We start from the raw sequence: 121,938 nt of genomic DNA, 5'->3' as shown, positions 1-121,938 counted from the left end.
CACGTGTGTGTTCAACATGTGGTATCCTTCTTATCTCCACCCAGTATCCATCTGTGTTAGTATTTCAGCAATATAATATATAGTTACGTTTTTTTTTTCAGATAGAGATACATAACTATGAGCGGATGTAACTCCAGGAAATGTGAGCAGTTTGACCGTGATGACAGGCATAACTCTGATAAGTGAGGTGAAGTTATTCCCCTTCCTTGGAAACAGTTTACAGACATTATATGTACACACATAAACATTTAAGTGGTTTGTACTGGTAGACAGCATTTTCAACTTAGGTTGCTTTATTGTTGAATACAATCAATCATTCTCGAGGCACCAATCAGGAAAACACAGTTTCATAACCTTTACAAAAGAAGCTATATGATTTTTTTACATTTTGAATATGCAAGTCACAGCAGCAGTATACAAACAAGGTACAGAGAATAGAGCAAAAACAAGTATCGCACACAAGTACTCGCATACAATTGAAAAGATGCCATTTTAAACATGAGCATGCATAGTGTGCAACTGGGATTTTAATTAAATTGGCATTCATGAATAGCTTACATTTTTTTTAACAAAATACAAAAAAAACAACTGTGAATTACATGCAAACAAAGTCCCAGCCCCCCTTCATGCACCAGCCTCTTTCTGACATCCAACTAGCCCAACAATGATAGCAACAGTGAAGCACAAGCTTCCAACGATGAAGATGATTGAGACAGCGGCGAGGATCCATCCACAGAGGTTCTTCTGGAATTCAGAGGTGAAAAAAGAAAGAAATGAACTGGCATATTAAGTGTAATGCATAAGTTATTATAGTGAAAATACAAAATGGCATCAAAAGATGATATATTGCCATGATCTCACCTCTTTGCTTTCTTCCCTCCAACTCTGACTGTTTTCTGGACTCTCTGTAACAGAAAATAGTGACAAATATGTTGGTCTTCATAAGATTCCATATTGTATCTTTACTCATTATCACGCAGCACTATAGTGCAAGTCATTCACCTATTTTTCTTCTCCCCAGTATTGCGTTTCTTTGAGTATTGGTTACGAAAACCCAAATTACAAACAGGAAAGCCCAGACTGTGAAAGTGATCATCGTTAGCAGAAGCCAAGAGTCGGCGCCGTTCTTTCCGCAGACGACGATCTTCACAATACCGACGAAGATGACGCCGACTGTGTGTAAAACATATTTGGAAATAAAACAACAGGGACGTGGCAACGAAGAGGCAAGCTGTGATGTTACAAGAATGCAAATAAGCTTATTTCCCAAAATGTCAAACGACTGCATTAATGCCAGAGAGACATGAATGCATCTAAGTGTGCTACTTTATGGATTCAAAAGCATCTCCTCACTTGTAAACATCAGATGGACGACAGAACACCCGTTGACAGCATGGCCGCGGATCTCCTTTCTTGAGCGGAAAAAAAAGGAGCAACAATAACAGTCGAGCACAAAGTGTTGATGTTGAGTTTCAGGTCAAATATTCAGGCACAAGACAAAGGAAGTTGAGCTCACAGTTCATTGTTGGCTCCAAACGGCAGAAAGACGACCACCAGCTGTATGAAATTAATCACCATCACCACACACACAAGAGCCACGAGAAGGACCTAAACGTGCACAAACAGACACGCAGCCGTAAGCACACAGTCAAGATAACCTCGTACAATTAAGACACTTTATAAAGATGAAGATACAGAGAAATGTTGCACACCTCTTATTATGACCTACTTGTATAGGATGAGACACAACAAACAAGACCAAAGCCGCTATTTCAACTGCCGTACACAGCAGAGTGCAACATATCCGTGACACCTGCATAAGAAATAAAATGCACTTTCACTTATCTCAATAAATCTGAATAATTTTCACTAAACCTGAATAATTAGTATTCAATACGCGTTTGTATACACACAAAGGCAGCATATAAGCCTACAAATATATTTGTGTATATATATATATATATATATATATATAGAATGTGCTGATTTGCAACACAGAAAAAATACACTTGCAAAAAATAAAGTAGATTAAATCTACCATTAAAATTCCCTAAGAATTTAATCAAATCAAACACCCTTTTTTGGTTGGTGATCTCAAAAAGTCATTCAATGTCTTTAGATTCTATAATTACCTCTCTCTATAGTTTTTACTATAGATTATGGGATGACACAAGACCCCCAACTCATGCCTTACCTTACTGAGACAACGAGAAAGGGGGCCGGGGCGGACGCTATCGAATATATTAGGCAGTCCCTGATGAGAGATAGAGAGAATCATTTAAAAAAAAAAATAATAATTATATTGTGTAAATAGCATTCACTGGGTGATGTAAATGTATAAATACCATACCATATTGAGGACCACAAGAAACATGTCCAAAAGGGTCATCGCAATTCCCTGAAGACAAATCGAGAGTAAAGGAGCTGTGTGAATAAAAATGTTTATATACTAAAGGTCCAGTGTGTCGCATTTCGGGGCATCTATTTGCATAAAAGGAATAAAATATTCACTATATTTTCATTTGTGTATAATCACCTGAAACTAGGAATTGTTTTCAGCTTAGAATGAGCCCTTCATATCTACAGTACATAGGGAGCGGGTCCTCTTCATGGAGTCTACCATGTTGCACCGCCATGTTTCTACAGTAGCCAAGAAAGGACAAACCAAACACTGGCTCAAGTCGGAACGTGGTACCGCCAGCCACCGTCTGAATTTCCTTAGTAGCGTTATCATGTTAAGGGGGGGGCCTCCGAGCAAGGCGACTGATGTTACCACCATTGGAAAGGGATAATTAAGTATTCAGATGATTGCATTCTTCAACCACACAGCTAGATGCCACAAAATCCCACGCACTGTCTCTTTAATGGATGGATTTCTGCACAATGTGGACAAAACTCTTTACTTAATGTACTTACAGTACTGGGTAGGCGTACTGGTGTAATGGGTAGAACGAGATTCTTTTCCACGTTTATCCAGAATGTTTCAAAAGTCTCAATAAATGTGGCTCTGAAACACATCAGATGGACACATGTTGATGAAAATAGTTTTGCTTCGCATTGTAATATTGACCATTGGAGGGCAGTCAAAGTGTATGAATACCTGAACGTTATAGCTACGGGTTTACTCGGGGGTGTCCAGATAACTTGACTCATAGTTTTCATTTGATTATTCCTTTGACTAACAGCCGCGCCCTGAGGAGAGAGACAAAAGTAAAGCGTCACATCCATAAGAAAGCGCATTAAGGCTGTAAAATGTGAATTTCCACTTACATTTCAATTAAACATGTTATTTAAAATAGAAATGGAAAGTATTCATTTCATCAGTGTAATGCATGTAATACCTCCAATATTGACACAACGGGGTGGTTACTTACTGCTGAATCTTTACAAGTCAAGAGTCGAGCCGGAAAAGACTCGAGCGTGGTAAATCTTCCAACAGTAAGGTTTCCGATTTCATTTCCGTTTATTGTCTCTCGAGCCTCCAACATAAACCCACGAAACGGTGTGAGTGACGTGCTCTTGAGAAAAACTGAAGATTTATTGGGGAGAAGATGGAGGGACAGAAAATGAAGACAAGCGTTAGTAGTGATATGACAATGCCAACACATGTTGATAGTGATAAACCAGCTTCCAGGAAAATGGATCCATTAGTCTCTCTGTACCTGTAATATTGTCTCCCTCATTCCCGGGTTCAGGAATAATATCAAAGGGCGCTGTAGTGTTCTGAGGGAGAAAAGGTGACGCACTTGCTGTTTTGTGGTCAGGAAACATTGATTCACACACCATTGGGAAGATACCATTTGAATACCCAGACACCTTTGTGATGATGTTAAGGCCAATCAGAATCCACAACCCCATCTGTAAAACAAAACAACTTTTCCATTAATAATCTTGACCTGAAACACCGTCACCGTGATATTCAACTGATGCATGATACATAATGCAGAAGGACAACGACAAATGTACAATTTCACGCTGTTCACTCAATATGCCTTTAAAATAACCCGTACATTAAAGTCAGCTCTTTTATTTTGGAAAATGACAATAATCTAAATGAAATTAGGCCTAGAATTTAACAGCAAGCATTTTTATAGAGTGTCATTAAAATTCAGACTAGAGTTTATAGCCTTCTACGTCCTCTGTGGCAAATAATTAAACACACATTGATAACAACAACTCCTTCCTCTTACCTTGAAATATCTCGATGAAATGTCCTTAAAAGAAACCTTAAGTCAAGATGTCCCACTCCAACCTCAGACACTTGGACCTCAGAACTTGCTGTTTAAGTCTCTTGGAGGAAAAAAGGAAGACACCTGTAGAAATGGATCCTCCTTCTGTGACTGTTAGGTGTGCAGTGGGTGCTCGAGACCAGCGCAACAAGTCAACAGAGAGAAGGTGGAAGTTAGAAAGGTTAATCTAAGTGCACGGCTGATCCCACCCACACGCACAGCTAAATGATTAAGAAAGAAACCGTTTCCCTTTACGGCGGATTCCACCTGTGTCTCAGATTGTTCTCATAGTTTGTTGGTTTCCCAAAAGAATGCTGGCTCCTTCATTTCTCCTGACAGCACAATACACAACACAGATCTGCAGGGCCGATAGAAGCAAAATCAACCCATAATGAAACAGAGTTTGCTTCTTCCCTTGGAAAGTGACACATATGTATCTGCTCTTAGTTTAAATGACCAGACATCTGCTTCGTTAACATACTTTTTGGGTATTTTCAAGATTTCAACATTATTTAGCGGCGTGTATAACAGGTGTGAACGCATCATCGGTCTTTATTTTGCACTCCAACAGGAGGGTAAGTAGAGGGCCATGGCGACATGTAATGCTATTCAATTATGTTGTGTATTATATCACCATGCCCTCTCTTTGGCTATTTTTAAAATGTGTTCAACGCTAGTGCTGGTAACAATGATTCAGCAAAGCCAAACCTAAGGATCATAATGATCACGGGGAACTTCTGCTGAAAGGCTGTGTCCAGATTGAGGTGCCATGCCACCTAGAGGGCACATTTACAAAAAAACTGATTAGCAGGTCTGACTTTGTTCTACAAAGGCTGGACTGCAAATGTTGTATTATTATTTTTGAATATGTTTATGTGATTTGTAAAACATGGCATTAATAAGATTGTACACACCGCTTTTGAAATTAAATGTGCTTTATTTATCTTTAAAGAGAGATAAAAAAAAGTTAAAAACAAGAAAAACACTTTTACCATCAATGGACATCTCAACCACTTGGTAGGGACTCATAATAAAAAAACAACATGTGGTCAGTTGAAAGAAGCCATTGAGTTTTTTATTGCACAGAGGGACTCAAAATGTCAAATATGTTTACGTTGCTTTTTATTGGGTGGTATCATTACCGGACTAAATATAATATACAAGCATATTTAGTAGCATTACAACATAGAGGCCATAAAGAAACCCCTTCTTTTTAAAATATATATTAAAAACCTTTTGTATGCAATGACACATTGTATTAAATTCACAGAATAAATCCTATTCAAGTGATAAGTGAAAACATCCTCACAAAAGCTAGAAAAGGCATAGTTTTAAATGAACATATACTGTATACTATAATGGCTCCACTGTAACTAAGTAATTATATTTTTATATCCATAAAAAATGTGACTCTCTTTAAAGTGCCAGTAAATGAATGACACGATAAATAGATAAAGTCAGAATGTAATATTGAGTGCAGATTGCTACAAACTAAAAAGTATGAACCCTGTATTCCTATATTTCGCTAAAATGGATTAGTACACACTGGACTTCAGAAAATGGCATACTTAATCAGCAACTAGAGCATCGACGCATGCGAGAAGTTCTGCATTCTAACCTGCTGTTCTTCAGCTGGCCTTCGAATGAACAATCGGAGGAGCAACGACTTCAAGTGACTCCTGAACTTCACACCGACCAACGCATAAAAGACAGGGTTCAGGCAGCAGTGGGAGAAAGCAATGAGCCGGCACACGTAGAACGCATAGTCGAGATTGATACTTGTGTCACACTTATGGAATGGTGCAACCACTTTGTCGGCCAAAACCCTCAAAAAGATGACCACGTTGTACGGCACCCAGCCGAGGAAGAACACCGCCACGATGCAGAAGACCAACTTCACGGCTCTGTTCTTTGTGTGCGATCTTGTTCTTGTGATTTTCCACAGTAATTGAACGTAGCAGAAAGCCATCACTACAAACGTGAGCAAGAAGAAAATGTTCTGTTGGAAGACACCGATGCTTTTCCACCGGGGTGTTTCGTACTCACAGCCCAGGGAGTGTGTACCGTTGTGAGGGATCGAGACAAGGGAGCTGTAGAGCAGGGAGGGCATGGCGGCTCCAATGCTGATTATCCACAGGAGCAAAGACACATAAACCCCGGTGCTGAGTCTCAGTGTGCTCAGACTGGACAGTGGGTGGACCACTACCAGATACCTGTAGATAGTCATGATGGTCAGGAAGAGGATGCTGCTATAAAACCCAGTGAAGAAGACAAAAGTCACTATTTTGCAAAGGGCCTCTGAAAACAGCCATCCCCAGATGTGGTAAATTGCCCAAAAGGGCAGACCGGTGGTGAAGACGAGGTCAGAGATGGCCAGGTTCAGGATGAAAATGTTGGTGAGGGACTTGAGGTTTTCGTACAAAGCAAGGATTACAAGGACGAGGAGGTTTCCTGTGAGGCTCAGTGTGATCACAGCGGAGAAGAACACAGGAATGGCAATGGATCCAAACTTGACCACCTCACCTTTTTCACAGACTTCATCCTCGTAGTCCAGGGCATATTCGGTGTCATTGAAAGTTTCCTTCATTGCCGTTCAACTGTATTCTAGAAAAAAGACAGGATTGGTTTGTGAATTACTCGAGGCTATTTGAAGTCATGTCATTGGTAAATCCAAAATAAAATAGAGGGTAATTAATTAGAGTAGTAATAATAAGATTTATTTTTATTTTTCCTTGTTACACTGGAACTCCTTAAGTGAGTGTAACAGTATGTCACTTGTGTAACGTTACTATCTTTAGTGTGCATAGAAAACAACTGACTTACCTCTTGCTTGGCGGGAGTAAGATGTTGAAGTGATGCCTTCTGTGTTCTCAAAACGAGGTAGCTAATATAATCTCGTGACAGGCAGTATTTTCTGTTCCTGGTTCTAGTAACCTGCTCTGTTTTTTTTTTAATCAGAAACTATGTCCCTGCAGGTGTGTGCTTGTTTATTTGGGCCACTTTCTCAGACCCAGTTTTAATAAGGACTAGTTATACTATACAATATTAGAAAACTGAAATCTGGACAAACTAAACTAAGTGAACTAAGCTAAATAACCAGTACTTTAAGCCAATACATGCTGAATAATACAATACAATATAAGACTAAAAATGGGACATAACACTTCTGGGAAACAGAGATTATTATTATTTTTTAAAGAAGGGTCCAAATTGACTGAGCAGAAGCGGAGAGGCCTTGACTTTTGTTGAAAGTAGAGGACCCCTTAAGAAATGATACACCACTAAAATTGACCAATGATCTAGGTGTCATATTAAATGTCAGGCTATTTTAGACAAAGGCTTTGCAAGTACAACGCTAATCATTTTGTTGTTGTTTTAAAAATAATTAATGGTGTAGGGTGGTGCAGTTGCGTTAAATACACTTTAAAGATGTCCAATAGCCGATAACAAAGGAACACAGAGAAGTGGGACATCATTTATGAATATCATTGGGATCACATGACACCTCTGTTTACTCTGTTACGACAACTAAAATACCCACCATTAGGGTCCCGCCTACCAACCTCTAGCCATTGGTCGGAGGGCGACATGTCGCTCTGTGATTGGACGGCACAATGTCGATCACGACACTTTCAGCAAGATTGTACACTCACACAAACTATCTGGTTTGTTATGGACTTGAGTCATATCTGTAAAAGTATGTCTACGTCTTTTTTTCTTTTCTTATTCTTTCACCTTGAAACTATAAGCCACAGACTGCTCGTATCGTTTCTCGACTACGTCACGGTTATTTAAAAAAGAAAAGAAAAAAAAAAGTCTCTTCAAATGTTGTCAGAGAGAGTTAAATATACGGTAACTTCCCCGTGACAGCCTCAAAAAGAACAACACCCCGTGTGTAAAAGGAGCCATGTATTAGCCTGTCGTTGTTCCGTGTTAGATAACATTGTTAGCGCTGCACGAGCTGACAGTTTTAAGGTTGTACAACTGTTGAAACCCACGTAACGCTCACCTAGTTAGCTGTTAGCTAACGTTACTGTTTAGTTAGCTAGTTATGAATATGAACGTGTCGACGCTCGTGTGGTAACGTTTCATCATAGCTGGACAGGAGGTTACAGAAAAGAGGGCACCGTAACAATAGCTCCTACACAATATCCAGTTACCAATAATACGAACAATGAGTAGCTACTTCCTCTGTGAATGTTATGATTTTTTTTCAGTTCAGTTTTTAGATTTTTACTTTATTTATCCCCACGGGGGAATTTCTTGAAGCAGTAGCAAACATGTTTACAAATATACAATAAAACCAAAATAAAATAGCTAGGCAAGCGGTTGAAACTGTATCAGAGAGGAGTTGACTAACATTCTTGGCAATCATGGCAGCCATCATTTGTGGAGCTGGTGTTTTATGGACATTTGGGGTTGAAGCAGTACATGTCATTCAATACACATATTATAAGCTGAAAAGTGGATGAGTGAGACTTAAGTTCTCGCTGGATGCTGGTTAAACTAGACAAAGCTACGTTAATGTTATAGGGATTGTCCAGCCTTTACATATGGGGGGTTTACCTCTGAACAATCAAAGACAGTCAGGGTCCTGGCTGATCCAAAGTTTATCAGGATGCAGGACATTTGACTCTTGTTGTTCTTACTGTAATCAAGTTGTTATGCAAATGCCCTCCTTTGGGATTCTTCTTCTTCAGTAAATCAAAAACCCTGGAATTTGCATCCCTGTTCATGATTTCATCCATAAATTATGAATGTTGCATTTAAATAGGAATGCAATCATGTCAGACGATCAGAATGTGTAAAGTAACATTTATTATACAGATCATACACTATCGGATGCAATGTACCCGTCAAGAGAACTCATTAATGTGTGTCACATTTTTGTGTATCAAAGTGTGCCACGAGAGAGGACAGTATGTTGGAGCATTCATGTCCATCTTTTGTTCCTGACTGCTTCTAAATCTCTTACTCAGCAGACTGGATGTGACCCTGTGACCCCTGGTTGCCAGGGAGAGAGCGGTGTGGCCATGGCTGCTGGGACTACAGTCGGGGAGAGCCAACTCCAGAGGATTATCCGAGATCTGCATGGTACGACGGCTTTATGTGTGCGTGCCTGTTCGTGTGAATGTGTGTGAATAGATTGGCGGTCGGCAGTTGTCGGCTGGCATGGTGTGACTGAAGAGAGGAGAGAGAAGAGACACGATGTGATGTCATGACCAGAGTCTCAGCATCAAGTCTAAGTACAATCTTTACATCTGGAACATTCTGACCTTTCCTGGTCATCACATTTTTTGTGAAAACGAGCACCTGACCTCAAGTCCCTGTAGAAAGGGTGTGGTGGACGCCTCTGTCAGCATGCAGCGCGACAGAGAGTGCATACTGAGGACGCACCCATCACGGGTGCCCTTCCAGTTTTTGCGATGGATACGAGGCAAGTGGTTGATTTACAGATGAGCTGTGCTTGAAGAGGGTAGAAATATAAGGGGAAAAATGAATAGATTGAAGATTTAGGAGTGTTTGGGTGTGTAACCAAAATGCACCAAGAGGTGAACATGTTATGAATTTATTTGTATTTTGTTTTAGGTCTTGTGACGGAGATATAATGTTCTGCCTTTTTGCTTCGATGCTTCATCCCTAATATATTTTCTGACTTGAAAACACATTGTTATATATTCTATAAGTATCTGTAAGAAGCATGCGTCTTTTGCCATTTATGTGTCGGTCAATTGACATGCCACCTGTGCCATTATTATAATGCCAGATCCTTTTTAATTTTTTAACCATGTGAATTTCAGAGGCTGTTGCAGAGCTTGCAAAGGAGTACAGGGAAAGTGGGGAGCCAATCACAGATGACAGTCCCAACCTGCACAAGTTCTCCTACAAACTGGAGTACCTGCTGCAGGTGTGATTTGTTGAGCTTACGTTGTCACACCTGACCCAGTGAATCCCAAAGGAAGATTTGAATAACAAAATTATTAATGCAATGCCTCAAAATATCTGTTAAACAGTTTTTTTTGTATATTTTTTTCAGTTTGACCAGAAGGATAAGACTACATTTCTTGGTACAAAGAAGGATTATTGGGAATACTTTACTGACTGCCTGGCGAAACTCAAAGGAGCCAATGATGGGATCCGCTTTGTCAAATCCATCACTGAGGTAAGAAGAGTTGTTTGTTTTTTACAATGACACCGCTAATATAACACTGATTACATTAATAGACTGATCATTAACTCCTGAAACCATTAGAGTGTAATTGTATTGGTTTGTCCCACTTTTCACTCAATTTCATTTCTTATAGTACATGAAACGAGTTAAAGGGATAGTTTGGGTTATTAGAAGTGAAGGTTGTATGAGACTTATCTTTAGTCAGCATACCGATCGTAGATGGTGGTTGGCACGCTCCCAGATTGGAGAAACAGACTGGAGAACTAGCACGGGAGTTGAAGTAGACATTTAGAATATATGTGAACAATGAAAGTGAAACTTATTTACTGTTTTTCTCAATGGAGTATTGTTGCTTTGAAAAATTATCTAACTTATCTTGTCTCTTTTATGCTTTTGTAAATGACAAAAGTGTTTGTTGCATATTTTGTAAACGCCAAAAGCAATTATCATTTAGATGAAACAATGAATTGTCATTTACTTTTTAGTTTTTGACTGTCCCGGGCAGTTTGAGTACAAAGTTAACGCCTACTGAAGGCTCCGCATTAAACAATGTCTTTCTTTGCTTTGATAGCTGAAGACATCTCTGGGGAAAGGACGAGCGTTCATCCGATATTCCCTCGTACATCAGCGACTGGCTGACACCCTGCAGCAGTGCCTGATGAACCAGAGAGTCACCAGGTAAATCTGTCACAGCACAACAAGTCTCTTTGCAATGTTTTATCCGTCATGTAGATATGAAGAACGATGGGCTTTTGTTGAAGTGAAAGTAAACTGAATATTACAAATGAAACTGTGTATGTCTTTGGATCACAAGGAAACACTTTTACAGAAATAGCCATTTGATTTCCTTATTTTCGCTGAGCTGAATGTCGTGCTGTTTTACTTCACCATTTTAGTGTCAGCGGTAGTTGAATATGAAGAGCAGTCCAACAAAGAAGAATTAAGATACTGTTTTCAATGATTTGTCCTACTTTTCTAGGCACCATTATTGTTTCGTGTTGTTTTGATATGTTCTACTGTGATTTCTTCCTCATCTCTTTTCCCACAGTGACTGGTACTATGCAAGAAGCCCCTTCTTGAAGCCCCACCTTAGTGTTGACATAATCAATCACCTGTATGAACTCAATGAGGTCCAGTTTGATGTGGCCTCCAGGGGTCATGATCTGGATGCTTCCTGGCCCACATTTGCGAGGTAACAAACACAACAAGTCATGAAAACAACATGTAGAGCAGATAAATACTACACACATATCTAGATGGTATTACAGAAACACGTGTTTCTAAATGCAGCCATTTCTTTGCACCTACTTTGGAAAACAGTTTGAGTTTCCCTTTCTGATCAACAGGAGAACACTAGGAAGTGCCAATTCCCCTGGCCACATGTGGAAAGCACCCAGTCGCAGTTCCAGTATTAACAGTCTGGCCAGCACCTACTCCCAGGTAACACACAAATAACATCCTGTCATTTAATCACAATAGTAAAATAATTGTGTGATGTTCATCACTCTTCCTCCCTTCCTTCCCTTCTCCTCTGGTTTCCGTTGCAACCATCTAGCAAGCACACGAGTTCCCCTCCAGCCCTGACTACGGTCAGGGTCTGCTAAGTGACCTGAACGAGTCTCTGCCTGCCTGCAACGAGGATGTCGGCACAATTGAAGATCTTCGCCTGGAGCTGGACCAGTCAGAGCTGAAGCAGCGAGAGCTCCTACATAAGGTGCATCAGCTGGGAGAGGAAGGTGCTGAGCTCAGGGACGTAGTCGTGCAGCTCCAAAGGCAGCTGGATGTGTCACTGGCTGCCCAAGAGGAGCAACAGGGATTGCAGGGCGATCTCAAGGCTCGGCAGGAAAGAGAAGAAGCACTGTCCAGAGAGGTGGAAGCACTTAGGACTGGGGGAAAAGCCATGGAGGCTGAACAACAACTGCTTCAGGAAAAGTTGTCAGCTGCTGAGGGGAAGAACATAGAGTTCCTGGCCAAGTTGGACGGAGTTCTCAATGATAAGGGCCAGCAGGCCGCCAGTTACTTTGATTCAGCTCAAAAGATACACGAGTTGCTGGACAGATTGAAACAGGCAGAGAGAGGGACGATGGAAGCTGTAGCTGAGGTAGAGGAGAAGAAGAGACTGGCGGAAAGGCTTGAGGATGAGCTGAGAGTCAAGGAGGCAGCTGCAAAGCATGAAGAAGCAAAACTCGGAGCATTAGTTACATCTACATCTGAGGAGAAGGCCACTTTGGAGGCGAAAGTGGAGGAACAGTGCAGAGCCATTGATACGCTGCAGGGGGCCTTGACAGTGAGAGAGAAGGAGGCGAGCAACCTACAAAGGCAACTGCAGGACCTTCAAGAAACTCTAGAGGAGAAGGAGAAAGAGGTGCAGGAGGTGAAGATAAGGGCACACAAAGATAAAGATGAAATGCAGAAGAATGCTGGTGGTTTAAAAGAGTCTTTAGAAGCAGAAGTCACTGCCCTTAAGGAGCATCTAAAGAGGAACGAGGCAGAGATTAGCTCCAGCTGCAAGACACTACAACAGCTAGAAGCCAAGAACCAAAGCCTGATCACAGAGAGGGGCAAACTGACCACTCACCTTGTTGAGCTGGAGGGTGATGTGAAAGAACAAGTCACCAAGATAGAGGACTACAAGAAGCAGTGCGCCAATCTAATTGAAGTAAACAAAAAACTGATAACCACGGCGAAGAGAAACGAGGAGCTAAAGAAGGAGTTGGCGGAAAACCGAACAGTGCTTGAAGCTGAACTAGCAGCTCTAAGAGCTTCTGAGAAACAGCTTCGCGGCCAGCTGGATGATACCAAGATGACAGTGGATGAAAAAGAGAGGTGCTTGCGTGAGGAGAACCGCAAGCTGGATGAGAGTCTGCAGCGAGCCATCATGGCCGTAAAGCTCTCTGAGGCCACGTCAAAGCGGCAGGAGCATGACAACCAGAGTCTGAGGGAGGAGCAGGAAACTGTGAAAGCAGCTCTTAGCCGCATGCAAGCTGACCTGAAGAGTGTTAACGGGCAGATCAGGGATTTGGAGAAGAACTTAGGAGTGTCACGCAAGAATGAAGCAAGCCTTCAAGAACAGCTTCAAGCCAAAGAGAAGAACCTTGCTGAGCTGTTGTCCAGCTTAAAATATCTTGAGGCCAGGGAGAAGGAGCTTGAGATTGCCAAAGCTGATGCAGAAGCAACTTGCGCTAAACAGACAGAGGTGATTGAAAGGGTTACCTCTGACAAGCGGGCGGTGGAGAAATCTCAGCTGGAGAGGAGCGCAGTCCGAGCAAAAGAGAGCCAGGAAGTGACAGGCAAACTTGAAGGCCAATTGGAGGTGTGCATGAAAGAAGTGTCTCGACTCCAGGCAGAGATCCTGGACCTCAGGGTGCGGGTCCAGAGGTCTGAGGAGGAAAGGCTCAAATCACAAGCACAGCTGGATGTGACGGAGGCCCAAAGAGATGAGCTCAGGACGCTGACCGAGCATTTTAAAGCCCAGACCGAGGCACTGAATCGAAGGCATGTAACAGAGCTTACGGAGTGCAAGAAGAAGGAGGAGGCTCTTATTGAACTGCGGGACAGAGAAGTAGCCGCCTACGCCGAGTTGTCTATCTCTGCGGCTGCCATCCGAGAAGAGCTTTCCACCCTCAAGGCACAAAATGTCAAGCTAGCCTCAGAGCTCCGCGAGACACGTGACGGTCTACACAGGGCAAACACGGAGATGGCAGAGCTTGGGATGACCATCTGTAAGATAAGTGCAGAAAAGGAGGAGGTTAGAGAGCATTGGGCAGGGGACGCTGCCAGGATTGAAGAACTGGAGAAAGAGGTGGCGCGACGAGAAGAGAGCATGGCAGGACTACAGCTGGAGAATACCAAACTAAGAGAGGAGCTGACACAGAAGGTGAAACTCCCAGAGACCATCATCGAGCTCCGGGGGCAACTGGACAAGGCCAAGAGCCAAATGAAGAGTGCCAAGGACTCTAACCGAGAGGAGGTGGAGGCCACCAAGTTCCAAATGAGCTCAGAGAGCATGAATCATCGAGTCCAGATGAAGGTGAGTCAGTCAGAAACTGTTTATTATGACTGGTATTACACTTAAGATTCATTCATTTTAGCAGTGATGATACTTTACACCTTAGATTTTAGTTTATTGGCCCCATTAACACCTGGTTTGAACATGTGATATGTTACTAAATATTTTATCTAAATAATGACACACGATCCATGGTTCTGTGAATTTACAACTGGTATTAAAATGCATTGTTGCTCTCTCAACTGTGCTATATGCAAATGAGTTAGGCCGGCTGTCCCACAATGTCACAAACGGACATTGATCCTTTTTTAATGACTTTTCGTGAGGGAATTCTTGTGAGCCAGTGCTCCTCATTATAGATTTACATAAGCTTGTTTAAACCAACAGAGAGAAGTGACCTTTCAATTTTGATGGGCAAAAACTTGGTCACACTGTACGGATTACACCTGGCTCAGATCAGATCTCAATGCCAGCCTGAGCAGCTACAAATGTGGTCTGACTGATCCGGATCACATTCAAATTCACACCTGGCATTAACATGCGTTTCTCATTTCCAGATAACTAATTCAGACACCGATTGTGTTTTAACTCCGATCCCAAGCAGCTTCATAGGGTTATTTTTCCCCCCTGTCACATTTTACTCACTGATGCTTTTTCTTCCCATTGCAATATATAAGTCCTGCGTATTTATGGCACAGTCGTGGCCACGTGTAGGGAGAACTCAAATATGTCTTTTGTGCAGTATAATACAGTGACAATGCCATAAATCATTTTTAAAAAATTGAAAAACAGGAAGGAAAATGATATTTTATGCATTTTACAACTTTTAGGATTCGATGCTTTTAAATACGGGCTACTAAAATAAATTCATCCAATGATTTACAGACGTCTCTGTACTAAAGTTCTTCCCAGCCTCAGCTTTAAGTTTAGTGCTAATTAGCTAATGTAAGCATGCCAATGCACTTCTACGATTGTGAACATGGTAAACATGATGTCTGATTAGCAGCACCATCATTGTAAGCATATTAGCATTTAGCTCAAAGCGCCGCTGTGCCTTTCCAGCCTTCCTGTTTCTTTTATTTTTCATCTTTTATGTTCGTCCCATATTTCAGAGTGTAAATGAGCAGCTGGACAAGATGAAAGCCCAGCTGCAGGAGGAGTCCAAGAATGTGTCCAGCCTGCAGGCCAAAGTGTCCGAACTAGAGGTCCGTGACTTTCAAGCATCGAAACACAGTGATTGATGATTACATCAATAAGAAGTAGTGAATGTGTTCTGTAATCTTTGGAGAGAGACACATGTGTGATGTACTCACTCTTTCAAGTCTTAAGACAACTATATATGATTAAGACAAGACTATAGAGAGACACCCTGTATACAGTCACACCAGCACCTTTATCAAGGTGAAAAGGAAGCTATATCCCACATGGGACATAATAACAGGAAGGTTGTTTGGTTAGTACTCATTAACAGTAGATGATTTTCATTTTTTTTTTTAATAATGCGAGACCTTCATTGATTTTGCAGTTTTCTTTGAGTGCAGAAAGTAGAATACAAAATCACTGCAATGTAATGGACTGTATCTAATTTATAGCTCCGTGCAATAGTTTTCAAATCATAATTATTTCTCTCTGGTTCGATGTGTTTGGAGATCGATACGGATAGTATTTGGATTTTACCCAATGACATGTTTCTACGAGTCCTCCAGTGCAGTGGTTCTCAACCTGGGGGGCCGGGACCCGCCTGTACCACTGATATAGTTTGCCCTCAGAATAGGTTTTATTGAGTGTATTTTTCTGAGAGTCAAAGTGCACATGACTTTCTGATGGGGGATGAATAAAGTAGCGTAACGCATCAAAAAGCCACAGTATCTGGATCACATTGCACAACGCCAAGGAGTCGCCAACACCAATTATTCATGAGGGTTCGCGACTTGAAAAGGTTGAGAAACACTTCTCTAGTTCAAGATGCATCAGCAAAAAAAAATGTTGACGGAACAAACATGGATCAATCATTTACATATTTGAAAAGAATACATAAAAAAATGTGTGACTAATGGGGATTTTAATGCATGTTCTTCTAATATCTAATAAAGGTTGTAAATGAGAAGTACTTGCAGCTAACTGGCGAGAAAGATGCTCACATCACAAAGACAGAAACATCTATCCGTGAGAGTGAGAGCGAGATTCAGCAAGTGAGAAATGAAGTCGCCAGGTGCGTTTTTGACCAATGATTACCGGTACATGTCAATCCTGGTGCAAATGTAGCTGCTGACCTATTTCCTTGCACTTACTTCTTCTTTTCAGTGCTAAAGAAGCCCACTCAGCTTTGCAAAATGTCTGCGATGAATTGAAGCAGAAACTCAACACAACAGAAGCTGACAAACAAAGCCAGAGCCTGAAGATGACTGCAGAGATCGATGACCTCAGCAGAACCAAAGTCATCCTCGAAGAGCGGCTCATCGAGCTTATAAGGTATGACCTGCCTATTACAGCTGCCAGCGGCGTCAAGGGGGTGTGTTGTTTGAGTTTCTTAATGAAGAAAGGGTTAAAGTTCCTCTTCTTGTTTGATGTCTCCCACCTTGTTACGTCTTGGTTGCTGCGTCTCTTTGATAGACCCACCGGGGAATGTGTTTTCAATTGGTTCTTCTAGTAAGAGCAGATCTCTGATGTTGTTATACTTGACATTGATGAGCGAGAATTAATGTTGAGGAGCCGGAGGGAAAAGCATCGATGAGTTCGGAGAGAAGAGGTGAGAGCAGGTGATGCTGAGAGGCCAACAGGACAGGTTAAGTCTGGTAGAGAACTGAATAGAAAAACATTGTTATATTATTAATTCTACACTGGATTCAAGGACTACTATTGCCTCAAAAGGTTTCATAGTCTGTCGGGAATAAATCACATACTGTATTCAATGATTCAGTCAGTCCCTTTGGGATGTGCCCACGTAATTTCAGTCTTTTCTTCTTTAGTGTCATGTGTGGCTTCTCAGCTGCTTCATTTGGAGTAATGAGGCTACTCCCGGTGTCAAGTACATCCAGCATGGTCGTATAAAATTACAGTTCATAACAAGTACGTGACATGCTCAATTTGTTCAGTCTTCAAAGATCGTGTTTATTTTGCATCTGCTTCCCACGGCAGCTTTGAAATACTGAGCATCATATATTCCAACCTTTAACAGAACACGATTCATTAATTTTTATAATGAGGACGTTTTAACTGCTTCCATCCATGTTTTCACTCAATGTACGTACTGATGTGATCTACATAAGTAAACGAGACCACCAGAAAGTAGACTGGTTATTTTTATAAAGTTATTCTTCGCGCTTGCACTGGTGCCACCGGGTCCGATTGCGACAGCATCAGGTGAACACGTGGACGCTCACCAGAAACTCCTCCAGCTCAGACTCCATTGGGGCCTCTGGCGGAGACTCGGATCCAGCTTTGCTGCCGACCGCGACGTGCTGTCGGAGCTCTGGCAGGAGGAAGAGAGCTCCGCCCCCGGCAGCAGCAGCAGCATCTCCTCCGACAGGGAGCAGATTTCCGTCTCGCTGGGGGGTTGGGCTGGGGGGGGTCCACGCAGGACGCCAAACCAAAACAGATTTGAAAGTTCATTGTAGTAGCTTTGAGTTGAATACATTTCTAAACGTATCTTTGATCCCGGGGACTAATATTTGTTGAGATGGCAGCGAATGACTCGAAACTTGGCGGCATTTGTCTTTTTTTGTGCATTACATCAGGGACAAAGATGCTCTTTGGCAGAAGTCAGACGCTCTGGAGTTTGAGCAGAAACTACGAGCAGAGGAGCGCTGGTGGTTAGTCGATAAGGATGCCACGCAGTGCCTCGGCTGCGAGGGACACTTCACCTGGTGGCTGCGCAGACATCACTGCAGGTGGGCCTTTCAGACAACATACAGTATCACTACTCAAAATGCAAGGCGTCAGAAATGTTTTCTAAACAAAATTGTAGGTGCAATATGGATAAAAAAATAAAATAATGTCCCCCTTACATTTTACATTTCTAGGCTTTGTGGCCGCATCTTCTGCTACTACTGCAGCAACAACTTTGTGATGACCAAGCACAGTGGGAAGAAGGAGCGCTGCTGCAGAGACTGTTACACCCAACACAGTGTGGTGGTGGAGCGGTTCACAAAGGCAGAGCTGAGTCCCTCAGACATTCAGCCTCCTCCACCGGGAGCTGGACCTCAGCCACCACCTGAACCAGCCCCGTATACACCCACTCCAAGGGTAACAGGTGAGAGGCGAGCTGGAAAAAAAACAAACACATGCTGATTACGACATGCTGACTTGGCCCAAATGTGGATTGCTGTAGTTCATTGCTGTAACATAACTGGGAGCTTTTAAGCAGAAGTGAAAAACTGAATTTATTGTATTGAGGAACATATAATTCATTTGACATTTCCAATCAGGGGAGAAGCTGTTTTATTTGAATCGAAAATAAAGGAACTGGTTACAGTAGGTCTCTTTTGGTAGTGGCTTAGTCTCAAACATTATTAGAATATGTCTTCTCTACTGTACACTCAATATGTTTGATGTCTACTGTGTGATCAGAAAAAAATGATAACATAAAAGTATATAGTGGTCCAAGAGTTTAACTTATACATTCTTGTTCCTCTCAGTTTCAGACCCCAGCTACAGACCTGACGATGGAGTTTTTGACATAATCACAGAGGCGGAAGTGAATGGTGTCTACGACAGTGACACCACCTCCCAGACCACAGCAGGCTCCCTGGAGGGAGAACAAGACCAGCGGCCTCCAGGAGCACTGGATATGTGAGTATATATATATACTGTATATGTGTATATATAGATACGTATATATATATATATATATATATATATATATGTATATATATATATGTATGTATATATATATATATATATATATATATATATATATATATATATATATATATATATATACACACAAATTAATTCAATCAATTATATCTCTAAGAAGAGTAACAACTATTCAATTCAGTTTATTTTGTATATCCCAAAATCACAAATTATGAATTTGCCTCAGAGGGCTTTACAATCTGTACACATACGACATCCCTGTCCCAGGACCTCACATCGGATCAGGAAAAACTCCCAAAAAAACCCTTTCACTGGAAAAAAGGGAAAGAAACCTTCAGGAGAGCAACAGAGGAGGATGCCTCTCCCCGGATGGACAGACGCAATAGATTACAGAGTTACAACACATTCAATGAATATGACAGAAATTATTAAAAATTAGTAGTAGATATGGACCATGATCCAGATTTCCACAATCCATGAAACAGAAGGAGGTAGAGAGGAGGGGGGTGAGAGGAGAGAGAGAGAAGTAGAGTTATTAATGTCCAATGAAGAGATGTACATTTGTCCAGAAGGAGAGAGGGAAGAGGAGAGAGGAGCTCAGTGTATCCTAAAACGTCCCCCAACAGCCTATCAGCCTATAGCAGCATATCTAGGGGCTGGACCAGGACCATTTTTGTGAATGTGTCATAATTAGCATTTTCATTATTGATGTATGGCCAACAAACCTGTTTTGTGAGGTCACGGTGACCTTTGACCACCTTTGAATCAGTTCAACTATGAGTCCAAGTGTACATTTGAAGCCAAATTTGAAGAAATTCCCTCCAGGCATTCCTGAGATATTGTGTCCGTGAGAAGTTTGTGTACACGTATTATACAAAAATGTACAAATGTTTTGTTCTTAAAGCAGCCAAGCAATGAGGCTTTCTTTCTGGTTGCCATATTGTCGAAAAGTAGTATTAAGGAAGTGAACAAGCTCTGTATTATCACGAATGCACCACAGAGACAATGTATATCAGTCATTGTTGTAAACAACAATATCATTGGAGACACTCATCGTGGCCCGTTCCCAAAGTCACAGTACACCCCAAGAAACAGGATCTCTAACACGTAGCAGCACCGTGAGAGAATCCTGCCCCCTTACCAGGTGTCAAATGGTAAATAGGGAAGTATTTCTTCTCGTTTTCATTCATGAGCAAAAAACAAATTGCAAGAATAAAGAAGTGCCAGTTTCATGCCAGTGAAGGTGATGGTGTCGTGGTGTTACTACCCACTGGGTTGTAAATAGTATGGACACGTGTTCAACATCACATGCGCAGAAGTATTCTGTTGTTGCTGTCATCCTATAATAATAATACATAATACACCAAAAATACAGGGGAAGATGAGTTAACATCGAAATAACTTTAATTGAACTTAAAGTCCTAAATAATGTTCAACATAATGTATTGTATTGTATGAAGAAAATGGGGATACAACCTGCGAAATGCATGGGTAAAATCCATATTCTACTTTAAATCCCTGATGATGAATCTGAAGTGTATCACCAAGGCATTTGGAAGACAGCTTTACCTTCTGTATGTCAGCTACACCTGAAGAGTTACAGTATATGCATTGAAAAGAATATATTACTGCGTGTGTCTTGCAGAGGCTCCAGAGATGTGACCCCTGATGACCCTGAAGATCATGTTGCCACTGTACAGGATTCAGAAATCAACCTTCTCAAATCAGGAGAAGTCACGTAAGTCTTGACCTTTGCTTAACTTAATGGGTCACTTTGGTATTTTTCAACCTGGACCCTATTTTTCCATGTTTTTGTGTCTCGGTGACAGACAACGGGGACAACAATTTTTTTAACTGGTCCATTGTTGGGGGAGAACGCTGCAGACGACATTAAAAAAAATGTCAATGTTGTCGCTGAATATTTAGTTGATTTCAACAATGTGGCTTGGGACACAGACAGACATGCCGCATCAAGCAAAAGGTGAAGAAAAATGATTTCCATTATGTTGTCAGACACCAATAATAACAATCTGAGTCTGTCAGTGGAACACAAAAAAAGCAAGCACTTTTAGAGTGCAATGTAAATTGACGGTGAGGAATTGCCCTAAACGACGCCATCGCAGCCCGTTTGCCGTTTGAAGTATTCTCCCTCAACACTGGTCCACTTTAAAAAAGAAGTCACTTAGGCACAAAAACATGTGAAGATAGCATCCAGGTTGAAAGAAATAACCAAAATCCCCCTTTAATGTGATGAGTCACCTCGTCTTTATTCCACTCCTCATTGCAGGATGGCTGTCCCGCTCAGCATTGACGATATCTCTCAGTTTGGCGACGGCTCCAGGGAAATTCTCATCAAGTCCAGCTGTTACAGTGTGATAACGGTCGCCGTGGGCAACTGTGGGCCAACCATCAGCTGGACGTTTTCCTCAGAGCCTAAGAGCATCGCCTTTAGTGTGGTGTACAGGGAATCCAGCGACACTCATGTGGAGCAGTCAAAGGTAGACGAGCTCGTCGAAGACCAATGTGTTGAGAGACTCGGCCCTTGTGCACGGGAAACATCCCAGAGCGCACAAGCCAACGACAATTTTGTTCCATAAATTAAAATGGAAGTACATCATGAAGCTGAAGGCAGTGCTATTTTCAATTGTTAGAAATTGCAGCCACTTTAATATTAATAATGACTCAAAAGCAGAAGTTCTCACCGGGTACAATGGAGTGACCCTGTGCATGCTTTCATAAGCGCCCCCTACAGTTTGTTTGTTATTTGTTATTTGTTATAAAACCACTGCAGGTTGCCAGTGCTGCGGTGCTCAGCAGGTTGAGGTACACACCTTGTTCTTCAAATGTCAGGGTTTGTAAATGAGATATGAACTTTCGTGTCACACACCATCCCCGTCCACTCTCGTTAATATTTCCCCGATGTCACATTTTCCTGAATTTGCTTTATATTTAAGGGGTGTTGGAGTTTACAAAATGTTACAATTATTATGTTAATGACGATCATTTAATTCCTGCTTGACAGCAAAAGCAAATGTAACATAAATGTCATAAAAACCAAAGCGTTTAGCCATAATTATTATGATTATAGCGGACGAGGGGAGATTTGTTCGACAACCTGTGGCAGAATCTTTCATCTGTACGTTGAGTTTGACTTCATGTGTCTGTTCTTCTCTCAGGTCCTGATTCCTTTAACGCGCTGCAATTCCCATAAAGAGACAATTCAGGGACAGCTGAAAGTCCGAAACCCCGGCCTCTACACGCTCGTCTTCGACAACTCCTTCTCACGGTGTGTGCGCGTGTGTGTGTGCGTGTGTGCGTGTTTCTTTTGTGCCCCAGCGTCTCGTTTCAATGAATCAAATGAGTCTTTTGATCCCAAACTCTTTTCCAACAGGTTTATCTCCAAGAAAGTCTTCTACCATCTGACCATGGAGAGGCCCATAATCTATGATGGCAGCGACTTTCCCTGAAGCTGAATAAGTCCCACAGGGACGTCGTCACGACGTCACTGTGGCAGCTAGAGGGACACTGAAAAGATGGCAAATTCAATTTTTTTTTTCACAAAACCTGTTTTTAATGTTTTTTGTGCCATTTAAGTTTGTGGCCTTGATGTTTTGAGGCGTGTTCCTGTTTTAATGAAGTGAGGTGAAAAAACGATTTCAGGAAAGACAAATGTTAAAGTTTTGAAGTTGAATTTAAGTATTTACTTTTAGTTCAGCAAGGTTTAAATTAGTAATTTGTTATGTGATTTTGTTATTTTTTCCTTTAAGTTTTGTTGGTCTTAGTGCTGCTTTGGCCTTTCTTTTCCCCAAATATGCTCTTACATTAGGGAAAGCAGATCACTACAAGTAACACTCGGGGTATGAAATATGGTAAGAGGCTGTTGTCCGACGACAAGTATTTATTTGCAAAAGAAGTCTCTGGAGACCCAGGAAAGATTTTTCAAATGTGGTCAGTTGTTGTGCAATAGTTTAAGTCAAAGCTTGTTTATTAATGGACTCGACTGAACGCTGTTTGTGCTTTGCCAGAGCAGGAAAGGAGAACGAGTAACTGGCTTGGAAAAATACTGTTTCTGTTTGATCACAAAACATATGCATTTTGTGCAAATCTCAGGAGTGGGACCTTAAATTGTCCTCCAGCGGAAGCATGTCCTAATTTATGTTTTTGGAAAACAAGAAAAAAGAAAAGAAAACTGCCATCTTACTTTGTGTGTAAGGAGACGACAAACCAGCGTTCTCCATTTGGTTCTAGGTTCTAATGAAGCAGAGTGCCGGTTCTTACACAGACCTTCACTATAAGTATATTAATGACCGTCAGCTTATGAGCTACAGTACATTCAAAGTGCCTAATAACTCTGATGGCCAGAGTTAGTTTTCTTTTATATTTGTATATTACACTCTCTATTATCCACACAAAACATGACACCTGGTATGAGTTGATAGTATTCTGTAAAAACTTAATTCCAGTTACGTTTAAATCACAATATGCACAATATATTTCAGTGTTATCAGTTGAAATGATTTTTCTGTTTGGATTTGGTTTGAATCTCTTTTTGTGATATGTTTAGATAATCTTCAGTAGTGCGTGCTGTTAAATGTTTCTTTTATAGCAAAGCAATAAGGACAAACGGGCTGACTCACTTTTGGACACATCCATACACTAATTATTGAAGTCTATATGCTGCTTTTATAGAGATTTGTTTGCACTTCACAGTCAGATCTCTTATATTTTTGATGGGTGTAAATTGGTTTCTATGCAAAAGCTCATATTTTCTCTAAAGAGCTGCACTTTGTTATAATTGTTTTATAAATTGTTAAAAAACAATATTAAATCTGTTAAAATGTACACTATCTTTGTCAAAGAGTTCACGCAGGCACAGATTTGTCTACTTTTTTGTTTTGGAGGAATATAATGTGCAAGAATCACCGCTGCAATCACTCGGTGTAACTGTTGATAGATCTGTCAAACAGCCAGGAAACCTGAATAAAACCTGAGAGTGAGGATGCCTCCGACATCCCATAACATGTGTCTGGTTTAGTGTTTGACAGCTTGGAACGACGGAAACAACAAGATTAAAATATGCAGCATCAATCATTCAGAAATGAAAAACGCCAACACACACACACATTCCAGTTTAAAACCTCTCGTCACATTGTTTTAATCCACAAAGATAAACAGTTTCATACAGACCTGGATTTTATGTGACGAAAAACACTTTCCCACGAAATTGACCAAATGCAGAAAACTTGATCAAATGATCAACCTCACAATGATAGAAGTGTCAGAAAGAAGCAGGTCTGCCACTCGCATATCATGAATCTCTTCTTTCAGTTTGAGTTCAGAGTGGGAGACACAATATCAACTTGTCTTGTCTGTGTGTGTGTGTGTGTGTGTGTGTGTGTGTGTGTGTGTGTGTGTGTGTGTTTGGGGACACTTTCAGCCTCAGGAAAGCAGGGGGATGAATTTTGAGTATCTAACAAGCCCCAGCTCAGCAGCAGCTGTAAAGCTCTCTGGCCAAACGAGGATGTATCTGATGCCTTCAAAATAAAAGAGGAACGCGTCTCTTCACGGTCTAGCAACCTCTAGTTAATTCGACTTTCATCCTTCATCGTAGTGTTGGAGTTAGCTCTTTGCAAGGCTTTAGAAAGCAATGGAATATATTTGCTTTCAGAGCTATTTCTGACTGATATTTTGCAAGTGAGGCTTTTATTCTGAAAATACACACCGAATTGGCTGCCTTTTGATCATTGTGCGCTTGACACATGTTGTATTTCACACCTGTGCAGAGAGAGAAAGTCTCAGCATCCCGTCCTCCAGGAGTGCGTGTTGCAGTCTGGTTGGTGAACGCGCCACGTTGGACTGAACCGACGACATGTGGCTCCACATCAGAGGGGGGTTCCTCACTATGTGTTTGGCTTCGACTGTGAGTGATTTCCTTTGATTTCACCTTTGTAAATAGGGGGTGGGGGGATATATACATTTATTATTTGTGCCACGTAGAAAACTTAAAGCTCTCCTATGTTGTTTTAAAAACCTAAACACATTGAACTCTATTTGAGGAAATGTATCTCGTGTTCTGTTCTCTTAATGTCGAGACTTATAATGTATTCGGCATAATTAGGACATGTGGAGTTTAATGAGCTTTAATCAAAGACAAGCCTGTGCGCGTGCGTGCGTCTGGTACGTGTGCGCGCGCCCTGCATCTGTCTGCAGGAGTTTATTAGCACGCCGGTCTGAATTTAGTCTATAGGCTATAATGAATGTGAATAACAATGTGTGTAACGTGTTTAGTGCAACCCCAAACCCCATGCATGTGTTCCGTGTAAATTAATCTTGAGCTTTTATCATATAACATTACAATCTGTTTTTATATCCCAACTATATTAATATTTGTGGCAAAAGGCCCTAGATTAACTGGGGTTTGCTTCACGGCACAAAATATGATGTTTTACTGGTTTTGTTAGTCTCCTACTGTATTAAACTGAATATCTTTTAGTTTTGGACTATTTCTCTGCCATAACTAGATCTTTGAATTTATTCACCTTGGGTTCTGGGTAACTGTGATGCTGTGTATTCTTTAGACATTTTAGAGACATTGGATTTTTTGTTTATTGATATATTTTCAGGGACAATGCACATTGATTGACGAAGTGTTAGCCAAAATGGTCATTTCCAACTTCTCCCATATCTCTCTTAATTTAGCCATTAAAACAACAATAAAACACACCACATGTACAATTAAAACCAGAGAAAGCTGAACATGATCAATATCGTAGAGTAGTAGGGCAAGCATCATGCAATATTTGTAATAACAGATTAATCAGTTATAAATAATTAAACAAATTGTTATTTTCAATCATAATGCATATGAGACCTGGTAATATTGTATCATTACTTTGTACTCAGTAATTTACATTTTGTGGCTTGTAAAAAAAGTAAAAGATGCAAGTATGTAAGTGTGTTTAGATATTGTAGATTGTTTTTGTGCATTTAAATGTAAATTGTCTAATAGGCCTAACAGAAAAATGTATGCTCGTGGTATGGAATATTATGGGAAGGTTACATTTATTTAATTTTCCATTAAACTACAACACAGACAAACACACACACACGCACACACACATACACACACTGCATGACTTGTTTGCTGCTGTTACCACTTTATTTACTATCTGCAGTGTGTGTACAATTCGTCTTGGCAAATCAACCGTGACGAAGCAAGACAGGCAACAAACCACACACACGTAGACTCTGCTCATCCACACTGCGACAGCCTTTTTAATGTGTTTTTATCAACAGCATTATAAGGTTATTATTACATCTCCATAATGGAATAGAAATTTGAGAATCAGGCAAACGGGTGGTATGATGATTAGCATGACAGTGAGAGAATGGGAACAGGACAGGCATCCATCACCGTGTTCCACTTCAGTCTATTCACATTCAATGCTCAGGACTGCAGAGAATTATAATGAACGGGGTCCATAAACACACACAATCACACATTTAAAAAGAAACCACAGTCACTACAAACAAGGCAACTAGCACATTGTCTCTTTTCAATGTTTAGATATATGACCGGATCTTTGCACCGAAAGAAGCATCAGATAGAGAGAGAGAGAGAAAAGAAATGGAAGATGTCTGGTCATCTCTTTAATCTCATGAATGAAACCTGAACGGTCTCACCAGCAGCAAGCTACCGGTACTTATTTTATACAGTTGTGAGTTCAAGAATATTTGACGTTTTGAGAAATGCGGTCATTCATTTTCAAGAGTTAAATCAACACCGGTCTCGTGTTTGTACGACTAAATATTGAGCTAACGTTACATTCAGCGGTCGGTTAGCTTAGCCTAGCATACAGGCTAAAGGAAGCCGCTTGCTAATTGACGAGTTATTGTTTTTCCAAGAAGTAAAACACACGTTTGTCCTTATTACACTTCTACTGAAGTACCGGTCAGCAGATGCGAGCTTTGGACAGAGCCGACTCGCTGCTCCCCTGTTTCTAGTCTTTATGCTCGGTTAAGCTAATCCGTTGCTAGTTCAAGCTTCATATTTAGCATACAGATATGAAAATACAATCAATATTCTCAATTTGAAAGCAACTTAACAACCATATTTTTCAAAGTGATCCGTATTCTTTGATATCTTTCTGATATCTGATTGTTTTATGTATTTCTATCCCGTGCCACAACACACCATGGCGGAAGCATAAAAGTGCACACTATTCGCTGTAAAAAAAAAAGAGGCAACATCTGCAAAGTGAGCCCAGTTTGATGGACACTTTTCGGTTCGTGGATAATGGGTTTCACCTCTCAGAGACCATTTTTACAGCCAACTGCACACTAGCCTGCCAGTGTGAAGGGGCTTTTGGGTTTGCATTTAGTTTCCTGGCTCATAGTACCCAGACTAACCTTGTACGCCCCCACAATGCATGCTTAGCTACGTGTTTCTGCTTTAAATGTAAATGCCCTTACTGTGGTGCTGCTCATCTCCTGCTTGCTCAAACAATAAATTATAATAACACTCACAGTTTAGCAGAGAACATTATACCTTTACGTGTGTATACATATCGCAGCTTGAAGCGCACTTGCTGCAAGATCTGGTAGCTCAGCAGGAGGCAAGATAAACCATCCTTTTCATGGGTCCCTCGCCTCCCTTTGAACAGGAGCAGCAGTAATTGTTAAGTAAATTGCGCGATGACACCTCATTAAATTATTGGCATTGCATTAAGGAACAAAGAGGATTGGCAGCAATTTGCTCAGGTTTCTTTTCCGACACGTCTATTTGTCATTAATGGAGGGAGAGATGGTGCTGAGGTTGTACGCTTGTTATTTAAAGTTCCTGTGAATAACTTTTAACTGTTAATAAAACTGTCATTTAATACTCTATATGATTTGCACAAGTAAACACCGTCAGTGAGAAATTTTGTCTATTTCTATATCGTTGTTCTTAATGCTCATCATCGGTGCAACCGGGTCGGATTCCACGCCAAATAAGACAAAATCCCCCAGGTTCACCAGAAACCCGGGCAGCGACCAGCCCACTGCGATCAATACACAATTAAAAGTTCCTTACAGTGGCTTTAGGACATTTGTTTTCCCTTCTAACAAATGTTGGGAGGATGTTCTGTATTGGAACTCCTGAAGGTGGTTTTGACATAGTTGCCAAAGTGGTTTGTTATTCTGCACAAACACAAGCTTATTTGTGTGTGTGTGATGATGCACAAGTTCACACATAAGACACAAAATGATGAGAAAGGGCCGCGGGGATTGATTGCGTTTGATTGCCTTTGATTTTGAAACAGAAATGAAGTGTTTTGGTCCAAACCAATTTTTTATTACATCTATTGTCACAGCATCAGTCTTGATTGACTGTGTAGCATTTTTGGTTTAAAACCTTCAAATGCTTTGGCTTTTCCATTGATGTGAATCTCAAAGACAGAGTATAGAGATAATAATCAACGTGTCAAGGAAATTCATATGTTTGAATCTAAATCTGTTATTAAAAATGTGTACATTTTGAACAAACATCCTGTTTGTGCACTGCCACAACACGTTTGGCATTTTGTTCTCAAATTCCCGAGCGGTTTTGTTTTTCCAGTAACAACATGCCCTCACTCAGTTTGAATGATATGCACCACATTATGATAATAAAAATATCTATGCAAGGCGCATTCAGTCGTGTAATTTCATGAAACTGGCTCCAGGTGGGTTTGTAGATGTTGCCGTTTCACCCTCAGAGAAACTCATAGATCTTTTGTTATTGGAAATGGATGGCACTCAGATGGCTGTTGAGTGGGAGGAAACTCTCCAGAGTGTTTGTGGTCCCAGAGCTTCTGAAGCTTCTTTCATTACGAGTTCCCTCAAGTGTTTCACAATGCGATGGAGCGAAGCTGAATCCAGCGCGAGCGTCTGTGCAATGTGCCTATCAATAACGGAGATGACTTCATCACTGCTGTGACCTGCCTGTGTTGTTCTCTGGGTTTTATTCATCTTTTTCTTTTGGACTGAAATAGCAGACTCAAAATTACTCAGCGTGGGGAAAAACTAAATGCTAAGCATTAAAAAAATTGTGAGTCATTTTGGAAATGGAGGGGCATCGTGATTACATATCTGCCTGTAAGTATACCTCCTTTTGCTTCAATGTAAAAAATGAGCTTTTCTGCACCAGAACGGCTGCGTAATTTAAATCCAAGTGTTATGTTTCTTTCCAAGTCGATTACTAAAGTCTAACAATAATATGCAAGCAGCAATAAACATAAATACATATTTTCTAACGTGCAAGAAAATCTCTTCTGACTTTTAACAACACACATAGTCCGGCAGTATGCTTTCAAAGATAACTAAAAAGCACCTGCCTGCTGCTCTGACCTTTATATTCAAGACCACCTAAATTCGCCAGCAGCATGAGATTAAATGAAATGATGCTTTAATTCAACCCAATAAAGTTGAGCCCATATACAGAAGATAATCCACTTATAGTACGACCACCAGCTTTCTCAGTGAGCACAGGGAAATGATCGGTTTTACTGAATGTTTACAATAGAATTGGCGTCTTAGATTTGTTATGTGGACTCACTTCTGGCCTTTCTCTTCTTCGACATACTGGTCATCTGGAAACCGGTCCTCACCAATGAAAATGGCCCATTCTGACTAACACACGCGTTCTATATGTACCGTATATCCATACTCTGCCTCAAACCCTTAGTAAGTAATGCTTCCTTGGAGACAATGATCAAAGCACGGCCCTCCTTCTCTCTCTACAACATCTGGCGTGATAGCAGAAGTGTTCAGAAACACATTTACATTTATATCAAACTAAAATGGAAGAAGTCTCTGTCCTTCCAATTTTCTCGACAAACGTTCATCCGATGTAGTTCACACTTGGCGGGTGTATTGCTAAAGACCCACGGAAGCGCAGTGTATAGTGTGAGCTCTTGAGGTCTACTAGAATATATGTATCGGTAGTGTGTAGACATTGTAGTTTATTGAGAGGGGATCCTTATTAACTGTTGCACTGCCGAACGGCATGCTGGGTACATGAAAGTCCCGTCATCCTTTGGTGCATACTTCCTCCGTCCACCCCTCCTCCCTGCGTTACACTCCAACATCAACCTTACATCAGTCCTTTTCTCTCCCTGACACAAAGGGTTCTTAATGTCTTAGTCTAAGATCAATGTCGGTCCAATGCAAAAGCAGTTCTTCTGTTTGTTTGTGGCATCAGGAAACGAAGGGATGAGCAGAGTCGGAATAACAGAAGGACCTCCGAGCGGCACTAAATGAATGGAGCGCACCGTTGTTGGAGGCCAGGACTGAGTCCGTGTCCTTTGGAATAAACTCATTTAATGAACTGTCTGAGCTTCCCCTCTCTGTATGCTATGGTGAAAGACCATTTTGCTTAATGCCACTGGTGGAAATAGACTGAAAGGTTACTGTGTATGTGGGAAAGCATATCCCGCTGAAGGCAAAATGACTCACTGCCCTTTAGAGATTGGCGTACACGTGACACGGAAAGCCTTTTTTCATGCAAGTTACAGAGCGAGTGGCCACTGTGTCCTCAACTTGAAGGTCTAAATATATTTAATCGGACATCCCTTCCTTCCTTCCTTTCTTTTTTCCTACCTCCTAGGCTTTGTCGAGCCTGCACCCTGAATGCGAGTTCATATTTCAGCTGGAGAAGGAGGAACGCCACTGCCTTCAGTACATTGCAGAGCACGGCAACAGAAGCACAGAAGGTGTGCTTTCAATTTTCAAAATCACTCTGCAGCAGTAGCGCATATAAATCCGGGCGTGGCTGAATATGAAATGCATTGCACATGTTCAGAGTCTAAGAGTCTAAGATGGAATAAATGCTTCCCTGAGAATCATCCGCTGACAGGTCTGCAGAATCAAAAAGGCACTGGGTTATCTGTCACTGCGATGCATCGGTAGAAAAGACCATTAAGAATGATTACACAATCATTTATGGATGTAATCTATCTCAAGATAAATGTCTGGGTTGGAGATTTCCAGTATTTCCTCATAGATGTCTTAAAACAAGTTACACAGAGGCAGATGTTATGGCTTTGAGGTATGTCGTCGTGGGTATTGTGCATGATTCACCCCATTTACCTCCACTGTATCTCTACGAAAATACATTTAGACTGGGCGCATTTCGAGGGGCGGTGCATGTCATTGCATATAAATGTGTGTTTATGTAATCTCCCCTCTGATTAACTACCCCGACACACACACACACACACACACACACACACACACACACACAAACACCTACCCTTTTGTTTAACCTTCTTCCTTCTTCGACACAAAAGGTTGTCGGCCGTTCTGGGATGCAGTCACCTGCTGGCCTCATGCAGCCGTCGGGGAATCGGTCCAAAGAGCTTGTCCTGCCGTCTTTTCCCTTTTCAAAAACAACACAGGTGACTAAAGGATCGCATGGTGAAAGAAGAGGGTGAGTAGGGGGTTCGGGCTGAGATGATGACGAGAGCAGCGTTTCCACCAGTGAGTCAAAAAAAGGTTCAATTGTTGCTCTAATGAAAGCAAAGGGTGTTTGTTTGTTTTCATCTCGTGAAGTATGTCTGTTTATTTACTTGTTCAGGCATTAATTCGCCGATATGTTTTCTTTTCCTCGTGGCGGCTCTCAGGGATCAGGCTCGCTAGATTGTCACAGGAATCTGAAAATCAAAGTAATTTGTATTAACAGGTAAATTAGCAGATTTGGGAGTGTAGGCAGATTGTGAAACCCACACAGATGTTAAGCTAAATTAGACAAAGTACCTTGATGTGTTATGTTAGAATATACAACAGTGTGGACATAAGACTAATCGTCTCCAGCCACACGATGTGGCCCTGTGTGGCTGTATCTAGGTGGTGTACGGTGGTGCTTTGAGCTTTGTGTCATAACGGATGGATGGTAAAGGTTGGAAAGATTCTCATGTTAACAACAAGGGAGTGGTCACGACTATCGGAGTCTTCAATGAGGTTGCACGACCACAGCGGTGTTTGTGTAAGTTGTTGAATCTATTCTGAGGATGATCTTTTTGATATCTTGACCTTTTGATCTCAGGTTCAGTGAGCCGTAACTGCACCAGGGGAGGCTGGTCCAGACCTTTCCCCTCGTACCACGTCGCCTGCAGTGTGGATGATGACATACCCGAGGTGAGAGCTTCTGGGGCGCGGCAGATAAAGAGGAACTAGAGAGCACAGAGGTCAGGACAAGAGGAGACGCAACAGGGACAAGAAACGCAACCAACTGGGAAAAGAACAAACAGAAGCAAAGACAAAGAAAGACATCAACAGACCAAACAAGCTAAATTAGAAATAAAAATGTACCATGCTACAAGAGGTTCTTGCCTAAATGTTAGTGCAGCCTGTCAGACTTTGTTTCTTTAATTTGAGTAAATATGCCTCCTGGTTCGTTGCCTCTCACGAGCACAACAGAAAATGTATTCAAGCACAAATGTGCCTCCATATAAAAATACTTTTGCAATGTCGTGAGTGAATTGAATGTTACCCATATCGGGTAATGGCTGAAATGATCTCATTTCACAAAGATAGAATGGTGTTTAATTATGCTGAACAGTGGGTTTTTTGGAGGATAATTCACTTTTGGTGCAATACAGAACAGTTTGAAAAAATATTTTTTAAGCCTTCCAATAGCTGGGTGGATATCCACAAATTAGAAGCTCTGATGTAATTAAGAAGTGTTTTTATGTACTTCTGTGAGTCTGCGGAGGCCAGTCATACTGCCATTTGACTCGGCTCCCGAATATGGAGAAAGCTTTCTTGCTCTCATGCCGCCTTCCTCTCTTCAGTGCGGCTGCGTCCGGAGCTTGTCGGCAATTTGGTGTCATTTTGAGACATTAAATTCATTTAATGCCTCGCAGCATTTCGACACTGGAGTACAACATCCTTTTATACTAAATCTTCCCTCTCGTCTGGCTTTCAGACGGAGCAGTCGTACTTTGCCACGGTGAAGCTGATATACACCGTCGGCTACAGCCTCTCTCTCGTGGTGCTGGCTGTCGCTGTGTTGATCCTGTTGCTCTTCAGGTAAGAAAAGATGACATTAAAATAATGCGTCGTGGTTGTCCAGAGAGAAGACGCACAGACTTTTATTTGATTTTTCATCAGTAACCAGTGCATTTACCACATGGAGCCGAGCAATAGCGATCACCACAATGTTGTTCTACTGTAAACAAAAAAAGTCCTTTAGTCCTGGGTCTAATAAAACACCTTTAATAATGTCTGACCCTCACTCAGTTTTGGGGGCTTTTGTTTGGGTCTTTAGATTTTACACATTTAAAATGATGTCCGAATGTTGTTTATTAAGGAATATTTTGACATTTTGGGAAATGTTGCTGCCCTTTTGACGCCACTCGTACGGTAAAAGCAGGTGATTATTTTAGCTTAGCATAAAGACTTAACTGGAGGAAGCATCTAGCCTGGCCCTGCCAAAAGTACACCAGCCAGCACCTCTGAATTTTACTTATAAACAATCTTTCTTGTTTGTTTAATGTAACCCAACATAAATATGAAAAATTGTATTTGCATGACGTAAATTATTCATATAGCGTGCACACGGAAAAAGGGCACCACCAGCCTTATAATCTAACTCTCAAATGTGCTTATATCCCAACATATTGTACTTTTAGGGATGAGGAGCGGTGATGTCGCAAGAAGTCATTTTAGAGCCAATAACCTTGAAACACAAAGTACTGTAATGAAATCAGTTTTCATGTGTCATGGCCATAATGTTCCCTCTCATAATGCCTTGCGTGCTTCTCCTTTATCTGCGTCGTCCCCCTCAGTACCAATTGTGTTCTCTCTTGGATGTGGACCCTCATTGAAATGGGTCAACAGGTGCTCTAAGTCCACTTAGCAACTGATTGTCACAAAGTCAACCATTTCCTCCCCTCCCCGCATCACTCAGCTCTGTGGTTCACTGGATTAAAAGAAGTAGGAGCGTGTAGGACAAGAGAACCGCTCAATTAATGGTTTCTTTTTTTTCTCTGTGCAGCTGGTGTGCAGTTCGATAACTTCCATCTCTTATTACATTTGTATTTATTGTGTTTGTTCCTCATATTCTACATAGTTTGTTTTGTAATTTTTTTGAACTAATACCGTGTCAGCTGCCTATCAAGAACCATGCACACCAAGGCATTGTAGGTATTAGTTAGGGTGTGACGACGTGTTGGGATGCAGAACATATTTGATTTGTACTCATCTCGCCGTTTGGCTGCATTGCACAACACTCCAGTACTTTTATTGCTATTCTGATCTTTCAACAGGAGGCTGCGTTGTGCCAGGAACTTCATCCACATCCAGCTTTTCGTCACATTTATCCTGAAAGCTGTGGCTGTGTTCATAAAGGATGCAACTCTGTTCTCGAGCGACGACACCAACCACTGCACCCTTTCCACGGTAAGAACGAGAGGCTCTCGGTTGTATTGGCAAATCTTCACTGGGCAGATGATTGCGTAACACCTGTGCACTTCCCTCCTACTATCCCCCCCCCTTACAGCTCACCCTATGTCCTTCTTTTCCTTCCTTTGTTTCTGTCCAGTTTGCCTGTAAGGTCTCTGTGGTCTTCTGTCACTACTGTGTAATGTCCAATTTTTTCTGGCTCCTGGTGGAGGCGCTTTACCTCAATTCCCTGCTGCTTTCGTCCTTTTATCAAAGCCTTCGACTCCTCTGGGGCTTCAGCCTGCTGGGATGGGGTGAGAGATCTTGACATGACATTTGTTAAGCCGAGCTTCAGACTTTTGTTTCCAATATGAGATGTCCCAAAATACAGTATCCTGTCTGACGTGACACTCTGAAGACTGAAAAATAAAGTAGGGACATTTTGTGTGTGGATAGATGCAAGGGAAACAAAATGAGTGGACTTAAAAAGACTGCATGATAGATTAGTTACAAAGCTCTGTAAAATATCAATGTTTGCTCAAGGTGAGTTACACAATTACAGAAAGAGAAACAAGAAATTAGCAAACAGTTCACACAAGTCCACATTGTTTGTGTGAGCCAAGGCACTGCTGTCTATTCTGCAGCTATACTACAATATGTGCATAATGAATTTCTGCTTTTTTAAATCTTAAAAATAGATGTGTTTTTTATTAGTACACCCTTAATTTGATGCTGTTATTCTTCTTGGAGTGCAGACATTCTCTCACTGTGTGATTTTGTGTTCAGTCCATGACTTGCACCTGGTTTGGAACTCAACGCTTTATTTTGGAAACTATTCTCATTGTGTTGCAGCTTTTTAGTATTTCTTTATTTTTGTATCTACAAAAAGGTGCAGCACACTGAATTAAATTAAAACCATCTTCCCTCTGTATTATAAAAGGTTTCAAATTTAAAAATAAATGTACATTTACTTTAGGAGTGTTAACCTTCAATTACTTCCAAATGCCATGTTTTATTAAATACCAAACCAAAAAATAGTGTAGCAACATATCACACCTACCACTCTCATCCACATCAAGTCGGCTTAAGTAAGATAACAGAATTATGCTTCGTTCTCCAAAATCAGATAACTAATCTCAAACTTATTGAGCTGAACAGTTTTTATTGCAGTTCTGTGACATTCACAGCCGCTTTCAGGGACAACAAGAAGCAGACAGATATCCCCAAAGTAATGTTTTACAACAGCCAGAAACTCTCCTGGCTCGGTTCGTCGGCAGTAGTTACCGATCAAACTGAATAAAGGTTTACGTCCCTGTGGCAGTCACGACTAATGGATTAGATTATGTTTGTGGGTTGGATGTTTCTTCCCCTTAAGTACAATGAATAAACAGGAATTGGTCCCAGCGGTGGCGATGTTACTGGAGACGTGTATGAAGCCTCTGAAATATTTCCGTGATAGATCAATACAGATACTAGAAACAGGTTAACACATTGTATAACTGTCTAATTAAGACTCAGACAACTCGGTGTGAATTGATTGCATTTTACTGACATTAGTTGGGCTCTTCTGCCTCTCCACAGGTGTGCCTGTGCTTTTCATCATCTTGTGGATTGGATCCCGGGTGTATTTTGAGAACACAGAGTTTGTATAAACTTCCTGTTTATATATATATATATATATATATATATATATATATATATATATATATATATATATATATATATATATATATACACACAGTATATATATGTACAGACATAATGACCAACAGCAACAGTGTATAGAATTTTCTTAAAATGTAATGACATACTGTATAGCTTTTTCATGAAGACACACACCCCTAGGAGGGAAGGTGAGGTACTTTACCTTTTTACACTGTGAAACTATTATAATAACTATTTTTATTTATTTATTTATTTGCAATCACTTTGTTACTATTTGCTGGTTATGAGTTGATGTTGATTTCACGGTCAGTTGCAGTCCTTGTACATCACACCTTTCAAGAAGGACTAAAGAGCACATTTCTAAACGGTCTTCCTCTGTAGATGTTGGGACATCAACGAGGACTCGCCCTATTGGTGGATCATCAAGGGACCAATTGTTGTGTCTATCGCGGTAAATTGCTCTCATTGTGCCGAGACAAACAACACCCGGCAGATTGTTATGCAGATGTTTTGTTTACTTTCTTATTAGAGGTTTTGGAGAATTTGTTTAGGGTAAAAAAAAAGTATCTCATTAAAGCTCAGCATTTTGTTTTCATTTTTTTATTTTTCATTCTTGATTTTCCAATCAGGTCAACTTCCTTCTCTTCGTGAACATCATGAGAATCTTGATCCAGAAGCTGAATCCTCGGCTGATCCACTTCAATAACTCCTCTCAGTACAGGTGACGTAGACACATGTAGACACGGTGTGGCTGGCTGAACTCGGCAGTCATGCACTTCCTCGTACTTTAGTCATTACAGCATTTATTGCTTTTATCAGATTTTGCTTTCATCTTTTTCCTCATGCGGCATTTTCAAAGTTGCTTCCGTGTGACTTTATTTATCTTGAACCCGTTGAGCTTTTACAGTCTGACGGTAACACTTTCAAATATGTATTCCCTGTGTTTGATACTCTGTTAAGGAGACACTTTGATGTAGGGAGAGATGCAAGTCGAACAAGAACTTTTGATGCTCCGCAGTCGGCAATGTATTATTCATTCAGTCAACACTGAACCTCAAACTAGTCAATCTGGCCCCGTCTGGTTTTCCACTTCCCAGGATTAGAATTTCTATTTGAAACCGGATCATAAATTGGCAGAAAGTGTTTCGGGATGTCATGCCTATCCAGATCTTATAAAAGACATATCAAAGGCATGTAAGCTGAGTGATGCTTGACTTAATTGCTCCAGGTAGATTGATTTGTTCTCCTGCACATCAAAAAGAAAACATTACCTCTGCACCCTCGCTTTGAACCATGCACCTGCTTCTACTTTTCCCCCTCGTGAACAAAGTCTGCGTACTGATTGACACACACACACACACACACACACACGAGCGTCCTCTTGATGGCCATATGATGATTAGCGTGCCTGCGTGCATGGTGCTATTTAGATTGACGTGGACTAAATGACTCCCTGGGGTAGCTTCACCTCCTGCATCGGGTTTCTCTCCTCCTGTGCAACAGACGCCTGACTAAGTCCACTCTGCTCCTCATCCCGTTGTTTGGGACTCACTACATGGTCTTCAATTTTCTGCCCGACTACTTCAACGTTAACCTGCGCCTCTGTATCGAGCTGTGCATCGGATCCTTCCAGGTACACACACACACACACACACACACACACACACACACACACACACACACACACACACACACACACACACCATGCTGACACGTTGTACACCGTTGTAGTCGCCTGCCCTGCTACATTTGTTTCCATGTTTTTTCTGAACTAATTGGGTTCAATTATCGCTGGTGTGTAATAAATGTTGCATTACAATGGAGAAATATATAACTTGGTAAGATGTTGAATGAAATATCCTCTCTTGAAGCTCTATCGATCCTTTTTTTTGAGAGCGTGCTCAACCAGAGTCAAAGTTGATGGACATTGTTTGATGATTTTTTTAATGTAAGGATTTTTACCATGTTGCCAAGATAATTGTTTTGTTGCTGTTGTTTACATGTCCTCCTGATGCAAATGCAAACAATAATGCACTACAGGAAAGGAGGGCTGTTTATGTTTTGTCTTTGTCATGTTTTTATTGTGTAGCAAATGGGCTAAAATATTATTTTGAATCCCTCATTGCTGTTGAGATATTAAGATCTGGACCAACGTGGCTTAAATTTTATCATAGACATTTCACTTTGAACAACATATTAATTAGGCAGAGAAGTTTCATATAGCTATGGGATATACTTGGAACACAATTGCCCAAATCACAGTAACCCAGGCTTTGTTTATGAAAGAATTGAACAAGTACGTCCAATTTTATTCTGAATGTTTAAGTATTCTTATAAGAAGAAAGGCACCAGAGTTTACAGCCTATTACAGTCATGTGTTATTGAGATATAAATCCAAAATGATTCATTATTCCACTCTTGTTTACTGGCTGTGTGAGGGAAACACAATAGATGTTATTCATTTTTTAGCCCGTCAGCTTTCATTCGTCATCTAATTTTTAAGCCATCTTCACACGAGCAACCTAATGGTCCGGACTCGTCCTAAATGTTAATGATTAAACCATCTCTCTTTCAGGGGCTTCTTGTATCCATTCTCTATTGCTTCCTCAATCAAGAGGTCAGTACAACCCACAGCACTCTCCAGCATTTACTATAACATATTCAACAAAGCACTCAAATATGTTACAGCTCCACGTTGCATAATACGCATGTGTACCCAGATCACATACCAGCGAGGGTTGAGTGGTTCACAGTTGTCAGGGCTTAAAAAGCAAAATAATTTGCACCTCTCTTACCCTCGTTGCATAAGGGAAGGATCTCGAGCCCTTATGCACCAAGATTAATATGAGGCCTTTCCAACCCCACACGGTCTGTGTTTAATATTCAGTACACAATAACTCTCAACCTGTTTTGGGCTTCAGGGCCTCATGGGTAGTACTCGGAAGACACTCAAGCCTCAAATATATTTATGGATTAGCTAATTGAATCTACAGGTAAGTCATGGACTATTTCTTTGCCAGGTAGGCAGTGTTGATGCCCAAGAAGGCACCGCTCCGAGCCAAGAAACTGTCCTGGAAATATGTAGCAAATTGTCCTTCTAACACTCTGTTATGCCGGATGTTTAACAGAGCTGGCTGGTGTGCTAAATCAGGGGTTCTCACCCTTGTTGTAACTCACACTTCCGATTGATTAAATAAATTCTGAGGACTGTTGAAGAAAATCATTCAACTCAGAGGTTTCTGTGTTGGTGTGAGTTTAATGAAGCATGCCGGCACATTGGTGAAGATCTGAGCCGGTGAGTTGACCCGCAGCAAATGAAAAGTAAGCGTTTTAAACAGTAGGCCAAAGCAAATGGTGTAGATGGTAGAGAACAAAAGGTAAGGGAAGACCACGACCAGACGTAATGTAATTACAAGTGGTCACCAAATGCAGGAAGGACACACAGTTGGCATTTGACTCGTTGAGGGGCCAACACAGGAAGTAGCAGGAAGTAGTACATAAGTTAGTAAGTCTGCACTGCCCAAATGTGTATTCTTCATCAGGGCCACCTTTCCAAATAAATGAGTAAAAAAAAAAATATATAATTCTTTAAATAAATACATGTGGCGTCTAAGTTGCAACGGCATCATCTCACGCATTTGAAAGCATTTTCTGTCTGTCTGTGTGTGGTCGACAGGTCCAAAAAGAGGTCCACATGCAGTGGCTGAGGTGGCAGGGGCGGAGCTACGGTGTGGTGTCACCCGCTGCAAAATGCAGCCAGATGGACACGCCCTTCTAGTGGGAGCCTTCACCCTCCTCCTATAGGTGTTCTGCCAACTGGACTTCCCACACGAGGACCGCTTCTGAGCATGTCGCTGTCCAGTGATTGTCGGCCATGTGTGAACATTTTCATTCCAAACTCAACGATAGACTTTTCAACCGGCTGCGCTCCTTCTGCCGGATTAGAGGAACCGGTGTGAGCGTTCCACTCTGAGAGCTCGTGACATTTTTTCACATTTCAATACAGATCCAGCGAATTTCATATGCATTTCCCATAAGACACGGTGACAACAATTTGAGGAAGATCAGATTCAAGATTTGGACTTGGAGGCCTCACCGGTCGAAGTAAACAAGGCACATTTTGTTGAGCCGAGAGTTCAGCCGAAAGATGAAAGAACCATCACCTCACTATGTACTGCAGATGCCAAAAGTAATATACGATATATTGAAATGTGTTGCCTGTTGCACTTGTGATATCCAAAAATGTTCTTATGAAGCTGTAAGCCGACCGCCAAGGGACATACAAGTGATCCATCACTAGCTGACAGCTCACAGGACTTGACATTCATATTATTCTCTGGTATCATAACATTGTATTACACAATTCATATGATATCAGTCTTATTATCTCAGACCGTGGGAAGCACCGATGGATTGTAATGAGTTGCTTTCTTTATACTTCAAATGTTTTTTTATTTTATTTATTTATTCATTCCGTGTAAGGCTCAATGTAAAAATGTTGGAGCTTTATGAATAAAAATATTAAAGACTACTTGTGACAGTAAGCAAAGACATTAGCTGTTTGTTTTTTTTAGGGGGGGGGGGGGGGGGGGGGGGGGGGAGTGAAAAACTGTACATTCGTGAACTTCAATGGCACATTGTTGAGAGCCGCGTCACCGTAGACTTGCATGTTGTATTCTGACATGTGGGCGAAAGAGAGCAACGTCTTAAATATCCATATATATGATGCTAACCTATTGTACAGTGTTATTAACTGCATGGTTATGTAAAGAATGATACATCAGGTTATAGCATTCCCATAACCACCACATTTGCGTTAGATCTCTTTTTGTGAGACATTTTGATTATTTGTATTCTTTATGTGTTAGAAGCTGAACTTTTAACCAGTAACGCAACATATTTACACCATCTACAACCCTCTTATTACAATGGTTTATTTAATGTGAACAAAATGTTTACCTAAAACTGAATGTATAAACTAATACTGGTTCATAGTCACTTTTCTCTGTTGTTGCATTTTGGATGTTGTTTCTTGTGCCTTTCTCTGTGATGTTTTAATGTTCAGAGCATAAACATGTTTACTTTTTATGGCTCTCTGCAACCTCTTTCACAACATGAAATAAATGCCATTGTGGCTGCATGTAAAAGACATTTAACAATATTAATGTTGTTATAGTTTGTATGTTATATTCCACATTTTATTGTTAAGCTTATTTAGATAGTTGTTAAACTGTAAAGTACTGTGTGTGCATGATCCTGGTGGTAGAGAGGAGAAACATTAAAAATGATTAGAAGATTTGTAATGGTTTCCAAATGGGGAGAAACAAATACAACCATCATAACCCACTAGATCCTTGACATTATAGTCTTCATGTACATCTGCATAAAAACAAGTCACAACTACAGGTACAAACATAAACAACTGTTCTTACATATGTATAATAAACTATTTTTTTCATTACACTTGGATTTTGTTTGCTGTGATTTCAATGAAGCTTCCATCGCTGGTCAGTGTGCCTCTCACTTGTGGGCAGCATTTAGATTTCAAAGACGGAGGACACATTATGTTTATTCATAATTTGATGATGGTTCTAACAAACATATTTTATCCAACAAAATACAGCAAATAGTGATGACATTTAAGTATAGAATGCAAAAAAACATCTTAACATAATGTGTCTTAAAAATGCTATACAATATCATAGTAAAGTATGCCAATAGAAGTTAATAAATACAAAGAAAATAGTATATATTTTATCATTAAAAAAAGACACAGTATAGGAGGTCAAAAACGACATTAATGATATATTATGTTATTTGAAGACACACAAATTAATAAATGCATAGTATAGAACACTGTCTTTAAAAAGTCATAGTATAGTATCTGTGTATCTTGATTTTAATATTTTATGAAAATTCACAGTATAGGATTGCAATGTCATTAAACAGACATAACATAGTATTCCCCCAAATATTTCTTAATATACTATCATTACGGTTTATTTAATTATTATGTTTGATCACTCTACTGCTTTTCTCGCAGCACATGCAGCCTTTAACTTTACTACCACCTTGACTGCTGGATAACATCTTTCCATGAGTGGGCCACCCACTGTGGATGTCTCACAAGCACACGAATACTATACAAGTACAGGAACTTGAAGAGTTTACCACCGATGACACTTTGACCTCCCACGAGCCCCCCCCTGACTGCGTCATGACCTCCACGTCAGGGTTCACAGCAGGGCCATGTCCGGGGCCATGACGCAGCCATGCTGCTCTTTAGCACCGATTTGGGATTCGTGCAATGGGAAGTGCAGAGTTCCCGGACAGGATGTGGAGCCCCCCCCCCAACCCCCAACCCCCCCATATTGACACAGAGCTGCCTTGCGTCTGCTCGATTCCGCATCTGGAGGAGATAAGGAGGCTCCTTCTGACATCTGGATCACTCGCTGCCTCGCCGTCGGTGTCAAACGCGTTCGTTTACGCGCGAGGACATCTCACTCCGGTACGTTTTATACACGTTTTTTTTTTACTCCGTTTGTGTTCCGCATCATTAGCCCTCAAAGTTTTAGTCCTGCACGGACGTATTTATTCATGTTTTTTTTTCAGACTCTATTGCTGAGCACGTTTTCCATAAACAGCGCTGCTTTTCATATTTTCACATGTGACTTGACTTCATGTAAAACTTGGAGCTGTGTTCCTGCTGCCGTGAGTTTCTTTTGTTCCGTGTCGACAGCCCCGGGGGGTCGATGTTAATAACAGGGGGCTCTTACCCCTGCGTTGTTTTGCCTGTCTGGACATGCGCTGTATGGCTGCTGCACATAACTCATATAAGTAGGCCTGCATGTTCAAACTCATTCACGTTGATAGTACTTGTCACGTGCTCTTTACGTGTATTTTCTGCATTATTAGACACTTTTGAGCAGTTTTTTTTTCTGTGGCTCAGCAAACACGCTTCCTCCTCCTCCTCCTCCTCCTCTCCACACAGATTCGGGTGATGATGACTCACCTCAGGACTCTCCTGTCGGCCCTGCTGCTGGTTTTGGTCCTGGTTCTGTCGGAGCCTCTGAGCGGCCCTGAGGAAAATGAAAATGAAGTGGTGAAACACACGGGGACGGAGCTTACCAAGAGCCAGGCCAGTGACCAAGGAAACCCTCCACGCTATGAAGACGATAAATAAGAAAACAGAGAGAGAGACATCCTTGATGGATCATGTGATATGCATAAATAATGTCAATGTGTTGGTCTCTCCTGTTTTTATAATCAGGTGACTGAAAATGCCATCGGGAATCTCAGTGAGACGACACCGAGCCCCACGCCTACCACAGGTGAGTTGTTTTTCTCTTTGTTTCTTTTTACCGTTACTCCTTAAGTTGCTATATTTTCCTTTTACTCTAACAGCTCCTTCGACTACCACAGTTTCCCCGAGCCCCAGTCTTGCTCCTCGGTGTCAGGAGAACCGGGTGATGCTGGAGAACAGCACAGGCTGCGCTTGTCCATCTGGAATGGTGAAGGATGGGGACAACTGTGGCTGCCCCGCGGGCTTCACTCTGGAGCGGGGAGCAGGGTGCAAAGGTGAGAAGGGGCGGAGTCAGTGACAGAACAAGTGTTTACGTCGAGGTGCTTTCTGTAACATTGGAACATCAGTAAATCAGTACTGCATTCAATTTCCAGCGTTACGACTGGACACAAATGAGGCGACAAAACAATGGTGGGCAGTCTCTACTGTGCATTTAAAACTATTTAAAACTGTTACAGCCAAACAAAACACAATATTAAAACCAGTGCAACAGAAGATTTCCTCGATGGGACCAGTCTCCAGAAGAAAGCTACCCCTAGTCTTTACTATCATCTGCTTTCTTTACAACCATTTTGCGTTTGTTGTTTCATTGCCATACTATTTGTTTTCCACCAGCGGAGCAGTAAAATGAAGCACCGGTGTTATGTGCCTAGTGGTTGCACACAGCGATCTCAGTTTGATGCAACGTATTATCTTCTCTCTCTACTCAACAGACGTCGATGAGTGTGAAGTAGAGGGGCCAGGACCGTGTGGTCCCCGTGCCAGCTGCACTAATAGCCCCGGCTCTCACTCATGTAGCTGTCTCCGTGGTTACCTGATGGGTGCTGGAGGGTGCCAGGGTTCGTCAGCATCTGTGTGAGAGAGAGAGAGAGAGAGAGAGAAAGGCAGAGAAGATGTACTGTATGTGTGGGAGAGTGTGTCAGAAGGACAGTTGATTACCTGTACCGTTCTAGCCCCATGTAGTATGTTCATAATGCATGTGCACCGTATGGGTGTTGCAGATATAGACGAGTGTGCGCTGGCTGCAGTGACGGGCCTGCAGGCCTGTCGGGGTGACGCTGAATGCAGAAACACCCCCGGGTCCTTCACCTGCTCGTGCCCTTCCGGATATGTAATGGCTCTTAATGGAAAAAGCTGTGCAGGTGAGGCTGACGTTCACATCTGTGTGGGTCTACACATCAACAAAAAGTGTTTTCAGAAGCATTGTAGCACCTAGAGGCAACGTCTTCCCACGAGCGCTCTTTGACAGTATGTTTGGTAACATCGCCAGTATCCAAACAAGGCTTTTTTAAAAGCTCCCTTATTTATAGTTCTCCCTTTCTCCGCTCTGTAGACGTGGACGAGTGCAGCTTCGAGGAGCTGTGTCGCCGCGAGCTGGGGAACGTGTGCGTGAACACTCCGGGCAGCTTCGTGTGCCAGTGTCAGCCGGGCTTCAGAGCAGAGGCTCCGGCCTGTGTTGGTAAGTCTGACTCTAAGCCCCGCCCACCACAGCTGGTGACAGATTTTATCCGCTGTTGTGAGTTTCTCAGCGTTCACTTGAGTTCCTCCAGACTCAACAACTCCTGCTGACAGGAAGGAAGGCTTTGAAGGGATGGAGCGCGTTAATCTGCTGCTGCGCTGCTGGCCTGCGCTGTTACTCTTTGTTTTCGTTTTTTACGCTCTTTCACCTTTCCTTTAATGACTCATTTCCTCTCTCCGTCCTCAAAAATCTCCCCGGTACTCTTATTAGCTTCCTTTTCTTTTTTCTTTTGACATCTCTCTTGTGCTTTTCCTGTAACTCTCCTGCACTTGTGGTCTCAGGTCCAGTGTGTCCAGACTACACCGTGTGTCAAGGTATGACGTGCTTCTGTTCCACGCTGAACACACGCTGCTTGCTTTTTAAAGGAAAATCACAAGTCTGCAGCGTTTGGAAAATATCATCTTTAAGAGCTTATTGTAATATCTTTCAATTTTTCACAATTACAATTTCTTTAAATTGATTTGGGAAAGTATTAAATGTGGTGTTGAACAAAGGGAAAATTAAATATTATCTTACAGCTCCCCGTAGTAATTTTGAAATGACTTAAAAAAAGACTGTTTGGTGACATGAAAATGATTTAGTAACTCGAGGGTGCATTGCACAGACAACAGTTCTCAGCAAATTAAAATGCTTTATTGCAAATGGTGTCACGGCAAGTGGGTGAAAAAGCCGTGGACTTCATGCGGCGTCCTCTCTCTCTGTGCCTCGTCTCCGTCCCAGATGTGGATGAATGTGCGGAGAGTCCTGCGGTGTGTGACGGTCAAGGCGTGTGTGAGAACACGCTCGGGAGCTACAAGTGTGTTTGTCGACCAGGTTACCGGGGAAACGGCACACACTGCGAAGGTAAGCAATTAGTGCTGACGTCCCTCCATGGAAAACTCCTGTTTCCTGTAGACGAGGGGTCAGCTTGCTTGTGTGCGCGTGTTTTAATGCTCGCTGTTATGCTCGCTGTTATGCCTTCCATTAAAATGATCCCGACTGGCAGAATGATAATCATTGAATGGTAATGAACTGAGTTTTGGATCCGCTTTTTTTTTCTCCTTCTTTTCTTTAATCTGTGTGCGCGCTCTCTTTCCAGATGAGAATGAGTGTGCATCCGGTGGTCACGGCTGTGACACCAACGCTCGTTGTGGCAACATCATTGGTTCCTATTTCTGCCAATGCTACCAGGGCTACAATGGAGACGGACACGCTTGTTTCGGTGGGTAAGCAGTGTGCGGCGTGTTTTCCACATCACTAAGTGTCCACCAGTGATACTTATGTCATGCACACAATTACTCAACTTGTGCCAGCAGCCCTCGGGCACACAGCACTCACCAGACACATTGAGGACTGTCCTTGTTTACAGACGTTGATGAGTGCGCTCTAGACAACGGCCACTGTCAACACAACTGCTCCAACCGACCAGGCGGGTACAGCTGCCAGTGTGACGCGGGCTACCAGCTGGACAAGGACGGACTCAACTGCACTGGTAAAACAGGCAGTATAGGCCAAATCTAATAATAATAATGTAATATTGAATATATCTTTATATGGGAGAACAAACAACCTTTTATTAATTGGTCCTCTTATGCAAACCCCCACTCCCTCTGGCCCTCCAAGCTCGTTGAAACAAGAGCTGAAATTAATTGCAGACCCTGAATGAGCCCACCCTGCTGTGCCATTACAGAGGAGGTAACTAAATGTTTCTGATCTCCCAGATGTGGATGAGTGTCTGGCACTGAGTGGGACCTGCGAGCATATTTGCATCAACACTCGGGGATCTTTCCAGTGCTCCTGCAGGCCCGGCTACCAGCTGCACATTGATGGCCACACCTGTGTGGGTCAGTTACCCCGCCGGCACTCTTTCACCGTTTACCTACTCATTTGAGTCGTTTTAAACAGGCCGATTTACGCAAACTGCCACGAATACGTCATCTCACGTTCTCGTGGTGAGTGTGTCGGTTTGTGTGCGTGCATAATCATCTGCCCACATGCGAGTGGATGCCAGACTCTTTAAGGAATCTGTTGCTATGTATGTCCAAAAAAGATGTTGTGTGTGTGTGTGTGTGTGTGTGTGTGTGTGTGCTCAGACATTGATGAATGTAAACTCCAGAGTGGAGGCTGCTCTCACATCTGCACCAACTCTCCGGGAGGACACACCTGCCACTGCCCTCCTCCTCTTCTGCTGGACACAGACAACCTCACCTGCAGCAGTATGTTTCCCATTGCAGTGTGGACGCCACATCATTTTTAATACTTACATTTTTGTTTTAAAGAATAGTCCACACACCGAATTAGCTCAACATATATATCCTAACTCTTTTACAAGTTATTTATAGCTTTTGCATTTTCAGAGAATATCACTTTTTATTTGATGTCCTTCGATATAGTCACTTTTAAAACCAATAATGTCCAATCATTTGACAGTTCATTATTCCTCATAATCACAGCTGCAACTAATGATTATTTTTGTTATAAATTAATCTGCAGATAAAACTCTAAACAAATAATCATCTTGTCTATGAAGTGTAAGGAAAAATGCTAAAATATAAGACAAGAAATAGCAGCACATTTCACAATTTTTTATTCTTATTCAATCGACAAATCAATCTCTTTTTTTTTTAGCTCTGCCCACAACATTTTATTTTTAGATTATTAGTAAACATTCAGTGTTAAAATAATTAGTTTTCGCATTGAACAGATGTTACAACCTGCAAGCTGAGGAACGGAGGTTGTGACCACATGTGCTCAGTGAGGGCTGAGGGCCAGGTCCAGTGTAGCTGTCCGGCGGGCTGGAAACTGGGCGAGAACCAGAGGAGCTGCGTGGGTGAGACTTGATTTAATCTCAGGGCTCTGATCCCGGACATTTGTATTTATTCATCTCACTACATATCTTCAAAAGATTTTGGGAACAGCCAATGTTATTTAACGTTATATCTATGCAGAAGAAGTTTAATGACATTTTTGATATTTTATTTTAAGTACATATTGTGTAAAAAAACAAAACGATAAGCTTGAGTGCACACAGCCAAGCTTCCCTGATACTGTGTCACTGTCCCCCTGTCTTTTGGCATCAGATGTGAATGAGTGCGGGGACTTCACAAACGGAGGTTGTGAGCAACTGTGTGTGAACCACCCGAGTGGGTTTGACTGCACCTGCAGGGTTGGGTACCAAGTGCGAACCGATGACATCACCAAGTGCCAGCGTGAGTCAAACATCAAACATCAAAAAAAAGAAAATCATCATGAATCTTGCAGACGGCCGTAGTAGCAAAAGGGATCGCTTCATTCCTGGGCTTAAATATTACAATTAAATTACGCTTATTAACTTCTCTGCCATTCCAGCTGTGTGTAACCCTGACTGTCACAACTACGGCGTGTGTGTGGCCCCAAACAGCTGTGACTGTCCTCCAGGCTACCCTGGACTGGGCTGCTCAGGTACCAACCTCGGCGGTTGTACGTGGACACCGCACATGTCATTGTAATAACACAGTTATCTGCTGTTGCTGTGAGAAATGGATGTATGCATTGTGTATTTCAGCCATGTGCTCCCCACCCTGCGCCCACGGAGGTACCTGTATGCGCTGGAACAAGTGTGTGTGTCCTCCTGGCTGGACCGGAGCAGGCTGCCACACAGGTACATCACCTCGGATATTAATGAAGACTGCCACACTGCTGGATAAGCAATCACTGGATAGAATTACATTGAGTAAACAAAGCAGACTGGGCTAAAATAAACCTAAAGATACGAGATGGTGACATTATCTCTCTCTCTCTCTCTCTCAGCGGTGTGTGAGCTGCCCTGCGCTAACGGTGGTCGTTGTGTGGGGCCTGATACCTGCCAGTGTCCCTCTGACTACACCGGCCCCCAGTGCCTCTTACGTGAGTAACAACACAACCAACACATTTGGCTTCAGTTACACAGGGCGTGCAGGTACTTCTGAGGGGGAGCTCGTCATTTCCACCTCCTTGCCTCCATGCTATTTTGCAGAAATGTGTCTTATACCATGAAGGAAAATAAAAATGCAACGGGTAATTTAAGAAACGTCATCTTTAGATTACAAATTATACCCCCAGGTGTCGTTTTTTCAACACAGACCTACTTTTATTTATTTATATATGTGTGTGTGTGTGTGTGTGTGTGTGTGTGTGTTTTGCAGCCCTGTGCACTCCTGCCTGCCAAAACGAGGGAACATGTGTGGATGTCAACAAATGCACCTGCGTCGGTAGATGGCAAGGAGCTCGTTGCCAGATAGGTGACAATACACTCATTATTTGTATCCATCTCTTGCTATACAATTAGAATATTAGTCGGCATGCATTTTACATACAGCACCCACGTTCAACCCGTGTTTCGATTGAGTAAAATGCAGTAAATGAATACAAGTAATGAGAACCGTTCCCCCACTTGTTCTAATTCATGCAACCGCATTGCTTCTAATGGCTTTTACGAATTTGTTGTCGGCCCCTCTGCAACCTTTTTTTCACTCGCAGCACTTTTTACACACTGAGTTTGATTTGCTTTTCCCGCTCCAGAGGATTCACTAACCTATATATGAGGTTCCATTATTCCATCAGCTATTGGGCTTTTTAAACAAAATGAGATTTGGGTTATTACCAGCTGTGGATGCAACAGAGTGTTTTCCTGTTCTGGCTTCTTCTTCTTCTTCTCTTTGCTGCTTTCTGTACATCTTTTTTGGGGCGAGAATTACAACACTGATGTTTGCATTAACCCGTGTACTTTTTATTTTGTATTTATTGTTGCCTTTTTTCTATTTCTGTACTTTTCTGTATTCATCACCATTGGCTGTGTGTCTGTATAACAACTTCCTTCTCAGGAGATAAAAGCTTTTCTTTACTCTACTTGTGGGTGGAACGGGAAACATGGCTCGATGTTCATTTGACACAAGCCAACAGTGTTGGGCATGCAGTTCTCCAGGCAGCCAGTCGGTGGAGCTGTTCACAGATTCCAGAGCAGCTGTCATGTCTAAAGGCTAAAGTTACTGTTTGTTGATCTTTCTGAAGGCTGCTGGAGATACCACCTCTATCTCTACAAGTGTTCCACACCACAGCTTATCGTGCATTGTGTCAATAACTAGAGGGATTTGCTTTAAATACATTTAGTTACAAATAAATGCAATCCAGTTTTCCAGGTCACTGTTTTCTGTAAGTACGAGGTAATAGGTGTTAGCGAGTTATAGTGTTTGTTTTAAAGCTAATGGTTTGGAACCGGCCTACATTGCAACCTCTCTGTCTTATATTCCTTCATGAGCTCATAGATCCTCTACTTTTAGGTTTTTAAATGCACATGCATATGTGCTCCAAAATTATGGAGAACCCGACCGCAGCTGAAAACCTGCTTATGTACTTTTGCTTATATTTAGTGTCCCTCTTATTATGTCTCTATATTGTCTAATTGCCCTTGTGTTAATGTGTCGCATTTGTATTTTTTTAATTGTAAAGCACTTTGAGCCACATCTCTTGTATGAAAAAGTGGTCAACAGATAAAGTAAATAAACCAATTTCCCCAACTCCAACAACAGTAATAGATGTTCTGTGAGCTTCTACCCTCAACGTGACTGTGTGTTGTCTTTTCTGTCTCCCTCAGAGCCGGTTCAGTGTCACAAACCTTGTAGGAATGGTGGAGTGTGTGTGGGCCTCAACAGGTGCCGCTGCGCCAAAGGATTTACTGGAAGTCTCTGTGAAACGGGTCAGTGTGTGTGTATGTGTGTGTGTGTGTGTGTCTGTTTAAAAGACCTTTCTACGCCGTCACTTTGCATTAAGACTCTTGCTGTGCGGTGTGTCTCCAGCGGTGACCACCCCCTGTGTGCCGCCCTGCCGCCACGGGGCCACATGCAGTCCTCACAACAGCTGCACCTGTCCAGAGGGCACGGCCGGCCTGCGCTGTGAGAGACTGTGAGTGTGAACGACACCAAACAACGCCGGCGTCTCTTTAATCTGTGGTCCGCCTACTGCTCATTGTCGGTGAACGTTTCACCTTTTTACTCTAACACATTATATCAACAGTGTCCAGCTATATATAAAGACCCGAGTGATCTATGACACACACGCTGTTTTCCACACCCGTAATCCTCCCCGTTCAGACTCGTAGTTACAGTTAAAGGCAGCGCACAATGCAGATGGCGCTGTTCTTTTATTTTGCTGTTACACTTTGAAAAAGTGACATTTTCACAATAGCGGAACTCATAAATTGTTGATAAAATGTCTGTCGGTTTGGGAAATATCATGACTTGTTTTCCTGGATGTGTGTTTGTGTGTCGTAGGACGTGTCCCGTGGTCACCACGGTGGTCAGTATGGCTCGAGCCGTACGAAAGGCATTCAGGGAGAGTTACATTGACCGCTGTGGACCTCTGGGAGTGCAGCTGTGCACTAAATACAGGTTACCTGATTTATTTTTCCATTCAGTAGATATGTATTCAGCAGTTTGTGAGGTTATTTGTTTCAAGCAGCAGGCGGTCCTACCTTTGTGTGTACTTACTTGAATAGATTAGATTTCTAAATAGTGAGTCAAGTTCAGGATCACACATTATGTCAGAGGTGTGTTAAATGGTTTGTTTAGTTTATTTAAAGGTCAAGTTGGATCAGAGCACAATTAAAATGATAAAAAATGCTTTGTTCCAGGATGAACCAGGCACGCGTGTACCTGCAGGCCTACAGGGTGGGCTACAAAATCCAGTGTCCAGAGAAGAAGGGCAGATGAGTCACGATGTTCAAACGCTCCACGCCGTGAGGAAGCAGACAGGAAGTGCAACGAGACGAGCTGTGAACTGTAACGTGTATTCAGTGAGAAGGCCTCTACTTTTTTGATCTGACATAAGTTGACAATTATCTTTCGATCCTTTCTGTACGCGATCTTGTTTACATCATATGAGAAATATTCCTCGCTATATAAAATGCGCAACGTTTTTTTTCTCATTATTTGTCATGTTTGTATATGTCGAATGAAAGTTAATAAACACCACTTTTTTGTCTTTTTATAAAATGATGTCTGAACTTTTTGTAAACAGTCTGTAAACTCTGGTCTTACATAACTCGAAAGGGTTTCACTTTAGGGAATACTACCAATAAGGATAAAGTGTCACACAAACATACACATTTCTGAGGGTGCGTAACTCAACTGCAGTGTGTATATTGTTATCGCTGTGTAGTCCTGATATCTGCCCTCTTACCCAGCACACAGGTGGATGACCTTTTGCCTCGTTTGCACTGCATTCCTGTTCAACTTTAATGTTTAAGCAGGTAAAAGGTCTTGTGACATGCTTGGATTCAGGAGCTCCAGATGTTGACAAAGATGTCCTTCTTTCAAGATTTTACAGATGTTTTTCATTACAGATGAACCACAGTGAAAGTGAAAAACGTTGTTGAAAAAAATGGATAGAACATATCTATCTTGTTACCTTAAAGTTCCTTGTTTAATCAGAGTGCTAGATTGTAAAAAAAGAAAAGTCCTATATTTTGCATGCTTAAGATCCAGATGGTTTATTAAGTTTTGTTGGAGACCAAAGCAGACCTAACGGGAGACTGTATTGGACATTCCTCCAAATAAATGCTCAAATCGCTCCACGTACATCAGACTGGGAATAAAACATTAACCCTTTAAGGTGACACCGTGTCAGGTTGTCGTCAACTTCTTCTGCACCCGAGTAGCCAAAGATATTGGAAAAATGAATAACCTGAACTATATTTGGAAAAAACGTGCAAACCCTTGAAGGGGTGTGTCACTCTTTGCGTGGAGTGGCACAGATTTCAAAAGGGGGGGGTGAAAGGGTGACGCCAAAACGGGGCTTCAGCACAGGCTCCACACCCGGAGGCGTGGAGAAGCTGAAGCGCTGCATGAAGGAGGTGAAGAAGAGGAAGAGCTCCATCCTGGCCAGGTTCTCTCCGAGACACACCCGCTTGCCTGCAGCAAAATCACACGGCAACGATTCATCAGACACTTTGCCCATCACTCAATGACACCTATATAACTCTGTTGACTACTGCACTTATTTGTGTACTTCAACTCCACTGATGATGGACAGGAGATTCTGTTTGCAGATCTTAGAGAGTATTAATACGTTCATTAAAGCCTTTTGTGGCTCCCACAATTCTTTGTGACGTCTGTTGCCCGAGTCTGTGCCGTTGTACAAATGTAAATTTAGGAAAAGAATCCTCAATCCGACAATGTTGGACGTCCAACGCTAAGTCAATGCAGTACATTTTTAAATGCAACATTTTGGCCCTGGTTATGCTTAAAATGCTACTTTTATTTGACCGTAAGAGGTAAAACATCAGTAGGGCAAAATGGGAATGTGTATTAACTTAACACTTTATGCTCAATAAAATTAAACATTTCTACCTAATATTCCTCAGGCCATATTTGAAACATAAAATATTGATAGATTTCTTTAAAAAGTAAAAAAAAAAAAAAAAAACACAAGCAACTGTAATCCATGACATTCAAAATGTTGTGTCGCCCCCCCGCTCTGCCTCTTTCCTATCTATCTCCAGCTGTATCTAATAAAAGGCAATACAAACGCCCACAAAAATAATCTTAACAAAAAAAGGATTTATGAAATGCTCCTCACCAGCAGAGAAAGGGATGAACGCAGCTCGCTTCACAAACTTGCCCTCCGGGTTCAGAAAGTGTCCGGGGTTAAAGGCGTCGGGCGTCTCCCACTCATTCTTGTCAAACAGCACCGAGGTCAGATTGGGGATTATAGTCACTCCCTGGCGATTGGAATTGTAAGGAAAATTCATAAAGATGCAACATATTTGTGCATGTGACACACAAATTGCATTATGAGAACTGACCTTAGGGATTTTGTAGCCTCCCAGCCGGATGTCCCGGGTGGTAACATGAGGCAGGCTGAGAGGAACGATGTTGCCCATCCTCTGGATCTCGTGTATGACTGCGTCCGTGTAGGGCAGGTCGGCACGATCTTCCATGGACGGCTGTCTGGACGTTCCAACCACTTCGTCTATCTCCGCCTGGACCTTTGCTGTGCAAAGACAGCGAAAAGGAGGAAACAAGAAATGTGTCTGGGACTCAATGAGTGCAATTCAGATCTCCCAATGACGTCTCGTCCACACGTGTGAGCTCTTACCCTGAACCTCGGGGTACTTTGTCATGTAGAGCAGAGCCCAGCGCAGGGTGACGGATGTGGTATGACTGCCAGCCCCAAACAGATCAAAGCCACACATTACCAGATTGTCCTCATTAAAACCAGCATCTGCTTCGTCATCCCTTTTGTCCTGATGCTGCACATTCAAAAGATACACAATGTCACGTCGGCCTTTTTCACAAAAGTCACAGCTGAGTTAACACCGGTGTAATTGATCAAATTAATTATGGCCCTGTTCCTTTGAGGGTTTTTTTTGTGTATGCTTTTGTGCACGTGTTTACCCAAATGCATGTTGGGAAAAGGGCCTATTGCAATCGATGTACACGTTAAAGTAAAACATACGTGCATAATATGATCACCAAACAACTAGCCTTGTTGTTTGCTCATAGGTTCCACAAAAGTCTAATATTCAGAGAGCGGAAATTGATTACTGAAAAAATGTTTAGAGTCATAACAGTAACGTTACTTCCATTTGAGGGCTATTAAAGCCAATTTACAGTCCTTTCATACTTTCCTCAGGAATATGAGCGAAACCTTAGAAATTAGGGCAACGTCAGCAGTCAAAAACCAAAAGCTAGTTCATTTTACTATTATGTCAGACAAAGAAAAAGAGAAAATGTTTATATTGAGAAGCTGGGACTGAGGAATGGCAGGTAGTCTTAAAAAATGACTTGATTAATGGCTCATGAAAGCAGTCGCCGACATTTCTTCTTAATGTTCGTCCGCCCACCTTCTGAATCTCATTCAGGTAACAGTCGATGAAGTCTCTGGGCTCCGAGGGGTTCCAGTCTTCTTTGTGCTGATTGACTTCTGTTTTAATCAAGTCCATTATTTCACCATAAATATTTTGAAGTGCGTGGTGTGGCCCCGGCAAACGCCTCATCAGCACAGGAAACGCGTTGTACAGCTGTCGATATCAAGGAGGAGACGGAAAATAAGACTAAGAGGGTAATGCCTAGCAACAATTTAATCGGTGACATTAAAAGGTGAATGAATACTGAGGTACAGGTACAAAAGCTCAACGCTTTCATTAATAACTAACAAATGCAGTACCTGTGCCCAAATGGAGGCTTCAATCTGGGACCCTTTGTCAAACAACTTCATCATTTTCAGAAACTTCTCATTACCGTACTCAAAGCGGTGACCGAAAACTAGGGAGCAGATGATGTTGGAGACGGCGTTGTTCATTATTAAATGTGGATTGAAGGGTTTTCCTGGACAGTTGATCACACGTCAAAATGAAGTCAGTAAGAAGCCTTCTGCAGTTGACTTCAGATTACAGCCGTGTCACGTTGCAGCCAGTTTTTAGGCATTTGTACAGATTCTTTACCTTTATGATTGGCGATTTCTTTGGATATATACATGAATTCATCCAGTATGGAGAATTCGAGGGATTTCTTGCCAACGCCAAAGTATTTGAGAGTGAAGAGGGCGAATCGCCTCTGCTGTTTCCACATATGTCCATTGGAAAAAATAATACCTGATGAGAAACAATAAGTTTAGATTAAGAGCCAACAGAACGTGATATAAATAAGTTCACAGTGTGTGTAAAACAGTCTGTTTATAAAGTGGGAAAACTCAGTGATTGTATCTTAAATTTGATAAAACTCTAGAGGAATGCTTGATTAACTAAACCGGTCTTTACCCAGGTCGGGCAACACATCCGAGTGGATTGGAAACTCCGGCCGGTCATTCAGGTGGTCTCCTTTAGTGAGGCCCTCTTGCAGCGCGCTGAGGCCATTCAACACCACCGTCCACGAGGGGCCCATTTTCAGACTGTATACTTTCCCATACTTCTCTGATAACTGCCACAAACACAACACGAGGGAGTGAGATGAAAAGCAAACAGGTGCACCTTCACTTTGAGCTGTGAGAAATCGCTCCAACTATTGATTTGAAAATTAGGCAGATTGGATTCAACGGCTGTGGATATCAAAGCTGGAAAGGCTTCCTAAACTAAATGATCTTTGACCATGTGTGCACTGTTGTTATCTCCTCCACAGCACTCCCATTTTTACAGTTTCATATTCATTAAATTGTATCTAACCCAATTATTTTTATTCTGACTGTTTCTTGAGATTAATGCCCACTTGTTTTAGATTCTTAAAAACAGTAATACGGTGACATAAAAAGTAATTTACAAGTAAAAGTCCTGCTTTGTCCTGCAATCTTACTTATGTAAAAGTTGTATCGGAAAAATATACACAAGGTGTCAAAAGTGCAGAAGAATACGCAGAAATACCCCAGTGTGAGCGTAAAATATTACAGAATTACTACTGGTGCATTATTAGTTAATATAATGTTACTCTTGTATTTGGTGAAGCTAATTTGAACAAGTTTAAATAGGTTACTATTTAGTTTAATATATTAGGATCATGTTGAGTGTCAAACTAGCATTATTGTTTTAGTTTATATTATTTATTTAATAAAGTAATTTATTTCCCTCCATCTGACCTACCTTAGTCATGTCTCCGTGGACATCGCCGGGGTCCAGGGAGAACATGTTGCCCACGAGAGGAAAGGCCCGGGGTCCCGGAGGGAAGCTGCGGGGCCGCCGGGCCCTTAAACACTCTGCGGTCAGCAGCAGGACCAGAGCGAAGAGGAGCAGGCTGCGGCCGTCCAGCCACAGCCACGCGGAGGAAGCCGCCGAGAGTCGATCCATCGCGAGACTGCAGCTCTTTGCTCCACGCGGTGGTGACCAGGGCAGCCGGGTTCACCTGCTGGGCTGTGATTGGCTGTTTCCTGGAACGGACTTAGTCACGTGTGAAACACTTGTACCTCCGAAACGAAAACTTTTTCAAGAACAGGGAAGTCATCAAATTTGAGCAAAGATTTTCTTAAAAACAGCTCTAGTTGTGTTATAATAACCGCGATTTAACACTTTATTTTAAAGCCTATTTCGCCAGATGATTTACAAGGTTTTTTGCATGACTACAGCAATATTCTTAATTATAGGCTCTACCCTTAGAATGATATTCTATAATATTCTCAATATCAAGACATTTAATTAAAAGTTATTTACTATAGCACACATTCTGCCAATTAAGTTGTTGTCTCATCTCGTCCTTCAACTCCTTAGCTTTTAAAAGATAACGATACAGTATACCTAACATATGGGATAATTGCCTTGCTCTCTTACAGCATAATGAAATTAGTCCCAAAGTAAAATACAAGGTATGTTCTGTAGATATTGACCTTCATATCCTCTTGGGCAGGTGTTGGAAATCCCAAATGTTGTTTAACCTCTTCCACTCCCCCCTCATTTTGGAGCAAAAACACTTAAAATGACGTACCGAAATTAAAATGGCTGTAGTTTCTGAACCACTCTGACTTTATGCATCAATGATGTCTTTCCAGAAAGACAACACCCTCAGGTGTATTGTGAAAGTGTCAGAAATCCTTCAGGTCATACAGAAACAGAGCAGTGGGCCTTTGAAGTCAGTAAAAATGTAAGATTTTCGTCCGCCTAAAATAAAAAAGTATCTTTCAGTATAAATAGCTGCCTGTGTCTGTATCTGTACAGGTAAATGACAGTATAGGCATGTAACTACACTATCAATAAACACATGCCTCGAATTTGAAGAAGATAGGACAAAGTATGACCATTCTACACTGTTTTCCATGAAAAGATCCAGGCGGAGTTCCAAAAACATTTGGAGACTCCAAATGCACACATGGTAACCAAATGATATTCTGAGACACTTTCATTTACATTTTGAGATGGTTCATCAATTGGAGCTAAATCTACAATTTCCAATTGTTTTTGGTATTATCACAACATATACCAATGTGTATAACTGTGTAATAACACTAATAATAATGCAAAAATATAACTTTGACTCCAAGTGGAGCAGATTTATTGATAAATAATATATATGTATTGATAAATAATATATATATATAAACGCATATATATACACACACATATATATATTTATATATATATATATATATATATGTGTATATATACGTATAATATATTCTGTAAGGAGAAGAAGACTTGCTGTGCGCACGACCAAGTATTTCCCGGGAGTTCCGTTACGTGGGAACTCTGAAGCATTCTTCAAAACTCAATTTGCATATGCAACACGTCGTTAGAAAGCCGGAAGTCTCCTCAGAAGTCTAGACGAAGGGATTGACAGGTCTAACTGAGGAGAGTAATAAAAATGCAGTCAAACAAAAACGGGGCAAATCCACGTTTTCATGGCACGGCAAGATATATAAATAAGAAAGATATATAAATATTTAATTAATGTAGGTGCCTATTAAATTGCAGTTAATCTGAAATTCAAAAGAGACTTAATTGCTGTGGGATGCCGATACTCAGTGAACACATTGCTGCATTTAAGATGGCATTTTGAGCCAGGCTAAACTAAACTAGGTTTACAAATGTGAGCGGACACAGCCATGGTTTGGAGCCCACTGGAAAATAAATACGCAATTAAACCCAAAAAAGTGCAAGTTAACCATCACAAATCACAAAAGTCCTGTTTCATTCTAATTAGAACCATCTCCAAAATCAAACGAATCCTCCTCCTGCATTTATATCTTTAAGACTTGACGACTGTCACTCGCTGCTCTCTGGCATCAACCAGGAGTCGCTTTCTAGCCTCCAACTTACTGAAAAAGATCTCTGCAGTGAACCCAATGTCATGTCAGTATATCCAACTATATGTTTGATGTATTCAACAAACACAGTGTGTACGAGTGGTGAAGACCAAAACATTAAATATTGCTTTTAATATTTGCTTTATGTCACATCTACATTCAGCGGGAGGTCACGCAGATTTGATATGGAACTGGTGACAGAGTGATGCCGAAGCGAAAGTCCATGGAAGGCTTCACCCCAGCAGGCATGGAGAAGGTGAAGTGCTGCATCAGAGAGGTGAAGAAGAGGAAGAGCTCTATTCTGGCCAAGTTCTCCCCGAGACACGCCCGCTTACCTGAGACAGGGAAAAGAAACAGAAAATGTGGCCACTTGATCAAGTCATTGATCATAAAGGACCATTCTGGTAACTGTCATAAATTCGGTCCGGTGTTGTTTCTCAATACATTAACCATTCTAGCTTTAAGTAAAGTAATGTAAGTATAATAAAACAAATGTACTTAAAGTATTAAAAGTAAAAGCACCATATGCTGAAAAATGGCCACTGTGACACCTTCAGTGCTTGTTTTGTTGCTTGATCAACTAATCGCTCTATTAGTATAAAGTGGTATAAACTACTTGTGGTTCCTAGAGTCCTAACAAGTAGGATGGGAGCCAGAGCCTTCAGTTATCAAGCTCCTCTTTTATGGAACCAGCTTCCACTTTCAGTCCGGGATTCAGACACAGTCACCTCATTTAAGACTAGACTTAAGAATTTCCTGTTTTATAGAGCTTATAGTTTGGGCTGAATCAGGTTTGCCCTGGTCCAGCCCCTAGATATGCTGCTAGGCTTATAGGCTGGTAGGGGATGTTTTAGGATACACTGAGCTCCTCTCTCATCTTCTCTCTCTCCTTATGGACAAATGTACGTCTCTTCATTGCACATTACTAACTCTACTTCTTCCCCAGAGTCTTTGTTCCTTCTTGCCTCACAGGGTCCATTGGACCCGGCTGTGTCTGGAGCCGGTCCTGGCTCCTGGGTCCTTCCCCCTGACTCCTTGCCCCTGACTCCCGCATCCTGCCCTCCTTCCTCATTGGCCCTGCCTCCTTCTTTGTGCCTCCTGCCTCAAGGGCCTGGCCTCATGCCTCATTGGCCCCGCCTCCTTCGCGGAGCCTCCTGCATAATGGGCCGGCCTCCTGCCTCCGTGGCCCTGCCTCCTGCCATGGTCCTGCTGATGCCCCTCCTCTCTACCGCCTTCTGTTTACATGGATTGTGGAAATCTGGATCATGGTCCATATCTACTACTAATTATTCATACATTTCTGTCATATTCATTGAATGTGTTGTCACTCTGTAATGCTGTTCATCTGTACACATGACATCTATTGCTTCTGTCCATCCGAGGAGAGGGATCCTCCTCTGTTGCTCTCCTGAAGGTTTCTTCCCTTTTTTCCCTGTGAAAAGTTTTTTTTTCTTTTTCTTGGGAATTTTTCCTGATCCGATGTGAGGTCGTGGGACAGGGATGTCACAGGAGGCCTCTGAGGCAAATTTGTAATTTGGGGCTGTACAAAATAAAGTGAATTGAATAAAAAGAAAATACTCAGGCAAAGTACAAGTACCAAAAAGTTGTAGTAAAGAGCAGTACTTGTAAATTTACTTAGTTGCATTCCACGACTGGCATTCATCCATTTGCAGTCATGATGTGAGGATCACCGTAGGGTCCCAGTGCATGCTGGGACAAGCTCCAGTATAAACAAGTGAAGACACCAAGAACACAAGTGACCGTGTTGCTCCTCACCAGCAGAGAAAGGGATGAACGCAGCTCGCTTCACAAACTTGCCCTCCGGGTTCAGAAAGTGTCCGGGGTTAAAGGCGTCGGGCGTCTCCCACTCATTCTTGTCAAACAGCACCGAGGTCAGATTGGGGATTATAGTCACTCCCTGGAGATTGGAATTGTAAGGAAAATTCATAAAGATGCAACATATTTGTGCATGTGACACACAAATTGCATTATGAGAACTGACCTTAGGGATTGTGTAGCCTCCCAGCCGGATGTCCCGGGTGGTAACATGAGGCAGGCTGAGAGGAACGATGTTGCTCATCCTCTGGATCTCGTGTATGACTGCGTACGATCTTCCATGGACGGCTGTCTGGACGTTCCAACCACTTTGTCTATCTCCGCCTGGACCTTTGCTGTGAAACGGGGGGGTGGTGGAGGGAACAGGTAAATATTGACAGTATTTAACAGTACTACATATTTTATCAACAGGCTGCAGACTAATGGAAAGGTGAAGCACCACCACATTAGTGAATATAATGATTTGTGTTGCAGTTGAAACTTGAACCCGTCATGAGTGGAAGAACTGTATGTTCTACAGGAAGTTTGTTGCACAGAATTAGTCATAAAATGTGTCAGGAACTGGGATATTTGTATCAATCTGCATCTGCCTCTTACCCTGGATCTCGGGGTACTTTACCATGTAGAGGAAAGCCCAGCGCAGGGTGGTGGATGTGGTCTCAGATCCAGCCAAGAACAGATCGAAGACACACACAACCAGGTTTTCCTCATCAAAAGTATCGTCAGCCTGCCCCTTACTCTGAGAATATATACAAATAGATATGTTACGTACTGTTAAATTATTTAGAATAACTATGTTGTTGTCAGAACTTTCCCACTCAGGCATACAGTAATTTATGATGTCAAATTCATCTCAAATGTGTACTGAACCTTGCATCTCTTTGTTAGATTCAAAGGAGTGTATGCTGTTGGAGATGAGGCCATTAAACACCGGCCGAGGCCATGACAAACGTTCTCTCACGTCTTTGCACATGTCAACTAATAGCGAGCAGCCAGAAGTGACGCCACCATGAAACGTTGTGTCAGTGCAACACACCAACAGCTGAAAGTTGTGATGTAGATGCAAATAAAGCAGATGTCTGATGTTCGCAGGAACGTCATGAAAAACAAAGCATCCGAAGAAACAAAGCAACGTCTCGTGCCATTCACCATCTGAATCTCACTCAGGTAGCAGTCGATGTAGTCTCTATTGTCGGAGGGATCCCAGTTGTGTTTGTGCTCCTTGACCTCTACTCTTATGAAGTCCTTTACACTGTTCCAGATGTGCTGCACTGTCTGATGAGGCCCTGGCAAGCGTCTCATCAGCAGAGGGAAGGAGTTGTAGAGCTGCCGAGTAGAGCAGATTGGAACAATAGCATAATGAAAATGTCTTTTTTTTCCTATAACAATCAAAACCATATATTGTAATATAATTTACAAATGTGCAGTTTACTGTACCACATATGACAACTACTGGCATGATGAATGAAGAACTGATTCCCAAAGAGGAAGGTATAATTACAGCATTAAGATTGAATCAACAGATTTAAAAGGCTGTACCTGTGCCCAAATGGAGGCCTCGAGTTCGAGTCCTTTGCCGAACCACGACATCAGTTCCATGAACTTCTCGTCACCGTATTCAAAGCGATGCCCAAACACCAGGGAGCAGATGATGTTGGAGACCGCGTTGTTGAGGATGAGGTGTGGATCGAAGGGCTTACCTCCACAATTAAACAGAACATTAGATGTAATGCGTGTATTTGTTATTGTGTATCACGCCTAGTGTGTAGCTGTGCATTTACTACTTACCTTTATGGCTCTTGAACTCTTTTGCACAATATGAAAATTCCTCCAAGATGACGGGTTTAAGTGACTTCTTGCCAAATCCAAAATGTTTGAGGGTTGAAAGTGCAAAACGCCTCTGCTGCTTCCATATTTTGCCATTACTGAAAATTACACCTGATAGTGGACACAAAGTAATTTAAAATGTTGTAGATATATAACAGGAAATATACAGGGATATTCTTTTCCACAAATATTAAATAATAATAATAATAAAAAGTTAATTATTTGTCCTCTTTGGTCAATTAATTTTTTCATTCTGTTGTTGGGGTGACATACTCATGAAAATGGTACAACACACTTTGAACTGTCAAATAGCAGTCAGGTACAAAGGCGTTGGATGTGCGTGTGTGTGTGTTTGTGTGTGTGTGTTTGTGTGTGTCCTCACCCAGTCCATGGAACATGTCCTGCAGCAGAGGGAGGTTTGGTCGGTCTGCCAGGACGTCTCCCTGATCTACCAGAGCTTCTTTCAGAACATCAAACCTGTTTAACACCACGATCCACGTCTGGCCCATTCGAAGGCTGTACACATCTCCGTATCTCTCTGCTAACTGTGAGTGGCATGGTGGGAGTAGTGAGAGACAGATAACAGAAACAGTGCCATTTGTTAACCTGTGACATTTTTAATGGTCTATTTTCTTTACATCTGTTACCTGTGTCAGACTCTCATGGGTCCTGTTGTAATCCACGGTGAATAAGTTGCCCACGATAGGAAAGGCCCGGGGCCTCGGGGGGAAGCTTCCCGGCCGACGGTTCTTAATATAATCTGCAGTGAGGATGAACACTGCTGTGAAGAGCAGCAGACTTTTGACATCCCAGTTAACATAGGATCCAAATACAGAAAGGATTGAATCCATTCTGCACTCGAGGACTCGAGCCTGTCTAAATAAAGCCTGCGGTTCTTCTTGCTTCTCCTGTCACACAAAGACAGGTGTTGTGAAAATATGACCACTGTGACGGTAAAAATATGTGTTGTTTTGTGAACTGGTTCAAGGGCAGAGCAACAGGGAGGATGGGGAGGAGGACAGATGGCCATATGCCTTATCGAAACCAATACACTCTGTTCTTTGTTCTTCTCAATTCTTATCCAAGACATTCACACTGTTTCTTCGTTTGTCGTCATCGGGGGCCCTGGGGGGGGGGGGGGGGAGGGGGTGCATGTGCTTGTATAAATCACGATGTAATACAATGTATGAATGAAGAGATTTCGGCAGCTCACTGAGATACGTGGCTGTTGAACCCTTTTCCCAGCTTGCAAGCTTGAATAAACGGAAAGACAACTTTGATTCCTTCGGAGACTCTGTTTGTTGCAATTGAATATTTGAACCACAACTCTCCACCTGATCAAACATAGAAATCTTCCACCACACCACTGAGGGTGAAGCTTGATGATATTGGCTCTTGGCAGCACAGGAATGTCCTACTGGTTGCACTGGACTCTGCCCTCTTTTTTAATATTTGTTAGATTACTAGACTTTCGGCCTATTAATGTCACCATGTCAGTTAGAAGGTACAGTATGTATTAAAACTGACTGTTTGAACTGCGAATAACACTTTTGTGCCTCTTTATTACAGGCATATTAACCAACCTGTAGTCGTGGCCCTCTAGGCTGGTCATTTGTTTTGAGGGTACAACAAGTGGCTTGTCTTGAGAACACAGGGCATTAGGCGAGTTTAACACTTATACAAACAATGTGTAACTTTGAAGGGTGTTTATAGGCAGATATTGAATATGATATACAGTAAATAATTATGTTTTAGTCAGTGTATAACCACCGGAAACTAAGACTGGTTATATTTTCCTTAGCTTATAGAAAAAAGCCATTTATATATATTTATATTTAGTGATGCGTTTTAAAACACGGTATTAAACGGGTCCTGGTGCTAAATATTTAAAGATTGTAGTATTGGTAGGCCCCGACGTTCCTGGTGCTTTTTTATTAGTACTTTAATGTTTAATGTTTTGATATAATTCATTATCACGCTTCAGCGCACATTTGCTCCGCTCTCTGTTGGAATAAAAATAACTTCTAATTATGTTCTGAATTTATTTCTTTTCAAAGTTTTATATATCTTTTTTTGTGAACAATTATTTAGTCATGTAAAAGAATAGAACATAAGAGTAACTCTTCGTTGTACTAAAATCCTAGAGATGGCTTCGCCACCAACCACTAGATGGCACTAAAACGTACACACTGTTCCTTTAAACTTTATACATCTCGGCAGCTGTTGTGCTGGAGCTCACACAGGAAGGGCATTGGAAGCTGAGGTCAAACTCACCTTGTAGTTTAATCATTCAGTTGTGTGTGTGTGTGTGTGTGTGTGTGTGTGTGTGTGTGTGTGTGTGTGTGTTGTCAGTGATTTATACCTTTGGTTTTATATTAGACTGCGGTTGACTGAGACAGCACTGAGTGTGGAGCCAGATCTGGGTTTCTGCATTATTCATAACCTCTTGGTCACGTGTTAGAAATCCAAAATGTAACAACCCTTTTTTAATATATATATATATATATATATATATATATATATCAAATATTTCAGACTTTAATGAAAGAGAGAAAAAAAATGTCTAATGTCACATTTTTAAATAAAAAGGGATTTACAAAAATATTAAACAATTGAGCCATGCTATACCAATCTAGCCTAAAAACCATCGATCTATTTTAAAGCCAAATATCAGATTGATATATTAATTAACCTTGTCACAGTGACATAATCATACGTGCAGAGCACAGAACGTCTCTGCTGCTCTTTTCATTGTTTTATTTTAGCTTAGAGCTGCTGTTAGCGGGAGGTTAGGCAGACTTCATATGGAAGTGGTGACAGAGTGATGCCAAAGCGAAAGTCCATCACAGGCTTCACCCCAGCAGGCATGGAGAAGGTGAAGTGCTGCATTAAGGAGGTGAAGAAGAGGAAGAGCTCCATCCTGGCCAGGTTCTCCCCGAGACACACCCGCTTACCTGAGACAGGGAAACAAACTGAAACAAACTGGACATTTCTTTGAGACACTGTTTTGGGCCCAAAAGGTGAAACTAATATCAGGAAACAGTAGCAGTCATTCTCATAAGGCTTTTTATATATATCAGCTGTTCTGGTAGCCATAAGAAATTGCCCACTATATCACAAAGTAATACACACTTCCCATTCCTCATTACTAACATACATCAAAATGACTTTATGTGGAAAACAGATTATCATCTCTGAAAAAAAATAAAAAAGATTTGCCAGCCTGGCTTGAATATGGTCCTTCCATAAGGAATGAAATGGTCAGTGACCAACATGTATCACAATAAGGAAGTGGTTATGATCCATTACATTACATATGGTCCCTGGCCTCTATCTGGCCTGTGTCCTCTGCTTGATCGTGAGAGTTGACTCCATTATGTGAGGATCACTGTAGGGTCCCAGTGCATGCTGGGACAAGCTCCAGTGTAAACAAGTGAAGACACCAAGAACACAAGTGACCGTGTTGCTCCTCACCAGCAGAGAAAGGGATGAACGCAGCTCGCTTCACAAACTTGCCCTCCGGGTTCAGAAAGTGTCCGGGGTTAAAGGCGTCGGGCGTCTCCCACTCATTCTTGTCAAACAGCACCGAGGTCAGATTGGGGATTATAGTCACTCCCTGGCGATTGGAATTGTAAAGGCAACTCAGAAAGATGCAACATGGTTGTCTAGAATACATAGAAATTGCATTATGAGAACTGACCTTAGGGATTGTGTAGCCTCCCAGCCGGATGTCCCGGGTGGTAACATGAGGCAGGCTGAGAGGAACGATGTTGCTCATCCTCTGGATCTCGTGTATGACTGCGTCCGTGTAGGGCAGGTCGGCACGATCTTCCATGGACGGCTGTCTGGACGTTCCAACCACTTTGTCTATCTCCGCCTGGACCTTTGCTGCGAAACGGAGGTAACAGACAGAAATTGTCACAGTATTTCGTCGCCAGGTGGTGAAATGCTCATGCAGTACTTCCACACTAGTGAAAGGAATGGTTTGTGTTCCTGTTCATTTACAAACGTGCACCAGTCAATAGAGGTCGTACTGTATGTTTTACAGGAAGAGGTTTGTTGCACAGAATTAGTCGTGAATGAGAAGTTCTCAAATTATTGCACACTAACTGTAACCTTGGGAGTCAAAGCAGTCACAATGTGCGCCTAATTTTCACGGATACAAAATGTGTTTAAAAATCGCCCATTCGCACATTATTGAATAATAACAAAGGGATTCACGGATCTGGTCGGGGCTCTTACCCTGGATCTCGGGGTACTTTACCATGTAGAGGAAAGCCCAGCGCAGGGTGGTGGATGTGGTCTCAGATCCAGCCAAGAACAGATCGAAGACACACACAACCAGGTTTTCCTCATCAAAAGTATCGTCAGCCTGCCCCTTATTCTGAGGATATATACAAATACATGTATTCAAATTTAGTATTTTTAAAAAAAACTATTTCAACTGCATGTCACAGCTATCGCAGTCAGGGTTATAATCTCCGATGAAGGTTACCAGGTATATTATGCTGGAATTTTCCCCAAAAACAATGTGCAGCTATTAATCAATACCTCTCAATCATCATTTATGAGCGGCACCAAAGTGTGTGGCTGCATCTGCCTGTATTTTCTATTTTCTTATTATTTTGCTGTGTTCAGCCTTTGGGTAGTGTGTGTGTGTGCGTGTGCGTGTGTGTGTGTGTGCGTGTGTGTGTGTGTGTGTGTGTGTGTGTGTGTGTGTGTGTGTGTGTGTGTGCATGCGTGCGTGAAGCCCCCAGAAATAACAGTAGGACTACAGCAGGTCGTGACCAGGTAACACCTCTATCTCCGTCTCTCTCTGCTCGGTCACACACACACACACACATACACACACACACACACACACACACACACATACACACACACACGCACACACACACACAGTCAATGTAGCACCTTCGCATAGGGTTGTGATGCCGATGTGTGGGTCTGTTTATTTATGCTTGAACGTAACCAACGTGAAACATAACAAAAAAATTATCTGATGGAGTGTTTACAACCAGTAAACAAAAAACTGCAGTATAGTATACCTTTAAGTCAAAAATAATAATAATAATTTAATCTATGCTGGACCTTGTTCCTTGAAAATATTAGGCCAAGCACTTGTGTCATGGCCTTGGCCTTTTTTTTAACAGCTGATAGTTGTGATGTAGATACAAAACAAGCAGATATGGCGTCTCGTGCCATTCACCATCTGAATCTCACTCAGGTAGCAGTCGATGTAGTCTCTATTGTCGGAGGGATCCCAGTTGTGTTTGTGCTCCTTGACCTCTACTCTTATGAAGTCCTTTACACTGTTCCAGATGTGCTGCACTGTCTGATGAGGCCCTGGCAAGCGTCTCATCAGCAGAGGGAAGGAGTTGTAGAGCTGCCGAGTAGAGCAGATTGGAACAATAGACGTTGAAACAGCATTTCATTTGATATTACAATCAATTCCACATATTAAAACCAATGTATTTCACCTTGATCTGTATGTGCATAAATATAACCACAAGCATTTCAAATATATAATGATAAATGTATTACAGAACAAAGGCAAACTGCGTTAAGATTTAAAAGGCTGTACCTGTGCCCAAATGGAGGCCTCGAGTTCGAGTCCTTTGCCGAACCACGACATCAGTTCCATGAACTTCTCGTCACCGTATTCAAAGCGATGCCCAAACACCAGGGAGCAGATGATGTTGGAGACCGCGTTGTTGAGGATGAGGTGTGGATCGAAGGGCTTACCTCCACAATTAAACAGAACATTAGATGTAATGCGTGTATTTGTTATTGTGTATCACGCCTAGTGTGTAGCTGTGCATTTACTACTTACCTTTATGGCTCTTGAACTCTTTTGCACAATATGAAAATTCCTCCAAGATGACGGGTTTAAGTGACTTCTTGCCAAATCCAAAATGTTTGAGGGTTGAAAGTGCAAAACGCCTCTGCTGCTTCCATATTTTGCCATTACTGAAAATTACACCTGATAGTGAACAAAAAAGTTATTTAAAATTGAGGCGATATCCAACAGGAAATTACTATACTAAATAAATATTAAATAATAATAATAAAAAGTAAATTATTTGTCCCCTCTGGTAAATGTATTTTTTTCATTGTTGCACAGCGCCCCGCGCAACTATGGACTAAGCTACATTTGTATTGGATAAAAACATTTTTTAGCATGCATATATCTTATAATTTAAAAATGGTCCACCTGATAGTGGACAAAAGGTACTCGATATAAATCAGGAAAATTAATGAATGTTATGTTACACATTAAGTACTTTATATTTGTGACTGCAAAAAAAAAAAAAAAAAAGTGTGAACTTTTATGTTAAAAGAAATGTTAATTAATCCTACAACAATCACACTGGTGGAGATGTTGATCATGTAGCATGCATGAAAGATCATGAAGATTTGACAACATTTTCATTCTTAGCAGGAAAATTAAACCTCTATTTGTGTATTACTACCCAACGTGTTCATCAATACGTTTTGTTCATTATTTAAAACAATAGTGCATGTCATTAAAATACAACATACTCATACTTAACGTGATTTGGGGGGAGGTCAATTCATCGCACACAGTGTGTTCACTTAACAATGCTTTCTTGTATTACAGAAGTCCCAATAGCAGTAAGTTGAATACAGACTTTGTGTGCGTGTGTGCGTGTGTGCGTGCGTGTTAAGTCTGCTCACCCAGCCCCTGGGATATGTCCTGCAGCAGAGGGAGGTTTGGTCGGTCTGCCAGGACGTCTCCCTGATCTACCAGAGCTTCTTTCAGAACATCAAACCTGTTTAACACCACGATCCACGTCTGGCCCATTCGAAGGCTGTACACATCTCCGTATCTCTCTGCTAACTGTGAGTGGCATGGTGGGAGTAGTGAGAGACAGATAACAGAAACAGTGCCATTTGTTAACCTGTGACATTTTGAATGGTCTATTTTCTTTACATCTGTTACCTGTGTCAGACTCTCATGGGTCCTGTTGTAATCCACGGTGAATAAGTTGCCCACGATAGGAAAGGCCCGGGGCCCCGGGGGGAAGCTTCCCGGCCGACGGTTCTTAATATAATCTGCAGTGAGGATGAACACTGCTGTGAAGAGCAGCAGACTTTTGACATCCCAGTTAACATAGGATCCAAATACAGAAAGGATTGAATCCATTCTGCACTCGAGGACTCGAGCCTGTCTAAATAAAGCCGGCGGTTCTTCTTGCTTCTCCTGTCACACAAAGAAAGGTGTGTTGCCGTGAGCCAGTAATCTATCGCTCTCCAGAGGGAGAGGCTCACTATTGGCTCTTAGCGACATATCAGAGGACTTTGCCCTCTTAATGCTTTGTAAAGGGTTTCAAACACTGTTAATCAATGACCCCAGCAATTATGCAGCATAGGGAATATATGTTTTTGTAAGGCAAAGTGTCATCTCATCATATGTACAACAAAGAGGCAGCCGATATTAAATGACCGGATACCAAAACGTTATGTTGATTATGTTCATTAATAACTGGTCAACACTGCACCGGTGATCAGGTAACACTTTGTGTTAACATGTGTTAATGTCATTTAAAATGTCCACTACACAACTGTTGAGTGAACTACAGTTATTGGCTATGTAAGATTCGTGTTCAAAGCTCCGGGTCCCGTGGCCGCAGGAAATTCAGGATTCGAGTTAAAGTTTAACAATATTTAATGGCAAAGATAATACTCATGTAGCGTTCACGATCGTGGGGCCAGAAAGGAGGAACTTTCCACAGACGGAGTGCAGCTCCCAGGGAGCCACAGACCGGGGCTGTCTCGAGTCTCCAGACCAGTAGAACCATGTCCCCAGAACAAATGCTCGGCTATTAGTATGGTCATGCAAATGAATTCACACCTAAAGGTTAGTTCCATTGGTCAGTTCAAAGGATGCCGCCATTCTGTTCGCTACGCCAATTAGTAAACAGGCGAGGTCAAAGCTCACTCTTCCGGTCAAGGACAGGAAGTTCCCCTTCACAATAAAACCCTATTATCCTGCCTTCCGAATAAAAGCAACACATTAGGTTTCAATCGGCATCCATTTTAACTATTGTCTAAACAATAAAACATTCATTCATTCTCATGCATCATACAGTTAATCATTACATTTGTCATTAAAACAGAATAATAAAACAGTGATCCTCTCTTATGTTTCATAATACATTCCTCCAGAATATTCCTCATAATATCCCAAATTAATTATCATATCTTTCTTTATGTATTAATTTAAAACATAAACTTCTCTTATCTACATGTGCAAATATATATAAAATCCACTACAACCTAACAGTCCCTCCTTTTATACTATTCCATAGTATAAACAACTTGTATTGGATTTTATTTCACCGCACTGTAAACATCACTGTAATACAATCTTTATTATCAATACCTGTGGAAGAAAAAACAATATCACTCCCTCCTTTTGACCCTGCTCTGCAAAGTAACTAAAGTCTAGGAGTGTTGTGATCAGATATGTGTCTATCTGTGCATATGTCTATGTGCATCTTCTTTCTCTGCACTCTCATCTCCTTGATGGTCTCCTTTCTCTGCATGTTCATCTCCTCCATGGTCTCCTTTCTCTGCATGCTCATCTTCTCCATGGTCTCCTCCTCTGCATTCCTCCATTCCTCGATTTCCTCGAGTAAAAGGAAAACAGCAAGTTCAAACACTATATTTATTTTATTATCATCATACTTCTGTGATTTTTTTATAATTTGAATCAATGTGTTAAAGGTGAGCGATACTCCTCTGTTGGCAGCACATCTGTTGGTGAGGTCCATCACAGCAGGCAGCCAGGTACACGATGAAGGTCGACGATGGAGAGACGAGTGTAGCTGTGGGAGAGAATTAAAACACACAGAGCGGCTTTCTGCGCCGGCTCTAACTAAAGTTGGATATCTGAAATATACTTGGAAATAATTTTCATATTTCCCGAACCAATTCTCCAACATGTCTGAGAAGTAGTCATTCTATTTCTATGTTTTCTTTTAATCTTCTCAAAAATGATCTCTTAAGGAACTGAATTATCCAGGTTCGGACTAGCAATCTCAAACTAAATTATCAAGGATCAGATTAGCAATCTCAAACTAAATTATCAAGGATCAGATTAGCAATCTCGAACCAAATTATCAAGGATCAGATTAGCAATCTCGAACTAAATTATCAAGGATCAGATTAGCAATCTCGAACTCCGTGTGAGGAACAGCTTCTCACCCGTGGGAGGAATCAACTATTAAATGCGCTTCTGTTGTCCAACGGAGTCTTAATTACTCGTCCAATCCCATCTATTTTAAATTATTTATCTCTTAATTTATTTATCTCTGCGGATTATATTATATGTAATTGATCAACTCTATGTTCTTTTAACTATTTCAAATCCTGCTAGGATCTGATTGCGAGCTGGTATTAGTCTGGCTCTCCTCTCTTGCTCGAACACCTACTGAAAGAGAAAATGAAATCTCTCATTTCTTCTCAAAAATATTTGCAGCTAGGTATTTTGTGCCATGACATATTTCAGCTATCTTTGACATAATCGTCCGATTAGCTCTCTCGACTATACCCTGTGATTGTGGGTGATAGACTGCTCCGTGTGCGTGTGTAATTCCTAGGTGTCTTTCCACCTCTTGTAAGTGTTTGTTTGCAAAGTGTGTGCCGTGGTCAGACCCTATTCTCCTTGGAACTTCATATCTCGGGATGAGTTCCTTCTTCGGCCATTTTAAGACTGTCTTTGAGTCTTCTTTCTTGCAGGGGATCGCTTCCACCCATCTGGTGTATCTGTCGATCATCACGAGTAGGTATCTGAAACCTCTCTTCCTGTTTTCTGCACCCATATCGGTGTAGTCGATGCATATTTCTTTGAATGGAGCATCTGGCACTGGGAACTCTCCTTGGGGACATCTGTATGGTCTTTTCATACTAAAATCATTGCAGGTGGGACATTCATGGTGATGAGTTTCACCATCTCAGTCATATAGGATGCCACCAGAGGATGGAAACTTCCTCCTCTGTTCTTTTGGGATTCACGTGAGAGGGACCATGTGCCTGTCTGATGAGTCCTTGACACATCCTTGCAGGTGCCACTATGCGTCCATCGTGTGATCTCCAGAGTCCTTTCTTTTGGACGGCTCCATTGTGTCCCACTGATTCTGCTCTGCTCTGCTTCTTTCTGCTTGATGTCTTCTATTCCGAGTTTTGGGAGTTCCGGTGCGGCTATGTCTGTCCTTTGTTTCACATAGCCTGCTGCCTTCTTTGCTGCGAGGTCAGCGGCTTCGTTGCCTTCTGCCACTTTTGTCTTTGTGGTCTGGTGTCCTTTACACTTCATCACTGCTACGTGTCGTGGTAGCAGGATGGCTCTCAATAATTGCTTCAATTGACTTTTGTGCTTTTGTCAATGCCACTACTTCTGCTAGCTGTGCAGATGCTGGCTGTGCGATGATTTCCGCAGAAATGGTTGAATGTCTTTTCTCTTGTTGCTGCACGACTGAGTATGCGGCAATATTTCCATCTTCACATTAAGTCCATCGGCCATGTCGTTTGGCTCGTATGAGACTGTGATATTTAGCTGTTGTAAGACTTTTGAAATCTTATCTTGTCATCGAGAATGCACTTGAGGTCAACTAGGCAAGAACTCCATGTTCTGTGTTGACCTTGAGCTCAAGACACATCACAACATGAGCAGTTTTCTCAATTGCTCTTTTCAGGACTGCCAAGTGTCTTGTGCAACCTGTTTTGACCTTTTTCGATGTGGTCTAACTTCGAGCTGTCGTACATCAGGTCTCTCTCCTCCCTCCTTTTTCTGAAACAAAACAGCGGACACTATCCCGCTTGATTCAGAAACATCAAGGTGGAAGGGCCTGTTGTGGTCAGGTGTAGACAGCTTTGAGGCTTAGCCAACTTCTTGTTTGGACTTTGCGAATGCCTCTTCTGCATCATTTGTCCATGTGAGCAGAGCTTTCATGTTTCGGCTTCCTGCTTCAGTGTGCATGTCTCTGAATGGCTGTGTGAGAGACGTGAAGTCAGGAACGTAGTGTCGACTGTAGCCTGTTAGGCCCAGGAATGACAGCATCTCTTGTACTGTCTTTGGTTTAGCTGCACTCAAAATGGCCGACCTCTGTCCCGCAGACAGAGCGCACGAGTCTCCTGAGATCAGTTGTCCCAGGAATGACACTGCATTTTTGCAATCTGAGTCTTTGAGCGCTTCACCTCATAACCTGCTTTGGTTAACAGCGTTAGAAGGTCTTTCGTCACCCTAAGACAAATTGCTGCAGTTGGTGCAGCTTAACAGCAGATCATCCACGTACTCTACAAGTACTGTGTATTCCGGTAATATGAAGTCTTTGAGGTCTTGCTTCAGGGCTGCATTAAACAAACCCGGGCTATCTCTGTAGCCTTGTGGCATTACGGGTTTGGCACTTGAATGTTCTGTGCAATAGTGGCTTTGTTGATGGTTCTTAGGTCATGAACCATTCTCCAGCCTCGGTTACCAGATTTTTGACTGGTAATATCTGTGTATTCCAGTTGGACTCTGCGTCGATGAGTAAGCCTGCTTCATATTGTCTCTCGAATGCCATCTCTTTGTTCTTGTTGCAGCGGATATTGATAGCACCAGACCGTGTCTTGATCTGGTTTCAAAGTCATTACCACGTTATGTTGAGTGGTGTGGCCAACATCATAGTCTCCTCTCGACCATATTTGTGGTGGCACTTCTTCCAACATTTCATCAGTGGAGGGATGATTTGAGTGTTCCCTTCCATGATTTCTGTCAAGGTCAAGATGTCGGAGTTGTCCCTTGGAATACGAGTGTTGCTGTATCCTCCAATAGTCACCATTGGGGGTGTGGGACAGATATGGGGATTTGGTTGGAATCCACCTGTCTTTTGAGACTCTCCATCATGGGGCCAATATGTCTTGCTTCATGACCTGCTCTGATCAGTAGTGTGATGTGAGGGGCAGAGTCAGGTCGCAGTGCATACCAGTCTCTTTGGTCTGCAGATAGTAAACATTCAGCTGCAACTCCTTCTTTTCCTACAATTATGGCTTCTGTTCTGATGACTTCAGCTTCACCCTCCTTTTCTTCTTAGGCGGCGGCGTAGTTGTAGGTGCAACGGTAGGGATCTTCTGGCATGACATATGGATGTTGTGTCATAATCCATGGCATCTATGGCACAGGTGATGATAGGTTCTCGCCCATTTGGAACCATTATTCACTGCGCCGGGCCCTCTGGGCCTCTTCATAGAAAATCCACATAATCTTCATCCTGCACTATTCTTGCAGGCATCTGGTTCCGGTTTGGAATGTGTCGTCCAAATCCTCCTCTTTGTGGGCTTCCTCTGCCTCTAGCTGCATCAGGGCGACTGTAACATTCCTCAGCCCTGTGCCCAAGTCTGTCACAGATACGACAAGGTTCTCGCCACCTGTCTCTTCTGGATCCTCTGGACTTGTCTCTGTCTTTCTCCTCTTCTTTATATTGGTCCAGGGCTTTGCCCACTGCTTCCTGGATCTGGACGACGAGGTTGCTAACAGCAGCCATCTGCTTTCGCGCTTGTGGGCCGTGCTTAGCAGCCTCTGTGTCCTCTTTTGCTATCTGTAGCTTCAGGAGTCTCATTGACAGCTTATCTTTGGTTGCCTTTTCTTCTTCATCATCCTCGTGGTGCTGAGTGATGTGGTGTGTGATGTGTTTCTTCCACACTTCAAAGGTGGCATCTTTATGCCCATCGTATGTTGCTCACGACTCAACTTGTCCGGGAGACCTGCTATTACAGCAGCCTTCCACATGTTCAGGTATGTCAGGTTCCTGTCATGTCTGGTGCCTGTAGCTGATTCCCAGGCGTCAGCTGCTTTCTTCAGGTACACCATGGCTTCTTCATCTGACTTTAGCTTGATGCTGGCTAGGTTGGCCATGTCGGGAGTATCTCTGGGATTATATGGCTTGTATTGAGGTGTGCCATTGCTCAATGTCATGATAGGTGCCTGAATCTGGCATTTCCCTCTTCTTCTTCACAGCACACTGGGCTTGTTGCTGCCACTGACATCTGAGTGTGTCGTGGTGGAGGCTTGTAGCTTATGCCTTCCTTTGCTCTCCTCGGGAGGTGTTGTCGTGATCCCTGGAGGCTGTCTCCTCCTCTGCTGTCTTGGAGGCTGTCTCCTCCTCTGCGCCAGTTGCATAGCACAGTTAATTGACCGGAAAGGTCAAGCAGGGCTCCTCTCTTGTGAGATGGGGGTGGAGGGGGCTGGGGCCTTGATTTGGCTCCTCTTCACTGAGGTGTCGCAGTTGGCCATGCGATTAGAATGGAGGCTCAGAGCTGGAGGTGGGGGCTCTGAGCTGGAGGTGGGGTGCCACCAGGACGCAGTCCATATGCGTCCATCGCCTGTTGTTCGGTTAGGGATGGCGTTAATGAGCGAGGGAGTGGTATCTTGGTGGGACCTATCTCCTATTTGTATCTATTGGGACGCTCTGAATTGGGGAGGTCATGACTTGGCGCCTCTCCTGGGCTTCCTCCTCTGCCTTTCTTAATGGTAATGTGATGGACTGACGTTGTCTTTACCCTGTTCTGACAGCTCTGCTTGTGACAGTTCACCTTCCTCTGCCTTTCTTTCCCTCTCTTTCTTCCACCATAATTCTCTTCTCATTAGGTCCCTGTCTTCCTCCTCTCTTTGCTGACTTTGTCTAGCATCCCTTTCTCTGCCCTTTTCTCGGCCAGCTAATGCCCTCTGCAGCTGTGCGACCTTGTTCATCAGGTCTGCGACTGTTCTGCTTTCTGTGGAGTCAAACTCTACACTGCCTCCTAGTAGTCTCTCTACTGGGGCCATGGTGTGTGGAGCTTCTCTTTTAAGTGGGCTGTGGGCGTACGGGGGAGGGTATTAACATATTATGGGATAGATGGAAGGGGTGGGAACTGGGCTGATGGCAGAAGTACAGGGGCTGTCTCCATTGACAGCTCTTTATTCCTGTTTGTTTCTTCTTTGGGGTCTTTCGGGGTGTTGCTTCTTCCTGGCACCTCCGAGCAGTGTTGTCTTCATTCACTGCTATGCCATGTCGTGGCAGTCTTGCCTACACAATGGCTTCATTGGTTCTGGTGACGTCTGCTGATCGGGACGTGAACCAATTTTCCTTTCTGTTTGTCTTTCAGCTTGAGCACTCTCATCAGAGTAACTTCTGGTCTTCTGTGGGCCCCTCCAGGGTTGTTACGTCAAGTAAACCCTCGGCATGACATTGCTGAACATATTTCCTCAGCTTCTTATTCAGTCTTTTGGCTTGAACTATCAGGTTCATAGCAGCATAGAGCATGTCTTCAATCCAAGCGACCTGAGTCTTGATTGAAGTTGGCTCGACATTTTCCGAGAATGGGTACTGACTGGCTTTATATAAGGAAATGTAAATGTAGAAGGAAAAATAAAATTTCAGATTAAAATTTATCCAAAAAATTAAAAATTAATTTTTTTGAATAAATTAAAAAATAAAATATTTTCACACTATGTGTCTAACGTGCAAGTGTGATGCGATTGGGAAAAGACTTCAAGTTAGGAAGGGAAAAAAGTTATACACTGCAATTGGACAATATTCCTTAGACAAAAATGGGAAAAATGTGTTACTTTATGCAAATGGAACAACGATTACGTACAGTCCACACAGCCAAGCACAAAGCAAATGATACAGCCTTCAGCTGTCAAAAATGGGAAAAACTTGTTATTTTATGCTAATGAATCACTAGGGGCCCAATCAGTATAAGTGGGACTCTGTCCAACACTTTATACAGGCTTCTCCTGTGTACTTTTAATAAGCAAATTATTTAACAGGGGCCCATTGGTATAAACGGAATTCTGTTCTACGCTTATACAGGCTTCTCCTGCGTTTCAACCAAATCAATGGGAAAAAACTTTATTTTAAGCAAATTTTTAACAATTACTTTTAACCGCCCAGCATAAACAAGCAAATGATATGATCACAAAAACTGCCAATTATGAAAAAAGCAAACGATAAAACAATTACTCTTAATCAAAGAATCGTCAATAATGAAAAACAAATGGCATGAGAACCAAAACCGCCAATTATGAGAAAAGCAAACGATAAAACAATTACTTTTAATCAAAACCGGTAATGATGAGAAATCAAACGATATGTCTTAATCAAAATCCGACAATCATGAGTAAAGCAAACGATAAATCAATTACTCTTAATCCAAAAACTGGCAATAAAGAGAAAATCAATTGCTGTAATAAACTGGCAATACTTAAATCAAAAAGAATAATGCATCAGTGGTTTATCACTGTCCTCTTTCACTATTCAACACGATGGTGCCAATAAGGTTAATCCCTAGGGCACTCCATGGGGGGTGGGGGGGGTTCAACCACTAGGTGTCAAACCTGATGGTGAATGGCTCTCGACTGGCATTTTATAACCCTTTGTCTGTGTCCTCTGATCTCCTTTTTCCTCTCTTCTCTCAAAAAGGTTTAACTACTTATTCATCAGGGGCTCAAAATGGTATAAGTGGGATTATATTCTACCCTTATCCTGTCTTCCCTATGCTTGTCTCTTCTAATTATGGAATATATATATATTTACAGTATTTACAACAATAGCACGCTGTACTGCATAGAAAACTGTCCCAAACGGTCCCAAGGTAGGTGGGGCTCTTGCTCTCTTCACTCTACAGACCTGTTTGTAACAACTGGTTTATCACGGTAACTTATTTATCTTATTTCTTACAATAGCCCATATCAATTCTTGCGCCAGTCTTCGCTGGGGGACTTGAACCCTCCACGCTGCTAATCAGTCGCGTCGCGGAACGATTTATCTATTGTGGACTACTGGACGTTAAATTCAATGTGCGTCCCTAAAGAGTCTAAGGCGGAAATGTTTGTAGCGGACAATAGATTATGGCGAATAGCTTCTACGTAACGCTCACTAACTCCTCACTGTGGGGAGTTTAAATAAATAAACTCCGGCAGGCCGCTCTCACGGACTTCAACTCTTTAGGAACAATGCGGCACTATCTTCGCGTAACCAGTCTCGTTCAATATGCTCGTGCGACTTACAACAGATATACACACATTTAACAGTACAACACAAAACAAACATAAAAACACTAAATGAGCATCATCTTCACCACGGACCTAGCTTAGTCCTTATTCTATGTCGTGTTTTCACGCTAAATGTTTTAGCCTGGTCCAACAAGCTCCGCACCAATCCACACGCTAAAGTGTCTATATTAAGCTATGCAGGATTCGATGAAACAGGTTCCAAGCTTACCGATAATGAGTTGGCCATCGTGTGGAAAGGCGTGGATCTAGCGGGCCCAGTTCCTCAGCCACGAGGCCACAGCAGATCACGTCGGGGTCACCAAATTGTAAGATTCGTGTTCAAAGCTCCGGGACCCGTGGCCGCAGGAAATTCAGGATTCGAGTTAAAGTTTAACAATATTTAATGGCAAAGATAATACTCATGTAGCGTTCACGATCGTGGGGCCAGAAAGGAGGAACTTTCCACAGACGGAGTGCAGCTCCCAGGGAGCCACAGACCGGGGCTGTCTCGAGTCTCCAGACCAGTAGAACCATGTCCCCAGAACAAATGCTCGGCTATTAGTATGGTCATGCAAATGAATTCACACCTAAAGGTTAGTTCCATTGGTCAGTTCAAAGGATGCCGCCATTCTGTTCGCTACGCCAATTAGTAAACAGGCGAGGTCAAAGCTCACTCTTCCGGTCAAGGACAGGAAGTTCCCCTTCACAATAAAACCCTATTATCCTGCCTTCCGAATAAAAGCAACACATTAGGTTTCAATCGGCATCCATTTTAACTATTGTCTAAACAATAAAACATTCATTCATTCTCATGCATCATACAGTTAATCATTACATTTGTCATTAAAACAGAATAATAAAACAGTGATCCTCTCTTATGTTTCATAATACATTCCTCCAGAATATTCCTCATAATATCCCAAATTAATTATCATATCTTTCTTTATGTATTAATTTAAAACATAAACTTCTCTTATCTACATGTGCAAATATATATAAAATCCACTACAACCTAACAGCTACATGGTCCACTGGAATTACTATTGTAATAACAATGTGCAATCTGTTAGTGTAAATGTGCAATAATCACAACAATTTTTACTTTTTTAAAGTTTACTTTTAACAAGGGCTTCACATCACATTTGACCAAACAGGGCACTCAAATAACCCTGAACAATTACATGGTACTACAAGACACTGCCTAAAACACCAGGTAGCTAATAACTGTCGCTTTTCACCTCTGACTAATGTGGCGTTTCCATATCGACATCATCGCCTGTGCCCATATTAATAGTGCTATGGCAGTTACTGACATCATTTTAAATGAGTCTCCTACAAGGTTGAGGTCATTGCTTGTTTGTCTTCAGTCTCATTCAAGCAACAATTAATGTTTTCACAATCCAACATTAACAAGCATCAGTATTTAAGCCCAAAAGGAAAACACTTTTCTGATTACCTACTTAGATATTTAGTAATCTATGTGAATTCAAAAAGAAGAAGTCAGCATTAGCCATTGAGCGCCTAAAAGTGACCTATTTCACACAATTGTGCTCATCCTTACATTCCATTCCATACCCTGGTGTCATAAACTTACCCTTCAGTCTTAACCATCTGCCTTCTTCTGCTGTCACACAGCATCCCGGTTTTAGTGATCAGGATGAATCCTCTGTTGTTGATGTTGAGCTTCATTCAAGTCTAAAAATAAATATTTGTTGTTGGAGTTATTGAACTAACAGCTTTTGTCTGCAGAATATGTTTCCTCAGCTAACAGGTTATTGAATTAGAGTGTCAGTTGGCATATATATATATGTATATATATACATATATATATATATATATATATATATATATATATATATATATATATATATATGTATATATATACACCTCTAACAAGCCCGGATTTGGCTCAGTTTATCAAAAGTCTATCAAAGGTTTAATGAGTAATCTCTTGGTCCACAAGGAACCAGAGTGGCATGGGAATCAGTAACAAACAAATAATTCTGTAAACATACGTAAGTAATTCTGCTAATACAAATACAAATGAATACAAAAAAAGAGACTAGAATAAAGAATAAATCCCTCAACCACTGAGGTAAGAAAATTACATGGGTTTGTCTTTATCTATTTACAATTTGTCAAATGGCAAACAATAAATACAAATAAATAAAGCATATTCAAATATATATCAGCAAGGTAAGACAGAAGATAAACTCACAGGACAGGATGAGGAACTCCACAATGCTCCTTCATCCGTTTCAGTGCGGTTGGGCTGTCTTGACATAACACTGCTATTCATGGAGAGGTACTAGAGGAAAGCTCCCACTGGATGAGGATAGCAGTGAGGATAGAAGTGATTCTTGACATGTGGCTGAATGCAACTAAATATATAATAAACAATTCATATGCAGGACAGTTGTGGATCTTATCTGGGTATTGAACACTGGCAGCCATGCAAGAAACTTACTGTGCAGTCAAGAATCCAGAGAAAACTTGTGCTTTGGTGAGTGTTCCAGTTCATCCACAGGGTGTTTTTTAAGGGTTAAATCAGGGCTCCGTGGGCCAGACTGGGAAATATATTTTTGAATTACCTCACTTTCTAAGGGGACTAGTTTAGACCATTAAAGTACAGTGCGGTACTACTCGCCAATGTTTTTTTGTTAATTAATTCAGATTGTGTAGTACTACTTCTAAACACATGATGGTGCTATTAAGCTTTATAAATGTAGCCGCGAGAAATGACACAAACAATTTCATAATAAAACACATCTGTTGCGTCATTTATTTATTTTTTAAAGAGAACTCGCAACTTTTGTTGTAAAAAACGCTATTGAGTGAGTGTCAGAGTAAATATTAGTGTGTTTGTTCTTATAACTAATTATACTATAAACGTTATAATTATACTGTAGCATGTCATGTCGGTAATCTTATGATTGTTTGAAGTGCTTATATTTAAAGTTGTACTATTGCCACAAATTGAGATAGTTCGTCGACTTCAAGCATGGCTCAAACAGAATGTATAAGTGCAATTTCATTAACGTTTTCACACAATCACGATCGTGCAATATAACGGCACAGTATAACCGCAACAAAGTTCTTGAGCTGGTGGTTTTGTTGTGAAAGTCCGACTACCGGAAGCTGCTTGTCTCGTTTTCGCTAACTTCCGCTCTGCTGGTCTGACCCTCCGTGTCCTCCAACATTCGCGATTTGACAGCCGGCTATCTGAGGACAATATCAACAAAAAGTCATGGTTTTCGAGGAGAAGATGATCACGAATGGAGAGCCCGAGGATGTTAGTAGCTACGACATATTTAAAATAACCCTGCTAAGCCAGTAACGTTATTTTAAGCTAGCGAGCTAACAACACTGCTAACTAAGCTGTATCATCACCAGCTTACGTTAATGGTCAGAAACATGTTGAGGCTGATTCATGCAGCCTAATTAAAAATGACATTATAGTTTGTCGTTGGTAAAGCTGTCTCTCTAATTGTTGAATCTGTGATTCATGACAAAACAACTGCCTGGCGGTCACGTAACGTTATGTCTGTTTCAGGAGGAGGAAGAAGAAGAAGAGGAGGAAGACATGGTGGTATGTTCATTGCAGATCCCCACATCAGAATGAAAATATGTTTACTGCTCCTCTGTATTATTATAGGAATACGAATCTGACCGCCTTTTAATTTAATTACATTTAAATGATCAAGCATGCAAATTATTTATTTAGAATTGGCTAGAAAACACACCAGTATTCAACTAAAAAGCACGAGAAACACAAAGGTAAAAAAAAGAAGAAGTATATTTAGACGTTATTACGTGACCAGTAATAAGTGGGGGTCGTTTCAGGTCTTCTCCTTTGCAACCCTCTGGAAATGTGGCTATAAATATATGAGGCATTTTTTCTTTGTCCACAAAAAACATTGTTCAAAATGTACCGCTGGAACCCCTTTTTTTACGGCTTGTCTGAATCACACCGTTTTAAACTAAAGGAAAAAAGAGGTTGAATGTCTGTGTGGTTGTTTTTATGCAGTGCTGAATCTACTGAATGTGTCTCCCCTTTTGGAAGGACACTGAACAAGGTACGTGCTCTGAATGCTCCATTATGTGTTTCAGGATCCCCTTGAAACAATGCGACAGAAGTGTGCAGATACGGAGCACTGCGTTCACTATCGGGAGCGCCTGGAGCATTGTGAGACCAGAGTCGGCTCCCGGTCTTCAACACTGGAGGATTGTACCGAGGAGCTGTTTGACTTCCTGCATGCCCGTGACCACTGCGTAAGCATTGACATTTGCCAATTGTATCAAGCAGAAAGACTAAGGATGCACCACCCAGGGAGTCGCAGTTCATGTCGAGGGCGTTTGTTATTCGTTTTCAAATAGAATGAGTAATAATATTCTTTTGTCAAGATGAGTTCAGTTGATAAATGTGGTTTGCAAATCATGACTCATGATACAAAGTTTTAAGTAAAACATGTCAATAATTGTAGTTGTTTCACTGTCATTGCAGAATTTTCCACAGCTTTTCCTTTAACTTAAAAATATGCCCCACACCGCCCCTCCAGTTTGACGTATATTTAAATTGTAAAGATACATTTTCACAGATTTTGGGATAACTATCAAAGAAATATGTTTTTATTTATCTTAACAATTTTTGCCAAACATTTGCAAGTATGACCTGCATGTAGCAGCAACATTGGGATATTAAAATGTATTTGCTTTGTAACATGATTTTAGGCCCTTTTAGTGTACTTGCACTGTATGTAGTAACATGCATTAATTAACTTCCTCTTGTCCTCTGTAGGTGTCGGACAAACTGTTCCATTCGGTCAAATGAAGTCCTCCCTGAAGGTTGCATAACTGGCTGATGACATACTTCAAATGTTATGGGGAGAACATTGTATTAAATACATCCATATGTGGATCTGTAACTTTATATGTACACATTACTGTATCTGTATAAGTATTTAACAAGGTAGCTTGAGTCAACATTTCATTAAAGTGGATGGCTTGAAAACCTGACCTGGTGTCACAAGTTTATTTTTTGATCATATCAATTCAAATTGATAAATATGTCTAGTCAAGCTGAACCTCAATAAATGGATTACCGTGGAGATAAAGTTGATATTAAGTTGTAAGGACCTTTTGCTATGAATGCCTCATCATAATGTATCGTCAGCATACCCTCTATTCAGGACTTGTACCTCTCAAGTCAGGAAACAGGCAGGAAAAATCAGCAGGACCATCCCACCCTGGACGCAAGCAGTACCAACTCCCCCCCTCTAGTAAGCGCCGTTTGCCAAAACCACCAGACAGAACAGTTTCTTTCTACTGGCCATCACTGATGAACAATGAATCAGTCATAAAGCACTATTACCTCCTTTTCACTGTCAGTGTTGTTGTGTCTTTTTATGTTCACATACATATACTGTATATATGTATATATTGTGACGGTGTTATTTTGTGGACTGGTTCAAGGGCAGAGCAACAGGGAGGATGGGGAGGCGGACAGATGGCCATATGCCTTATCGAAACCAATACAATACTCTGTTTTTTGTTCTTCTTAATTCTTATCCAAGACACTCCCACTGTTTCTTCGTTTGTCGTCATAGTGGGCCCTGGAGAGGGGGGCATGTGTTTGCATAAATCACGATGTAATACAATGAATGAATGAAGAGATTTCGGCAGCTCACTGTGATACGTGGCTGTTGAACCCTTTTCCCAGCTTGCAAGCGGAAAGACAACTGATTCCTTGACGACTCTGTTTGTTACAATTGAATATTTGAACCACAACTCTCCTCCTGATCAAACATAGAAATATTCCACAATATATACCATTGTATATACATATATTTGTACATAGTTATACTTTGTTGTCCTTGTTTTTGTTGTTGTTTATTTTGTCTATTTCTGTGTATGTATGTTGAGAGCAATGAGAAATCCAGAGTCAAATTACTCTTACATGGCCAATAAATCTGATTGTGAAGTGGGGACAAATGATGCAATGATGTAACTTTAAAAAAATGAACACAATTGATCAAAGTGTGTCTGTTGGTGAAACGGGGCCGTTATCTTGCATCTGGTTAGACTTTGACCTCAACCTGAACTCCACAAGCACCTGAAACTTTATGCGTCAAATAAAACATTGAAATGATTTACTGATAGCACTTTGTAGTTTAACTTTATTGAAGAAATTGTACTTGCTTGATTCTTGTTGTTCTGAGTTTTGACTCATGGTTTAATGCACTTATTGTAAGTCGCTTTGGATAAAAGCGCCAGCTAAATGACACGTAATGTAATGTAATGTAACAAAATCAAATGTGGCCTGTAATACTGCTCATCCCTGCCTTTTTAAATATTTTTTATTATAGGTATTTAAAAAAAATAAAAGAGAGAGAGAGAGAGAGAGATCCTCCAGCACATACTGGTCTGCCAGCCGAGGAATGTGGAGCATTTTTTATTTTATTTATTTTGGATCGTCAAGATAAAATGGCTCCCTCGAGGCAGCGCTGGAGCCCTCTACAGTGCAGCTGAGGAACCTCCGCCCGGGTTTTCTCCTCCGGCTGCAGTGAGTTCGGCCCCTCGAGGTGAGCTCCGCTCTGAATATGAATATGTAAACAGCAAGCCGCGCCCATCTGTTGACTTTAATGCAACCACAGCGGCGGGTGATGCGTTGTTTACACCCGCCTGTTGCTTTTAGCTCCAGTTAGCCAACGGTCGAAGAAAGTGAAGAAGAAGAAGAAGAAGAAGAAGAAGAAGAAGAAGAAGAAGAAGAAGAAGAAGAAGAAGAAGAAGAAGAGAAGAAGAGAAGAAGAGAAGAAGAAGAAGAAGAAGAAGAACAAGAAGAAGAACAAGAAGAAGAACAAGAAGAAGAACAAGAACAAGAAGAACAAGAAGAGAACAAGAGAAGAAGAGAAGAACAGAAGAAGAAGAAGAGAACAAGAGAACAAGAGAAGAAGAAGAGAAGAACAGAAGAAGAAGAAGAAGAAGACGTCCGTCGTCCGTCGTCATGGACAACGTGAACCAGTTCCTGCAGGGCGCGAGGCTCGACGGCCGGACGGCGGCTCTGCTGACGGGTGCGGCGTGCGGGGCCGGAGCTCTGCTGGCGCTCGTGCACCAGGTCTACCGGCACCAGGTGGCGAAGGAGAAGATGCAGAGAGCCAGGAACCGGAGAGCCGACGGCCTGCAGCGGGCCGAGGAGGCCGTGCTGCAGTACAAGAAGTCGGTGAGGAGTTTGAGCCTCGGAGGGAAAGTTACTGCCATAGTCTATTCTCATCGCAGGCATTTCTTTTTTTTTGACTTGACGCAGCAGGTGGCGGTGCTCATCATTAACGTGTTGCTTTTAATAGACGATGTCTCGCTCCATTTAATATGCTCAATACTGCACAAATATTCTCAGTAAACTATTAGTCATGTCTGCTGTGAGTCAGTAGTTCAACACACGAGTACTTATTATTCTTGCTGGTCTGGTTTTTCTTTTATGACTTTATTGCCGGGATTAAAGTTATACAAACGTTATGAGTTTCGTCACTTTTTCCATTCATCCTGCCAGTTTTTTTTTTTAAATGCCTATTTAATGAAACATAATAGTGTGTTGCTTCCCTATGTTTCTCATCTGTGTAGAACTTTCAGGAGTGTGAATTAATTTCCAACTTGTGTGTGCGTGCGTGCGTGCGTACGTGTGTATGTTTCCGTCCTCCAGCGTCCAGGGACCGACCCTGCTCTCATCTTGGCGATGTCTCTGTCTGAGTTGACAAACAGCCTGCAGGAAGGCTTGCTGAGCCCTGAGGACGTGTTTTACTCTTACATGGAAAAGGTTCAAACCCCAAATAACACCAATCATTCTTCACATGTATCCCAGAACAATCATGTCTATAAATATTCTGTCTTTTTTTTTTTTTAATACTCTATAGAGCAGTGTTATAATTTACTGTTATCATCACAGCAAGGAATGAATCATTAACTTTACAAGGGACTTGCGTCTCCTAGTTATCAAGTAAATAATAATCCACTTGTTTGTACATTTCTTACTCGATATTCATGTTCTACTAAACCAGGATTTTGGAGGAAAGGCATACAAACCCGTCTCTACTGCTTTTTGTTTATTTTTTCCCCCCCACAGACTCTGGATGTAAACAAAGATCTGAACTGCTGCACGGGGATCCTGTTGGAGAGCTTTGACCAGCTGACATCTGTTGCTTCCAACAAGGAAGGTCTCTTGTATGGAGTTCCAGTCAGCATCAAAGAAAACTACTCGTACAAGGTATGTTACGGTTGTTCATTGCCTGCGGTCTTTAGAGCGATAGATAGCAGCAAGATAAATGAGATGGTAAAGGTTGGGCTTGGGAAAAGTGGGCGGTGGTGGGGAGGTGAAGGATCGGCATGTAACAAAACTTTGGTTTTCTTCCATCTAAGTTTCACCGATCGGTGACCAGATGGGAGGCAGCAGTGTGTGCTGTTCGGGACCGGTTGTTCTATGTGTTTACTTCGCCTGTTGTTTATTCTACACCACCAGAATCATGACTGTTCTTGCGGCGTCGTCGTTAATCTGGAGCAGCCTGCCGAGAAGGACAGCGTGATCGTGGAAGTTCTGAAGAGACAAGGAGCTATTCCCTTCGTGAAAACCAACCTGCCCCAAGCGCTATTAAAGTAAATCATTTCTCAGAGAAACTATTGGAAAGATAAGCTGTGACACAACAGAGTGCGCAATTAAATGTGTTCATTTTCTTTATTTCTTAGTTACGACTGCAGTAACCCCATCTATGGGCAGAGCCTGAACCCCCACAACCTCCAGAAGACCCCCGGGGGCTCGTCCGGCGGAGAGGGGGCCCTCGTCGGGGGAGGAGGCTCCTTGCTTGGTTTCGGCAGCGACGTGGGGGGTAGCATCCGTATTCCGTGCTCATTCTGTGGGATCTGCGGCTTAAAGCCGACGCCAGGTCGGCTGAGGTGAGCGTCTCCGCAGTAATTCACTCCACAGTCGTGGCATTTTGTGCTACGTGTTGATATTTACAATTTTGTGTCTTGTTAGTTCCCTGGGTATACAACCTATTTATAGAGGACAGAAATCAGGTAGGTTACAGGTGTATCGTCGTTGCCTGCATCGTATGTGTGGTGTCCGAAAAAATGTGGTCACCATTTTTTCATTTGTTTTCTTATGAAATTAGTGCCGTCGTGTCCCGGACCCATGGCGAGGGATGTGGACAGTCTGGCTCTGGCTATGCAGGCGTTGCTCTGTGACCACATGTTTTCTCTGGACCCCACTGTTCCACCCATTCCTTTCAATAAGCAGGTGTGTCCACCACAACAACAACAACAACAACAACAAAAATAAGTTGCATTTTAAGGGGGATTATGCACCTGACTGTTTCCTGGAGTCTCCTAGGCCAAGAAAAAGTCTGGCAAATAACCCTCTGTAAAATGAGAATTGTGGATTTTTACACTTTAATTTTTTGGGAATAGAGTTAATACCTGTTTATTAATTAAGTTTTATTGGAGGTGGTTGGCAGATTTCTGTTACCTATTGGTAATCTTGCTATTTGCAGTCTCTAAGCCAACTCGCGCCTGGCTTCAGCTACATATTTAGCATTTGCTCACAGAAGATATTCTTTTCATCTCACTCGCACCCAGAAAGCAAATAAGTGTAATTCTCCGATGTTGATGGGCATTGTTACAGCATACAATGATAATTCAAGTCCAGTTTATTAGAGCACATTTAAAAACCACATGCGTTAACAAAAGTGCTTTAACAAGAGATTAAATAAGAAACAGGAATGATCAAAGAAAGACATAGACATAAATAAGAGAATCTCAGTATGATAATAAAAGCACACCTTGATAAAATCCCAGCACAACAGTATTGCACAAACGATAAATATAAACCAGAGTTTGATCACGCCTGTCTTCATGAGGGTAATTAATAGGCTAAAGAAAATACGTGTTTTAAAGGTATTAATGGAGGGGGAACATTAACTTGTTAGTGAAAACTGTTCCACAATTAAGGGCCAGCATCTGGAAATGCTTAATCCCCTTTAGGGTTTTAGTCCTTGGAGCGGAGAGCAGTGATTGGTTATCAGCTCTGAGGGGTCGGGAGGTCGAATAGGAGATCAGAGATGTAGCCTGGTGGTCCATGCAGTTTTTTAAAAGCAAATAAAAGAATCCTATAATCCATTCACTTTACTGATAGCTGCTGAACAGCAGTCAGAGCCGGGGAGATACGGTCTCATCATGTTCATCGGGTCGTCTCCTCTTACAGTGAGTGAGGGAAGGAAAGTGGTGAAAACTCCCGTGGGTTTTGCAGCCTGTTGTTTACAAAATGTTCACTCTGGGGCAATGTGCACTTTAATGAGTTCATGAGATTCACCAATACAATGTGCAGGGGCAACAACAGTTTCTGTCCCTTTGACAGCAAACAAACCACATAATGTGCAAACACACTTTAAAGTTTGATTTCAAAGGGCCATGAGTAGATAAAGCTCAGGCCCGTTTTAAGCTCACAAATTAAAGCTTTAGTTCATCGTCAGTAGCGGTTCACCCATTCTTTTTACCGTGCCTTAATTAACCTAGATGAGGAGAACGAAGCTCAAGCCCAAAGATAAACAGAAAAGCTTCCTTTCCACAAATATGTCATAGATATGTAGATGCAGATGTCCCCCTCAATGATCTGACCCAATGAACATGTCTTGTCCTCAGATATACCAGAGCTCCAAACCTCTCAGGATTGGTTACCTAGAAAGCGACGGCTACACCCAACCGTCTCCTAGCATGACCCGGGGCATCAGAGAGGTCAAAGCTCTGTTGGAGCAAGCAGGGCACACTGTAAGACGCACACACACACACACACGCACGCACACACACACACACACACACACACACACACCACATGATCTACGGCCACATGAAATAAGTGATGGGAGCTTTTGAGTTTAATACAGTTACTTTTTTCCCTCTCTGTCCTTTGTGCCTGTAGTTGGTGCCCTACAGTCCTCTGAAGATCAACTACGTTTTACATGATCTTCTTATCAGGGGTATCCTAGCAGACGGAGGGACCAGCCTGATTAAGAAACTGTGAGTTAAAATTCCCTTTTAAGACGCCAGTTATTCAATCAGTGTAGTCCTCGTTAATTACCTGGATTAAGTCATTTTATAATTGTGTGTAATTGAATGCAAAACATAGGAAACTTTGCACACGCATCACGAGTGGTGAGGATTGTCATCTGATATGAGCGCTTCAAGATAATTAATTGGCGCAACAACATTAACTAATTAAAAGAGCAGACAGCAGAATACCATGAGGAAAATGTCATGGAAATATGGCACTCAGTAGTATCAAAGTCATCTCAAAGGCGATGTAATCATTGCGAGAGGCCGTGTGAAGGCGTGGTAACACATAGTTTAACAAATGTTTGATGTCTTTTGTTCTGTTGTGTGCCAACGATCCCTTATTGTATCTCTTGAAGGGAGGGGGGCCCTCTGGACCCTTGTCTCAGACCTCAGGTTATACCGTACTATTTTCCTACATGGTTGAAGAAAACCCTCTCATTCCTCCTCAAGCCCCTGGTGAGTTCCCCACATGCATAAATACAGACCAAACACAATATAATTCTTCCTCAGTGAGTCCGATATTGGTATAAATACTTCCTTTTCAGCTCTTTTATACAACAACTGTGTGATTGAACACTTGGAGTGTGTTTTTAAGTCTTGCTTGTTTTCGGCAGTCTCCGCGTGTCTCTGCCAGCTTCCATTCCATCTGTGGAGTCGGGTGAGAAAGCTGTTTGGCCCTTCTGGTTTTGTCGCTCACGCGTTGCATAAATGACACAAACATCCTCCGATTCTTTTTCTGCCTTGTTTTTTTAGATCTGTTCAAAATCTGTGGAAGCAGCACGCCGCCGTCGAGGTACTGGTAGTTGTCAGCTCAAGATGCTTGTGCACGAATGAATGAATGAATGAACGCATACATTGGGGACATTGGATTCTCTTGTATTTCCACAAGGACTACATTCATGAAACTGTGTCAGAGTGGAGAAGACTCAACATAGACGTGCTGCTGTGCCCTATGATCGGACCAGCCTTCAACTTCGACTACTGCGGCAGGATTACCAGTACGGAACAGTTATATATTATATTATATTTGTGTGTGTGTGTGTGTGTGTGTGTGTATGTGTGTGATACGAGATATAATACTGTCCATCTATCCATCCGTTTTCTATATTTTATTAGTGTTGATTAGAGATGTTCTGTCTTTGCTGATAGTTTCTGTAAATCATATCTTGCTGTTATTACCATAGCAACTGAACTGTTGCAGCGAAAGAGCTCTGCAGCAATCTACCTGCATGATACTCACGATAACTATCAAGCCCAGTGACACTGAATAACCTGTTGCTATTCTCTGTACTTCCAGGTGTCCTTTCTTACACCATACTTTACAATCTCCTCACCTTTCCCGCCGGCGTCGTTCCCGTTTCCACGGTGACAGCAGAGGATGAGGAGGAACTGAGGCACTACGAGGGCATTTTTAAGGACCACTGGGACAAGCTGTTCAAACAGGTAAGAAAAGGGAGAGATCACTGATAACAAAGGATATGATACGGTAGTTGGTATGACACAGCCCAAAAAAATACTATCATTGTGAAACTTTTAGGTTTTTTTCTGGAAGCTGTAATGTGTGTTAGCCTATTTTCTCCGTTCCCCCCACAACTTGACCAGCGAATGGCACTGTCTAGAACCAGTGTTTGGTTGGTCCATTCTGGGCTACTGTATTACATTACTGCCAGTAAATCCTCCCAAAATATTACGTACTGTTCCTTCAATAACACTTTTGTGTTGCTGGCAGTGTCTCATTCATTTTCAAGACATCAACTTGTTTTATAATCACTTTTCATATTTCTTTGATGTAGAGTAGAGCTCACGATGCACATTTTTGTGCCAATAAATAACTTCAGATATTCTAATATGAAATTATATCAGTAGATTGCTGCTGATTTGTAACTCCAAGCATCCAGATAATGACTTACGGGGCACCCTTCTGGCCGGGCCCCTGAACTTCAGCCTGTGGCCGTTTCGGCTTCTATCTTCTAACCGTAGTTCCACAGCTGGTCAGTAGATGGAGGCAGACGACTGTGGCACTGGTGGGTTTGCTGACTGTTGGCTGACTGGCTGTTGCTGTTTGTGTTGAAGGCTGTCACCGGAGGCGAGGGTCTGCCCGTGGCGGTGCAGTGTATCGCCCTGCCGTGGCAGGACGAGCTCTGCCTGCGCTTCATGAAGGAGGTGGAACAACTGGTCAAACAGAGCCGAAAGTAAAGCCTGGGGGCCACAGGTGGGACTGCTCCCTTCAAGGGCTTCAGGAGTAAATGGCAATACCTGTTAAGGGCATTAAAACAAAATATAGTGTGAGTTAAAGTTAACACAAATCAAGATTGCACTAGAAAATGGAGTTGCGTATTTGAAAATGTTTGTTTTGTTATGGCCATAACACAGATTTGATACATTTTGACTGTGAAACTGTTAAATGTAATAATCATGTTATTGTTCTTTTAATTCATTCATTAACAAATTTTAATTAACATATCGGTTCATTTGTATTGTACATTTAACATAAACTTAGGCATGATTAGATGTGTCGTTATGTTTGGTGTTTGGACATAGGAAGGTATGAAATATGCCACGTCCTTGTTGTGTTTTTCCTCCGCTGGCTTTGTTTAATATTTCATGCAATATAGCGTGAACGGACACGACATGCTTTTCGAAGAATCTCCATTAGGCAAAAGAGGCACCGCAAGCACGTGCGGAAAATAGTTTAGGAAATTAGGATTTACGTGACTAAATAAAGTATTGTCTCCTAAATCTATAATTGTCTCTTTCCAAGAACTGACAGCTTTCTGTGACGCGATGAACGAGAATGAAATAAAGTAATTGATTTCTCAGAGGAGCCGCTGCTGTTATTTGTTTCCTCAATAGAAATGTGGAAATTAGTTTTTTCGGGACTTAGTACAAGTCGTCTTTTTGTGATTTCCTTTTTTAAACCTGCACAGCTGACATGTTGTCGTTGTTGAATGTTTACCGGACTGACTTTAAAAAGCGCGATGCACCTTCAAGACATCTGTGAGGGCACAACATCGCTGCCTTCACCCTCTTTATCTTCATCCTCCACCTCTCCATCACTGTGCCCGAGATGAGCGCAGATCATTTTCATTCCTATTGTGAGCGATTGTTGCACTGATGCCCATAACAGGAAACAGAAACGAGATAAAGGTGACTAATGACTCATGGCGCCTCCATCTCCAAGGCCAGCGCACCATGTCGTCATATTGTGATTACCCCGCGCTATTGTAAATATGTGTTTCTGTTGGGTTTACATAAATTTACATACGTTTTTAAAAAAACTCTCCTTGGATGGGAAACCATTAGGGACAATGTTAGTGTTTTCCATTACAATCGGCCACGTTTGCACTGCTGTCTCATTGAATGGAAATGGCAGTGTGCGAGCGGTAGAGGAAGGAGGGCACATTAGACGAGGAGGGGAGCTGGAATTGAGAGGTTGTTCTTAGCATTATCTGTGGCACATAGAGAGAGAGAGAGTGTGGCTCTCGCTGTGCCACTCAGTCAGGGAGCATTAAGCCTTAAGAGGCAGTGAAGAGACTCGGGTCTTCAGAGGGAACTTGACATTGTTCATAAATCCCTCAGGAGCTGAGACAGTAGCAATGACAAGTACACACACACACGCACAAAGTCGGTCTTTAAATTGCCCCCATTCAATACATTTAACAATTACAATATTGGCCGTTGTGTGTATAATATCACACATCAAAATCAATTTAAACGTTATTAATATACTGTAGCACTTACAACACATCACAGCGCAAGTGATAGAGTGCAAAACACTCAGGTTGCCAAATGAAATGTGCATATTTAAAAGAAACTCATCTAAACTCAGGTTCTTGCACTTATTTCTAATATGTTATTTCAGTTGGCGCAGCACGTTATAAATATTCATCAACATTTTAAAAGATGACGTGAGAAATCTAGTCTAACTGGTTTAATTTGATAATCCAATCCTTTGTGAGTCGTTTTTTTTTAAATTCAGTTATTCATATCAATCGCTATTAAAAGGTGAAGTTGCTCCACCTCCCTGTGAAGAAAACAGACCTCAGACGAGCAGATAGAAGGAACTCCATCCGACACCACAGAGACGCATGATTTTAACAAAACAGTCACGTGACTTTAAACGTCTAAAACATGTCGGGCTGTGATGAAAATGTGAGATTGTTAGTTTTTATTAACGCCTGTGATTTCCCTGTTATGACATGTTAAAAATGTTCCCTGTGGGAGAAAAAGGCATATTTCATAAACGACGGTGAGTCACGTTTACATATTAATACGAGCTCATTCATTGGTGATAAAGGACAAAGACGACGTGTTACATTTGTACATTACATTAGTCTACTGTATATGTGGGCGTGTGTGTGCATATGCACCTGTAATATAATAGATCAAAAATGATGCTTTGATATTTGCCGGAGGTATTATTGTTTCAAATCCATTGCTGCTGTGCTATATGGACATTCACTAAGTTGCAACAATAAAACTACAGACAAAAGCCCTTTTTCTAATTGTTATAGTCACATCAAAACTCTTCATAATCTTTGGCCGTGCTACAGCGAACTGAAGTGTTTAAAGTTACAGTAGCGATGTGGACATTAAATCAAGTGTCTCCTTGTAATGTGAAAGCGTCACTAGTGTTGGTCCCACTTATAATCATCTAATTATTCAAACTTGTTCAACTTTGAGCTCCAGGTCGTTATGCTTGACATAATTCAAGAATACTTTACCATTCACTGATGTGATGTGATAAGAAGTTGTATTAGTACAACCATTATCTGTGAGACAACCTTGTGCATGATGTGATGTAGTCATGATTTGACCTCAGAAAGTGTCTGCAGCATAATGAAAGAGTTTGGGAAGTTGGACGTAACGGGCACATCGCCGAAGCTCAGCCTGTCGTAATCATACCGCAGAAGCACCCCGACAGCCCCGTCAGGCCGAGCTGCTCTTCTCATGTAACGTCTCATTGATAAGAGCAGCAAACACCTCATTCACAGGAACCTTAGGCTGTAAGATCGGGTACTTTAAAAGCCATCCAAACACAGTCAGACCCCGCCTGTGTGCCAGCAAATAAAACACCTTGATATCGCCCCAACTAAACTAGGATGATTCTGTCTTAATGTCCCATTTCAGGGACCAAGGAGTCCATAGTCGTAATGGCTCCACAGAATTGCAGGTAGTAATATTTGCCACAGCTGGGCTCCTGCCTTTTCAGATGATCAAAGTGACAAGTTCAGCCTGCAACCAGAGCCACTTACAGGAGGCATCAAGAAGCAGCAAGATTGGCAGCTTTTAGGTCTTTGGTCCATTTCATCAGCTATTACTACCAGCAGAGGCGACGTGCTGTGGAGGACGAGTGGGAGGGGAAGGCAGATTAACAGACAGCTGATACAGGTGTATAGGCGGTATCAAACAGCAGCTCTGTCAATACAGCAGGCTCCAAATTTCTAGAGAAGAGGCTGGGATCCCCAAAGTATGCCCACCGATTTCACTATGACGGGATTAACTTGGAGCTCCGTATGATTTTCGCAGATTCTGTGACTCAACAATTCAGTGATCCACGTTCTATCGGCTTTAAAGGCCCCTAACCCAAGTTTCAAAAGCTTACCCTTCGGACAAGGGACACTCTTTTTCTCCCGCGCGGTTCCGCTCCCCCCCTCCCCCCCCCCCCCCCTTTTTTTTTTTTGCTGCATTCAGTTGTTCATCAACCCCTCGCGTCCCTCGCCCGGCTCTCCCATCCTCCCTTCCCCTGCACATCTGCTAGGTTTGAGTTTTCCTTTCTTCCCTCCATGCGCCGTGCTTGGCCCAAGGCCCTTATAGCCAAATTGGTTTACATTGGAGAGATAAATGCTCTGCAAATGCGCTTAAACACGTACAGTAAAAAATGCAGACAGTGCGTGTCAGGATTATCACCCAAGTCAGGGGGAGAAAGGAGAACGTCTCTGTAGCACAAAGCTGGGGAGCCGGAGTGAAGCCTGCAGATATAGTCCGTCTCATCCACTTCTCGGGAGAAAGAGAGGAGGATTTAGCATTTGCATGCTAGTCTGTAATTCCTGGTATTATATAACTTGTTGCCAACAATCAAACTCCTGTGGTATTGTGAAAGTATTGTTTCACATGGGTGAGCAAAGTGTGGAGTTACACTCTTTGGTGGGGGGGGCGGTTTGGTGGCAACATGGAGACAGTTGGTCCAAGATGCATGGCGGAGACCACCCCATAAGCCCACTGAACAACACAACCTCTGGTCCTCTCAAAATATTCCTCTTAGAGCACAAATGACTCACCTGAACACGGCGAGTGATGTGTGTGAAGAGGCTGAAAACACTAATGTGTGCAGCCAGAGGTCTGGTATGCTCTACAATTCATATATATTCACATGTGGAATATTGTGAGATGTGATATTTCATTTTGTAAAATGTCTTCTATGTCAAGGCATCACATTCACAATGTCTTAAAATATCTAAAAATCCTACATTTTGTGATTTTATCATTTGTTCGAATATAAAACCTCATGTAAAATGTGCCATTTATGAAATTTGGACGTGACGTTTTTGACAAAGCAACTGGGCTTTCCTATGTATTACTCAGGAAGAACTATATAGTGCATTTGTTGACACTATTTTCAGCTGCGGATGAATACGCGCGTGATGCTTCAGCAGCACGGTGGATGTGTTATTGACTCAAAATACAAAACCATGTTCATCGCAATGTGTTTTCAATAGATTTTAGACAACATCGGACGAATAAGCTATAACATGCTTTGGCTACACAGAGAATACTTGTTCACAAGATCAATTATTGTTTTTGATCTTTAAATGGGATTTGTTGACAATACAAAATGTGTTTTAAAGTATCACAAGAATAATCCTTCAATAAAATAAGATACACTAATCAGAACAAGAGAGCCACCATGTCCTCAAATGAGCCTACAAGAATATCTGACACTCCTACTAAGTGTCATCATGTGAACGAGGTCTCACTCGGTGAAGACAGGCAGGGCTCATGCAGACCAAGTGGATCCTAAATATGAAGTATGAACTCTCTTTCCTCCCCACCTGCTGCTGCTGTCACACACCGCTGCTGTCCCTGTCCGCTAGCATCAGTGTAAAACCCCTCCACATGCACTGCCACAGGGATTTGGGTGTAAAACTTCCACGAAAAAAAGACCCCCTCCCCCCCTCTCCCTTCCAAAAAAATAGACCCCTTTTTTTTCTCATCACCACGGCCGGCCCCTCCCTCCAAATCAACGCCCCCCCCCCCCCCCCCCCCCCCCCCCCCCCCCCCCCCCCTTCAGACCTCCCAACACAAAGCCCTCAGAGCAAACCCAGCAGCACAGGAATCATAGCACACCATTCAATCATTGTTTTTTCCCCTCTCTCACCCCTTTTATGGTCCCACTAAAGGTTTTAGCTGGGCAGAGAAGGAGGGCTGTCACTGAGGAAACCTTAGCCCATTGATGAAGTGACAGGAGCTGCCAGAATATGATCCTAATCCTGTTTCCAGCATTCTTTTAGCCCGCTGGCATCGCAATTCCTCCACACATTCTCTGAGCTGTCAACTAGGAAAATCCCTCTAATAGCGCATTGCCGAGATACACATCAAAGAGCTCCTGGAAACCTTCAGCGGCTTAGCTGCCATAGACACACTCGCACACACACTTTCTCACACACACACACTCGCAGAATTCCCCATTAACTTCCGCCAATATGATCTCTGCGAGCACACACAAACCAAGACGTTCATGACCGATTGACCACATATTTAGTATGCTTAAAAAAAAATTTTTTTTTTTAAAGCCCGAGGGCGTCTTTGCAGCCCTGAAATTCTTTGTTTGCACTGTAACCTGCCCCATCCTAAACCCCCCCCACCCCTCTCACCTCCCTTTCTCCTGTAAGACAGTGATATAATCTTTACGGTCATGGAGCGGGAAAGCGGGAAAAGACCAGGGCCGGAAAAAAAAAAACCTAAAAAAAAACAGGTGTCTGAACTTCGCTGACTCCAGGAACCCTTTCAGTCTCATTTTATCTCGTTCTATTCTTACTTAATCCATCGATATCCCAACCAAAGGTAATCTTCTTATGGCAAAGCATTCTGTTTCGGTGCAGCCAAACCTGGGCTGACAGGGTGGGGGAAGAGGGGTGTAGCGGAGAGGGTGAAGGGAAGGTGGGTGGGTGGTGGATTGGAGGCTCTTTGGAGCCTGACACTGTGCTTCAGTCATTTCATTTAGGATTAGTAATTCTGCACTGAGGGAACAAGTGGCAGGTTCTCCCCGATGTGGTGTGTAAACCTCAGCGTCGAGCACGGGAGGCCTCCTGTGTCTACATTATTTACGGTTCATCAAGGTGTCTTCAGTGGAACATGTTAACCAAACTTTTTTTAATTTTTTTTTTTTTTTTTTACTATAAAGGGTTTAAGGTAACGTGTGTGGAAATCTAAACTGTTTATTAAGATTTAGTTTCCTGTCGGTCCCCCTGAGCGCGGCGCTGTCAGCCATCCGGGGAGAAGAGCTCAACTAATCCCTCTCTTGTCGCAAACTTCCTCTCACTGGAGAAACTTTTCGAAAATGTTTTTCTGTGGGTTTTTTAAGAGCTTTACGTGAGTGCATGTCTTCGTGCCTGTTCGCATGTTGTTTGAATGTCCTGCTACAGTATCTCTCTATCTTCTTCTGACTCACCTTTTAGCTGACAAAGTTCCAAAGATTCAGAAATACACAAAAAACTTCTGTTAATAAAAAAACTTCTATTGAGAAAATGTTTTTTTTATGACATTAATAGAGTATATCTCTTAACTTTGATTATAAGGTTGCCTCCTGTTTGTTTTTTAAATATTTTTAATAACAGACCGTCCCCCCCCCCCCCCTCCCCACTGTGTTAATCTTGAGTCACGCAATGTCAGCCAGTATAAGCAAATATTTTAATCTTATATTTCCAACCGATGAAATTGAGAAAATGAGTCATTCTTATGTGTGATTTATTCCCTTGCATTAAACAGATAAATTACTTACATTTTAAACAATTGAGAAATACATGTCTTAAATCTACAGTGATATATATAATACATAGAGAATGGGCCTGTGCATCTTTCTGATGAAACCAGCGGCCCAGAAAAAAGAGTTCAGTCCGGCACCCGAGTTAACAAAAGAATATGTCATATTTATTTGTCTCTGGGCCTCCTCTGCAGATTCTCTCCCTTATCTCATTGCTGCTGTAGGTCCTTTTGTTTAAAGCCACGATTGAAGAAAAAAAAGAAAAAAAATACACCAAACGTTTCCTCCTTCACATGAAAGAAGACATGGAGTTACTTTTTAGCCGGGCAGATGCAGGCGAACACTGAAGGATATTTACAACGCTCCATGGATTCTGCTGAGTGCTGTAACTTTAAACAAGGAGAGTCATGTGTCATCGACAAAGAAAAGCAGTCGGCGGGGGGGGATTCTATCGAGTGATCCAAGCTTTACTGCATTTCGGTGCTTTGCGGCTGTACGCCATGCTTCAGAGGGGTGCACGCATGCATAGTTCACATTCAGGGGCTGAATTATAGAACATTTAAAAAAAAAAAAAATCTTATATCTGTCCTGGAGGTCAGCTCTGTAGTTTCAAAAACTTCTTCCCGGACTTCACAGAGGAGGAGGGAATCATCGTGAGCAGCTCGCATCAGTAGAGTTGACGTGTGTTTGGTGAACAGGAGGAATCGAATACAAGCAAAGATCCGCAGGCAAAAAAGTAAGTAAGTCCCGTTATTTAGATTTCTTTTCATGGAGTTCGGAGCTGTTCTTCATGTTGAGCTGCATGCTGCATGGTGACGATGAGGTGAAGGGGGCAAACTGAGGGAGGGCGCCTAAAGTGCCTGTTCTAGAAAAAATAGTGTTCAAATTATCTGTCACGCTGCTCAGTTTTTAAATTTGCGTTTATTTGAAATCTAGAAAACTGCACAATAAACGAGCACAAATTTGAAAATATGGACCGATTTTGAACAGAGGACTTGAGAATTCTTGTTATGTTAGCCAATTGGGTTTTGCAGTATAGCTTAAGTTTAAATCTGACATTTTTTGAAATGAGTTTTCGGTGACGAGTCTGCGCTTTGGACGGATACACACAGTTGATGACGGGGATGAGGGGTCGAGAGGAAAGGGAAGAAGGGGGGCCCAGAGTCACCTCCACTGGACGAGGCCCATAATTCATAAACACGGCACTGACTAGAGGGCGAAACCTTTGGCCGAGCGGCCCGAGCTTCAGTTGGGGAGCGTGTCCAATCCCAGCGAGGCTGCATGCTGCTTGGCCCTCAGACGGAGGTTCTCTATGCTGGTGGTCTTGCTGTTGAGGCTCCCGGGGAGGCTGCCCGGCGGCGCCTGCATCAGCGGGCTGTTCCAGACCTGCTGGGCCTGCGACAGGGTCTGGTAGTAGGACGGGCAAGGCAGCGAGCTCAGCGGGGACGGCATGTTGACGTTCATGCCCAGGTAGGGCAGAGAGGGCGGCGGGCTCATGTCAAAGGACGGGTAGTGCACCATGTTGTTGGTGGCCGCCATGTGCTGGCGGAACTGCTCCTGCAGCCGGAAGAGGCTGAGAGGAGACGAAGCGTAGGAGTTGCTCTGGGGCAAACCGCCGGCCACGCCGCTGGAGGACGGCATGGTGGGGGAGCTCAGGGGGGAGTCTGAGAGACGGGGAGAGAGGGGGACTTCAATATGTTTCAACACACACTGACATGTCTTGTAGATTTTTGTGTTTATCCTGTTTTTATTTGAAATGAATTGTGCACTTTACATTCCAGTTCAGTAAAACTATTGGGTTCTTAAACATGGCATATAATCAGAATATAAAAGAACAAAGCAGGTGCATTCATAAGACAGCGATATATATTTATTCACCTGCTGTGGGGCTCAGCTGTTTGCAGGATGGGGAGCTGCTCCCAGGCTGCGCTCCCCTCTCCCCGTGCGTCTCCTCCCTGATCCTCACCCCGCTCTCCCCTCTCATATCGTCCTCCTCCCTGTCAGCGTTATCCTCTGCCGCCGACTCGCCGTCCGACGGCTCGGGGGAGGTGACGTTGACTTCCACGCTCATCTCTCCGGGTTGTGGCCGAGCGGCCGCCTGCCTCTCGGTCTCTGAGTGACAGGATGAAGAGGAGGAGGGATGGGGAGGAGTGCGGGCCTCGGGAACCAGGGTGGTGGCGGTGGTGGTGGTCGTGGTTGTGGCGGCGGTGGTGGTGTTGGCGCTGGTGGCGTTGAGGTCAGTCTTGGAATCCTCTGTGGAGCCCTCTGCAGCGCCGGACGCCTCCTTCTGTTTCTGGAGCTGCTCCTTCTGCAGGCTGCGCTGCTTCTTGCGGAACTTGGCCCGACGGTTCTTGAACCAGACCTGCAGATACAGAGACGGATCAGGTCTTGAGTCAAAGGCCTATATATATATACGTGATCACTTCTAATGACCTTTTGAGTCGTCGAGCGAGAGCAGCGGGCAAACCGACCACAGGAGGACGAAAGGCTTTGAAAGGTTCTCACCTGGACACGGGCCTCGGGCAGGTTGGTGCACATGGCCAGACGCTCTCGCATCACCACGTCAGGGTAGTGGGTCTTCTGGAAGGTTTTCTCCAGGGCCTCCAGCTGCTGGGCAGTGAAGGCCGTCCGACTGCGCCGCTGCTTTCGGTGCTGTGAGCCATACCGGGCCTCAAGGATAATGTCTTGAAATGTGCAGCCGTTGAGAAACAAGAAACAGGACCAGTTTAATTGAGGAACAGGTGAAAAGGTCGTTGGAGCACCCGGAGGGGGGGGGGTGGGGGGTGGGGGGGGGGTTATCAACACACTTTACATTTGTTTTGAATAGACGGGGTGGGGGATCTTCAATGTCATTCGATGAAATTGAGCAACAAAATGAGTAACTGATTCTTACCAGCCAGTCTCTCCGCGAGAGTGAGGGCGTGCACCGAGGGCCTGTAGTCAGGGGCGTGCTGGGCCTGTTGCGCCGCCTGCTGGTGAAGGTTGTACATGGCGCTCAGTGAATTCATAGCGTGGAGCGAGTAGCCGTTCACCCCGTAGTGCTGCATGGCCGGCGGGCTGTCTGCAGAGAGAAAGGACTGCTGTGGGTGAAAGGCCTCTTTAAACCAGCCAGTCGGGTCGCTATTAATAAGCGAACACTTCGACACGGTGTATGATGGCGTGTGTTGAAGTGCACAACAGGTGCATACAAAGCGCTAAAGAAAAACATATTCCGTCATTGTATCAAAGAATAACTGAGCAGAGAACTACGAGTGACTCCCAATATTGAATTGTCAACTTGAGTGGCATTTAAAGCCTTCAGGAAAAAATCTAATATTTGAATGTTTGAAACGCTTTTTTTGTTTTTTAATCTACAGCGCAACGGATTTAGTGTGAATAGAGAGTCAGTTCAATTCAGCAAGGAAATATACAATATATATTTAATACCTAATTACCCTAAATAAAATGCAGCATTTGCCTACTACGACAGTAAAACATACACACAATTTGTAGTAATATGCTAATCTGCTTTTTGCATTATTTTGCTTTATGTTGTGGTCCTTTGATGTTGTTGTTATTTTAACATGCTTATTTTAAGGAAGAAATCCCTGCTGATAATAGTGGTTCATAATTGTGATGAGTAAATGTACAAAAATAAAATTCCCCACACTATATAATAATAACAACAATAATAATGGTAATTATAATGATAATAATAATACTATCTACATTTTTGATAAGGAGGGTAAAAAATAGGACTGGCATTTTTTTTTTCAAATCAGACCAATGAAATAAATGATGTTCATTGTTTTATTTCACCACAGTAAATGTTCAGTGTGTATAGTTTTAATTATAAAGACACGCTGCCGCCGCTCATGTTAATTAAGCACAACATATTTACTTTGCTCATTTAGTTTGACTCGGGCGGAGGGCCGTTTATTTCAATCTGTGGCGGGTCCCAGGTCAGTTCCAGACGCCCGCAGGCTGCGACGGGGCTCCGGTCTAATGTGAGTGCAAATAGGTTTCAACTATACAAAGCTATTCATTTATCATCAGGCCTGACACGTGAAAGATGGGCCAGCGCGCGCGCTACGTGTGTAACTCGGTGTGACTAATGCAATAACATTTCTTTATGGGACTTTCATTTTATTATTTTTTACTGAATCAGCCTCTGGCTGCATTCGTGTATTCTGTTCGATTTTTGTATTTATTTTTTAATCTGCAGCTTATAAATTCAACATACATGCTCTTCTTTCAGGACAATGTCACGTAGCCTCGGGCTCTGATTTAAACCTAATTATGCAAATGACCGTGGATTTATGAGTTATAAAGCATTTACTAAAGATTGCCTAAGGGCCGGAGCTCTTGTCGACAATTCAGCCAGCATTCAGAAACTTAAACGACACAGTAAATTAAATGGGATAATTAACATATTGCCTGATTAACAACCTGTGACAAAAAAAACATGTACCAAAAAATAACTTTCTTATTTAAACAACGTTTACCGGTTCCCAAATAAGAATATTGGCCTATTTGTCAAGCAACCCCGTGCAATTTAAAGACTTATAACTGTCGGTGATATTGATCAATTTGATCAGTTATTATTATTCTATAGAAATAATTACAAATTTTGGCAGAAACATCTTTTTTAATACAAAATACCTAACACTTCCAATCGATGAATTAAAGCAAAAGAAAGTCGCATTGTTATTGTGTCACTATAGTTGTGTTGCGGACCTCGACCCGTCGACGGGCTGCACTTTTAAACCTCCTTTTGTTCAATACTTGATGGAGTTCGGAAAGCAATAGCAATATTAAACACATACAGTTGAAAGTAAAACAATAAGAAGCATGCAATCTGAAGTGAGAGTTGTTTTCTGCTGCGGAACTAATTCAGGAACACGAGCATCAACAACTTGTATTCTGCAAACTTCTTACCTTCTCTCCTCTCGGTGTCTGAAGCGAAATATCTCCGAGTTATATCTCCCCCACTTCAAATCTTCTTCTCTAAAATCCGCAGCCGGTGGTTCAGTTTGTCATTGATAACGCTTCTTCTTCTTCTTCTTTTTCTTCTTCTTCTTCTTCTTCCTTCACTCTGCTATCCCGAGAATATCCCGCTCGGTGCGCTGCGTGCTGCGGCTCTCCTCTCTGTGGCTGCGGGAGGATGCTGAGCTGCCATCTACCGGCCTTTAAAGCGCCGCGGGTGGGGTCACCGGGACACGCACACGCTCCTTCTCTGCGCCAATCACGTGGCTTTCCTCCGCCGCCGCCACCCCGCCCGTCCTCCTCCTCCTCCTCCTCCTCCTCCTCCTCCTCCTCACTTCAGAGATGATTATTCTGCATTCGAGGTGCCGACTTTTCTTCTGTTGTTTTTGAAAAAAAAAATGAAAAAAAAAGATACATGTATTTTTTTTACGCAAGGAGATTTTCTGCCCAAATTTGGCAACTATTCTAATTAGTGTTATTAAACGCATTGCTGTTATTTTTTTGAGGCGATAATAATGATTTATGTTTTTGGGTAAATTATGCAGATTATTAAATTATCTGAATACATTAACGCTGATTTGAACAAATATCAGCATTACGAGGTGCATTTTAAGGTATTCCGAGTTATGCAACATCTTTGTGATGATTTGTATTACTTCATATATTTTATACTCACAATCACCTAAAGCTGAGGTCAAAGGGCAGACTGCACTTCTCTTTTCCTTTTTTTTTAAATTTTTTATTACAAATATTTAACACAAAATTGAACACACATACTTTAAACTAATTCAAAATTGATGTCATAGTATATCATTAAAAGGCTAATAAACACTCAAATATACATTTCTAGGTTCAGGCGTATAGGCCTAAAATGTATAAAAAACATAAGGCTATAAATACAAATGTCACGAAACTAAAATGAATAAAAAATAAAATAAAAAATAACCAGAAGAACAATCCTCCTCAAAGTGAATATTTGTGCTTCATCAGACCTTTCAAAAAAAGAGAAAAGAAACTTCCACTAAAAGAACCGCCTGAGTTGAACAGAAAAAGGGGGTCTATAACACAGGTCTTAATTAAATGATATGCAAATAGTAAGTATGGCCTGCACCACTCGTTTGCAGTGACTTGTGCACGGTGACTTTCAGGTTAATTCCGGGCTTTAATTTATATTTCCCTGCTGCCTCGTTGTGTGTTTGGTGGGAATGCATCTGAGGTGGAGAGATGCAGGCTGGGCTACACACTGCTGCCTCCAGCAGCTCCCCGGCCCCGAGGGATTTAGGTTGGGATTGGGTAGACAAGACGCCATTTCACCCTCCAAAAAAATGTCTTAAAATGACTGCTGCTAAGAGGATTAAAACAATAATGCCCCCTCTCTTCTTCAAGGTTTTTAGAAAAGATTTCTTCTCCCGAAGAAAAAACCGTTTAGGCTGGAATTAAGGGCAGCGAAAAGTAGCCTTTTAATGTAAAGCTTGAATATTTTGTAGAGTTTTCTCTGAGAGGGAGAGAGAAAAGAGGGGTGGGGGGGTGGGGAGGGGGTTAAAATCCTAAACTCAATTTGATCTTTGGCCGCATTCAATTGCAGAACTTTAGAGTCCCGATAAACAGCCTGCGCGAGAAGAAAACGTGATATCTTTTTAAGTTCACTTTAAATAGTTCAAGTATTGTCCTCACTCTAATTTCTGTTTTAATTGCCTCTTTTAATAACTCTGAGAAAACGCAACATGTGGTTTATCAGTGCGCGGATTTTTATATACAAAAGTTAGTGAGCAAATTACAATCAATAATAATGACTAATAATAGTAATTTTGTATTACTATTATTATTTCGAGCTCATGTTTGTTTTTGTTGTCAGTATAAGTGCAGACTATTCTCCGGCATGGAGGAGAAAAAAAAAATCGGATTAACTTGTGAACCGATGGAAATAAGAACTTAAACTGGAGGTAAATCTGTCCAGTGTCTCTTTGTGAGAAGCGTTTCTAAAGCAATTAAAGCGAGAAGGAATTCCTCTCAGCTGCTCTTCCTCAAATCAGCTTTCATACGGAACTTAATGCGGGCTAATGTCCAGCGTGGCCGAGGGCTTTGACGTAGCAAGTGTCAGGAGGGCCGGCCATCACAGTGATATTAGGCCGACGCAGGGGCAGCCCCTCCTGGCCATGAACTCACCACGACTCGGTCTCACACTGGTCATCTACAATTAGACATTTCTATAAAAGTATTCATTATGAATTGTTCACTTGAAGTTGTTTTTTGAGGAAAAATAAATACATATTTGTTTTGTGTATTCAGCCCTTTTTACATTAAACATGGACACAAGTTATATTGATTAATTGAGTGTATATTGTGCAGGATTTTAATTTTGACAACGGCTCCAACTGAAAATCGTATTTTTCCATAATCAATTAACTTGACCACTACTTAACAAAATTAAAATGGCAGAAAATACCCCCAAAAATATCCACCAAAACCTCCAAAAACTGATGTTGAAATTTTTTTTCGCAATTCATCTTCTGTCAATCGATTGATCGATTTGACTTTGAAAAGCACATGCAGCAGTTCCAGATGTTTTATTTTGCACAACAGTATTGCTGGTTTTTGAGGCCCAATCGTGATGAAAATGTACCCTCAATGTGCTCCTCATCCCGATCAAAGCCAGAATCTCAACGCTCGCTGCAGGCTAACTTTATAAACCCCAAATTCATCTCAGATTTCTGCGGATTTCATCGCCGCGCTCATTGTTCTCTGCACTCTGGCTGCGTTCATGGCTTTATCGTGTTAAAGCCTCTCCTCAGATCTGAGTTATCGTCTTTGCTCTCAATCATCCTCCCGTCTGCTTTCTGAATATCAAAACTTTTATCCCTGCATCAGGACTTTGGCTGCCTGAATCAAAGCTCAGCCGAGAAAGCCGCAGCGATTTATAAATCATGTTCAGTTTTTAATCAGGTTTATAACGCATGAATGTTTGTAATTTTACCCCTCAAATGGCTCCCAATATTTCCAAGTGGCATTTTTCATCAGATCGAGGAGAAAGTTGATGCCTTCAGCCTTCAGAGCCCATTACCTTTTATCATTAGGTTTTCTTTAACTTCATGAATATATTTGGTTTCAATCCAGCAGCTCTGGCCTGCTCTTAGTCAAGGTTAGCTTGTGCTCATTTGGGAGAAATTAATCATTTTGATGTATGGTTTGGAGTTGACTGCTTCCTTGGGACTTGTGTGGAGTAACAAAGCAACTTTCCATTAGCAATCGTCAGCTGTATTAGCCGGTATTCACCTTAAAGCCTTTCCTCATGTTGGATACCTGATTGCAATGGACACATCTGTGGCTCCACAGCCTCTTTGTTGCTGTTCTCAGTTACCACCAATCTCACATTCATATGGTGGACATCTATTGAAAACACAAAAAATGTACTTTTAAGACATCACTCGTTATAACCAAAGGAAGTCTATACACTGTGGTGACAACGTGGTGACACATTAACGCACACATTAAACAGACAAACATGAGGCTGTTGGGGAGTTCCTGCAACTCAAGCAACCAGTACAAAGTTAAAGGTACACGTTTTAATTACAAACACTCATACAGACATCCAGCAGACACAGATATATATTTATATGGAATTGTGTTTCTAGCCACCCGTCAAGTATAACTCTAATATTTGTGTAATTGAATAGAAGTAACGACTCTCCGCACTTGATTTATTACCCCACTAAACATTTTAAACATGCGTCTGTGGTCTCAATCTCTAGTTTGAAGTATTCTTCAACACAACATGATGTTCATTTCCTAAATTATGGCCCAATTTAGAGTAAAATAGACCGTAAATCAGAGTATGCTTTGGGGTGTAGCCACGACGTTGTTTCATGTCTGTGTTTTTCGTATTACGACTTTAACCGTCTTAAAGTGTGTTTTTGTTTGCCAACATTTTGGTTGCCTATAAATGTCATATTCAGCATTCGGTTACTTAGCTCCGCCCTCTCGTTTCGCTTCCGATTCCCCAAAGAAACAAGATGGCGACGGGCCAAAATGTCAAACGCACCACAAACCAACGGCTTCAGCCACGGTGACTACGACCACGTCTTGTACACAGTCTGTGCAACTGATGCTGACTCGAGTGACATCACTTGAGGACATTTATCAGAGACAAAAAAGGCTTTCTACAAGTTTCACAAGTTTTTTTTCACAAATTCAGTTGTACTTCCCCAAGATCTGTAACAAGACTTTAAAAAAAGAATGCACAACTTATCACATAAGGACCTTGGAAAAAAATGGTGTTGTTATGTAAGAATGTAATTATTGGGGGACACAGAACTCTAATTCACTTTCTCTATTGTTTCTGCTCGTATGATCCTGTTGAGGCGGCGCACCATGCTGCAGCCCGGGCCGCTCTTCTGAACGGTTTCTCTAGCAGACTTGACATATCGAGGTTGGCAGGTTTGTTTCCTCCCTCTTTCTCAGAGCCGGTCTTTGGTTGTGCCCCTCAGGCTGCGGCCCAGCACAAGGGTTCCTATTGTCAGGGCCTAATCCAGGGGCTACACAGCTTTAGCAACATGGTGGGATAAAAGCCCATCAAACCACTACTTTATGGGGGCAAATCTTTCCTAATCCCTCGCTTTATCTAAACAAAAGGAGAGAAACAAGAGGATTGAAAGAAATTGTGCAGACACAGGGCAAGACCGGGAGCTAAGATGCAAAGAAGTAGTTTCACTGGAGAAGCTAACCATTTTTGACAGGCTTTCACTAAAGGATTGACAAAAAACGGACACCAGGATTCCAAAAAAGGGCCGTACAGGGTTTTTTTTTCTTTTCTTGAAGTTAAGCTTTAAGATCCTTAGAGGGATATGTCGAAATTAGTGAGATTAAATTCAAAAACCTTAACTATTAAGAGGACTTGGCAGGGGGCACCTGTCAGTTTTGGAAGCTATAAAAATGGTTCTCGGTTTACTGGGTTGATGTAAACAAGCGACAACTGTGTGATCTTGAACCTATTCTTTACTCTTTTCTCAGACGGGGAAAAAGGGAGTATGGGAATGCTTCTTTCCCTCCGTACAAAACCGCTTAGAAAGTCTGCTCCATCACACCGACTGTGTGACCCGGACCACATTTACCTTCAAGATGACCCAGCAAGAATCCTTTTAACGTAATGTGCGGGAAGTCTTCAAAAGACACAGTGACAGCTACAAATTAGGCTTTTTATTCTAAGTCTGTTTCTAAGACTGCCGTTCATCTGCGACACCATTGTTTGAGCGGACCCCCTTCGTAAAGTAGAGGTCCCTGTAATTCACATGTTCGGTGTGTGTGTGTGTGTGTTTCAGAGGGCAAATCCCCTGACCCCATTTCATGTCTGCTGCCAATTCCAATTTCATATCTTTGCTCTGTGGCAACTCGCTTCAAATCCCAAGTGTTGCATCGGCAAATGACTCGAGTGTGAGTTAGAGGCTCCATTTTATGCCCCAGCCCGAACGCTCCACAGGAGGACCATTTGGAGCCCGGCGGTCAGAGAAGCCGAGCAGAGATTGAGAACAAGCCAGTTCGTTCTGGCTTCATGTACATAAACCAGCACAGCCGGGGGGCTTTCAAAGTCTCGCTCAACCTCTCAGGTATATGGACAGAAACACGGGGACTTACATAATTCACCACCTGGCAGTAAATACACTGTCATCCACACACAACTAAAGTTCAGGCTTTTTAAATGTAGCATTACGGAGCTCAAACTGATCGATTAGCATCATGTATTTGCTTAAATATTTGGTTGACAGCACGCCCCCTGCTGGCCTGGTTCGATGCCTCCTGAATGGGGTAATTAAGAGATAATAGGCTGGGGATGCTCGTCAGGGACCGAGTGATTAGTGATTCATTACACGAGCTTAGAACGAGGAAGAAGAGAGGAGGGAAGTGGTTGGTTTTAGTGGGGGGCATACCGGAACAGCCTGACAAATTGCCATTGGATTTATCCAGGGTAATTAACCATCACCCAGGGAAAGGGATGGGCCTATCTGTAACCTGCAGCAGTCACACAGCACAACACAGACGAGCCCAGTCTGGTTCTCTTTCCTTCTTCAATGGCTCTTAGTCCTTTGTGTGTTCAGAAAGCACAATGGTAAAAACAATACTATGGATGTAAAAATGGATTTTAGTTCAATGTTTTAAGTGGCGGTGCTACACGCTAAGGAGACATTCATTCTTTCACTCTGACTGGACCTTAAGTTGTTGGTGCTGAATGCATCATATTCCTTATTTTGAGTACAGACAGCAGAAAAAAACAGCTTCCCTAGTTCTGTCAGATTAATTAACATTATTTAACAAATGATATCAACTTTTAGTGCAGTGGTTAGTGCTCACACCTCACAGCAAGAGGGGCCCGGGTTCGATCCCCGATCCCAGTGGTCCTTCTGCGTGGTGTTTGCACGTTCTCCTCGTGGCAGTGTGGGTTCCCTCCCGCAGACCAAAGAAGATATGCAGTTTAGCTTAATTGGAGGCTCTAAATCTCCCGTAGTTGTCTGTGTGCCCTGCGATAAACTGGCGACCTGTCCAAGGTCAACCTGCCTTTGCCAGTTGGGATCGGCTCCAGCGCCCCTGCGACCCTAAATAGGATAAGTGGTTTGGAGAATGGAATGGATGGAATATCCCTGTTCCAAGTTGTGCTAAGCAAACTTGCTGCTGGCTGACATGAGAGAGGGTTGAACAGAGACATAAAAAAGTATGTCTTTAGTGGAAGCAGATATTCATACACAGTCCAAACAGCAAACAATACCATCCAATGAGAAGGCATAGATCCACAAACTAGTAGACAAAGCAAATGGTCCAAATACCAGAAACTAATGAAAGCGATGAACAAAAACAATCCTGCAGGAAAACAAGAGAGCATATAAACAGGGCCGACTAAACCCCGGGCAGGTGAGTAACTGAGGACAGGTGTGGATAATCCAAGAGGCGAGGAGCACACAAAGGCAGGAAGACAAACAAAACATGAGGATTTAACCTACAAAAAATCTAACAGGAAAACAACAATGAATAGAAACCCTAAAACAAAACTTCTAGATAACCGATCAATTAAAGACAAAGAGAAAAACCAATAAATACCACTTAAAGATTATAATGCACATTAGACTTAAAGTCTGAGGGCTCCAAACACATGTTTTTGGTTTCCATTTGATAAAGGTGTGTGTAGAAAAAATACAATAGGAAGAAGGATTTATAAAAACAACTTTCATAGAAAGTGTTGTCGTAAACAATTATGGTCTATTGAGTCTTCCATCAAATGAAATTGATGTCCCTACAATGAATCTCTCTCAATTTGACATTACTATAAAACGACAGCATAAGAAACGGTTACGACACTGAAATGTTTCAGTAGCAATGAATGGGCACTTGAATTCACAGCACACACTCGTGAAATATTAATTTAAAATTCAAAATGCCTAATAGCCCATTGGCTTCACGTGAATAGGAAATAGAAGACAAAACACTGCTGCAGGCCTATATTGTGTCCTTCGCTATTGATTGCCTTAAGCTATGCAGTATATGGTGTAGTTTAGAGTATAAGGGGGTAAAGCGGGTCGTCCTTTAATCACAAGGCTGGAGGTTTGAGCCCCGGATTCTCCTGTCCGCATGTCAAAGTGTCTTGAAGCGAGACACTGAAACCCCTAAGTGTGCTTCACAGCAGCCGACTGCTACTAATGCTTGGATGGGTTGAATTCAGAGGTCAGGTTTCACTTGTGTACCTGCATGTATGTGTACGGTTAAACAGAAACCTGCGTGAAATATTTACTTAAACGCACTAACGAGTAAAAGAGAAAGTAGCATTAGAAAGTATTAAAGGGTGAAATTCAGCCGTATTCCCCCTTTAAGAATCTTTGCATGGCCCACTCCGGTGGCTTTCTATCCACTGTTTGACTGTAGTGATCCTGTAAAGTAGGAAAGTCTATATTCCCATCTTCATAGTCCTTCCAAAGCCAGCCTCCCATCCTGAAGTAATCCTCTCTGGTCCCTATCAGCCCCACAAAGCAGCGCACACTTACATGGAGAAGTTGATTTTGTCTGTCTGTTTTATCTGATTTAGAAGCACTTAGAAACAGCTCTAAGTCTTCTCGATTAAAGGGGGGGGGGGGGGGGGGGGGGGCTCAGCCGGTGTGATAACCGCTGCCTCATGCACTAGCTAACATCTCAACATCCAACATCTGTCTATTGTTGTAAAATCAGCTTTAAAGCATCTGTGGGTCATGTGGATTCAAACATTTAGAGAATTGAGGCTCATCTGTGGAGCTTAAGTCACTCCTCTCCTCTTTAGTCTCTCATCAGAATAAAGGCTGCTGATCTGAAGCTCTGTTTCACACACCTGCCTTTTCTGCCTAATATCGGATAAATGAGCTGCGATGAAGTCAGACTCAACTATGAGTGCATGAGTCAGTATGAGCATGAACAAAAACACACAACAGATTCTTACAGTTAAACTTCGATTGGTTTCATTACCATCACTTCCCTCATGAGTTGCGGACCTGCATCCCGGCGAGAGCAGAGCTCACAGGACCTGTTTAGTCAAGCTTTTATGAAATGAGCATAAGGGTTTGATTTATTGTTGTTTCATAATCTGGGTTTATGCCTTGTTCTGCAAAAAGCTTTTTTTTTAAAAAAAAAAGGCTTTGGCTGGAGGGCACGGCAGAGTCACATCTGGCATTAACACACTGACTGGCCGCCGCCCAAACATGACCATTTAAACAGGAGCACGGCAACAATCCCAAAACGGTATGACTTGTGGGTGAGAAACTGTTAAACGTATCATAATGTCTAATAATAAAACCACATAAAAGAGAGAGATAACAGAATTTAATTTCTTAAATAGTCAAAATCTAAAAATAATTGGGAAATATGCACTTTTGGACATTATCATAATCAACCAAGAAATAGTGCTACACACAACCCCAATCTGTTTGTTTTACACTTCTGTTCCTTTCTTTAACACATTAATTATGGAGCTGGAAGGCTAATTGTGTTCCCTAAAGACAGAGCCAGGCTAGCCGGTTTTAGTCTTAATGCTAAGCTAAGCTAAGCTAACCAATTCCTGGCTCGAGCATCATATTTAGACATTTTGAAGTGGTATTAACCTTCTCACCTAACTCTCAGCAAGCGAGGCCGTAATCAAAGGTCCAACAACTCTTCCTTTGACATTTCCTTTTCCATTAGCATGAGCTATATCTTTTTTTTTTTACATTTTATTAAATCAACTTAATTACACATTTATGTGTAGAATCTGTGTAACCCAGAATTGTCACCTCACAAAAAATGACCCTCCCCTTAAATAGTGCGTGACAACAATTGGCGGCAAAGCAAATACCCTATTTTTCTGGGTTATACCCGCAGATCACTTGGCTCTAATTACAGTGTGCTGGAAGCCTCTGCAGAGAGCGCACGGCGTGTGGAAAGAAGTGCTTAAGAAATGAATGTGTGAGATGGCCTGCAGGCATCGAGCTCTCCGCAGGGACGCTGCGGTTGGGCCACTTAACCTGATACCTGCTCACACGGATGAAGAACACTTATTGCAACGTTGGGTAAAAGCAGCCTGAGTGACATTTGTATATCTGAAATGAAAACACCCACAAATGAGACTCAGCGAATAAGGGAGGGAGAGGTGGTGAAATGGAGTCTTGCTGGGCCCAACCGGCCATGCAAAGAGTCGGGCCGTCTTGCCTGTTAGGTGGGGGCCGGCTGGAGGAACCCAGGAGTGAGAGCCGCTGCCTTCTCGTTAGATAATCCCTCCAGCACACAGCGGCGGCAGGGGGGCCAAGCGCTGATGGATATCTGTCTGTATTTATCTGTTCCTAATGAGCGCTGCTTAGCTGCCCACCGGGCCGGAAACGTGGGCACGAGAGAAGACTTTAATGTGAACCTGATTCTGCAGGACGTGTGATTGTTCTTTTTTTTTATGTTCCTCTCTTCCTGCAAATATATGTTTTTTTACAATTGTTTATATAAATAATGCTCCTCAAAATCACACACATTTGTCACACTCACAACAGGAGTACAGTATGCTGCATGCTGAGATTGACCGCGATGGTTAATGTGTGTGTGTGTGTGTGTGAGTGTGCGTGTGTGTTTTTTTTGGTGTGTTTTCCTTGCCTCGGGGTCCTGCCGCACACCCTCTCACCCCCCCCCCCCCCACCCCCCCACCCCCCACCCCCTCCCCCCGCACCCTGCAGAGGAGCCCTTTGGTGGAGATCTGACTCCACATGAATATGAATGAGGAGGTAACACACAGGGGAGAGCCGGGGAAATCTGATGACTGTGCAGGAAAAGACCAGAGCATCTACAGGGATGTATGACTGCTCAGCTCTGCCACTGATATGATAAAGTGGCTGAATTTGAATATGTGTGCGTGTGTGTGTGTGTGTGTGTGTGTGTGTGTCTTGCCTCGGAGTGTGTCCCGTCAGATGGATATGAATAATGTATTGATAGCCAGCCCCCTGTGGTAGTCCATAGAATCTCTGCCTGTGTGTGCTGTGCTTGGCCTGCCCAGCTGGCAGGGTCACAGGGGATGCACACACATTATGTCACAGTCCCAGGAGAGGTGTGGGTGCATGTTCCCTTTTCATCATCAATCAGCAGAGCAAACTGTTTAACAACAACAATGAGGCGGTTAAGAGGCCCCTCAGCTCATGCCAGAAGTGGTGATAATTACCTAAACATGAAGTTGTCACTCCTCTCCCTCCTCAGCCTCTCGCTGCATCTGCCCCTTTTGATTGTGTGCCGAGCGGAGCGTGACTCACTCACAAGTGAGAAAAGACAGTAATTGGCCAGATTGATTTTTAAAAGCTTATTCATTTGACCTGCACTATGTCCATATGGAGCCCTTTCACTCTGCTTGATGAATGCCTGAATAGGTTTCCCGATGCTCTCGTATTCGTTTCATTTTTCTTCTTCCTCTTTGTAGAAATGAATGCTTTCTGCGGAGAGGGACGGTCAAACGCACCTCCTGTCAGACTGCCAGCAGGACAGGCTGGAAAAGCCAAGAGCCTCCCAGTGCTTGCACTGGGAACATGCATTTACTTCCCCCACCGTAAAACTCTCACTGCTGCTTTACATGCAGCATGTGAGTAAATAGAACATGTAGCAGGAGTCCCTTCAGCAGTCGAAGCAGCTCCCTCACGGCAGCATTGTGACCGTTTTAATAACGTCATCATTGACACCTTTTGACCGTATAAGGTTAACACAATTAGGGTCTACGTGGAGTTGTAATTATAACTCTAATATTAGGTCTTCTTTTAGTCTTATTGTCGCCACCAACTGAGGGAAATGTCTCTTTCGCCGCTAAATGCCGAAAGTCGCAGTTTCGTGAAAACCAAAACAATGAGCTAAAAGACGCCGACAGGCAAAATACGATAGAAGTAGCCAGCAGTTATTTAATATCTGAAAAGATAATATAATGTGGGAACGCTGGAATTAGAGTTTAATGTTCTGTATTTAATTCTTTCTGCCACAATTCACCAAATGCTTGACAGAATAACGTATGGAGGGGATGATGAGGCCCGCTGGCACCTTGTTCCTATGCCCTCCGTGACCTCTGCCCTCTGGAACAGTTAGCCCTCCATTGATTTCTGCTTTCTTTCTCGGCGACAATAAACTGAATTTCCCTGGTATGATAGTGTAAGTGATCCACTGGGAAGAGAAACAATGGACGAGAACGAGGATATTTGGTGGATCTTAAGTTGCTGGACGCTCTGACTGAAACTTAATTAATGAGCACTGATGTGAATAAGGAGAGTAAATACTTGTACAATTATATTTGCATTGCATAGATGATAATTGTGTGATAATACACCCCAATACAGCTCTGCAGAGTGTACATGTGGCACAAATGAGTTCTTTATTAGCGCTGAGCTGGCTTGCAGCAGCAGACTCACTCCCACAGAGTCGCATATAGCCTTGAAACACAGAAACCAATCGATGGTATTGATCGGTGTGTTTCATATCGGCCCCTGTAATCCATCACGCTAACAGTGTGGGATAGGCCTAATTTATATCATCTGAAGGGTGTAATCAAAGATGAATGAACCCCGGCGTGATAGAAATGTGCACCGGGTTCTAATTTCTACCACTGTGAGTAATGGTGGGAGCGGATGAACACAACAGCCGCTGCGGGTGAAATAGGTTTGAACTAAACACACGGCATGCGTGGCACCAACGTGATGCGAATAGAGAGCTTTTTGTTAAATACGTGCAATTTAATACAACGTAAATAATATAGCAACTAAATGCATAACGGGTTTGATACGTAAACTCTTCTTTTGGATCGCCACACATATGTTTCTGATGCATATACAGAAGTGAAAAGACAAAGTGAGTCAACAACAACAGCAGTTTCATTCATCCGCAGCCGTTACCTCATCCAAACTTTATTAAATCACAAGATACAATAGTGCATTAACGCAAAACATGTATGTAATGACTTCATATCTAATCGGCCTAAGCTTTGACGAGTTAGCCGTCAGTGTTGCTTTAAGCTAAAACTTCAGCTTTATGTACATGTGACAACGCGGGCTGACCCGCAGGGTAAAAGATGGCGGCGGGCAGCTTCCCGAGTAGCCGTGGAGAGGGAGAGAGAGTGGCTGTAAATATATGGGTAAATATATATATGAATGTTTCCTTTTAAAAAAAGCCACTTAAGAACCCCAACCCTTTAAATAAGGCCAGGCATAATCTGTTTCCTCCGTTGCGGTAGATCCAGCGGGGATTTGCAGAAACATTTGGCAGTGACACAGATCTACATAATCATTTTAAGTTTCTACCCGCTCCTTCCAATGATTCTCCTGCTGTCACTTTAGATACCGCTAAAACTGATTTGGGTTCCCTAATCTCCCAGTATTTCTTAGACTTTAAAAATCTCTAATATTATAAGGAGATTATTTCATTTATAATTGATTGAGTGCATTTGCCGGAGTGCCACTTCAAAGTTGCTGAATTAAAGATGCATTTAAGAAGGCTGGTGCCGGGCGCTGTGAGTCGCAGGGTGGGGTGGGAGGTTGCGTCGGGGGAGAGGATGGGGGGGGGGTTTGGGAACGGCGGTGGGGGGAAGGCTTGTGTCTTCTCGGTGGAGCGAGCGTGGCTGATCCACGGAGATTTCTTTAAATGGGCTCTCGCAAAGTGCCTCGCTCGGAGGAGAGCCATCGGAGGACGCTGGCCAATGGCGGCGTAGCAGCAGCAGTGGCGGGAGTCTGTGTCTGTGTTGGTAAGGCTCTTCAGTAACGAGGCGGCTGCTCTCGTTACATTCACTTCCTCAGAGATACTGCGTCGAGTCCGGTCCATCCTCAGAGTTCCTCTAAGAACACATCAAGAGGATGATTCCCAGGTGAAGCCCGCTCTACCTGGAAGAGACTTTACCCAAATATCTTCCTTTCCGCTCAAGTGAAACCACGCCGCGCCGCCAAGAAGTGTAAGTTTTGTCAAAAGCCTTTTTTTTCTTAAGCTCTATCTTTGGATTCCCAGCACACAGGACCCTAAAAGCTCCACGGGCCAGGGCTAAAATATGAAGCTCCCCATCTCTCCCCTCCCATCCCCCCTTTTCCAAGCTGAACCCCATTCAGGAATCAGGCTCTCAGCTCCTCATTGGCTTACCACTGCCTGCAACTCTCATTGGACCACTTTGAGGGTCTTCATTAACACAGAAAGAGAGATAGAGAGTCTTTAAATACCCCCCTCACCCCTCCCCCCCACCAGCCAGAAAGAACAGGAAGAAGATATGGCCTATTGGAGAGCTCAGGCCTATTGGAGTGCTTAGTTCTGACTAAATGAATCTTGACAGTGAGGAGGATGCTCTCCTCCTGCCCAGTATTGTACCAGCCAACTATACACCCCCCCACCCCCACACACACACACACACATTTCGCTGCCTTAGATGCTCCGTTCCCCCCCTCCCCCCCTCCATCCACCACCACCACCACGACCCAACCAGATCATAATCCTCTTAACGCTCTGCCTTATTAACCACTCATCTAAATGACATGAAAGCAACCGGCTGGAGAGAGGGTAGAGGGGCAGGGGGGGGGGGGGGAGAGAGTAAATTATTTCCCCTGGAATAAAGTCCTGGCCCTTTCACCATACAGTACTTTGTATTTCACATTTGATTATGTGACAAGTGTATCTAAGTCTGCTCGGGGCTCAAGAGAAATGTATTTCAGAGCCCATCAGGCACAGCAAATTTAAAAAGAGGGTCCAACCCGACATGCACATACACACTGTGTCACATTAGCACACACACACACACACACACACACACACACACACACACACACACACACACACACACACACACACACACACACACACAGTTAAATTGAATTCCAATTAAGACGATTCCACAGATGATGAATAAATGGATGATCCATTTGGCTCACTTTTTCAATTGAAGAAACTGTGATCCCTCTCCCCCCCATTCCATTTGCCCTCCCGCCCTTTATCACCACTCCCGCTTGTACAACCCGGTAAGACTCAATACCACCACCTGTAAATTAATTCTTGGTCCAACCATTCAACCCAGTTTTCGCTCCAGAGGTATTAGAGGTTACGGTCCCTCGGGGCATTCGCAGGCCGAGGCTAATGCCGGACGGACAGAGGGGAAAAGGACTTGTATTCACACACACACACACACACGCACACACACACACACACATTAGGTCTCTGGTCAGGAGTTGTGGTTAAGGCTGGCATGTCTGCAAGAGGCAGGAGTTTCATTACACCACTTCTCCTTCAAGGAATATCAATACATCCAAGAATTGTACCTTCTGCGGTTTTAATTTATCCAGATTAAACAACACTTTAAAGCTCCTCTCATCAGTGTTTTTATATTAACAATGGATGAAATAAAAGGAGTGATGAATCCACGGAGAATGACCATTTAGCATTTAGGCCACAGGAGTCAGGTCAGGACACGCTGACAGGGGGTGCAAGTGTCTCGTGGAAGTAAAGTAATATGCTTCATTATCCTCCAAAAATATGAAGCAAGTCGGCTACATGAAAATGATAACGTAAGTGTAACTTTTGTTTCAGCGACGGCCAGGAGCCCAGGAAATTGAGCTCATGCGATGTCCTAAATCAGACAGCTAAACTGCGTGAGAGAAGGCAAGGGAAATCGCACTCATCATTAATAAATAGAATCTTTATAGTGCGTCCTCTTCACGGTCCGACAGCTGTCCAGGTCTTACATTCCTCATATACCTCTTGCCTCCCTTAAGCCAGAGTGTGGACTGCATTATCACGACTGGGACACAATGTCACACCGCAACCATAAATGACTCCTCTGGGTCCAAGTCTGGCCCTTAAGTCCGTGCTAAGCCGCTATAAAGAACAATACACTTTGCATTCACAGTTAAAGTATTTCCCCCTCAGACTAGAGAAAGAATCAGAGAGAATTAAAACCTTTTTTTAAACAAATACTGCTTTCACAGGCGGTTGGTATCACTTGGTCACTTTTCTGTGTTTGGACCTGCTGAGATGAAAGCAGCTGAAATGCGCCTTTCCTTTTACTCCCCTAAGCGAACACCGTACTCCTGTTAGGTTGTCTAAAGACACCATGTCCGCGGCTTTGTAAGGTCTGTTTGGTTTCCCCACATCTTGTTTTCTTGTGGCTCCTCAGCACTCTAAGTCCTTTTCAGGGAGTTTATGAGGGCCCGCCTTGTGGAGAGAAAGCCTTGGCTGTGTTTGCTTTGGGAATAGTCTCCTGACAGGGTGCTAAAGGAGCATGTCAGAGCACGGGTCCCAAAGTGTTTGGGTAAAGAGAGCCGCTACCTCTTGCCACTGAGGAATCCGCCCTTCTTCGGTAATCTGTCACACCTCCTTCCAAATAAAATGGCTCAGAGATTTTCACACAAGTCTGTCAGGGTTAATATTTACCCCTGCCCTCTGGTCAAGAGAAAAGGGAGGGAGGGAGGGAGTGAGGGAGGAAGGGAGGGCGAGTGGGTTAGTTTTGGTGAGGACACATTAAACCAGACGTTCTCTGATATCATATGATTTGTTTGGTTTACAGAAATTATTCTAGAGAAATGTATCAATTATAAGACTTATTAATAGCTGCAAATTAAGAATTTGGGGGGAAATCTTGCATTTGTGGCAAGAGTTTGATGAAAAGATTGATACGACTGTCATATCTGTCTGAAGCCCAAAAAAGTGACATGTTGTGGACTATTTCTTGGCTTGCATCTGCGACTTCATGCAATCGCCACTGGTTTCATCCCAATTATGTGAGCAGACCCAGTTTGCCTGATTTCACCCTTCAAACTAAGCTGAGATAACTCTCGGTCCCTGGCTACACCTTCATATCATATCATATCATATCATATCTACTACACATCAATCTACTCATCTAACTCATCAACTTGAGTCCATTTCCCAGAACGTAAATCTATTCCTTTAAAAGGTTCCAGCCATCACTCTTTTCAAGAGAATAGAGGTATATTTTTCATAGAGATGATCGAGTTCCCTTCTATCTGTCGAACACGTGAGGCAGTGGGTGAATCGGAGGAGTCGCTGCATGAGAGTAAAGGAGGAAGGAGCAAGTGGGTAGGAGGCGGGGGGGTTTAGCGTGGCCTGTCGGAGGGCTAATTCCTGTGCTGGCGTTGGAGCTCCTCAGCTCCGCCGTGGCTCAGATATTCAGATTTGGGCTGGGCTGCCATGTGGGCTCGAAGATACTCCGCAGCCGGCTCCTCCCCCGCTCTATTCAGGGCCTGCGAGGAGCCTTGGGATGGCGTTAAAAAAGGAGATTAAGTTTCCTCCAGAGAGCAAAGCTCCTTAAGGGGGTATCTGTGTGCCTCTCAGCCGCCTGGTCAGTGAGGGACGTGTGAGGGGGGCCTTGCCATGAACTCCACTGAGACAGTGGGGAGGGGGGGGTGCAAGGAGGCTGACCCCATGACTGGCTCCACCCTGACCCTGGTTACCAGCTCAAATATCAATATCAAATCTGATTCACATGCTTTGGGCGCCATGCAGAAAAGGATCCCCCCCAATAAACGCTGGAAATAGATGGTGTATCGCCTGAGAGGATTTTGCTTTTGTTTGTCTGTATCATATAATGTGGTTTCGGAGTATGTCTCGGGGGGGTTTTGTGAGCATGACCGTGCATATGTGCTTCTTTTGAGTGTGTGAGGGGAGATACACGAGGACACGTCTAGTTCACAGAGCTTAAAATTGGGGGTGCAAATGTAGCGGACGGCTGTTTAACACGTGGAAAGTGGGAAGTGGCGATGCTCAAACACACAACGTCCCTCCCCCCCCCCCCCCCAAATACACAAACACACAAACACAAACCAAGCGAAATGTACATTACAAACTGTCTTTTGTGGTGGATTTGACTTCTGAAAAATGGTCTGAAAAGGCGTCAAGCAGTTGGTTTGGATTAAGTCCAAAGCACCCAGGCGTCTATGAAGCTCCTGATATTAGATCATTACGGGACCATTCAAAAGGCGTACTTATAGGTATTGTACACTCTGACCTATGAAGTGAAGTTAAAATCTACCCTTCAAAAGGCTTTGATTCGTTCCTTTGCATCAAAGAGGGCTGGGGCGCCATCCATAGCAGAGAGGGGGGGGAAAAAGCCTTACACATTCCTTTATTTGATTAGCAATACTGATGACGGGGTTGAATGAGTGGGGGGAGAAAAAAAATCTAATGACTTCTTCAGCTTTGTAGCGGGACTGGAAAAGCCTTATCTGCTCTATTCAGCAGTGGTGTCTCCTGGGAAGCGAGGATCACCGCGCTGAGGGACTGTCAGGTCCTGCCAATAGCCGTAATGGGCCCTAATTCCACATTAATGCAGTCTAAATGAAGTGTCACAGGAAGATTGATCTGTTGAGCGCGTTGCCTTGATGAAGGTTGTTCTCCTGAGTCAGTGGACACCTGGTTACCCTCTGCAGCGCCTCAGGGGCCTCGGCTGAAGCCCGCAGAGCAACCTGTCAGACTCATGTTTGAGTGCACGTTCAAGAAGTCGAAATGAGAGTGTAATTTTCTATGATTCCTGTGAATAAATGCTAGCAGTGGGCGGTGACGGAGCCGTCCCGTCTCTAATGTTTTGAAGATTGTCTAATATTTGCTCGGCTCCTTTTGATGAAGGTACATTCTTCGCCATGTTCTGTTGTTTGACAGGTGCATAGGCTGGATAATGCTGCCAGTGGGAGACTTTGCAGGGAGCTTAAATACAAACAGTCCTCCTACTGTACATATCTAAAACCCCATTTTACTCCTTTCCATTAGTAATTCTTGTCCACAGAAATGGATTTTTTTACTCACTGTCGAGTTTAAACTGCTACTTTTTGCTGTATGTAGAGTATTAGGCTAATCGTGCAGTAATTCTAGTTTCTGTATGCTTGTCAAAAATATA

The 121,938-nt window shown here is 42.4% G+C and overlaps 10 protein-coding genes and 1 pseudogene across 14 annotated transcripts; 5 read left to right on the top strand and 6 right to left on the bottom strand.

Annotated features, from left to right (window-relative positions):
* Positions 1-330: 330 nt before the first annotated feature.
* On the bottom strand, positions 331-4,359 carry LOC117729635 (ferric-chelate reductase 1-like). The gene is made up of 13 exons (XM_034530903.1): positions 4,191-4,359; positions 3,663-3,858; positions 3,375-3,529; positions 3,101-3,192; positions 2,917-3,007; positions 2,351-2,398; positions 2,195-2,254; positions 1,730-1,813; positions 1,517-1,608; positions 1,354-1,412; positions 1,003-1,173; positions 862-905; positions 331-744 (listed from the first exon to the last, which is right to left on the bottom strand). Exons 2-13 carry the CDS (start codon positions 3,856-3,858, stop codon positions 625-627), a joined length of 1,212 nt encoding a protein of 403 aa, XP_034386794.1. The 5' UTR covers positions 4,191-4,359; the 3' UTR covers positions 331-624.
* A 946-nt stretch (positions 4,360-5,305) lies between these two features.
* LOC117729636 (chemokine XC receptor 1-like) lies at positions 5,306-7,224 on the bottom strand. The gene is made up of 2 exons (XM_034530904.1): positions 7,053-7,224; positions 5,306-6,833 (listed from the first exon to the last, which is right to left on the bottom strand). Exon 2 carries the CDS (start codon positions 6,814-6,816, stop codon positions 5,809-5,811), a length of 1,008 nt encoding a protein of 335 aa, XP_034386795.1. The 5' UTR covers positions 6,817-6,833; positions 7,053-7,224; the 3' UTR covers positions 5,306-5,808.
* Positions 7,225-7,853: 629 nt separating this feature from the next.
* On the top strand, positions 7,854-24,247 carry fyco1a (FYVE and coiled-coil domain autophagy adaptor 1a). Of its 5 annotated transcripts, none has more exons than XM_034530242.1 (18): positions 7,854-7,926; positions 9,209-9,323; positions 10,031-10,137; positions 10,267-10,392; positions 10,973-11,079; positions 11,450-11,593; positions 11,748-11,841; positions 11,957-14,431; positions 15,523-15,615; positions 16,504-16,622; positions 16,715-16,882; positions 18,148-18,300; positions 18,433-18,662; positions 19,048-19,201; positions 20,874-20,966; positions 21,516-21,726; positions 22,405-22,514; positions 22,620-24,247. In XM_034530242.1, exons 2-18 carry the CDS (start codon positions 9,263-9,265, stop codon positions 22,693-22,695), a joined length of 4,521 nt encoding a protein of 1,506 aa, XP_034386133.1. In that variant the 5' UTR covers positions 7,854-7,926; positions 9,209-9,262; the 3' UTR covers positions 22,696-24,247. The 5 variants fall into 5 exon arrangements, with proteins under 5 accessions (XP_034386133.1, XP_034386134.1, XP_034386136.1 ...); XM_034530243.1 differs by having other exon boundaries at positions 7,878-7,926; positions 9,212-9,323; XM_034530241.1 differs by lacking the exon at positions 7,854-7,926 and adding an exon at positions 7,964-8,081 and having other exon boundaries at positions 9,212-9,323.
* A 778-nt stretch (positions 24,248-25,025) lies between these two features.
* Positions 25,026-40,861, top strand: ghrhrl (growth hormone releasing hormone receptor, like). The gene is made up of 13 exons (XM_034531725.1): positions 25,026-25,148; positions 30,855-30,960; positions 31,537-31,644; positions 32,292-32,383; positions 33,174-33,277; positions 34,516-34,648; positions 34,791-34,944; positions 36,212-36,272; positions 36,677-36,746; positions 36,925-37,016; positions 37,799-37,928; positions 38,871-38,912; positions 39,972-40,861. Exons 1-13 carry the CDS (start codon positions 25,098-25,100, stop codon positions 40,071-40,073), a joined length of 1,245 nt encoding a protein of 414 aa, XP_034387616.1. The 5' UTR covers positions 25,026-25,097; the 3' UTR covers positions 40,074-40,861.
* A 2,642-nt stretch (positions 40,862-43,503) lies between these two features.
* Positions 43,504-52,069, top strand: si:ch211-221n20.8 (fibrillin-3). Its single transcript, XM_034530420.1, has 21 exons — positions 43,504-43,512; positions 43,566-43,626; positions 43,700-43,873; positions 44,312-44,437; positions 44,600-44,740; positions 44,932-45,057; positions 45,838-45,960; positions 46,196-46,318; positions 46,466-46,588; positions 46,818-46,940; positions 47,190-47,312; positions 47,801-47,926; positions 48,177-48,305; positions 48,445-48,537; positions 48,641-48,736; positions 48,886-48,981; positions 49,260-49,355; positions 50,708-50,809; positions 50,910-51,015; positions 51,384-51,500; positions 51,743-52,069. The coding sequence occupies exons 1-21, from the start codon at positions 43,504-43,506 to the stop codon at positions 51,819-51,821; spliced, it is 2,292 nt and encodes a 763-aa protein (XP_034386311.1). The 3' UTR covers positions 51,822-52,069.
* A 770-nt stretch (positions 52,070-52,839) lies between these two features.
* On the bottom strand, positions 52,840-56,887 carry LOC117729176 (cytochrome P450 2J6-like). Its single transcript, XM_034529987.1, has 9 exons — positions 56,684-56,887; positions 55,871-56,030; positions 55,556-55,705; positions 55,279-55,439; positions 54,956-55,132; positions 54,208-54,355; positions 53,915-54,102; positions 53,689-53,830; positions 52,840-53,021 (listed from the first exon to the last, which is right to left on the bottom strand). The coding sequence occupies exons 1-9, from the start codon at positions 56,885-56,887 to the stop codon at positions 52,840-52,842; spliced, it is 1,512 nt and encodes a 503-aa protein (XP_034385878.1).
* A 2,105-nt stretch (positions 56,888-58,992) lies between these two features.
* Positions 58,993-63,347, bottom strand: LOC117729177 (annotated as a pseudogene).
* Positions 63,348-65,274: 1,927 nt separating this feature from the next.
* Positions 65,275-69,664, bottom strand: LOC117729174 (cytochrome P450 2J2-like). The gene is made up of 9 exons (XM_034529986.1): positions 69,461-69,664; positions 69,196-69,358; positions 68,330-68,479; positions 68,081-68,241; positions 67,706-67,882; positions 66,739-66,880; positions 66,197-66,384; positions 65,971-66,112; positions 65,275-65,450 (listed from the first exon to the last, which is right to left on the bottom strand). The coding sequence occupies exons 1-9, from the start codon at positions 69,662-69,664 to the stop codon at positions 65,275-65,277; spliced, it is 1,503 nt and encodes a 500-aa protein (XP_034385877.1).
* Positions 69,665-81,673: 12,009 nt separating this feature from the next.
* LOC117729580 (cytochrome b-c1 complex subunit 6, mitochondrial) lies at positions 81,674-83,551 on the top strand. Its single transcript, XM_034530798.1, has 4 exons — positions 81,674-81,827; positions 82,089-82,124; positions 82,646-82,807; positions 83,334-83,551. Exons 1-4 carry the CDS (start codon positions 81,783-81,785, stop codon positions 83,364-83,366), a joined length of 276 nt encoding a protein of 91 aa, XP_034386689.1. The 5' UTR covers positions 81,674-81,782; the 3' UTR covers positions 83,367-83,551.
* A 1,615-nt stretch (positions 83,552-85,166) lies between these two features.
* On the top strand, positions 85,167-92,450 carry LOC117730081 (vitamin D3 hydroxylase-associated protein). Its single transcript, XM_034531577.1, has 15 exons — positions 85,167-85,754; positions 86,232-86,345; positions 86,652-86,792; positions 87,045-87,178; positions 87,269-87,475; positions 87,558-87,598; positions 87,694-87,818; positions 89,219-89,344; positions 89,496-89,593; positions 89,986-90,085; positions 90,244-90,287; positions 90,383-90,422; positions 90,519-90,627; positions 90,927-91,072; positions 91,703-92,450. Exons 1-15 carry the CDS (start codon positions 85,539-85,541, stop codon positions 91,823-91,825), a joined length of 1,764 nt encoding a protein of 587 aa, XP_034387468.1. The 5' UTR covers positions 85,167-85,538; the 3' UTR covers positions 91,826-92,450.
* A 7,407-nt stretch (positions 92,451-99,857) lies between these two features.
* On the bottom strand, positions 99,858-101,659 carry LOC117729922 (diencephalon/mesencephalon homeobox protein 1-A-like). Its single transcript, XM_034531325.1, has 4 exons — positions 101,506-101,659; positions 101,118-101,296; positions 100,491-100,974; positions 99,858-100,276 (listed from the first exon to the last, which is right to left on the bottom strand). The coding sequence occupies exons 1-4, from the start codon at positions 101,657-101,659 to the stop codon at positions 99,858-99,860; spliced, it is 1,236 nt and encodes a 411-aa protein (XP_034387216.1).
* Between the last annotated feature and the right edge of the window lie 20,279 nt (positions 101,660-121,938).

The sequence above is a fragment of the Cyclopterus lumpus genome, chromosome 4, assembly GCF_009769545.1.
Source record: "Cyclopterus lumpus isolate fCycLum1 chromosome 4, fCycLum1.pri, whole genome shotgun sequence".
Taxonomy (NCBI): Eukaryota; Metazoa; Chordata; class Actinopteri; order Perciformes; family Cyclopteridae; genus Cyclopterus; species Cyclopterus lumpus.
This window is presented reverse-complemented; position numbering and strand designations above follow the sequence as displayed.

Excerpts from the sequence above, each read along its gene's own strand:
- LOC117729922 (XM_034531325.1), bottom strand. The coding sequence starts at position 101,659 with ATGCAGCACTACGGGGTGAACGGCTACTCGCTCCACGCTATGAATTCA. Across the intron at positions 101,297-101,505 it reads TCTCGCGGAGAGACTGGCTG|ACATTATCCTTGAGGCCCGG; the intron begins GTAAGAATCAGT and ends GCACATTTCAAG. Across the intron at positions 100,277-100,490 it reads ACAGCTGAGCCCCACAGCAG|ACTCCCCCCTGAGCTCCCCC; the intron begins GTGAATAAATAT and ends CCCGTCTCTCAG.
- LOC117729636 (XM_034530904.1), bottom strand. The coding sequence starts at position 6,816 with ATGAAGGAAACTTTCAATGACACCGAATATGCCCTGGACTACGAGGAT.
- si:ch211-221n20.8 (XM_034530420.1), top strand. Across the intron at positions 43,627-43,699 it reads GAGCCCCACGCCTACCACAG|CTCCTTCGACTACCACAGTT; the intron begins GTGAGTTGTTTT and ends TTACTCTAACAG. Across the intron at positions 46,589-46,817 it reads GGACGGACTCAACTGCACTG|ATGTGGATGAGTGTCTGGCA; the intron begins GTAAAACAGGCA and ends CTGATCTCCCAG.
- LOC117729174 (XM_034529986.1), bottom strand. The coding sequence starts at position 69,664 with ATGGATTCAATCCTTTCTGTATTTGGATCCTATGTTAACTGGGATGTC. Across the intron at positions 69,359-69,460 it reads CCCATGAGAGTCTGACACAG|TTAGCAGAGAGATACGGAGA; the intron begins GTAACAGATGTA and ends TGCCACTCACAG. Across the intron at positions 66,385-66,738 it reads AAAGTACCCCGAGATCCAGG|CAAAGGTCCAGGCGGAGATA; the intron begins GTAAGAGCCCCG and ends TCCGTTTCGCAG.
- LOC117729176 (XM_034529987.1), bottom strand. The coding sequence starts at position 56,887 with ATGGATCGACTCTCGGCGGCTTCCTCCGCGTGGCTGTGGCTGGACGGC. Across the intron at positions 54,356-54,955 it reads ACCTGAATGAGATTCAGAAG|GACAAAAGGGATGACGAAGC; the intron begins GTGGGCGGACGA and ends GTGCAGCATCAG. Across the intron at positions 53,831-53,914 it reads GAGGCTACAAAATCCCTAAG|GGAGTGACTATAATCCCCAA; the intron begins GTCAGTTCTCAT and ends TCCAATCGCCAG.
- LOC117730081 (XM_034531577.1), top strand. The coding sequence starts at position 85,539 with ATGGACAACGTGAACCAGTTCCTGCAGGGCGCGAGGCTCGACGGCCGG. Across the intron at positions 87,476-87,557 it reads CCGACGCCAGGTCGGCTGAG|TTCCCTGGGTATACAACCTA; the intron begins GTGAGCGTCTCC and ends GTGTCTTGTTAG. Across the intron at positions 91,073-91,702 it reads GGGACAAGCTGTTCAAACAG|GCTGTCACCGGAGGCGAGGG; the intron begins GTAAGAAAAGGG and ends TTTGTGTTGAAG.
- LOC117729580 (XM_034530798.1), top strand. The coding sequence starts at position 81,783 with ATGGTTTTCGAGGAGAAGATGATCACGAATGGAGAGCCCGAGGAT. Across the intron at positions 81,828-82,088 it reads CGAATGGAGAGCCCGAGGAT|GAGGAGGAAGAAGAAGAAGA; the intron begins GTTAGTAGCTAC and ends TGTCTGTTTCAG. Across the intron at positions 82,125-82,645 it reads AAGAGGAGGAAGACATGGTG|GATCCCCTTGAAACAATGCG; the intron begins GTATGTTCATTG and ends TATGTGTTTCAG.
- fyco1a (XM_034530241.1), top strand. The coding sequence starts at position 8,055 with ATGTTGTCAGAGAGAGTTAAATATACG. Across the intron at positions 11,080-11,449 it reads ATGAACCAGAGAGTCACCAG|TGACTGGTACTATGCAAGAA; the intron begins GTAAATCTGTCA and ends CTTTTCCCACAG. Across the intron at positions 16,883-18,147 it reads CGGCTCATCGAGCTTATAAG|GGACAAAGATGCTCTTTGGC; the intron begins GTATGACCTGCC and ends GCATTACATCAG.
- LOC117729635 (XM_034530903.1), bottom strand. The coding sequence starts at position 3,858 with ATGGGGTTGTGGATTCTGATTGGCCTTAACATCATCACAAAGGTGTCT. Across the intron at positions 1,609-1,729 it reads TTGTGTCTCATCCTATACAA|GTCCTTCTCGTGGCTCTTGT; the intron begins GTAGGTCATAAT and ends GTGCACGTTTAG. Across the intron at positions 906-1,002 it reads ACTGGGGAGAAGAAAAATAG|AGAGTCCAGAAAACAGTCAG; the intron begins GTGAATGACTTG and ends TTTCTGTTACAG.
- ghrhrl (XM_034531725.1), top strand. The coding sequence starts at position 25,098 with ATGTGGCTCCACATCAGAGGGGGGTTCCTCACTATGTGTTTGGCTTCG. Across the intron at positions 33,278-34,515 it reads TTGATCCTGTTGCTCTTCAG|GAGGCTGCGTTGTGCCAGGA; the intron begins GTAAGAAAAGAT and ends ATCTTTCAACAG. Across the intron at positions 36,273-36,676 it reads GTGTATTTTGAGAACACAGA|ATGTTGGGACATCAACGAGG; the intron begins GTTTGTATAAAC and ends CTTCCTCTGTAG.